This window comes from Danio aesculapii, chromosome 19, assembly GCF_903798145.1.
Source record: "Danio aesculapii chromosome 19, fDanAes4.1, whole genome shotgun sequence".
Taxonomy (NCBI): Eukaryota; Metazoa; Chordata; class Actinopteri; order Cypriniformes; family Danionidae; genus Danio; species Danio aesculapii.
The window spans coordinates 6694147-6838325 of NC_079453.1; the positions used below are offsets into that span (position 1 = coordinate 6694147).

General features: G+C 36.3%; 9 protein-coding genes across 11 annotated transcripts in view; 2 read left to right on the forward strand and 7 right to left on the reverse strand.

Moving 5' to 3' along the window:
- si:dkeyp-113d7.1 (uncharacterized protein LOC407709 homolog) overlaps positions 1 to 517 on the forward strand; it is a 4115-nt gene extending 3598 nt beyond the window's left edge. For both annotated transcript variants that reach the window (XM_056479924.1, XM_056479925.1), the window contains exon 2: positions 1 to 517. This exon is cut by the window's left edge and continues 1506 nt beyond it. In XM_056479924.1, coding sequence (XP_056335899.1) covers positions 1 to 146 — 146 coding nt within the window. In that variant the 3' untranslated portion in view covers positions 147 to 517.
- Positions 518 to 6209: 5692 nt separating this feature from the next.
- On the reverse strand, positions 6210 to 14559 carry LOC130246804 (keratin, type I cytoskeletal 13-like). Its single transcript, XM_056479947.1, has 8 exons — positions 14112 to 14559; positions 11387 to 11469; positions 10887 to 11043; positions 8656 to 8817; positions 8450 to 8575; positions 8288 to 8362; positions 6519 to 6661; positions 6210 to 6410 (listed from the first exon to the last, which is right to left on the reverse strand). Exons 1-8 carry the CDS (start codon positions 14505 to 14507, stop codon positions 6284 to 6286), a joined length of 1269 nt encoding a protein of 422 aa, XP_056335922.1. The 5' UTR covers positions 14508 to 14559; the 3' UTR covers positions 6210 to 6283.
- Positions 14560 to 32000: 17441 nt separating this feature from the next.
- krtt1c19e (keratin type 1 c19e) lies at positions 32001 to 39659 on the reverse strand. Its single transcript, XM_056479262.1, has 8 exons — positions 39073 to 39659; positions 38892 to 38974; positions 38380 to 38536; positions 37834 to 37995; positions 37148 to 37273; positions 34482 to 34556; positions 34234 to 34382; positions 32001 to 32251 (listed from the first exon to the last, which is right to left on the reverse strand). The coding sequence occupies exons 1-8, from the start codon at positions 39601 to 39603 to the stop codon at positions 32113 to 32115; spliced, it is 1422 nt and encodes a 473-aa protein (XP_056335237.1). The 5' UTR covers positions 39604 to 39659; the 3' UTR covers positions 32001 to 32112.
- A 4132-nt stretch (positions 39660 to 43791) lies between these two features.
- krt92 (keratin 92) lies at positions 43792 to 45882 on the reverse strand. The gene is made up of 7 exons (XM_056479137.1): positions 45390 to 45882; positions 45113 to 45195; positions 44887 to 45043; positions 44639 to 44800; positions 44431 to 44556; positions 44132 to 44352; positions 43792 to 43975 (listed from the first exon to the last, which is right to left on the reverse strand). The coding sequence occupies exons 1-7, from the start codon at positions 45813 to 45815 to the stop codon at positions 43849 to 43851; spliced, it is 1302 nt and encodes a 433-aa protein (XP_056335112.1). The 5' UTR covers positions 45816 to 45882; the 3' UTR covers positions 43792 to 43848.
- Positions 45883 to 49630: 3748 nt separating this feature from the next.
- Positions 49631 to 51734, reverse strand: LOC130246261 (keratin, type I cytoskeletal 13-like). Its single transcript, XM_056479136.1, has 7 exons — positions 51235 to 51734; positions 50965 to 51047; positions 50715 to 50871; positions 50467 to 50628; positions 50244 to 50369; positions 49925 to 50145; positions 49631 to 49823 (listed from the first exon to the last, which is right to left on the reverse strand). Exons 1-7 carry the CDS (start codon positions 51661 to 51663, stop codon positions 49688 to 49690), a joined length of 1314 nt encoding a protein of 437 aa, XP_056335111.1. The 5' UTR covers positions 51664 to 51734; the 3' UTR covers positions 49631 to 49687.
- A 2693-nt stretch (positions 51735 to 54427) lies between these two features.
- On the reverse strand, positions 54428 to 56519 carry LOC130246260 (keratin, type I cytoskeletal 13-like). Its single transcript, XM_056479135.1, has 7 exons — positions 56025 to 56519; positions 55755 to 55837; positions 55504 to 55660; positions 55256 to 55417; positions 55033 to 55158; positions 54721 to 54941; positions 54428 to 54620 (listed from the first exon to the last, which is right to left on the reverse strand). Exons 1-7 carry the CDS (start codon positions 56451 to 56453, stop codon positions 54485 to 54487), a joined length of 1314 nt encoding a protein of 437 aa, XP_056335110.1. The 5' UTR covers positions 56454 to 56519; the 3' UTR covers positions 54428 to 54484.
- A 4337-nt stretch (positions 56520 to 60856) lies between these two features.
- Positions 60857 to 62948, reverse strand: LOC130246263 (keratin, type I cytoskeletal 13-like). 2 transcript variants are annotated; one of them, XM_056479139.1, is made up of 7 exons: positions 62454 to 62948; positions 62184 to 62266; positions 61933 to 62089; positions 61685 to 61846; positions 61462 to 61587; positions 61150 to 61370; positions 60857 to 61037 (listed from the first exon to the last, which is right to left on the reverse strand). In XM_056479139.1, the coding sequence occupies exons 1-7, from the start codon at positions 62874 to 62876 to the stop codon at positions 60941 to 60943; spliced, it is 1269 nt and encodes a 422-aa protein (XP_056335114.1). In that variant the 5' UTR covers positions 62877 to 62948; the 3' UTR covers positions 60857 to 60940. The 2 variants fall into 2 exon arrangements, with proteins under 2 accessions (XP_056335114.1, XP_056335113.1); XM_056479138.1 differs by having other exon boundaries at positions 60857 to 61049; positions 62454 to 62947.
- Positions 62949 to 71455: 8507 nt separating this feature from the next.
- krt91 (keratin 91) lies at positions 71456 to 73650 on the reverse strand. Its single transcript, XM_056479134.1, has 7 exons — positions 73086 to 73650; positions 72835 to 72917; positions 72595 to 72751; positions 72344 to 72505; positions 72119 to 72244; positions 71819 to 72039; positions 71456 to 71716 (listed from the first exon to the last, which is right to left on the reverse strand). The coding sequence occupies exons 1-7, from the start codon at positions 73587 to 73589 to the stop codon at positions 71554 to 71556; spliced, it is 1416 nt and encodes a 471-aa protein (XP_056335109.1). The 5' UTR covers positions 73590 to 73650; the 3' UTR covers positions 71456 to 71553.
- Positions 73651 to 111695: 38045 nt separating this feature from the next.
- On the forward strand, positions 111696 to 114232 carry eif1 (eukaryotic translation initiation factor 1). Its single transcript, XM_056480352.1, has 4 exons — positions 111696 to 111870; positions 113037 to 113200; positions 113287 to 113388; positions 113519 to 114232. Exons 1-4 carry the CDS (start codon positions 111840 to 111842, stop codon positions 113561 to 113563), a joined length of 342 nt encoding a protein of 113 aa, XP_056336327.1. The 5' UTR covers positions 111696 to 111839; the 3' UTR covers positions 113564 to 114232.
- The last annotated feature ends 29947 nt before the right edge of the window (positions 114233 to 144179 follow it).

Sequence of the window (144179 nt, forward strand, 5' to 3'; positions counted from 1 at the left end):
TCCACACGGGCGAGCGGCCGTACACCTGCCAGCAGTGCGGCAAGAATTTCAGCCAATCAGGTCATCTCAAAGCACACGAGCAGATCCACAAACGAGAACGGCCCGATCTTAGCAGTGGCAGCAGTCTCAGTAATGATAGTAGCTAAAAGAAACCTCATTACGTCTCAAAAGTATTACTCCTTTGTTTGTTTTTTTGTTGTTTTTTTTATAAAAGCTACAATATATATAAATATATTATAAAATATATATGTTTTCATACTTTACGTCTCCTCTTCTTTTTCTTACTCTTCTTTTGGGTACAGTCGTGACTGATTTTCTGATCTGAAAGTGTCTATGTTTGGGATCGGTCAGCTTACAGAGAGTCTTTGTATCTTGTCTGATCTGTGTTGTAGTGAGTGCCATTCTCTAGTTTTCTTTCCTCCAGTAAAATACTCAGTGTACACGTTTATTGATAATATGTAATTCTTCAACCATGTACTGGAATGAATTATTAAAGAAACTAATGTTTAAAAACTGATCATCTGCTGCCATTTTTTTATTTTATAAACATCTGAATGTGTTTGCTGAGCATTTGAAGAGGTTTCTTGTCAATAGTGACTCATAAATTTGAATGCAAAATGGTTGATTCAACTGTTGAAGGGATAGTTCACCTAAAAATGAAACGCAAAAGTTGAACAAAAAGGAAGATCTAATGAGAGCCGCTGACTTGCGTAGTATTTTCAGTTTCTATGACTTTTTTCCTTCAACATTCTTCAGAATATCTTGTTTAGTCTTCAACAGAGTAAAGAAATTCATAAATGTTTGGTACCACCTGAGTAAATGTTCATTTTTTGATGAACTACCCCCTTTAACAATTTAATAACTACATTAAAAAAAAACTCTGTTACAGCTGATGTGTGTGGTGCAGATTCAAGTGTGACTATTTTAATATTTGAGGTATTTCAATAGTTAAAATGCCATCAGTGAAATAAAGTTTAACAGCACCTGTAGGTTTGTTTACTTCTCTTCCAATAAACGCTGGATTTACTGCTAAAGCACAAAAAACAATGTGAAAATGTCATAAAGAACATATTTTTACAAGTAACTAAGCCAAAGCTTTATTTAAAATTTTTAAAACTGGTATCAGTCGTTCAAATGTTTTCTGATTTTTATATTTACATGTCATTCTTATGAGTCATAAAGTGTTCAGCACAATTTGTTGACTGTAGCCTTAATCATCTGTGTGGAATTTCTTACACAGAGGTGTTTGTTGGAGAAACACAGTGCACATATGCTTTCAATCAGATTTGTTTTTTTTTTTTAAATACTTAATCCACAACAAAATAGTTTAGCAGCCATAAAGTCTTTATCAGATATGATAGACCAAGAAATAGTTGTTTTTTTTAATGTTTAAAGTCAAGTGCAATTGCGTTCATTCCAATAGTTCAAGGGATAGTTCACCCAAAAATGAGAATTCTGTCATTTACTCAACCACTATTTTTTCAAACCTATTTGGCTTTTTTTGTTCTTCTGTTAAATCTAAAAGAAGATATTTTGAAGAAAGCTCCAAAACGGTACCCATTGACTTCTACACTACCAGACAAAAGACTTGTCGTCAATCCCAGTTGTAAGAGCAACAAATAATAACTTGATTTCTAGATTTTTCAGATGAATCATCTGTTGAACTGCATCCCAATCATCACCAATACTGCAGAAGACCTGTTGGAGCCTGCTTGGATACAAGATTCTAGCAATATCTGTCAAGTTTGGTAAAGGAACAATCATGGTTTGGAGTTACATTCAGTATGGGGGCGTACGAGAGATCTGCAGAGTGGATGGCAACATCAACAGCTTGAGGTATCAAGACACTTGTGCTGCCCATTACATTACAAACCACAGGAGAGGCAAACTCTTCAGCAGAATAGCTCTCCTCATACTTCAGCCTCCACATCAAAGTTTCTGAAAGCAAAGAAGGTCAAGGTGCTCCAGGATTGGCCAGCCCAGTCATCAGATATGAACATTATTGAGCATGTCTGGGGTAAGATGGTGGAGGCATTGAAGATGAATTCAAAGAATCTTGATGAACTCTGGGAGTCCTGCAAGAACGCTTTCTTTGCCATTCCAGATGCAGAGTCATTGCAGAGATGTATGGATGCAGTCCTCCAAGCTCATAGGGGTCTTTTTCCACTGCACCATGACTTTATATTCTGTACTGTACATTATTTCTGTTAAGTGACAGGACTTTTGTCTAAGCAAAGTCAGACCATACTATCCTAATTAAATCATTCAAAACCAAGGCATGATCTTATTTTATTTTGGTAAAATAAGCGTAATCTAGAGGCCTTTGCCTTTCATATAAGCCATTTCTGATACCAAATGATAGAAGTCAAGTTATTTTTTGTTCCTAAAACTTGGACAGGCGACAAGACTTTTGTCAGGTAAAGTATTTGTTTTTCCCATTATGGAAGTCATTGGTTACAGTTTTCCAACATTTTTCAAAATAACTTCTTTTGTGTTCAACAGGAGTAGGGACAGTCATAAAGGTTTGGAAACAATTGAGGGTAAACAGTGAGTAGATTTTCATTTTTAGGCAAACCACCCCATTAACAGTTTAAAATTCAGTCTCCACCATACATATTAATTAGCAGTTTTGATGGGCCAGTCTGTGCATGTTTTTTTTTTTTCTTTCTTTCTCCAGCACTGATTATATTTTCAAGTCCTCCGAGAATCGTTGAACTTGTTTTGTTAGACTCCAAATAGTTATTATGGATGTTTATCACTTAATTGGAGTCCCAGTTGTCTCCTCTTTCACAAGGGAGCCAGTCTAAAGTAGGTTAAAGTAAACTTAGCATAAACCAAAGACATTTGGATGTTTTGTTTTGCTGTGCGTGTCTTAAAATGTTGCAGATGTTAAAATATGAATGTTATTGTTCTTTTACAGCAGTTGTTATTGTCTGTCCATGCTTTATAATTATTTAAACTGCATTAAGCAATGTTAAATGGTTTCAAAGTGTAGTTAACTTAAGAGTGTAATGCGTTGCCAGCAGCTTCATGTTTTTTTAAGCATGTGGACTGATAATAGAAAAGCATAAAGGCTTGATTCCCACTGAACTCCCAGCTGTTCCAGGGTAATTAGAGAACTAAATGCATCTGTTGTGTACCAACCTGAATAACTTCAAGCTGTGTTTTGCCTAGCAGGATCTTCTGAGTCAGATCTGTGTTCATGCTTCTGGCTGATATTTTCTTTTGACACATTGGACGCCAAAAAGAATTTGAAGATTGCTTTCTGTGATGTGAGTGATTTTAATATATAAAGTAGTTATTAACATGGCTTTAATTTTAAAGGGACGTTTTTAGAAAGGTGAAAGAGTTCTTGATGTTTTTTGTATGATGCTTAATTTCAGGCACATGGTTTTTAGATCTGGTGGTCAGCAGAGGTCGCTGTCTTCTCGTCGTTTGTCTGCTGGCGTCAACATATCTGCTCATATTTCGAGATGATAACGCAAGTAATCAACACAACTTTTTGTACTTGTTTGTAAAAAAATTTGATCATAATTTCTTATACGCACATTTAAAGGCATAGTTCACCCAGAAATGAGAATTTCTTCACCATTTCTTTACATTCAAGTGGTTGCAAATCAGTTTGAAAAACAAAAGAAGATATTTTGAAGAATGTTGGAAACCGGTAACCATTGACATTTTAAGAAAACTAAATTACTATTGAAGTCAATGGCTACTGGTTTCCACCATGCTTCTGTATAGCCTATATTCTTTTGTATTTAACAGAAGTAAGAAATTCAAACAGGAGCGCTGTCGCCTCACAGCAAGGTCGGTGGATTGAGCCTCGGATAAGTTGGCAACCCCTGATTAATAAACGGACTAAGCCGAAAATTAAATTAATAAATGAAGAAATTCATGTTTTAAAGCAGTAAAGGAAGAGGAAATAGTAGCAGTTTTTAAATTTTGGGGTGAACTATGCCTATAAACCTATCCAACTGCATTTTTTGTGACCCAAAAATGGGTTACCCAGCAAATGTTCTCCTGAAGTTTGTTTTACTTTTCCCTTTGGTTGAAGAAATAAAATATAGAATGTTCTTTTGGGGTTTTCCTTTTTGCAAACATGAAATTCCCAGAAAACATTCCCAGAATGTTGCAAGGTGTTTTTTGATAACTTATACAGGACATTCCATTGTGTGTATTTTATGGCTTTTGCAACCATAAAAAACATCCAGAAAGTTGCAGGGTGATTATTACTAAAAACCTAAAAATAACTTGGAAAATAACTTGTCCATGGTTGTGTTTAGGTTATTTTTACAACCTAAAATTGATGTTTGCTACAGATGTAATTCATATGCTTTTTACAGCATGTAAGCTAACAATTCATAATTATAAAATATATTTTGCAGAATTACATGACTGAAATTTGTGAAATTAGCCAAAACAAGTAATAATGATGGGTGATGCGGTGGCGCAGAAGGTAGTGCTGTCGCCTCACAGCAAGAAGGTCGCTGGTTCCAGGTGCTCCGGTTTTCTCCCACAAGTCAAAAGACATGCAGTACAGGTGAATTGGGTAAGCTAAAATTGTCCGTAGTGTATGTGTGTGAATGAGACTGTATGGGTGTTTCCCAGAGATGGGTTGCAGGCATCCGCTGTGTAAAACATATGCTGAATAAGTTGGGGGTTCATTCCGCTGTGGCAACCCCTGATTAATAAAGGCACTAAGCCGAAAAGAAAATGAATGAATGAATGAAAGTAATAATGATGAATTTAAATTAATAGTAGCAATTCCTTCTGCTGTGGCGACCCCTGATAAATAAAGGGACTAAGCCGAAAAGAAAATTAATCAATGAGTTAATATAATGAGTTAATAATAATGAGTTAATATAATGAGTTAATAATAATGAGTTAATTACTGTTGTTAAGTATAGCCTATGCAGGTCCATAGCCGGCCTGGTGAATGGGGTGGTTCTTTTTTTTAAAAAGTGGTCTTTTTTGCAGTTATTCTCCTCATTTTCTTTTCATTTGGGGGTTAAATCCTGCATTTTAGAGACATTTTAAGCACAATTTTTTTTGGATTAGCTTGTCAGGTGGTCATCATAACCACAATTTTTAATGTATTAAACCCATTTGCTAATTATTTAGAATAAAGAAATATATATAAAATTTTATAATTTTATATAATTAATAATTATATAATAATTATATATATAATTATTATAGCACACATATTATTAGAAAAAAAGTAATATGTTAAAGTTTTAAATTAAAATCTGTAGTGTATTGGTATTTGCTAGACAAATAACAAACTGGCTAGCAGGTTCAACTTGTGTGAATTTGGCCTTTTTAATAATCATAAATTAAAACATAATAATAACGTAGATATTTTTATGGGTCATTTTTTTCATTCAAGAATAAGGTAAACGATTTAGAATAAAAGTTACTTGTAAACTGTATTCTTTATTTAACAACAATACAGTAGATCGGTAGTGAAAGATGACTTCATTTCAGATTCTGCTTGCGGTCTTTAAGTCTTTTTCGATTAGTTATTTTCACAATTTATGATGGCATAGGAGTCAAAATAAGACAAATGAGATCATGTATGGGACAAATTATAGACCTTTAGTGGACCCCCTTCCTTAAGCTCTCTTTCAGGGTGCTGATTTGTGTCGAATGTAAACCAGTAAATTGGCATTTTGCCTTTGCAGATATTGATAACAATAACTATAAAGTATTAATATTGTTTCAATTCACATTTTAATGAAGCAAATAAAGGACTGTTTGGAGCATTTTTTGTCGCAAAATGGCGTAGTCATCTACCTTGGATGAAGTGAAGGTGAGTAATCTAGAATTCACCGTAAATTAACAGCAAAATAATGTTTGAGGTGTGAACGATTACACGAAGAGCTCAACGATTAAACGTTAAATCGACGAGTGACAAAACTGAAGCGCGTGCTTCTGATAATTTGTTGTGCTCAGTTGTGGATGCTAGTGCTAGCTATCGTTCTTGATGTAAACAAGACTAATTCACCTAGTATTATTACAAATATTATTTTCTCTAATTAGCCAGAGTAACAAAAGGCCTACTAGACAAGTTTGGTGAAAATGAAAGATAAAACCCATGTCGAACTGAAAGAGCCTAAACAAACTTCGAGGGGCGCCACCTGCTGTTTTAACACTGTTTGTATTTTCTTGAATGACAAGTGAGATTACATCAAACACTTCAGTCAGAATACACTGTAAAATGCTGTTTTATTTGGTTTCCAGTTCTGTGCATATACTGCAAACTCAAACAGGCATTATTATGTCAGATCAATCTGCGACTGCCAGACATGGTTGAAGAGCTGGAGGTGGAAACCACTTTTCCATCTACAACCTCTTCCACGACTGTGATGACTTTTGTTCTCGAGCTGGAAGTGGAGGTTGTTTTGACACTGTAGAAGAAAGATAGTAGTTATTTTAAGTATCATATTTTCTTTTAATTGAAGGATTTGGATTTGAATGACAGGGCTAAAGGTACAGAAATCAACAGCTGTACTCACGTGGCTTCTCCATCCAGCAGTCTCCTGTACTCAGCGATCTCCATCTCCAGTCTGGTCTTGATGTCCAGAAGCATCTGATAATCATGACGTTGGCGCTCCAGATCAGCTCTGAGCTGCACTAACTGCTCCTCCAGGACAGTGACCTAAAATACAGAGGATTTCATCAGGTATGAGTAATTTGGTCCTGTTCTTCAGCTCTTATGTGATATGAGGATACAGAAGGTGTACAAACCAAGGTTATTTTAGTAAACAAAAACTACGACTAAAACTATTGGTTGAAAAACATTTTTGTTAATTGAAATAAAATTCAAAACTGAATTAAAATGGTAATTAGTGAAAATTATTATTTATTTATTCTGAATTAATAAGCTTTCATTCTGTGGTGGAAAATCGGACCTGCAGCTATTTGGAAAATACGTGTAGATGCAGATTTACAGACAAACTCATCAGTCACGCTCATAATTATATACACTAAATAGGTGTTCTATCTTTTCATAATTTACTAAAACATGCAAACCATGCGTTCTTTCTTTCATTCATTCATTTTCTTTTTAGCTTAGTCCCTTTGTCAATCAGGGGTCACCACAGCGTAATGTGGCCTGGGTATCCCCAGGGCTTAATTTGTGCTGGAACACGCTGGATCCGGAACCGGCACCTCTGAAATCTGATCCGGCACCTCATTTTACCAATCCCCCTCCTCAACCGCCCTCCTCCCTCGTCCGCTGTTCACTTTCACTTTCTTCCGCGACTCCCCAACCTTCTTCACTTTCGTCCACGACAACCCAACACCCCCACCCCGCTGTTCACTTTCATCCGCAACACCTCATCCTCTGGTAACATGCCGGATCCGTTACACCGATCTGTTCCGGGACCTCGCAATTCACAAATTAAGCACTGGGTGTTCCCTTCACTATACAGGGTCATTAGGACTCACACAGAACGCAGGTTGAGCACCCCCTGCTGGCCTCACTAACACCACTTCCAACAGCAACCTAGTTTTTTTTAACGAAGGCAGGATTTTAATGTTTGTGTGAACTTTTGCTTCACACTCTTCAAAATAATAAAACTAAGAAGATTTTTTCACAATGATGCTATTGAAAAAAAGTTGTTTCCCAAAGAATCTTTTGAATAAGAATCTATAAAGAGCCATTTACCACAATAAAAAACCTTTAGTGGAATGAAAAGCTTTCATGGCTGTTAAAGGTTCTTCATGGAACCATTTATACCAATAAAGAACCATTATTTTGAGTGTGTAATAGGGTATGTGCAGAAGTATGCAGAAGGACTTTGAATTTTTCAGTAACCTGGGTCAAACGCTTCCGGTAAACTGTATGACGTTACAAAACAATGCATTAAAGTGTGTTTTCTTTAAAAAATCAACGATCTTCGTGATGTACGATATAAAGTGGGTCTCAGATTGTACAAGAAGCACTTACATTTTTCTGCGCCATGTCTTTAAAATATGAACATTTATTTTACCACGGTATATTCACTGGAGTTTCTGCAGTAGCCTGCTGAACCTGATGTGTGTGCGCGTAAACGGCTTTTCATCTCGTTTTACACCTGAACAACTAAATGAACGCTGAAGTCTATTTAACTGATTGTGTTTTAATTGCATTACAACATCGATGCTGTAAAAGGAACCGTATAAAATTGATACAAGTCACATTAACCGTTTCACCGGCCGTTTATTGCTATTAGAAGAAACACTAGCTGTGCATATACCCTATTTCACTTTAACTTGAATTACAAGGCTTTATTCTCCTAACCTGATGCTGGTAGCCAGAGAGCTTCACAGAGTAACGATTCTTTGTGTCGGACAGCGTGGTCTCCAACGATGCTTTCTAGAAGGCAAAGAACACACAAATTCACAAATCTATTATAAAATACGAACATAACCAGTGAAGAGCTGCAAATGACTCATCTCTGACCAAGGCTAGGAGGGACTGGAGTTCGATTTCCAATGCCTGCAGTCTGGATTTTACCGCGTTGATTTCAGAGCGAGATGTTTTCAGGTCTGTGGAGCTGGTGACGACTTCTTGTTTCAGAGTTTCTGTCTGAAATAGGACATTGAGAGACGTTATGAGTCATTTCCACATCATTTGGACAGTATTATTAGGACTCGTGTGAATCTCACCTTTGTCTTGAACCACTGCTCCAGATCTCTTTGGTTCTTCGCTGTGACCGATTCATAATGCTCACGGATTTCTGCCAGGATTTTGGTGAGATCTTGCTGTGGAGCGGCGTCTACCTCGACGTGGACCTGTCCGCTCATTTGTGCGCGTGCAGCCAAGAGATCCTAAGATAGTGTGAGAGTTCATAACATGTCATATGTCAAGTATAAGACACGTTTGTAAAGAACATCACTTAAAAAAAATCACAAGTCAGAATTATTAATTTATTTCTTTTTTTTTTTCTTTTATAAATATTTCCCAAATGATGTTTAACAGATCAAGGAAATTTTCCCAGTATGTCTGATAATATTTTTTCTTCTGCAGAAAGTCTTATTTGTTTCATTCTGGCTAGAATAAAAGCAGTTTTTAATTTTTTAAAACCCATTTTAAGTTCAAAATTATTAGCCCCTTTAAACTTTTTTTTTCGATAGTCTACAGAACAAACCATCATTATACAATAACTTGCCTAATTACCCTAACCTGCCTAATTAATATATATATATATATATCTTTTGTTATTAAAATATGTAATTACATTTTTTTGTTTAAAAATAGAAATGGAAATATACACACTAATTCTGGGTTAACTAACCCAACATTGGGTCAAACATGGGCAAATTGTTTTGTTTTTTTACAGCATTTGTTTTGAGTGTATAAAACCTCTTTTTTTTAGATTAATATTGCCTTTAACCGAATTGTTAATTTTTTTATTTCTCATTTTTAATTCAAAATATTTTTGAAGTTTAACACAATCTGCATTATACATTTTTATTTTTTAAATGAAGATTTTGGTTTATTTTCAGAATAATTCAAATAGAAACAAATGAAATTTCACAACATATTTATGCATCTTTACTTCTCATACCAAGTTTGCCTTATTAACATTATTTATGGAAACTCGCTGTACAAAAATGATTGCTGCCTTAAATCTTTTAGTTGAATCAAATAAACTTGTCTCGTTGTCTCAACTTACATCATCTAAACTGACTAAAATATTATGCTAAACTTTGTATAACTTAAAATTATTTTTATTTGAAACCTGATTGTCTTATTAAAATAAGTTAAAGCAACATAAAATATTTTTGTCTGGATTTTTTTGACATTACATTGTGTACAGTGCTGTTATAATTTCCATTTTCAGGCTAATTTGATAATTATAAAATAAAAAATGTCAGCATTAATTTGAAACAATCTTTTTATCTTTTGTACCTTAACATGTATTTTCTGTCATTTTTGATATGATCTAATTTATCCTTGATTATTAAAAGTATTTAATAAGAAAACAATATGATTAAATGATTTCTGAAGGATGGCGTGACATTGAAGACTGGAGTTAATAATGTTGAAAATTAAGCTTTTCATAGAAATAATTTATAGCAATAAATTACATTCAAATATATATTCACAAAGAAAGATAAAGATCATTTCAATGTGGTCATGTCATTGGCTCATGAACATTTCCTGCTTGTTATCAAACTGTGTTATAACTCAACAAGAGGCAATTCAATCATAACTGAATGTTTAAAACAGCTATCATGACATTATTTATTAATATGTGGCTCTGTTTGGATTCTCAGAAGCTTTAGAAATTAAAAATGTAAAACAGGAAATACATTGGAAACATTGCTTTTGTTTACATCCCTCAAATGGTTTATAGATTTTGAATTAAGATCAAATTTAGTAATTGTTCTGCTTTTATTGTATTTCTGATCATTTAAATGCAGCCTTATTAAGTAAAACACAACTACATGTATATGCAATATACTGTATATGCAAACTACAGTTCATCAAGAATTTCTATTAAAAATCATGTATAACAAGAGAACAAACACTATATTACAGACAATTTTGAGGGGTGTAAACAATTACGGTGGTCCTAATGTATTTCCTGTTTACATTTTTATTTTCCATAGCTTCTAAGAATCCAAAAATGTGTCACATATTGATAAATAATGTTATGATAGCTGTTATAACCTGAAGATAGGATTGAGTTGACTCTTGTTACAGTTATGAAATGGTTTGACAACAAGCCAGAAGTGTCCATTGGCCAATAACATCACCACATTGAAATGGTCTTCAGCATGTTTAATATTATTAGAGACTGATAACTGTATCTGACAAGTTATTTTCATTCTTCTCATATAACCAGTACTATATTTTGTCCTCCTACAGAGTGGCATTGTATATGCTATACCTCCTCATGATTCTTCTTCAAGAACACCAGCTCCTCCTTCAGGCCTTCGATCTGCATGGTGATGTCCTTTCTGGAGATGTTGAGGTCATCCAGCACCCTCTTCAGGCCCACAATGTCAGCTTCCACAGACTGACGCATGACGTGCTCCATTTCAAATCTGTCAGTCACAATCACCAGACACAAGTTTAATGAATGAGGACCAACCGCAGCCATTGACATACAAGGTTTAGGAACAAAAAATACAAGTCAAGGCTGTTTGTTCAACATTCTTCAGTAAGTCTTCCTTTGTGTTCAACAGAAGAAAGAAACTTAAACAGGTTTGGAACAAGAGGAGGATGAGAAAATGTTGACAGAATATTGGGGTGAACTATCCCTTTAAAGCAACCTTTTTATTTTATAAAATGAAATGATGCTGTTTTAACTAGAATCAATGTGATATTATATCATGACTTCTGTTGCATGCATCCGAAATGCATTGAATCTGCTAAAAAAAGACTCACTTTGTTTTAAAATCGTTCATTGCCAGACTGGTGTTGTCGATGCTGAGATGGAGTCCACCCTTCAAATGAATGGCTGCCATGATCTAGGGAAAGAAATTAACTAAAATGACTTTTTTTCTCCCCATATTTAAGATATCATAAAATATACACTGCAAAAATGCTGTTCTTACTTAGAGCTTTTGTTTTTTATTCCAAATATCTAAAACTTCTTAAATCAAGAAGCAAAATTATTGTTTAGTTTTCAGAAATATTAAGTTAAAACAAGTGAAATAATCTGCCAATGGGGTACCTCAAACAGGAAAAATCTCCCCCCGTTAGGGTAAAAATCTTATTATTAATCTTGTTTTAAGAAAAAAAACAAACTTAATTTTGATTTATTATTTCTGAAAATGAATAAGTTAAAATAGTTTTATTTCAAACTGGAAACATGACTGCATTCTGTTGTCAGAAACATTTTACTTACACCACTGGCAGATTATTTAGCTTGTGTTAAGGAAATCTCACTTAATTTTAACTTCTGAAAATTAATAAGTAAAAGTAGTTTTATTTCAAACTGAAGTTTTTAATTTATCATTTCTGAAAATGAATAAGTAAACAAATATATATTTTTTAAAGAGGAAGGATAAATATATTACCCCACTAGCAGATTATTTAGCTTGTTTTAAGGAAAAAACACACTTGATTTTCACATATTATTTCTGAAAATTAATAAATAAAAATAGTTTCATTTCAAACTGGAAACATGACAGTTTTCCTTACCCCACTAGCAGATTATTTAGCTTGTTTTAAGGAAATCTCACTTAATTTTCACATTATTTTAGAAAATTTTTAAGCATTAATAATTTTATTTCAAACTGGAAACATGACTATTTTACTTACCCCACTGGCAGATTATTTAGCTTGTGTTAAGGAAATCTCACTTAATTTTCACATTATTTTTGAATTATTTTAAGTATTAATAGTTTTATTTCAAAGTGGAAACATGATATTTAATTTTGACATTATTTCTGAAAATGATTAAGTAAAAATATTCTCATTTCAAACTGGAAACATGACTATTTTACTTACTCCACTAGAATATTATTAAGCTTGTTTTAAGTAAATACTCACTTAAATTTGGCATATTTTTTCTGAAAATTAATAAGTAAAAATAGTCTAATTTCAAAGTGGAAACAAGACAATTTTACTGACCCAACTAGCAGATTATTAAGGCTGTTTTGAGGAAATACTCACTTAATTTTGACATATTATTTAAGGAAATTAATAAGTAGCCTATAAATAGTTTTATTTCAAACAGGAATTAGCTTATTATTAGCTTGTGTTAAGGAAATCTCTCTTAATTTTGACAAATTATTTCTGAAAAATTCTAAGCAAAAATAGTCTCATTTCAAACTGGAAACATGACTATTTTATTTACTCCACTAGCAGATTATTAAGCTTGTTTTAATGAAAAACTCACTAAATTTTGACATTATTCCTGAAAATCTCTAAGTAATAATAGTCTCATTTCAAACTGGAAACATGACTATTTTATTTACTCCACTAGCAGATTATTAAGCTTGTTTTAAGGAAAAACTCACTAAATTTTGACATTATTCCTGAAAATCTCTAAGTAATAATAGTCTCATTTCAAACTGGAAACATGACAGTTTTCCTTACCCCACTAGCAGATTATTTAGCTTGTTTTAAGGAAAAACTCACTTAATTTTCACATTGTTTTAGAAAATTTTTAAGCATTAATAATTTTATTTCAAACTGGAAACATGACAATTTTACTTACCCCACTGGCAGATTATTTAGCTTGTGTTAAGGAAATCTCACTTAATTTTCACATTATTTTTGAAAATTTTTAAGTATTAATAGTTTTATTTCAAACTGGAAACATGATATTTAATTTTGACATTATTTCTGAAAATGAATAAGTAAAACAGTCTAATTTCAAAGTGGCAACTTGACTATTTTACTGACCCAACTAGCAGATTATTAAGCCTGCTTTGAGGAAATACTCACTTAATTTTGACATATTATTTAAGGAAATTAATAAGTAGCCTATAAATAGTTTTATTTGAAACAGGAATTAGCTTATTATTAGCTTGTGTTTAGGAAATCTCTCTTAATTTTGACTAATTATTTCTGAAAAATTCTAAGCAAAAATAGTCTCATTTCAAACTGGAAACATGACTATTTTACTTACTCCACTAGCAGATTATTAAGCTTGTTTTAAGGAAAAACTCACTTAATTTTGACATTATTCCTGAAAATCTCTAAGTAATAATAGTCTTATTTCAAAGTGTAAACATGGCTATTTTACTGACCCCACTAGCAGATTATTAAGGCTGTTTTAAGGATAAAACACGCTTAATTTTGACATATTATTTCAGAAAATCAATAAGTAATAAAAGTCTTAATTTGAACAGGAGAGATGAATATTTTACTGAGCCCTCAGGGAGATTATTTGGCTTGTTTTAGGGGAAAAAACACTTAATTTTGACACATTTCTTTAATTGAAAAGTAAAAATAGTCTCATTTCAAACTGGAAACATCACTATTTTCATGAAAATCTCACTTCATTTTGACTCATTATTTCTAAAAACAAATCCTCAGTTTTTACTTGTCCAGAAAATGCTTCTTGATTTAATAATTTTACAATATTTAGACTAGAAACCAGACAAAAACTCTAACTAAGAAATGTATAATTATTAAAAAAAGAATAAAACTGGCACACCTTGGTCTGCAGATCCTGAATGGTGACATAGTACGCGCTGTAGTCGCGAGTCTTCGGGGAGGCTTTGCCATCCAGGAACTGTCGGATCTTCAGCTCCAGCTCGGCGTTTGCCTTCTCCAGTGCACGCACCTTGGCTAGGTAAGTGGCCAGACGGTCATTGAGGCTCTGCATGGTGATCTTCTCATTGCCGATGATGCTGCTGTTGTCTGCAGATGCAGACAGACTGAAGCCTCCAGCAGAATGAGTGGCTCTGGAGATGCGGACGTCTGATCCTCCAGCACCGCCATAAACACTGCCACCCCGCATGCTGCTGACCCGCTGACTGCTACTGCTGCTCGACATGCGGATGGAGCTGCCGGAGGACATGTAGCTTCGGGTGGAATAGCTGGAGGCCATGCTGATGGAGATGATGCTGCGTGTGCTCTGACAGGTCAGTGAATGAGGGACGGAGAACAGCCGGGTGCTTTTATAATGGCAATCTGAATGCTAAGCCAACAATATTTGGAATTCCAGGCAAGTCAAGCAATTACTTTTGTTCTGGAACATCTCCAGAAACGATAAAGGTCACACCTTAGGTGAGTGGTAGGATTAAAGAAGCTGCTAAACAAATCCGTCTCCTGCTGCTGATTGTGGAGGACGTTGTGCACATTGGTGGCCATGCAAACACTGTTTCTCACAAAAATATATATTGTCAAATTTGGGTATTTGTATTCTTTTAGTTAAGTTTTTAAATGAATATAAATGCTGTAGTCAACATTTGAAGTGTATCAAAAAGTTCTTAAAGGTTGACTTAAAACTATTAAACAACAACCATTCTTGTCTTGGGACAATTTGGATCATAAAATGAGAGAAATATTTTTGATATGGAGAAATTATGAAACTGCAGATGTATCCAACAGTTATATATAGGCAAATTCTTATACCTCATATATTTATATACCTATATATTCTTATATTCTATATACAAAGTTGTTTTGGTGGTTTTTTAAATCTTTGGGATCTGTCTATAACATGTCTGCAATGAATGTAATTGAGTTACCATTATATAACAGGGGCAGATTTAACCAATAAGCAAGGTAAGCGGCCGCTTAGGGCCCCAGCAAATCTGAGGGTCTCCAAATAAATACCTAGACATATAAATGATACATAAATTATATATAATGTTGTTTTCTATCAAATTTTGTACTGTGAGGGTCTTTTCATTTTTACTCTGCCCAAATTTGTCCCCCATCTTCAATCATGGACCAGTCCAGCAGTCAAATCAATAAGGATTTAGTTTTAAGAACGAAATAGTTCATATATTATTATTAGTTGTGAATTCATCTTAGGAAAACAAATCATTTCAAATGTTTTATAAGATGCTTTACATGTTATTATTATTTTGCATTAATATAAAAAATAGAAAAGAAGATATAAGAAAAACCAGCAAAATAATAATAAAACAAATCACCAAAATTAATCATTTATTTTCTTTTCGGCTTAGTCCCTTTATTAATCCGCGGTCGCCACAGCAGAATGAACCGCCAACTTATCCAGCACATGTTTTACGCAGCAGATGCCCTTCCATCCACAACCCACTCACATTCATACACAACGGACAATTTAGCCCTCCCAATTCACCTGTACAGCATGTCTTTGGACTGTGGGGGAAACCGGAGCACCCGGAGGAAACCCACGCAAACGCAGGGAGAACATGCAAACTCCACACAGAAACGCCAACTGACCCAGCTGAGGCTCGAACGAGCGACCTTCTTGCTGTGAGGCGACAGTGCTACCAACTGCGCCACTGTGTCGTCTACCCCAAATCACTATTAAATAAAGTTTTAAAACCTGTTTGCAGACTTTAACCTATAATATATTGAATTTTTAAGTTTTATTTTCTTGGATAAACCTCCATACATTTTTAAATACACTACCAGTCACCAGTCAAATGTTTGGGGTCAGTTTTTTCTTTAGAGTAAATTATTCTGTTCATCAAGGCGGCATTTATTAAATGTAAAACAATATATAAATATTTTTAAATATTTATTTATTAAATATATATTTATTACATATTGTAGGTAGTTTCAGATGAAATGATTACCCCAGTTATTATTACTTGTATTGCTACTACCATTAATAATAATACTGTCATTAATGATAATAATAATTAATATTAGAGTGATTTCTGAAGGATCATGTGAAGACTGGAGTAATGAAGCTGAAAATGAATCTTTAAAATCACTGGAATAAATGATTAAATTAAATTATAAACTACTTTTGAACAGATATTTTATAGTGCAATAACTTTACAGTGTGTACTGTATTTTGATTAAATAAATGCAGCCTTGGTGAGCAGGAGAAGCTTATTTTAAAACATTTAAAAATCTTACTGACCCTAAACTTCTGACCGCTGCTGTATTTGCCTTTTGTAATCATTATTAATAATAATTATTGAATTTTTTTAAACACATATTTTTGGGGCATTTTAGCTTTATTTGACAGGACAGTTGGATGAGAGAGGGGGGTAGTATTGGGAAAGGTCCACGCGGCGGAATTCGAACTCTGGACGCCCGAAGCGCTGCCGCTCTAAATGTCAGTGCACTAACCACTGATATAGCAGAAAATAAGCTGGAAGGAAAGTGAGTGAGTGAATATTATGGACTCTGTATTGTTTATAATAATATGACATTAAAGTTTGGGTTTGAATTCCATTTCAGTGTTATATGAAATGTATATACAGTTGAAGTCAGAATTAATAGCCCCCTTTGAATTTTTTTCTCTTTTTTAAATATTTCCCGAATTATGTTTAACAGAGCAAGGAAATTATTATTATTATTATTATTATTGTTATTATTATTATTATTATTATTATTATTATTATTATTATTATTATTATTATTATTATTGTTATTATTAATATGTTTTAATTATTATTTTTTTATTGAAATGGCCAAATTGTGACTGAGGACAGTTGAATGTGCTGGCCACTTTGTTTTTTGTCTAACAAATGATAGTAAGCTACAGTTTTTTTACTATAAAACTTTAACAGATTGCTATTTTTTCCTAATGATATATGATGTAATAAATTTGTGTTTTAAAAGTTAGTCTTGTTTAAAAAAATTTTTATTGCAATTTCTTAGGAAATATTTTTAGTACATCATTAAAGTGTGGTTATGATGACATCTGACTAGTTAATCTAGCAAAAAAATTCACTAAAATGCAGTATTTAAATCTTATAGTAATTATTATTTTATCCATAACCCATAGTAAATAAAAATAGTAGTTAGTAGTTACATAAAAAGCAACAACATGCAAATAAAAAGACCTCAGCCTTTAATTTTTTTCATAGGATCGCGTATTAGATTAGTACGTTAGATTAACAACACAGACTGATTTTATAGCACCAGGTTAAACTTTCTGACTCCTTTATGGTAATCAAATACATCTAAAATAAATGCAGGCCACAACTAAACATTGAGGATGATCTCCAAAATTAAACCGATAGACTTGTGCTGAAAACATGGTGTCCACCAGACTCGTTGAGGTGTGGTTAATATTAAATTGTATGTTATTAAAATTAAATTAAATAAATAAAATTAAAACATCCTTAGCATGGAATCCTGTATAAGACTGAAATTTAATTCACAATGGTTTTAAAAAAAAGTACATTTGAAATAGTGACTGACACCTGCAGAAACCATGGTTGTGATGTTCTATTCCACTGTGGATTTTTAGAAATATCTGGTTTACAATACATGACTCTCTTCTTTTTTGTACTATCATGGTTACATCAAAACAAGTAGACTATAAAGTATTAATTATCAAGCCAAAAAATGTCAAATCCAATTATGTACACACTACTATTTTTTATAAAAGAATATGTGCAAATAAAAATACACACTTTTGTCTTTGCAGACTTTTCGTCTTTGCATTAACTTGTGTTGTATTCCAGTTTTTCTCAGTCGCTTTGGTACATTTCTCAGATTTAAAATGTACAAAACAGTGAGTGCATTTCTCAAAACAGCACATACAAATAGCAAAACAGCATTGACTACCTGCAAAAGCCAGTCTCTTGTTTAAAATCCTTAGTTTATCTCTCAATGAACATGTCAGTGCGGTCAGAATGACAAGTCCCTGTGTCATTGTGTACGGAGACAGACCGTCATGTTTAGGGCCAGACCGAATCTGTGGACATTTTTTGCTATTTCTGCACAGAATTGTGTTAAAAATCTGCGGATTTATGCTGAATTATTTCGGGAGTATCATAACTAAACCTTATTATATTAAATAAAAAGTAATACCTTTTCCAATATCAAATCCAATTAGATCCTCTTTATTTGGTAAACAAAGCAAGTCTTTCATATATTATATCTACTAAAAGACAGAAAATATTACTGTACAAACTGTATTGTAAATAATTCATATGAATATTTTCATATTAGTCAATAATATTACTGTAATCTAAAATAAACCCAGAAATTGATCCCATTTGTGACAGATGCCAACAAGCTCCAGCTACCCTCTACCATACCTTCTGGCTTTGTCCGGAGTTAATCTCTTTTTGGACATCAATCTTTAAATCAATATCTGATATTTTTCTTCTAAAAATTGAACCGTGTCCTTTAGTGGCACTGTTTGGACTCAATCCTACAAATGTATCGCTATCATATTTGCAGTCAAATGTATTAGCCTTTTGCTTAATAATTGCTAAAAGAATTATCCTATGGAACAGGAAAAAACATTCTCCTCCAAACTACTTTCATTGGATGTATGACCTGTTACAGTTCATTCAAATAGAAAAAAATTGATATACAATCAATGGCAAAACAGAGGATTTCTATACAGCTTGGCAACCTTTTCTGTTGTATTTTTAAAAATAGCTTTATATTTTATATTTTCTGTTATATTTTTAAAAATATCCCGTCTTGCATATTTAACCCTGTCTGTATGTCTTTTTTCTTCTTTTTTCCCCTCTTGCTTTTGAATGATACAAACTTATCTAAGAGTGTATTAGGAAAAGAAATTGCGTGATATTTTACATTTAACGGTAATGGCCTACTTGAGTGTCATTTGTTAATTTATTATTATGTATATGTATGTTTTCCTTTTTTTTCTTCCTTTTTTTATGGTTTGGTTTGTTTGTTCCTTTTTTGTTGTTGTTTTTGTTTACTTTATTTCCATCTCAATATGGTTCAGAGAATAAGGAATGTGTTTCATTACCACTCAGTATTTCTTTCCCCAACATTGTGAAAATAATGTGTTGTGGTTTTTCTTTCTCTCATTTGTAGTACCTATCTGATTAAGAATTGTTAATAAAAAGAGTTGAACTAATAATATTACTGTAAATAATTTAAAAACTGAATAAATATAGATTTACTCAAGTAAATAAACAGAATCAATGATGGGCTAAGAATCTGTGGAATTCTGCACACGTAGATTCTGTGTGGGCCTAGTCATGTTGTCAGTATAACAGTGTACTCTGGAGTGATGTTCAGATGTAAACGGTGAACGGTGGCTAATTTATTTATTTATTTCTTTGCTGTTTGTACTGTAATTTGTTGCCAGATCATGTCATTGTGATACAGAAAGGAAATAACAGCACTACAAAGGACAAAGACAAACCCAAAACAAAAGTAGAAATGTGAACATAGGACAATCTCCCTTCAGATACACCTCACCTTTATTAGACAAAGTCAAGATTGACCTGGGAGCAATTTACCAATTATAGACTTAGAAAAAAAGTCTAATGGAAATGCATAGAAAAATGCATTATAGCTAAATATTATGACAACTTGTTCAACTTCTTTTATATATATATATATATATATATATATATATATATATATATATATATATATATATATATATATATATATATATATATATATATAACTTGACATTAACTTTTTTCCTCACCACCCATTGGTCATTTTGACAAGATAAAATTGTGTTGTTGGAAAATGTATTTTATATATTTAAATTTGGCTTTTGCATGCTAAAAGTACTTGAGTAAGAGACATTTTACTTGATTTGGGTCATTGAAATAACTCTGACTACCAATTATTATTATATTATGATATGTAGTCAACCTAAAACCTACAGTAGTTTGACATAAAACCAAAACAATACCCATTCTTGTCTTAGGACATTTTTATTAAGCAAATGTTTGAATAACAGTAAGTTCATGATATGTTAAATATATAGTATATTCTGCTGGTTTAAACATACAGAATAATAATAAATAGTTATGCAACAACCATAACATTACCATTATGTCTTAGGACATATTTGATTAGCTTTTTATTACCTACACCAAATGTTGACTAATGAAGGTACATTTATAACAACTATTTATTTGTTAGACTCCTTTATTGTCAAACCATGTTGCATACAAAAGCATTCAATAGACTTATATGACTGAGTGTATTGCTGTAGAGGACAAATAAAACACGAGACATGTGTTTAGAAAGAGTAAAGTTTATTTTGTTTGACCTGCAAACTTATCTAAACAAGATAAACTTTCAGAAAACAGCACGGAAACATTAGAATGCGCGCGCTCGTGAATATAACCCGCGGTCGTCTTCAACGGTTGTCTTCAATAGTCCTTCTTTGCTCAACAACTCTGCTGAAAAACAAAGCAAAACATTACAACAGCCAGACATAGTTAAAACATTACAGTTACCATGGTTTCTATTTTAAACTATAGTAAACTAAAGTTTGAAACTATAGTTTAAAATAGACGATGAGTGAGCCTCGCTGCTCCCACCCACCATAACCCTCGCAGCGGGGTCCCACTACCGGCCTCCCGTGTTTCCCTGAGGGTCCTCACGACTTGTATTGATCCCTGCCTAGGGTTCACAAGCCGCCTCGCCCCAGGGAGTGCACGAGCTAACCGGGCGCCAGTCCGTGCCAGTGTTCACTGGAATGTTGCTCGGCGGCACATTTCGAGCAACAAACACGTAATATTCTTCGCGATATTGCGTTTATGTACGCAAACCGCAAGGAACTACAGCACAGACGGGCCCGAGTGAAGCTTCACGAAGCGGACTTCGTGAGATTGGCGTGGCTCCACTCGTACCGTCAGGTATTGAACTCACCTTGGTCAAGTACAAACAGCAACACCGAGCGAACTGACAACACTGAGAGAGAACCGACGAGCTTTAAAGGAATGCATATGCAAATGTTTACAATGCGACGTCACTGCTGTGAGTCTCGTTGTCATGGTGAGCGCCGAAGAGAGCACATCTCATTGGAGCACAAAGACTCGGGAATTTCCGTCACGGCGAGTTGCGGTCGGCTGTGGACAAAAACATATTAAAAAAATGTATTATTTGGTTTTATTGATACAGACATTAGTACAGAAAAAATGTTCTACTTCATAAATCTTTTACTTTTACTTGCTAAATATCATATCCATAAATGCAAATTCTCCAATAATAAACCACTTTTTAAGGTATTCATAAAAGAACTGAAACAATACTTTGAAACACTTTCCGGTTCAGGAAACACTAAGGCTAGGAAAACATTATCTTGTCATGCCCTATTTAAAATTCCCCTGTAAAAAGCGGTACTTCGTTTTGATTTACTTACACTCTTAATATTGTATTTTTATTTTAAGCTTTACGTTATATGTATCTCTTATTCAATTTATTGTATTTTTTCCCCTTCTTTACTGTTTTATCCCCCTGGCATCTTTTATGTTCCTTATATAGTTCCTAATGTGTCATTATGCTGTAATAATTTACTGTTTAATAAAAAAAAAAAAAAAAAAAAAATATATATATATATATATATATATATATATATATATATATAAAATATATTGAATATATATTTTTACATTTTTGGTGCTGTGTAATATTCTGGGATGCAGTAAAATATGGAGACAGATGAATGTAATTAAAGACAGATGTTAGACGGATTAAAGACGGATATTAGAACAGAAAGTGAGCCCGGCTAGGACACACTGCTCTGACCAATGACTGACAAACTCCTAGTGGTCGTAAGCCTCTTATTATCTAAGATCGCATCTAGCGGTCACGTAACCTAATAGCATGTTACTTGCTACTAACCACCCCCCATGGCCAAAACGTCCAGCATTTGTCCTTTTAATTATTTTATGTAATTTAATATTATATAATATATGTATTATATAATTAATATAATATATTTATATTCAATATATATTCCCGTCACGTCTGTGTTTATGAGGCTGTTTGCTCACTTCATTCGTTTGATTCTGATCAGAAATCCGAACGCTCAAACCACTTCAGAAGGTGATCTGTGATACATTTCAGATGAATCTGGACAGGTCTAATCATTTTTTAGACAAAATTAATATAAATAAATTAAATTATGAGCTGGAGAAAGTCTGCCCTGCGCCTATAACATATGTAGGTGCGCTTTTACAGCCACAATTCTATTGAAAACATGTTTGCTATAAGCATAAAACATGTTCTAACTTTTCAGGCCTTTAGCCAGGGGGGTTCGAAAGACCCACCCTCACTGACAAAGGTCCAGAATTTGTCCCATACATGAGCTCATTTGTCCTATTTTGACTGCTATGCCATCATAAGTAATGAAAATAATCCAGCAAAAAAGGTTTCGAGACCAAACGGAATCCTCTGTCGGCTGTTGCTTCGGTGGGACTATAATCTGATGTAAGAGAAGTCTTCTTTCACTACTGTATTGTTAAACAGAGAAAACATTTTACAGGTAACTTTATTCTAAATCTTGGACCTTATTTCTGAAATAAAAATGAGCAATAAAAAGGTGTAAAGCACCAGAAGCTGGTCATATTAAATTCACTTGAATATATTTTGGCTGTTGTTGATATCCAGGAATTTTCAAATGTACTTTTTTATTTTACCAAAGAGACTAGAAAAAGAAGAATAATTTATTATTATTGTTTTATTATTATTATTATTATTATTATTATTATTATTATTATTATTATTATTATTATTATTATTATTATTATCATTATCATTATCATTATTATTATTATTATTACTAATATTATCATTATTATTATTATTATTATTATTATTATTATCATTATTATTATTATTATTATTATTATTATTATTATTATTATTATCATTATTATTATTATTATTATTATCATTATTATTATTATTATTATTATTATTATCATCATTATTATTATTATTATCATTATCATTATCATTATTATTATTATTATTATTATTATTATTATTATTTTTATCATTATCATTATTATTATTATTATTATCATTATTATTATTATCATCATTATTATTATTATTATCATTATTATTATTATCATCATCATTATTATTATTATTATTATTATCATTATTATTATTATTATTATTAATATATTTTAATTATTATTTTTTATTGAAATGGCCAAATTGTGACTGAGGACAGTTGTGCTGGCCACTTTGTTTTTTGTTTAATAAATGATAGTAGGCTACAGTTTTTTTACTTTAACAGATTGCTATTCTTTCCTAATGATATATGATGTAATAAATTAGTGTTTTAAAAATTTGTCTTGTTTAAATTTTTTTAATTGCAATTATTTAGGAAATATTTTTAGTACGTTATTAAAATGCGGTTATGATGACATCTGACTAGTTAATCCAGCACAAAAATTCACTAAAATGCAGTATTTAAATCTTATAGTTAACTAGAAACTGAGGCGTATAACTGCAAAAAGGTCCACTTTTTGAGAAAAAAGAACAACTCCTTTCACCAGGCTGGCTACGGGCCTGTATGGTATGCTGATTTGCTGCACCTTCTTTTTGTCAATGTGTGCATTAGTGGCAGGGCAAACATTTAGTTTCTCTACCAAACTATTGCACAATCTGCCCAACAAATATAGTTTTGAAATTAGATGAAGCCAGTCTTTAATATCTTACACAAGCGTATTTTAAAGAGTCACGAAAAATAACTTGGGGGTGGGGAATGGTGGGGTGGGAACAAAACAGAAACAAAAACACTGCATTATTCATTGAGTGAATGAAGATCAACAATAACAGAAGGTGTTTGTGCAATTTTGCTAGGAGTAAAAAACAATTTTACTTCACTTTCTCATCTTCTACTATGAGTGTTATGATGCTTTTTTAAATGCATATTTGCATATTATCCTTCTAAGTTGCCATTTTTGAAGATCTTGTGTAAACATTGCATAACTTCTGACAAAAATGTTTAAAGAAAACCCTCACAAATCCTGTCTGTTGAATCCAGTGTCACAGCAGTTGTCATCAAGAGAGATTGCATAAAGATTACAGGTTACATAAATAACAATCATTTTCAACAAGACATTTCAATTGCCACCTCCATGGGTGTTTTCGATTCAAATGAATTCGGCTTTCTGACCAAACCACGTTTCTTTTACGGGCAGGGCTGAGCTGGGCTGGGCTGAAAAAAACTTCTGCGGTTGATGTTTTTGACATGAGCAGTTTCTGTGTAGAGCTGCTTTATAATAGATAGGTGAACCTCACGCAAAGCAGGTTCATCAGAACAATAACCAGATTTGTTTGTTTGACGACTGTCATTTTAGCAAGTGAAACATCTTTCATTTCAGCATGACCTTTTAGGTATTTCTTTAAGACGGCAGCAGCAGTGATTTATGAAGTTTGTGCAATGTTAACAGCTTTATCACTGTACAATCTGACCCTGTGATGACCCTATAGTACCATAATCTATCTTATCTTATATCTGTTTTAGTATATGGAAGAAATGCGTACAACTAACAACTTTCTTTATCTTTCTGGACAAGCATGCATTTCATTTAACCCTAAAACAGCATTGCATGAATCAGAATACAAGTAAAATACATGTAAATATTCTATATGGAAGGTTTCTTTTTAGTAACGCCGTGTGTCATTCAATATTAATTGATTTTAATATTAAAAATGTATTAAAATTTAATATTGATCAATATTGTTTTTTGTAATTACACGCACACCCAAACTCGCTCTTTTGTTATTGTATTTGCGAGTTCTAAATGAGCGTCCGCACGCACAATGTTAGTAATTTGCATAATACATGCCCAAAGCACCACCATTCGTCCTGAGAAAGACAATTATGGCACCAAAACATAAAAATAGCTTATTAATAACTTTTTCTAATGAATGAATGAACGTGACGTATTGTTGTGGGAATGGCAGTTGGCAGGAAGCACAGCGATTGCTTTGGCAGTTGCTAAAATGTTTATGACATTGCTAGGTGGTTGCTAAGCAGTTGCTAAATGGCAACGCTCGTGTAAATGTTTAATTAAATGCTAATGCTTAGTAGGCATTTCTAGCATAGGGCACTTAGATAATCATTAATAGCATGAAGGGTCTGAAGGGTCTGTGACCCCAGTGGGCTGCCCCAGGGGCCTCCCACTCTCCCTGGGTGGCAGTTTGGGCTCTTGAGGGCCCCTTGTCCTCCAGCTGAAGGGTCTGTGACCCCAGCAGGCTGCCCCAGGGGCCAGCTACTGTCCCTGGGTGGCAGTTTGGGCTGTTGAGGGCCTCTTGTCCTCTAGCTTATCGTTATTATCACTTGGCTTATCATTGTTACCATGCATAGTACACTGGATTTGCCAGCATGAGTCAAACAAGCCAATACCCAGGTCCCTATGATGTTCTGATGTAGAGATATTGCTGTTTTTAAATGGTTGCTAGGTTAGCCTGTTTTGTTGCTATGAGTACAATTGACAGCTTAGTGAGGATACATCAAAGTCTCTTGAAAATATGAGTGATATAAATCAACTCTGATGTCTCTATGACAGTCAAAAACTGGACCTGGACATTATGTAAAAATGGCTTGCCATATTTTATTGTAAACATAATGCTTAATATGTGTGAAAGTGATACATGCAAACATGCCTTGCCATATCGGTAAAAAAATGAGTTTTTGTAAAAATAGCTTGCCATATCAGTAAAAATAAATGACTTTTTGTAAAAAAATATGGAGTTTAAGTCAAAAATGACTTGCAATATTTTGAGAAAAATAATGCTTAAAAATGATTCATTGGAAAACTGTAAGTCTGATAAACCTGAAAAGATATAGCAACAAAATCCAATGCAGAACACAGAGTTTTTGGCCAAATTTGGGGCTTGTATAATTTATATATATATATATATATATATATATATATATATATATATATATATATATATATATATATATATATATATAAAAAACATGTTTTTATTAAAAAACGATAAGTCTGATTGGCATGAGGAGGAGGAGATACGTTTGTTTTCCCTAGGAGGAGATACGTTTGTTTTCAAGGACAGAGTAGTATAACAGTAAGCTGGCTTTCTCAAGCCAACATAATAAGTCAGCTGTGCGAAAAAGGAAAAGTGCCCCACATCACAAACTCTAGCACCAAGACCATTGGTACAGTGGTTGCCCAGCAACATAAACTGCGCAGTGTTAGTGCGAAGTTTAAAAAAGTCATTGTGGTGTACCTCACGATTTTCAGAACTGAAAAATGCGTTCAGTGTGATCGTCCACTAAAAAAGCAACTGAACGACCATTTATAAATCTCAGAAAACATATCTCTAAAGACGCATTTTCTTCCTGAAGTACGCGACGCAATGTCTTCAAGCAGAACCAAGTGTTCCATGTACCTCTAATATTATATCATTTACATTTACATTTACATTACATTTACATTTAGACATTTAGCAGACGCTTTTATCCAAAGCGACTTACAAATGAGGACAAGGACGCAATTTACACAACTATAGGAGCAGCAGTGAACAAGTGCTATAGACAAGTTTCAGGTGTGTAAAGTCTAAGAAGCAAAGCATTAGTAAAAAATTTTTTTTTTTTTTTTTGAGAGAGACAGAGAGAGAGTACAGTTAGTGGTATAGCCAGAGAGGCAGTTGCAGATTAGGAAGGAAAGTGGAGACTAAACAGTTGCGTTTTTAGTCGTTTCTTGAAGACAGCAAGTGACTCTGCTGTTCTGATGTAGTTAGGGAGTTCATTCCACCAACTGGGCAGATTGAATGTGAGAGTTCGGGAAAGTGATTTCTTCCCTCTTTGGGATGGAACAACGAGGCGACGTTCATTCACAGAACGCAAGTTTCTGGAGGGCACATATATCTGCAGAAGTGAGAGCAGATATGAAGGAATATGTATATAATTGGACCTCTGATTATTCTGTATTATAATTTTTTTTAAGTTACATATGTGTGGTTGTATAAGTTGTTCTTGAAATCATTTTATTACAAAAGTTTTGATGAATCATGATTTAGTCATGGAAATGGCCATATTTGCATTCCATGCACAAATTTGTGCATAGCATGTATAGAATCAGAAATCAGAATCAGAATCAGAAAGAGCTTTATTGCCAGGTATGTTCACACATACGAGGAATTTGTTTTCGTGACAGAGCTTCTACAGTGCAACAGGATTACAGAGACAGGACAAAAAACAGATAATAAATAAATATATATATATATATATATAAAAAAATAGAAGTAAGTAGTGAATGCAAATATACAGATTGACAAGTGTATGTACATGTTTATTACTATATACAACGTTATATGTGCAGCTGTTATGTGCAAATTGGCATGTAAAGTGTGTTGTTAAATAAGTGTATGTGTGTATCAAAGTGTATGGCAAGTAGTGATGTTGGTTCCACAATTATTATCATCAAGTGTTCATGAGATGGATTGCCTGAGGGAAGAAACTGTTTCTGTGTCGGGCTGTTCTGGTGCGCAGTGCTCTGTAGCGTCGACCAGAAGGTAAAAGTTCAAAGAGGCAGTGTGCTGGGTGTGAGGGGTCCAGAGTGATTTTGGCAGCCCTCCTGCTAGCTCTGGATAAGTACAGTTCTTGGGGAGTAGGAAGGGTTGTACCAGTGATTCGCTCAGCAGTCTGAACTATTCGACGTAGTCTTTGGAGATCGTATTTAGTAGCTGAGCTAAACCAGACAGTAATTGATGTGCAGATGACTGATTCAATGATGGAAGTGTAGAAATGTTTAGAACTGTATAGAAAACGAGACCCATTGTGTTAGGGTCTACAGCTGATCCTAATTGAAAGTGGACAAAGTTAAATACAGGTCTTCAATAATCGTGTAATCATGGTCCAAAATATTTCAAGTTGTTAACATCCAACCTCTTTCAGCAACAGATAAAATCAGCAGGTGTGAATGTGTCTCCCTCAACATCTAATTATGCATATTCATTCCTGAAGGGAACAGCATGTGACTAATGAAGTATGAGAGTGCTTCAAGAGAATCAGTGACTGACGTTTGTTATATTGTTTTATTGTTCAGTTAAAGTATCTTAAAACTCTTAAAACAAATGCACTTGCAAGATAAAGGCTGCCATTAATTTGAATTCAATTCAGTTCTTTTGAAAACAGTTAAATATTTTCACTGCAAGTTATTTTCTAAAATAATTCTAGCTTTTTTCAGCATTATTAATCTGAAAAACCCTGAAGTAATTTTAGTATATTTAAATATATAAGATTAATTCATATGAAAGATAGTTCTGTTTTAAAAAGACATGATTAGACAGATAAATGTCTACAACCCACTCTGGTTTGGTGCTAGAAAAGAGTAAAGGTTTGGCAGGTTAGACTAGTTAGCACCTGCTGGAAAATACAGTGAATGCATAATGCTGACAGCAAAAAACGCCTGTTTCATTTTTGTATTCTCATTTAATCATTTGCAGGCCACATATAACTCAAACATTTCATTATATAAGAGTAGGCCCAACTCTTTTATTTACGTGTTCAAAAACGCCTTTTGTCAAACAGGCCCAAATTACACATAATAACAAGTGAGGTTTATTAATAAACTAATTTCGAGAGGATCACGTGCTTATGATTTATCACAGCCGGTCTCGTATTAAGCTAATCAGTATCATCCAATCATATGAGCCATAAGCTACCATAAATAACCACAGTTTTCAGTCCACTTTATCTTCGTTTGGAAGAAACCCCCCTTCCTCCCCATTCTCCTCCTTCACCTTAGATCGGGCGGCACGGAGGCCCAGTGGTTAGCACTGTTAGCCCCACAGCAAGAACACTGCCAACCCTGGTCCTGCCAGGTCGGTAGGTGTTTCTGTGAGGAGTTTGTATGTTCTCCCCGTGTCCGCGTGGGTTTTCCCCGGGTTCTCCGGTTTCCTCCCACCATCCAAAAAAATATACATCATGCATAACAATCAAGCATTTGTCTAGCCCCCCTTGCTTTTTCCTCACGGGTTCCCTTAGCTACTGCAGACAGGGAGTTCTGAGATCCACCGAGCTCAGGCTCCCCTCTCGCTCTGCAAACGGGAGGAAGCCCCGGGCTCGAGGATCCCTTGAGCTCGGGGCTCTCTCCCGGGATAGCATGCCAAACAAGCTATTGATGAATCATCAGCTAAGTGTGAACTCTTGAAACAAATTTAAGTTGGTGCCACCAGGGAAACCACTATAGCTTATTTTCCTGCAATAACAATCATAGTCATGTTATCCTGCATAACATGTTGTGAGAGATCTACTGAGGCGGTTGCACTGTCACCTCACAGCAAGATGGTCGTTGGTTCGAGCCTCGAGTGGGTCAGTTGACATTTCTGCGTGGAGTTTGTATGTTCTCCCTGAGTTCACGTGAGTTTCCTCCGGGTGCTCTGGTTTCCCCCACAATCCAAAGACATGCGGTATAGGTGAAATGAATAAGCTAAACTGTCTATGTGTGTATGTCCTGGTCCTCCAGGTTGCGGGTTGAGCGTTGGGCTGACGACCCACCTCGTGAAAATCAGATGTTACAAAACACCAATATGGTGCGGCTAAATATCAGCTCCGATATAAACGGCCCTGGGAGTAAGTAAGTAAGTAAATATGTGGGTTCTAGTTTAAATGGCACCCCAAACACACCCCCTTCCCAGCCCCCAAGAATTAAAGACACTATGTGGTTGAATATTTAAATATACATTTAAAATAATTATTATACATTTATATAATTATTTATTTTCAATAAATATAAAAATTTGTTTATTATTGTTATTATTATTATACAATTGTTGTTGTTGTTATTATTATTATTATTATTATTATTATTATTATTATTATTATTATTATACAATTATTATTATTATTTTACAATTATTATTATTAGTAGTAGTTGTAGTAGTATTATACAATTATTAATATTATTATTATTATTATTATTATTAATATACAATTATTATTAAGATTATTATTATTATACAAGTATTATTATTATTATTATTATTATACAAATATTATTATACAACTATTATTATTATTATTATACAAATATTATTATTATACAATTATTATTATTATTATCATACAATTATTATTATTATTATTATTATCATACAATTATTATTATTATTATTATTATTATTATCATCATACAATTATTATTATCATTATTATTATTATTATTATTATTATTATTATTATTATTATTATTATTATCATCATCATCATCATCATACCATTATTGTTATTATTATTATTATCATACAATTATTATTATTATTATTATTATTATTATTATTATACAGTTAATATTATTATTATTATTATTATTATCATCATACAATTAATATTATCATTATTATTATTATTATTATTATTATCATCATCATCATACCATTATTATTATTATTATTATTATCATACAATTATTATTATTATTATTATTATTATTATTATTATTATTATGATTATTATTATTATACAGTTATTATTATTATTATTATTATCATCATACAATTATTATTCTAAATAAATAACAAAAATCTATCCTAAATGTGACTGAAAAACAATGTAAAGACACAACTGGAGTAATATTCTTAGACTTTTGCATAAATATTAATTATGACAGAATACAAAAATATATGTTTTTATGTTGTCTTAGACCTGATTCATGGCCGAGAATTAAAGTTATGAAGTCTTAGTTGCCTTCTCATTATTCCTTCTTTCCGCTTCACAGCCATGCTTTGACAAAGTAACATTATCATCATATGATTTAGATTTGTCAACTTACATGTCGACGCATATCTGCATGCATGTAAACAACTGGGATCAGGAGCAGCGCGTGCTTCAATTTGTTTTCACCAGTGATGTTTTGTTTGCACATAAACTTGCGTGTGCAAAAGACGCCAAATGTGAATAGCTCTAACTTCTTTATTCTGGGATAACCACTCTAAATTAAAACACATGCAAAAAGTAAATCTTATCTCAAAGCTTTTACTGGGGCAGGGTTTTTTTTTGCATCGTCTCCCTATGCTGCCCCCAGCAAAATGACGCCGTGGCGAACACCCATACTGCCCGTACCTAAATCCCCCACTGAATATGTACATAAAACAAATGAATGAAAACTGCTAATCAGGTGAATGGGGCTGAGAATGTTATTGAAAAGACTTATCTAGGGTTTGTACAAACCTCCGTGGGTAAATAGACAGCTATCGAGAAAACCTGAACATACCACACTAATTAGCTGGCATTTTTCCCAAAACTGACTTACAATAGTGGAAGAAAGACATACTTTTTTTAAATTTATTGACATTAGATGGCCACATATTGCTAAAAGTTACCATGAAACACATAAAAAAATGAACATTTACTCTCTTTAAGATTCTTTTTCATTCATTCATGCAGCAGATCTCATCATGTCAAGTCTGTTGTTGAACCGGTCCATTGCAGGTATAATTGTCTTTAACTTATTTGCATATTTTCATGCACTGTTACATTTCTGAGGCTTTGTCAGTTTAGTTAACAATGTCGTTTGACTGCAATGTGTGGTTTAAAACTATTTGACAGAGCAATGACAGCTTTATCATTTAAAAAAACACTTCATTTTAAGATTTTCATATCGGGATGCTAATATGCTATTGCTAACATATCCTCTTTTTACTTTCAAACAAGCATACGCAATAAACAACAGCACCACAAACATTCTGTCTTTGACGTTAGCTTTATTATTGTAAATGCTCAAAGACAACCACCACATTTTTGACAGCATGACAGGAGCGCGATGTTTCTTTAACCGACATGAATCTGGTGTGCTTTACTTAACAAGGGACGTGGAAGAGGAAGAAACCACCTTTCCATCAATCACTTCTTCCACAACAGTGATCACTGCTGTTTTGGTGGTGCTGATGGAGCTGGAAGAGGAGCTGGAGCCCGATTTGCCAGAAATTATAAGGCTGTTTGGAGACAAGAAAACAACAACCAGTTAAACCTGTATTGCCCGGTTTGTACTATAGTATTTAAAGCTTAAAACCACAAACTTCCACAGAACCCCAAATCTGCCTACACTACTATTCAAGAGATTTGTTGAAGGCTAAGTTAAAGTGATAAGAAGTGACTGTAATGTTGTTTATGTTACAAATGTCTGTATATAAATCTATATGTGTTGTTTATGAGGATTATTGCTAACACTTTACAATCAGGTTGTATGAGTTAAAGTTGATGAATGTAAGTTTGACACCCAGTGGTTGAAGTAGGTATAGCACCCCCGGTTCAAAGCCAGATGAACGACACCAACAAAGGCTGATTTAAATTGTGTTGTCAATAAAAGCAACAGCACGTGATAGAAGGAATATTTTACATATTAAAATGAGTTTCTATCCTAACCAAGACCTGAAATTTATATTTTAGAAACGGCTTCTGTCTCCTGCAGCTGAACAACACGATAAATGGACAATGATCACCTCAGGTACACCTCATGTGCTTTATTCGGTGTTAAATGCTAATAATGTGAGTTTGAATGCCATTTTACATGACATTTATTGCCAAACTACTGAAAGCAGCAGCAGATAGTTCACCTCAGATCTTGAAAATAAATCAGTGATTCAGCATGTACAAATAATAATGTTAAAGAGATTTAATATGTATTAATTGGATTGTAAACCTTACCATTTCGTTGGAGTGCAGTGAGTGCACTATTTTGTGCGTCTGAATGCCTGTATTTATCATTTTTATGCATTTATCACCGCAAATCTCGTTATAAAGCATGTTGGTAGGACGTGGGGTTACAATGTAACCTGCTCACCTAATGTTTACATTTGTAATATTTATATTATTTGCTAATTCATAACCTCATGTGGAACTCTGAATCTATGTCTCATTTTGGAGGCTGTTACTGTCCACCGGAGGTCGCATTTTGATCACGGATGCATGCTTTAAGAGCCTTCATGAATGAATCACACCAAGGCAACCTGAGGTGCTGAAATATTATTGGCTAAACTGGCATTCGGCAGGTTAAATGAACCAAAACACAGACAAATATTCCAGCAGGAATATCTGACTTCAACACTCTTGTTTATCTGAAAAATACCAATATTATGGTGTTTTTATGCTTTAGAAGAGTCAAAAACTTACATACAGCATCTTTAATGTCAGATAATGTATTTACTAACATGAACAAACAACGGACAATACATCTATTACAGTGTTTATTCATCTTTGTTAATAGTAGTCAATGAAAATAATGTTCATGTTAATTCACCATGCATTACAATGTAAATGTACTCACTATTTACTCAGTTTTTTTCATGAGTTGAAACACAAAAGAAGATATTTCGGAGAAAGCTGTAACCAACTGACTTCCATTTGTTTTTCCTACTACGGAGGTCAAAGGTTATAGGTTTCAAGCTTTCTTCCAAATATCTTCTGGTGTGTTCAACAGAAGAAAGAAACTCATAGATTATGTAAATGATGACAGATTTGTCCATTTTGGGTGAACTATCTCTTTAACACGTGTAAATTGGGATTTTAATAATACATTTGTAAATGTTAAATAAATACTGCACAGGTATTGTTCATGATTAGTTCATGTTAGTAAGTACATTAACTAATGAAAAGTAGTGTGACCTCAATAATCAATTAAACTTAAGGCGAAAGAATGTGTTTCTCTCTCTGCATGTATACTTAGGCAGTGTTTCCCAACATTGTTCCTGAAGGCACACAAACAGCACACATTTTCAACCTCTTCCTAATCAAACACACCTGAATCAACTCATCAGAACATCCAAAACCTGACGTTAATGGCTCATATAATGGAGACATCCAAAATATGCACTGTTGGTGTGCCTCCAGGAACAGGGTTGGGAAAAAAACACTAAAGAGCAAAGCATGTAAACAACTACTTGTTTGATTTCTATACTTTTGCAGATCTGGGATTTACCTGCCGCTGGCTTCTGCATCCAGCAATCTCCTGTACTCTGCGATCTCCATCTCCAGTCTGGTCTTGATGTCCAGAAGCATCTGATACTCTTGCCCTTGGCGCTCCAGATCAGCACGGAGCTGCACAAGTTGACCCTCCATTCCACTCACCTACAAGCCCGAGGTATGAAGGCAGAACATTTAACCCCAATTCAGGTTATTTATGATTGATGGGTTGACTTAAGTAAGACTTCTGTAGGATTGTCTCACCTGTGCCTGGTAGCCAGAGAGCTGCATGGAGTAGCGATTCTGAGTATCATTCAATGTGCCCTCCATGGAGGATTTCTGGGTGGATATTGAGAAAAACATACGTAATCAATGAACAAAAGTGCACGTTTTCTATAACGTTTGACTTCCACTAATAATGTACCAGGTTTTATAAATTAAATATACAATGTAAAAATATAAATATGATAATTAACAGTTTCCGTATTTCGATTATTTACGGTTGTGAATTGCATTATGGGACCTTGATCGTTGCTCTGTCGACTTTTGATGTTGTAAATTCAACTCTACAGTTTAACAAAGTGACTTTTATTGACATTTTAGAAGCTTGTAATAATATAATGTTTAAGAAATAAGATAGAAAATGTACTGGCAGTTTATTATAAGGTTTTTTTTTATGGAGTAATACAGTATACAACACCAACCCAGATAATATATCACTTTAAACTATTAAAAATGTTAATAAAAGTCATTTTTTCAAACTTTTAAAGTTGTTGGAAGAAAGATCAAGGTCTCATATTGCAGTTCAAACGCATAAATAAAATAAAAAATAAATACAAGTATCACAAAATATGGAAAACTGCTAATTCACAGATATTTTTTGAACATTCTCTTTATATATTTTTTAGATCAGTACAAATTCTAACTTTTACATATTTATAATTTTTTCTTTTAAACAAGAAGTTGTAACATCATGTTAATATTAAATGTAAAAGAGAACAAAAAATACAGAAAAAATAGGGGGGATGAGGAAAAAGAAAAAAATAGGGGAGGATTTGAGGTGTTTCTACTAGGGTACTATCACTGCTCTCTTTTGAAAATACTCAATAAATGGATTCCATATTACATAGAAATTCTTAGTTTTATTTTTGAGGGAAAGTCTGAGCTTCTCAAGTTGTAGGCAGGACAGGACATTGTTATCAATGTGGAGCAGTGGGGAGGATCTTTTCATTTCCAATTCAGTAAAATCAATCTGCATGCCAAAAAGGTTATAAATCTAATCACTGTACTTTGATTTTTAGATAGTTCTGCCTCATCACTGACACCTAATATAGCTAAAATAGGCCCGGGGTATATTTGTTTTCCCACCACTTTTGATATTCACTCAAAATCTAATAATTAACAATTATAGGATGACTCCAAAACATGTGACTGAGTGATGCCGGAGTTTGACTGCATCTGTGGGTCTGCAGAGGGGAACATCACATTTCTAACATCACATTTCACACTATGCATTTATTCATTAATAAACAAGTCTGATTTGTCTTGTTTGACTCTGGCTACTTACTAACTTAGTAATGTTAGATTCAATTGTTCGCGCTCACAGTGCATTCACTTTTAATATAGTGTGGACATGAAAACATTGTTATTTAGGTAATATGTAAATGCTGAAATACCGTCTTTGGACATGTTCTGGTTGAGCAAATCATTTCTATTATACAATAGATCTCAATACTGCTTTTTGTTTTTCAATGCACTAACATTGCTTTAATACTCTGACCTGCATTGATGATTGATATTTTGTTATGGAATATTGCTTTGTTTGTAAATGAATGTATCTGTCTTACACTACACTGCAAAAAATTCTTACTTAGATGTTTTGTCCAAATGTCTAAAAAAATTGTCTTGTTTTAAGAAATAATATGCCAAAATTAAGTGAGTTTTTCCTTAAAACACCCATTGGTAGATAATTTTGGTTGTTTTAAGGAATAACACATGTAATTTTGGCATATTATTTCTTAAAACAAGACAGTATTTTGCAACTTGCTTCAAGAGTTTTTTTTTAGATATTTCAATTAAAAGGACAAAAAAATCGAAGTAAGATAAGCATTTTTTTGTAGCGTATTTGTTTCATCCGCCTTCCTAATCATTAATATAAATACCTCCCCCTTCCTCTTTAATGACATCTCTTCTGTGATTGGTGTTTAGGGAGGAACAACCTGTCATTCACATGAAATCCACCAATAGGAAACCCCCAAACATTCAATCAATTCAAAATAATGTCCCGCCCTTACATTATGTAGTGGGAGGATCCATTTCACTTGGATATACAGTTGAAATCAGAATTATTAAACCAATTATTGAAAATTTTTTCTTTTTTAAATATTTCCCGAATTATGTTTAACAGAGCAAGGACTTTTTCACAGTATGTCTGATAATATTTTTTCTTCTGGAGAAAGTCTTGTTTTATTTCAGCTAGAATAAAAGCAGTTTTTAGTTTTTTAAAAACCATTTTAAGGTCAAAATTAGCTCTTATAAGCTATTTTGTTTTGATAGTCTACAGAACAAACCATCGTTATACAATAACTTGCCTAATTACCCTAACCTGCCAAGGTAACCTAATTAACCTAGTTAAGCCTTTAAATGTCACTTTAAGCTGTATAGAAGTGTCTTGAAAAATATCTAGTAAAATATTATTTACTGTCATCATAACAAAGATAAAATAAGTCAGTTATTAGAGATGAGTTATTAAAACTATTATGTTTAGAAATGTGTTGAAAAAATCTTCTCTCCGTTAAATTGGGGAAAATATACAGGGGGGCTAATAATTCTGACTTTCATGTTATTATAGAGAGGGAAAGACCATCACAATTTTTAAGTTTAGATTTAAGCCCATTACACATTTCTTCTACACGCACACACTCACTCACCATGGCAAGGAGAGACTGAAGCTCAATCTCCAGTGACTGTACTGAGCTCTTGACTGAGTTGACCTCGGTTTTTGAAGTCTGCAGGGTCTCTGTGCTCGTTACAACCTCCTGTTTCAAAGTCTCAGACTGCAAAACAAAGTGTGTCAAAACAATTGTCTAGTTTGATGCATGTGCACTGAGATGTGTTACAAAAATGCTTTGAATTAACGAGGAAGTCTAGAACCAAATGCTAATACAAAGAAATGTCGATAACACATTGAATTAAACCTGACGTTTTAAAGTAGAAAAACTGAAATAGTATTTTCATGTAAACATACTACAATACTGTCATTTACAACTGTGGAAAATAGTTTTATAGCATTTTGTTAATCTACATATGACATTAAAAGGATTGCTCACCCAAAATTTTAATTGGTTCACTCACCAATTTCTTGTTTCAAACCTTTATAAGTTTCTTTAGGAGACCCATATCCATTGACTTTCATAGTATTTGTTTTTCCTACTTATTAATGGTGGATATCAGTGGTTACAAGTTTTCAACTTTCTTCAAAGTATCTTCTTTAGTGTTTAACAGAAGAAAGGAACTTTTGTTTTGGAACCACTTGGGAGTGAATAAACCTTCATTTTTGGGTGAACTATCCCTTAAAGTGTTGTGTTTATAGGGTCAAGCTGTGTATTGAACCAACCTTCTGCTGGAACCAGCCTTCAAGCTCTTTCTGGCTCTTGGATACAACAGTCTCGTAGTGCTCGCGTATGTCAGCTAAAACTTTGGTGAGGTCTTCCTGTGGTGCGGCATCAACCTCCACGTTGACCTGTCCACTCATGCGATCGCGTGAGGTCAAGAGGTCCTGAAAATACATCACATCTCTTTAAAAACACTTTCACATCATGACCTGTTTATTCTTGACCTCAAATGTCAAGGAATGAAGATTTGTAACCAAACAGTGACATCTAGAGCTTAAAGCTATAACGCTGACCTGACCTGACCTGACCTCCTGTCTAAATTGTTGAACTGCGCTATTTTTAAAATTGCTTTTTGGATTGTCAGAAGAATGTTTCAGTGAATGGTTATTAAATTAATACAGAAGTAGATTCAGATGTCTATATAACCTTTTTCTTCAATGAGGATTGGAAAGATTCTATGAGATTCATTAATAACAGGATATAACTTTTTGATATCATGCATTTTGAGTTTTTCTACTAGCCTGAAATGTTTTTTAATGATTTATTACCTCCTGGTGATTCGCCTTCATGTAGGCTAGCTCCTCAGTGAGGGCTTCGATCTGCAGATTGAGGTCTTTTTGGCCCATGTTGAGCTCACTGAGAACATTCTTCAACCCAGCGATGTCAGCTTCCACAGACTGACGCATGCTCAGCTCATTCTCATATCTGCAAAGCAAAAAAGAACAGGATAAAATATACAGCAGTCAATGTTTGAAGTGGAAGTCTTACATCAAAGTTGTCCTTAAACTAGTGAACACCACCCATTCTCCACTTAAGGTCCACTTCAAATGTTAAGTACTGAATATCTGTGTGTATTATTTAACCCATTTTACAACAGTTATGATTGCAGTTCTTTTACTTCAAAATTTCGCTTGTATTCAAAGTGTTACTTGTCATTTCTTTGGAATAGTTTGCTTAATTTATTATGAATTTCTCAGTTAAAATGGTTTCAAAATCAATTCCCAGTGTTCACTTTAAATCATCTTAATGTATAAATTATTTTAATGTTAAAAAGAATTACTTTGTTCTGAAGTCATCTGCAGCCAAGCTGGAATTGTCAATGCTGAGGTGAACAGTGTTATTCAGCTGTATGGCGGCCAAGATCTGAGAAGTAAAAATGATAATTTTTTTGCTTATTTTATGGTATGGTTGGATTATTCAAATGAGCAGTAACCTCAAATGATCTGCCTAATTAGACTTACTTTAGCCTGGAGGTCACTGATAACAGCCTCGAAGGCAGAGTAGTTACGAGCAGCACCAGTAGGAGAGATTTTGTTCTCCAGGAACTCCCGTATCTTCAACTCTAGCTCAGCATTGGCTTTCTCAAGGGAGCGCACCTTCTCCAGGTATGAAGCCAGACGGTCGTTGAGATTCTGCATGGCGAACTTCTCATTGCCAATGATGTTGTCATCTGCTCCTCCAGAGGCACCGAATCCACCACCGAATCCTCCTCCTGCTCCAGCACCAAATCCTCCACCAGCCCCAAACCCTGCACCAGCACCCCCTGCAGACCCAAATCCACCTCCAAAGCCGAAGCCACCTCCTGATCCTGCTGCGGACATGGAGCGGGATGCACTGGAGATGCGGATGCCTGCACCTCCTGCACCTCCATGCACACTGCCAGACCTCATGGCGCTGATGCGGCCACCTCCTCCACCTGAAGAAGAGAAGCGTGAGGAGCCCATGGAGGACCTGCTGGAAACGAAGCTTCCGCTGGAGAAGGTGGTAGCCATGTGGATGGTGGTTGGTGATCTTACTCTGCTCTGTCTGGAGAGTGAGTACAGTGCAGAAGCTCTGGGTTCTTTTATACGCTGGTGAAGCTGTCAAGGAAGGACCCGCTGACCTCAAAACTTGCTGACAGCAAGGAATTCTATCAGCTTAAATCACATAAAGTGAAAGGTGACGCTGAGATGTAAAATTGGTTGACTGATCATCCCCTCCAGGAAGTAAGATACACGGTAACATTCCCCCCTTCAAACCTTTCTCAGATGAGAATATCTCTGTACATGTTCAAACATTTTCTTGTTTTTAGTGCTGGATTTACTGTAGTAAACACTCTCACGCTCTAAAATCTTTGTATATTCAAGGTTGCACCCTTATTGGCATTGACTGCTCTATGAAGAACCTTTAACATCCTTGCAAACTTTGCACAAAACATTTCTTTTGTAGGGGAAAATCTTGTTTAGATTATTAAAATGTCCTTCACGAAAACCATGGTTCAAAAAACTCCACTGAATTTTCTTTTGTTTTGTTTTGGCATTATTGTCACCTAAAACACCTTTATTTCAGTTCAATTGTGCACTGTAAAACACCAAAAAGTTAAGGTAACTCGAACCATTTGAGTAAACCGATTGCTACAAACCCTTTAAGTTCAAAAACTAATCATATTGAGTACTGTGAACTTAATCCATTTGAGTAAATGAAGCAATTTGAGTACTGCAAAACCCAATATGTAAAGGCAACTCAAACCGTTTAAGGAAACTGATTGCTACAAACCATTTGAGTTAAAAACATATGAGTACTGTGAACTTACTCTATTTAATTTGAAGTAATGAGATATTTAATTAACTCATTACCCTCAACATTGAGTTCAAAACTTATTTCAAATGAGTAGTAAATTTTGAGTTAACTACAGTAGTAAATTTTGAGTTAACTACACTCGTTTTTAATTTGATAAAGTTGACTGTTGGGTTTTACAGTGTGTGTTTTTGTAACATTCCTAAAAAATAAAGGTTCTTTATTGAACTTGATGGTTTCTGTGAATATCTTGTGACATTTGTTGAATCCTTCCATTCCAAGAAATTCTTTAAAAACAGTTATTTATATTATAAAAATGTTCTTCGCACAATGAAAAACATAGTTCTTCAAAAAAATGTTGATAGAAAGATTCTTTGAGGAACCAAAATTGGTTCTTCTATAGCATCCCTGCAGGATGCCATAAAAAGAACCAATTTAGTTCCCTTAAGAACCATTCAGTGATCAATTCTTAAAATATTTTTTAAATAACATTTGTATACACCTTTTTCCCACATATGCAGTTGAAGTCATAATTATTATCCCCCTGAATTATTAGTCCCTCTGTTTATTCCAATTTCTGTTTAACGGAGATACGATTTTTTTTCAACACATTTCTAAACATAATAGTTTTTAAATCATTTATAACTGATTTATTTTATCTTTGCCATGATGACAGTAAATAATATTTGACTAGATGTTTTTCACGACACTTCTATACAGCTTAAAGTGACATTTAAAGGCTTAACTAGGTTAATTAGGTTAACTAGGCAGATTAGGGTAATTATAAAATTTATTGTATAATGATGGTTTGTTCTGTAGACTATTGAGAAAATATATAGCTTAAAGGGGCTAATAATATTGTCCTTAAAATGTGTTTAAAAAAATTAAAAACTACTTTAATTCTAGCCGAAATAAAACAAATAAAACTTTCTCCAGAAGAAAAAAGATTATCAGACATACTGTGAAAATGTCTTTGCTCTGTTAAACACACAGTAATTTGGGAAATATATAAATTAAAAAAAAAATCAAAGGAGAGCTAATAATTCTGACTTCAACTGTAAAGGTTCATGAATTATAGATGCCATTAAGAACTTATATTTTTAAAATCATAGGCCATTAACCGACTCATAGTATGCACTTTGTAAGTTTGTAATAAATGTAACTTGTTACTCCACAATAAAGCTCTGCAGAACACCAGCCCATCAAGCAAGTGCTGGATAAAGTTTAGTAACTAAAGATGGGGGAATGAACGAATGAAGATATGAATACAGAACATCCATTGAACTGCAAAAAGATAGGCCTATAATTAAACAAGACGCTATGATGTAAGCTGACCTCGTTGGAAACTCATGATTTGCCTTCAGTGACTTGTTGTGTAGCAATTTTACTATAAAGGTTGTTTGAAGCTCATGTTTGTGCATGTCCCTGTGTGTTTCTCACCAAGTTTAAGATGCGTTAAATTCCTCCCTTAGGCAGTGAAGCTGAGGTGTATTTTCATAAAAAGAAATTTATGATGCATTTTATTAGTTACTATTTGTCTTCAGTTTTTATACTGTTGGGTTAAGTTAAGATTTGCATCTGACCCCTCTTATATTCAGTTAACAGGTTTATTAATGTTCCATATTCCCTGTGCACTGTATTGTTTTGAAAATACTGTATAGTGTATAGTGCTTGAAAATGTTGCTTACTAGATGTAGTGATAGTCTATAATGGACTCTCACTTTTGCTCATCATCACACTCGAATGCTTGGTCGTTTACTCAACAAGCTACATTTGACTAATTCGTATACCTCAGCACTGAAAACGGTTTTGAAAAATGAAAATACTACAGTTCTGTTAAAACGTTTTTGTAAACACGAGTATCTCGTGTCACCCAAGTCGAAATTTTCTTCTCTGAAAGCTAGAAATGTCCTATTTAGGGGAAAATAAATGGAAATTTCAACTTGTCTAGTTCTTGGTTTTGCTGCGTCAATCGCGTGCTCGACCACAAGAGCGCGCGCGCGGCCGTCAGAAATGGCGCGGTTTTCTGAGGGAGAGTGGAGAGAGGCTGAGGTGATCACATTGCGCAGGGTTTGTAGGCAAATTATGAGAATATTTTAATATTAATGCCTTTATAATCTATCTTAAAAATGTATTTCTAGATTGATAGTAGCGCCCCGAGATAAGCTTGACTCGGTTTAGTTAAAATGCGTCTATAACATTAAATCCAGTGATTAGCCTATGTCAAAAATCCAGAAAGGCTTTACGTCGTAAGTGTAGCTAATAATTGTAGATGAATTTAGATTAAATCAAAATATAATATCTTAATCTAACTTTTCTTTCCATAATTATGGCTGTTATTTATCACTTATACAACAAAATTTGTGTTTGTGTAGCAAAACCTTTGATTCATAAACAAAATATCATGGCTTTCTTGTTATGTTGTTTGAATGTCTAATTACTGTATTAGTATTACTAATATATTACGAATATATAATGTATTACTAATATCCTATATATTTTCTTTAACATTTTCAAGTAAAACATGTTAGTTTATACTAGAATCAACCTTTGTTGATGCGCAGAGGGGCTCAAAATGCCAACATGTAATTCTCCTTTTTGTAATTTTTTATTAAGATTTTTAAATCACTAGCTGTCGACTTTGAGTTACATCACCCTTAAGGCCACAGGGCAAATAACTCTGCACATGTCAGAAGACTGACAACGAGGGCTTATAAAGCAGGCGTTGAATGAAATGTCAGTGGTATTTGAAGACACAAAGTTGTTTGTCAGGTTAAAAGTGAAAAGATAAGAACTTCACTGCAAAAAAGAGATTTTCTTAGTCTTTGTTTTTTTGTTTAACTTATCCCACTAGCAGATTATTTCACTTGTTTCAAGGAAAAACACACTTAATTTTGACTTTTGGAAAGAAAAATCTACTTGTCTAGAACATGCTTCTTAATTTAGAAGCAAGGCAAAAATATAAGTAAAACAATATTTTTGGAGTGTTATATTTGCTTTGCTTTCCGTATTATGAAGACATAAACCATAATATAATTTGCTCTATTTCAGACTTTCAGGTTTTTTATTCTAAATGATAAATGAATGTGGTCAAAACTTGTGAGTGTGAGCATGCTTGAGAGAGCTATATTTATTAATTTAGAGGTGTAGTTGTACTTTTTTGTAAATGGAAATAATTTTTAACTTTGTTATTTAATATATCGATGCATATCAACTTTTTATAATTAAAATGTTGTATATTACCACAGAGAATTAAGTTAAAATTTTACCAATTTTTTTTTCTAATCCTAATTGTCATACCTGAAAAAAAAATTCATGGACATGTATATATTTTTAACCTAAATGCCTAAATTTCCAAACATGTCATCACAACCGAACAGAAAAAACAGGACAAACACTATAAATTCACAGGTAGACCATTTTATTGGTTTTTCAGCACTCTTGAGGTGGACTGCTGTTGCTTATTGCTTTTGAGACACAACCTCGCTCGTAGATTGGGAGGATGAGCTGACCACTTTGCCGTCCACAACCTCTTCCACGATGGTTACCACTTTGCGTGTAGTGGAACTTGAGCTTGAGCTTGAGACACTGTAGAGGTAGAAACAAAGACTTTACAGAGATGCCAGACAGATATCTCCACTTACTCCAAATATGTTTGTTATAATAAATTCCTGATTGCATAATGACACTATAGTTTACTCTTACTGTTGGTTTGATCAGATTTGTGTTGTAGTTGTATCTCACCTAGTAGCCTCTCCATCCAGCAGTCTTCTGTACTCTGCAATCTCCATCTCCAGTCTGGTCTTGATGTCCAGAAGCATCTTGTATTCCTGGCTTTGACGCTCCAGATCAGCACGAAGCTGCATCAACTGCTGTTCCAGGCTGCTCACCTGGAACTGGTAGCCAGACAACATGGCGGCGTAGCGGGCTTGTGTGTCTGCCAGAGTGCCTTCCAATGACGCTTTCTTTGGGAAAAACATATTTATTAAGTTAACACATTGCCATCACACATTTAGAAGTATCCTCTCTGCTTGCTCACTTACCATGCTGAGTTGTGACTGTAGTTCGATTTCAAGACTTTGGAGTGTGCGCTTAACCTCTGTGATTTCAGAGCGGGATATTTGAAGGGTTTCTGTGCTCACAGCAACTTCCTTGGTGAGGGTTTCGGTCTGTGAAGGGCAAAACAGTCAAGTAAGTCTTTTGTTGGTTTGATACATCACTCTGCTTTCTTTAAAAACATCACAATTTTACCTTGGCCTGGAACCAAGCCTCAAGATCTTTGCGGTTCTTGGCAGCAACTGACTCGTAGTGTTCACGAATTTCAGCCATGATCTTTGTCAGGTCTTCCTGTGGTGCTGCGTCGACCTCTACGTTGACTTGTCCGGTCATCTGGGCACGCACTGCCAGGAGTTCCTGAAGTTGCAATAGCAAACCTCTGAGCATTTGCCTGACTCACATATCATAAGGAACTACTGAGTGTAAACCAAACACTGCTTTACCTCCTCGTGGTTCTTCTTGAGGAAGATCAGTTCTTCTCTCAGACCCTCGATCTGCATCTCCAGGTCAGATCTGGTCATTGTGAGCTCATCCAGCACCCTCCTCAAGCCAGCGATGTCTGCTTCCACAGACTGCCTCATGCTCAGCTCATTCTCATACCTGTACAAATAAAACTGATATAAGTGCAAGTGCTTTTTTATTGTGCAAGTCTTACAACAGTGGACTTACTTGACTCTGAAGTCATCGGCAGCCAGCTTGGCGTTGTCAATGCTGAGGTAGATGCCTCCATTTAAACCAGTAGCATGCTGGATCTATAGTGGCATAGAATGAATGCATTTTTAAAAATATGCAAATTTGATCTCATTTCCAGTTATTTTTGTGCATGTTCAGAATATATACTATGGGAACGAGGAATCATAGTTAATTCTTATTGATAATTGGTGAATTATTGTCTAAAGGTAGTTTATTGATTGACTTGGATAACATGTTGTGTCACATACAGTACCTTGACCTGGAGGTCATTGATTGTTGCATAGTAGGCACCGTAGTCCCGAGCAGAGGGAGCCGTCTTGCTGTCCAGGAACTGGCGGATTTTCAGCTCAAGATCTGCATTGGCCTTCTCCAGGGAGCGCACCTTCTCCAGGTAGGAGGCCAGACGGTCATTGAGGTTTTGCATGGTGGCTTTCTCATTTGCAGACACATCAATGGCATCAGTCAGGTTGAAGCCAGCACCATAGCCAGTGCTTCCAGAAGAGTAGGATCGAGAAAGAGAAGAACTGGAACTGGAGATGCGAACCCCGGATCCTCCTGCTCCTCCATACACACTACCGGCACGCATTCCTGTGACACGACCAGCTCCACCACCAGCGACAGAGGCACGAGAAGATCCTCCTGAGGACATGTAGGTGCGGGTGGATGAAGAAGACATCATTTTGATGGAGTCTTGCTGTCGTCGTCTGCTCTGCCTGGAGAAAGAGTGAGTGGATGAGTAAGGATAAGATGACCCTTGTCCCTTTTTTATGTGGACAAAAGAGGGAGGGACCGGATGGATTGCCTGAGGGGGTGGACCGTGAAACTATTGCCAAATTTCCAAAGGCTACAGGTGTGGCAGAAGACAGGTTAGTTTGGCATGTTAAAATTTGACTGGTTCATTGAGATTCTAAAGGAATTCTTTAAAGTTTATTCCATTAGAATGAAGTAATGGATTTCCTAAATTTTTTTCAGGAGTTTTTCAATCAATTTATTTCCCCTTTTATGGAACCTTTGATTTTTGCATTAGGAGTGTTCAGTTTATTGACGGTCATATCTTATCACTGTGATAAGAAAAATGGAATATTGCAGGGAAGTGGTCATGCAACCTCATTTTATATGCAGTCGGCTCGGCTATTGTAAGCACAAATAAAACGTTTTAGGACATTTTATGTAGGGCACATTTTTAGTGTATATTATTTTGTGGTGCGTTGGTGTTTATATTTATTTATTCTAGTTTTTATAAGTCAAATTTAAAATGGCTGGGTTAAGGTTTTAACTATTTTAAAACTATTTTAAAATATTCACTTTTTAAACATTATATTAACATTTTGTGATTAATGTTGTTTGACAATTTGTTCCAGCTTAATTTCTTGCAGTTTTCAGTAATAAATTTAAATTAAAAATCTTTTAGGTTTAACAAGTTTTTTTGTCCAAAGTCCTGTTTTTAAATTGTATATGCGATTTTATTATCTGAAATCAGAAAGCATCTATAAATTATCATTTGTCTGCATTAACAATTTTTTTTTTTACAGCTGCTGCATTTAAACAGTGTGGTTGTTGCCTAAACCCCATGTTGATGTCTCAAAAGGAGCCTGATTAAACAGCAAACAATTAAAAGCAGGTTTAGCTGGCTTGAAGTGGGTTTCAGATGAAGATAATAAGAATCAGGTTAGGTGAGACAAGGCAGTGAAAATTGGTGTTTTTTTAAAATGTTGAGTGATAATAACATAATACTATAGAAATAAACACTAATAATGGAAAATAAAGATGTCATTTTCTAATATTGCAGGTCTAATTCTTGTGTGATTACATATCGATTTTGCTCTTAGGTATAATTTAATTCTTAATTCATTGTTTTTGTATTTTATAGTTATGTTCTAGGTGCTTATTGCAACCTTACACCTTTTGACCAACAAGAGGCGATGTCCAGAACATTTGTGGGGCTCCACCTTGCATAAAAGAAGCAGAAACCTTACTATTTTCTGAATGCACAGTGCCTGGAGCAATGTTTTCCAACCCTGTTTCTGGAAGGGCAGTGTTGAATCAGGTTTGTTCATATATATACAAAGGTAGGAAAATATTTATTGTAGGTTCTGGGTGGGGTTATGTCCATTGCACCATAGGTGATGACCCTTCAACTTTTTAAGCCTGTGTCAATTCGGTGGTATTCCTGACATTCTTTTGAAACATGCTTAATATAATTTCGCGAAATCCATTCATTTTTTTTGTATCTTGACATTTATCAAGGATGGTCCATTTATTAGCTGATTTAGCTTTAGATTTAACTTTGTTGAAAGTAAACAAATTTGTTATATGATGATAGACTATTAAATTGTAATAATTGCAGGCCTCCGAATCTAATTAGGTCAACAGCATGCTAACAAAAACTTTAAATAAACACTCAAAAGGATTGCTGATCCTGCCTTTCATTTTGTGAGACACTTGTCATCAAATTCATTAAAATCTGTTTGTCAAATTCTATTAATTAATCTAATAATCAAATTTAAATCTGTTTGAAAAGTTTTGTCAGGCTAGGCCTACATTTTTTACAATTTTTTTAACATTCAGTTCTTTTGAATGGTATGAACCTTGTAGAGGTTTTTGCATGTCTAATGATAAAAAAAATAAATGAATCATGGACATGATTTAAAAAGGTAAAATGGTCCTGGAAAGAAATAGTCATGGTTTTATAGTTCAATTTTCGCTGTAAAAAATGACTGCATTTGGAACTGAATAATGATATTATATTGCTAATGTTTGGAAACTCTCACAAATAAAATAATACCAAATGCTTATTTTAAAACTTCAATTTTACGTTTAGCTTTTATTTTCTAGCGGTTTTAGACTGAAACTCTTAAAAAGAATTTTAAATCTTTATAATATAACAATAATATAATCTTAATTTGCCAGTTGTCATTATTAAAAGGAGGCCAAACCTAAGCCTGTGGTACAAAGTATTTAAGATTTACAACAGTTGTAAATTGTCCAAGTAAGGTAGTTGGAAATTTCGTTTGATGCCTGAGCTTTTAAAGAGGTACATTATAATAAATACGTTATACATGCATACATATATACATTATAACTATATCATAACTATAGATTATTAAATCCCAAAAAAATACAGAATACTACTGAACGAAAATACAGTAAACTCTTTCTTTTTGAAAAAGTAAAAATCAGACTTCCACATGAACAGCTCTAGGGGTAAATTATTTGACAGGATTTGAATAAATACAAAATCATTTATGAATTTGAAATATCACATGGCATCATGCAAGATTATTTTTAAATACAGGAGTATTTTGGCATACTATCTCTTGAAATTTGCAATAGTTCATAGTATGCGCGTCCAATCCAGAGCCCACAGGCCAAAGTTGGCCGATAGTAACCTTTAATTTGGCCCGCCATCCCATCTGAGATTGTCATTTCAAATCTAATGAAGCCTTTTGTTTGTTTATTGTTAGAAGCTAGCTGAAATAAAATTTTTCAATTAAATATAATAAATTAATCATATTTAGTTTAAATGTACATACTGTCAACTGACGGATAATGCAGAGACTTTGATGAGCAAATCAAGGCAAAGGCAAATTCTGTGTGACCAGTGTATTCAGCATTGAATTTCCACTGTTAATTGTTATGTTTTATTGCAATAAGCTGTCATTTTAAAAGTTGTACTGCATTAGTTACTACGATTTAAAGTAATGTTTTTTTTTTAATCTTATGAAATAAATTAGTAACTTTAATGTAATAAATACTGCTCAAAAAAATAAAGGGAACACTTGAAGTTACCTTGTGGTGTTTAAGTGTTCCCTTCATTTTTTGAGCGGTAATACTTGCTTTACCTTGATAAATAAGGTATATTTACCTTCAGGCCACATCTCATAATGATATTTGGTTTTTGGCCCTTTATATGAAAAGGTTTGGGCACCTCTGCTCTAATCCAATAAAAGAATTGAATTTTCTTTCAAATGATAAGAAGTGCCTTTACTGTATGAACAAAGTTGTATTAGGATTAAACTTAATTTTGCATGTATTATATGATATAGCTTATGAATTTCCCTTCTAGGTTTAACTTTAAAACAGCAAACCTGTTATTCATGTGATAAATTGAAAATCAGGAATGGACAGAGTTTGAACTGGGTAAAACTGGTTTGGATAGGGATACTTTAGATTATTTAATGATGCATCTTAATGAACAAAACAGGCATGAAATGCAATCTTTATTCAGTAATTGGCTGTCCTTATTTTAAGAAATCAATACCAATACTAGATGTTTTTTATGGCTGGGTGTTACTGGATTTGTTTCAAAGGATTTCTGCCTATTACTTCTATCTATGTTTGTGTCATCCAGTTTTTACAAATCATTTGTTTCTATTATGCTTCTAATTGACAAATTTATTCTGCTATTAATGGATGACTTTTCATATTTATTAAAATATGAGTTGCTTTTATACATGGTATAAATTGTTCCCCAAAACAAGACAAGCACAAGTATTCACAGTGAGACCAGTTTATTGGTTTTCTTTTCACACTGATTGAGAACTCTTTTACTCAAGATTTCTGTTCAGTGGTTTTAGTCTCGCTTGTGGCTTTGGAGGATGAGCTGACCACTTTTCCATCCACCACCTCTTCCACAATGGTTACCACTTTGCGTGTAGTGGAGGTTTTGCTTGAGCTTGTGGTAACACTGGAGAAGGAGACAGAGGAAGAATGTTACATTATGCTCACTTTTTATAATTAATATTTACCTTTTTTAGCTAAAGATTTTGTGTTGTAGTTGTGTCTCACCTAGTAGCCTCTCCATCCAGCAGTCTTCTGTACTCTGCAATCTCCATCTCCAGTCTGGTCTTGATGTCCAGAAGCATCTGGTACTCTTGACCTTGGCGCTCCAGATCAGCACGAAGCTGCATCAGTTGCTCTTCCAGGCTGCTCACCTGGAACTGGTAACCAGTCAACATGTTGGCATAGCGGGCCTGTGTGTCTGCTAGAGTGCCTTCCAATGATGCTTTCTGTTGGGGGAAAGTCAATATTATTAGTATAAACTATGCTGATGACAACAAAACACATTATTATTCACAGATTATTCTATTTATCTGTTGTTGCTCACCATGCTGAGTTGTGATTGTAGTTCGATTTGAAGACTCTGGAGTGTGCGCTTAACCTCTGTGATTTCAGAGCGGGATGTTTGGAGAGTTTCTGTGCTCACAGCAACTTCCTTGTTGAGGGATTCACTCTGTGAGAGAAAATGCAACAGAAAAGCAGCCAGATGAGTCTTTGGTTGGTTTTGATTCTAATCTTGCTTTACAAATTTAACATGTTAAATATTTTACCTTGGCCTGGAACCAACCCTCAAGATCTTTCAGGTTCTTGGCAGAAACTGCCTCGTAGTGTTCACGGATATCAGCCATGATCTTTGTTAAGTCTTCTTGTGGTGCTGCATCGACCTCTACATTGACTTGTCCGCTCATATGGGTACGTGCTGCCAAGAGTTCCTGTAGAGGCAAAGACAAACCCCTGAGCATTTGCTATACTAACATACTGACAGAAACTATTAAATGTGAACTATTCCTCAATTTACCTCCTCGTGGTTCTTCTTAAGGAAGATCAGTTCTTCTTTCAGTCCCTCGATCTGCATCTCCAGGTCAGATCTGGTCATTGTGAGATCATCCAGCACCTTCCTCAAGCCAGCGATGTCTGCTTCCACAGACTGCCTCATGCTCAGCTCATTCTCATACCTGTACAGAAATAAAACGGTATAAAAGTTTTCGATCTATTATAGATTGTGCAAGTGCTTTTTAATTATGCAAGTCTTACAACAGTGGACTTACTTGACTCTGAAGTCATCTGCAGCCAGCTTGGCATTGTCAATGCTGAGGTAGATGCCTCCATTTACACCAGTAGCATGCTGGATCTTTAGGGATGCAATATGAATAGGCATAAATGATCAATTTTAGACCACTCTTAAGGGAGAACTTGACAAATGCAATGCTTTTCTTAAATAGTTTGAAGCATCAAACCTTCATAAAAAGATATTTGAATTTGTTAGTTTGGAAATTCAGTGATTAAATTGATCAACACATTTAAAAGTTGTAACGTACCTTGGCCTGGAGGTCACTGATTGTTGCATAGTAGGCACTGTAGTCACGAGCATTAGGCTTGGCCTTGCTGTCCAGGAACTGGCGGATCTTCAGCTCAAGATCTGCATTGGCCTTCTCCAGGGAGCGCACCTTCTCCAGGTAGGAGGCCAGACGGTCATTGAGGTTTTGCATGGTGGCTTTCTCATTTGTAGACACATCAATGGCATCAGACAGGTTGAAGCCAGCGCCAGCACCACCACCAAATCCTGCGCCGCCACCAGCAGAGAAGGATTGAGAAGCAGACGAACTGGACATGCGAACACCGGATCCTCCTGCTCCTCCGTGCACACTACCAGCACGCATTCCTGTGACACGACCAGCTCCACCACCAGCGACAGAAAAGCGAGAAGATCCTCCTGAGGACATACGGATGGATGAAGAAGACATCATTTTGAAGGAGTCTTGCTGTCGTCGTCTGCTCTGCCTGGAGAAGGAGTGAGCGGATAAGTGAGGAGAAGAGGACCCTCGTACCTTTTATGTGGGCTAAATAGAGGAGGGGCTCTAACCAGAGCCTGAGGCTGTGGAGAGAGAAACCTCCCAATTCCCAAAGGCAGCAGGCATAACTGGATGTTTGAATAGTATTTTAGCTTGCAGGGTGGGGTTATGTCCATTTCAACACAGGTAATGAGCCCTTAGGTTTTGACCCTTCAACCTTTTTCTGCCTGTGTCAATTTGGTGGTATTCCTGACATACTTTTAAGGCATTCTTTTGGATATATGTCATCCTGTTTCTGAATATCCATTCATTATTGTGCATCTTGATATTTTAAAGGATTGTCCATTAATTACCTGATTTAAATTGGTGAAGATTGCTGAATTTTTTTAATATATCAGATATGTTATGTAACGATAGACTGTATAAAACTAATAATTGCAGCCCTCAGAATCTAATTAGAGCAAAAGCATGGTCACAAAGATTTTATATAAACATTATTAAAAACGTTAAACGTTATTAAACTCAAATGGATTGCTGAGATACTCTCTTTTACCCCATGAGATAGTTGTTATCAATTTCATTACTTGAAATGTTAACAAAAAACTATTCTGATAGTTTTTTCAGGCTAGACCTAAAAGAAGTTTACTTAATCCTAAAAAAAAATTCCAAAAATTACAGCATTTTGAAAATAAGTAATTTTATATTGGAAATGTTTGGATTATTCATTCATTCATTCATTTTTCTTTAGTTTAGTCTTTATTTCATAGGTCAGAGGTTATTATGGCATGTTTTACGCAACAGATGCCCTTCCAGCCGCAATCCAGCTTGCGAAACACTCATACACTCTCATTCACACACACACACACACACACTCATACACTATGTCAAATTCAGTTTATTCAATTCACCTATACCATATGTCTTTGGACTGTGGGGGAAACAAACCACCTGGCAAAAACCCATGTGAACATGGGAGAACAGGCAAACTCCACACAGAAATGCCAACTGGCCCAGCCTGGACTTAAACCAGCAACCTTCTTGCTGTGAGGCGACAGTGCTAACAACTGAGTAACTGTGCCCCTATGTTGGGAACATCCCACAAATAAAATCTTAGTGAAAACTTATATATATATATATATATATATATATATATATATATATATATATATATATATATATATATATATATTTAGCTTTTTCCCATTTAGCTTTAATCCGCCAAGGGTCATTATAAATAGCAGGTCTGACCTAAGCCTATTGTACAAAGTATTAAACATTTACTACTACAGTTATTTGTCCAAGTAAGAAAGTCAAATTTAATTTTGATGTCTGAGCTTAAAAAGTGGTTAATAGTCTATTTACATACAGGGTGATTCAAAAATAATATCACATCTTTGAAAATTGAGAACTCTGCAAAGAAGAAAAGGAGAGCTGCTAAGCTCGTTCTGTCGTCGATTTAAGGAAGCTCCGAAGTTTCATTTGGTTGCCTATTTGAACGAAACGTACCCAAAGCAATGGATTGGCCGACACTGGCCTCCAAAAAGCCCTGACCTCAGCCCCTGTGATTTTTTTATGGGGGTACATTAAAGATAGGGTGTTTCGACCACCTCTACCAGCTAACATTAAGGGACTAAATGAAAGAATAACTGCAGCTATCCAAACTGTTACGCCCGAGATGCTATAGATAGTGTGGAACGAGTTTGAGTATTGGGTTGATGTCACTCGAGTGTTTGGAGAGAGTCATGTTGAACATCTATGAACTTGTTTTCTGCTGGAAAAAAAAACTTTAAGTACTCTTCACATTGATTAATTTCACAAGGTTTCATCATATTTCTTTGATTATATACAGATTTTCAAAGTTGTGGTATTCTTTTTGAATCACTCTGTATTATAACTACATCATAAATACAGATTAGTACTATAAAAGGCCAAAAAATAGAGAATATAAAAAAAATAAATATTGTTGAACTAAAATACACTAAATTCTTTCTTAGAAAAAGCTCTAGGGCTAAACTTTAACAGGATATGTATAAATACAAAATCATTTGTACATTTGAAATATCACATAGCATCATGCTAGAGTATTTTTAAGCAAATGTATCATGCAGGAGTATTACAGCATACATAATATCTTGACTAAGTGCCTAATCAAAGAGAAGAACAGAATTTTCTTTCAAACTATAAGAAGTTGAAGTAGGATTATTGGTAAACTTAATTTTGCATGTATTATATGGTATAGCTTATGAATTTCACCTCTAGGTTTAACGTCAAAATAGCAAAACTGTTATTTGTGTGATAAATTAAAAATCAGAAATGGACAGAGTTTGAACTGGGTAAAACTGGTTTTGATAGGGATACTTCAGATTATTTAATAATGCATCTTAATGAACAAAATATGCATGAAATATTACATTCTAGGCATAAATTTACATTCTATGTAATTGTGTCTTTTTGTAATTGGCTGTCTTATGCTTTATTGTAAGGAACAATTCCAATACTAGATGTTTTTAATGGCTGTGAGTTATTGGCTTTGTTTTAAAAGATTTCTGCCTATTACTTGTGTGTGTTTTATCTTCCTGTTTCTGACAAATTAGTTTAATTATGCTTGTAATTGACAACATTTAATGGACATTGGACATGGATATTAATGGACGACTTTTTGCTATTATGCATGATATAAATGATGCATGAATTCCCCAAAACAAGACAAGCACAAGTATTCACAGTGAGACCAGTTTATTGGTTTTCTTATCACACTGATTGAGAACTCTTTTGCTCAAGATTTCACTTCAGTGGTTTTAGTCTCGCTTGTGGCTTTGGAGGATGAGCTGACCACTTTTCCATCCACCACCTCTTCCACAATGGTTACCACTTTGCGTGTAGTGGAGGTTTTGCTTGAGCTTGTGGTAACACTGGAGAAGTAGACAGAGGAAGAATGTTACATTATGCTCACTTTTTATAATTAATATTTACATTTTTAGCTAAAGATTTTGTGTTGTAGTTGTGTCTCACCTAGTAGCCTCTCCATCCAGCAGTCTTCTGTACTCCTCAATCTCCATCTCCAGTCTGGTCTTGATGTCCAGAAGCATCTGGTACTCTTGACCTTGGCGCTCCAGATCAGCACGAAGCTGCATCAGTTGCTCTTCCAGGCTGCTCACCTGGAACTGGTAACCAGTCAACATGTTGGCGTATCGGGCCTGTGTGTCTGCTAGAGTGCCTTCCAATGATGCTTTCTGTTGGGGGAAAGTCATTATTATTAATATAAACTATGCTGATGACAACAAAATGCACAAATCACAGATTCCTCTATCTGTTGTTGCTGACCATGCTGAGTTGTGACTGTAGTTCGATTTGAAGACTCTGGAGTGTGCGCTTAACCTCTGTGATTTCAGAGCGGGATGTTTGGAGAGTTTCTGTGCTCACAGCAACTTCCTTGTTGAGGGATTCACTCTGTGAGAGAAAATGCAACAGAAAAGCAGCCAGATGAGTCTTTGGTTGGTTTTGATTCTAATCTTGCTTTACAAATTTAACATGTTAAATGTTTTACCTTGGCCTGGAACCAACCCTCAAGATCTTTACGGTTCTTGGCAGAAACTGCCTCGTAGTGTTCACGGATATCAGCCATGATCTTTGTTAAGTCTTCCTGTGGTGCTGCATCGACCTCTACATTGACTTGTCCGCTCATCTGGGTACGTGCTGCCAAGAGTTCCTGTAGAGGCAAAGACAACCCCCTGAGCATTTGCTTGACTAACATACTGACAGAAACTATTAAATGTGAACTATTCATCAATTTACCTCCTCGTGGTTCTTCTTGAGGAAGATCAGTTCTTCTTTCAGTCCCTCGATCTGCATCTCCAGGTCAGATCTGGTCATTGTGAGCTCATCCAGCACCTTCCTCAAGCCAGCGATGTCTGCTTCCACAGACTGCCTCATGCTCAGCTCATTCTCATACCTGCACAGAAATAAAACCGATATAAATGTTTTCGATCTATTATAGATTTTGCAAGTGCTTTTTAATTATGCAAGTCTTACAACAGTGGACTTACTTGACTCTGAAGTCATCTGCAGCCAGCTTGGCATTGTCAATGCTGAGGTAGATGCCTCCATTTACACCAGTAGCATGCTGGATCTTTAGGGATGCAATATGAATAGGCATAAAAGATTAATTTTAGACCACTCTTAAGGGAGAACTTGACAAATGCAATGCTTTTCTTAAATAGTTTGAAGCATCAAACCTTCATAAAAAGATATTTGAATTTGTTAGTTTGGAAATTCAGTGATTAAATTGATCAACACATTTAAAAGTTGTAACGTACCTTGGCCTGGAGGTCACTGATTGTTGCATAGTAGGCACTGTAGTCACGAGCATTAGGCGTGGCCTTGCTGTCCAGGAACTGGCGGATCTTCAGCTCAAGATCTGCATTGGCCTTCTCCAGGGAGCGCACCTTCTCCAGGTAGGAGGCCAGACGGTCATTGAGGTTTTGCATGGTGGCTTTCTCATTTGTAGACACATCAATGGCATCAGACAGGTTGAAGCCAGCGGCAGCACCACCACCAAATCCTGCGCCGCCACCAGCAGAGAAGGATCGAGAAGCAGACGAACTGGAGATGCGAACACCGGATCCTCCTGCTCCTCCGTGCACACTACCAGCACGCATTCCTGTGACGCGACCAGCTCCACCACCAGCGACAGAGAAGCGAGAAGATCCTCCTGAGGACATACGGATGGATGAAGAAGACATCATTTTGAAGGAGTCTTGCTGTCGTCGTCTGCTCTGCCTGGAGAAGGAGTGAGCGGATGAGTGAGGAGAAGAGGACCCTCGTACCTTTTATGTGGGCTAAATAGAGGAGGGGCTCTAACCAGAGCCTGAGGCTGTGGAGAGAGAAACCTCCCAATTCCCAAAGGCAGCAGGCGTAACTGGATGTTTGAATAGTATTTTAGCTTGCTGGGTGGGGTTATGTCCATTTCAACACAGGTGATGAGCCCTTAGGTTTTGACCCTTCAACCTTTTTCTGCCTGTGTCAATTTGGTGGTATTCCTGACATACTTTTAAGGCATTCTTTTGGATATATGTCATCCTGTTTCTGAATATCCATTCATTATTGTGCATCTTGATATTTTCAAGGATTGTCCATTAATTACCTGATTTAAATTTACATTTACATTTACATTTAGTCATTTAGCAGACGCTTTTATCCAAAGCGACTTACAAATAAGGACAAGGAAGCAATTTAGACAACTATAAGAGCAGCAGTGAACAAGTGCTATAGACAAGTTTCAGGTGTGTAAAGTCTAAGAAGCAAAGCATTAGAAATTATTATTATTTTTTTTTTTTTGAGAGAGAGAGAGAGAGAGGGCACAGTTAGTGGTATAGCCAGAGAGGCAGTTGCAGATTAGGAAGGAAAGTGGAGACTAAACAGTTGCGTTTTTAGTCGTTTCTTGAAGACAGCAAGTGACTCTGCTGTTCTGATGTAGTTAGGGAGTTCATTCCACCAACTGGGCAGATTGAATGTGAGAGTTCGGGAAAGTGATTTCTTCCCTCTTTGGGATGGAACAATGAGGCGACGTTCATTCACAGAACGCAAGTTTCTGGAGGGCACATATATCTGCAGAAGTGAGAGCAGATACGAAGGAGCACAGCTAGAGGTCACTTTGTAAGCAAACATCAGAGCTTTGAATTTGATGCGGGCAGCAACTGGCAGCCAGTGCAAACGGGTGAGTAGCGGAGTGACATGTGCTCTTTTGGGTTCATCAAAGACCACTCGTGCTGCTGCGTTCTGAAGCAGCTGAAGAGGTTTGATAGAACTAGCTGGTAGCCCGGCTAGCAGAGAGTTGCAATAGTCCAGTTTGGAGAGGACAAGAGCTTGAACAATGAGTTGGGCTGTATGTTCAGATAGGAAGGGTCGGACCTTTCTGATGTTGTAGAGTGCGAATCTGCAAGATCGAGCAGTTCTAGAAATGTGGTCAGAGAAGTTTAGTTGGTCATCAATTGTTACTCCAAGGCTTTTTACCATTTTGGATGCAGTGATGGTTGCTCCATCCATCTGGATTGAAAAGTTATGGTGAAGAGTCGGGTTGGCAGAAACTTCAAGCATTTCCGTTTTCGTGAGGTTAAGCTGAAGTTGATGATCTTTCATCCAGTGTGAAATGTCTGACAGGCAGGCTGAAATGCGAGCTGGAACCGAGGGATCATCAGGGTGAAAAGAGAGGTATAGCTGGGTGTCATCAGCATAGCAGTGGTAGGAAAAACCATGTTTCTGGATGACTGTTCCTAAAGATGTCATGTAGATAGAGAAGAGAAGTGGCCCAAGAACAGAGCCCTGAGGTACCCCAGTGTTTAGATGCTGTAGGTTGGACACCTCTCCCCTCCACGACACCCTGAATGACCTGTCCGAGAGGTAGGAACTGAACCATTGAATAACAGTGCCTGCGACGCCCAGTGACTCAAGCGTAGATAGCAGGATCGGTAAATTGGTGAAGATTGCTGAATTTTTTAAATATATCAGATATGTTATGTAACGATAGACTGTATAAAACTAATAATTGCAGCCCTCAGAATCTAATTAGAGCAAAAGCATGGTCACAAAGACTTTATATAAACAGTTTTTTTTAAACTCAAATGGATTGCTGAGATACTCCTTTTTACCCCATGAGATTTTTCAGAGAGATAGAGATAGTTTTTTCAGGCTAGACCTAAAAGAAGTTTACTTAATCCTAAAAAAAATTCCAAAAATTACAGCATTTTGAAAAGAAGTAATTTTATATTGGAAATGTTTGGATTATTCATTCATTCATTCATTTTTCTTTAGTTTAGTCTTTATTTCAGAGGTCAGAGGTTATTATGGCATGTTTTACGCAACAGATGCCCTTCCAGCCGCAATCCAGCTTGCGAAACACTCATACACTCTCATTCACACACACACACACACACTCATACACTACGTCAAATTTAGTTTATTCAATTTACCTATACCATATGTCTTTGGACTGTGGGGGAAACAAACCACCTGGCAAAAACCCATGTGAACATGGGAGAACAGGCAAACTCCACACAGAAATGCCAACTGGCCCAGCCTGGACTTAAACCAGCAGCCTTCTTGCTGTGAGGCGACAGTGCTAACCACTGAGTAACTGTGCCCCCATGTTGGGAACATCCCACAAATAAAATCTTAGTGAAAACCTATATATATATATATATATATATATATATATATATATATATATATATATATATATATATATATAGCTTTTTCCCATTTAATTTTAATCCGCCAAGGGTCATTATAAATAGCAGGTCAGAACTAAGCCTATTGTACAAAGTATTAAACATTTACTACTACAGTTATTTCTGTAAGTAAGAAAGTCAGAAATTTTATTTTGATGTCTGAGCTTAAAAAGTGGTTAATAGTCTATTTACATACAGGGTGATTCAAAAATAATATCACAACTTTGAAAATTGAGAACTCTGCAAAGAAGAAAAGGAGAGCTGCTAAGCTCTTTCTGTCATCGATTTAAGGAAGCTCTGAAGTTTCATTTGGTTGCCTATTTGAACGAAAGGTACCCAAAGCAATGGATTGGCCGACTCTGGCCTCCAAAAAGCCCTGACCTCAGACCCTGTGATTTTTTTATGGGGGTACATTAAAGATAGGGTGTTTCGACCACCTCTACCAGCTAACATTAAGGGACTAAATGAAAGAATAACTGCAGCTATCCAAACTGTTACGCCCGAGATGCTACAGATAGTGTGGAACGAGTTTGAGTATTGGGTTGATGTCACTCGAGTGTTTGGAGAGAGTCATGTTGAACATCTATGAACTTGTTTTCTGCTGGAAAAAAAACTTTAAGTACTCTTCACATTGATTAATTTCCCAAGGTTTCATCATGTTTCTTTGATTATATACAGATTTTCAATATTGTGGTATTCTTTTTGAATCACTCTGTATTATAACTACATCATAAATACAGATTAGTACTATAAAAGGCCAAAAAATAGAGAATATAAAAAAAATAAATATTGTTGAACTAAAATACACTAAATTCTTTCTTAGAAAAAGCTCTAGGGCTAAACTTTAACAGGATATGTATAAATATAAAATCATTTGTACATTGAAAATATCACATAGCATCATGCTGGAGTATTTTTAAGCAAATGTATCATGCAGGAGTATTACAGCATACATAATATCTCGACTAAGTGCCTAATCAAAGAGAAGAACAGAATTTTCTTTCAAATTATAAGAAGTTGAAGTAGGATTATTGGTAAACTTAATTTTGCCTGTATTATATGATATCCCTACTGAAAAAACCAGCTTAAACCAGCCTAGGCTGGTTGCCTGGTTTTAGCTGGTCGACCAGCCTGGTTTTAGAGGGGTTTTGGCCAGTTCCAGGTTGGTTTCCAGCTATTTCCAGCCTGGTCTTAGCTGGTCAGGCTGGAAAATGACCAGCTAAAACCAGCTTGACCAACCAAAACCAGCTCTGTCCAGCTTAAACCAGGCTAGTCAACCTGGTTTTAGTTGGATTTAGCTGGTCCTTTTCCAGCCTGACCAGCTAAGACCAGGCTGGAAATAGCTGGAAACCAGCCTGGAAATGGCCAAAACCCCTCTAAAACCAGGCTGGTCAACCAGCTAAAATCAGCCAACCAGCCTAGGCTGGTTTAAGCTGGATTTTTCAGCAGGGATAGCTTATGAATTTCACCTCTAGGTTAACGTCAAAACAGCAAAACTGTTATTTGTGTGATAAATTGAATATCAGAAATGGACAGAGTTTGAACTGGGTAAAACTGGTTTTGATAAGGATTCTTCAGATTGTTTAATAATGCATCTTAATGAACAAAATATGCATGAAATATTACATTCTAGGCATAAACTTACATTCTATGTAATTGTGTCTTTTTGTAATTGGCTGTCTTATGCTTTATTTTAAGGAACAATTCCAATACTAGATGTTTTTAATGGCTGTGAGTTATTGGCTTTGTTTTAAAAGATTTCTGCCTATTACTTGTGTGTGTTTTATCTTCCTGTTTCTGACAAATTAGTTTAATTATGCTTGTAATTGACAACATTTATTCTGATATTAATGGACGACTTTTTGCTATTATGCATGATATAAATGATGCATGAATTCCCCAAAACAAGACAAGCACAAGTATTCACAGTGAGACCAGTTTATTGGTTTTCTTATCACACTGATTGAGAACTCTTTTGCTCAAGATTTCTCTTAAGTGGTTTTAGTCTAGCTTGTGGCCTTGGAGGATGAGCTGACCACTTTTCCATCCACCACCTCTTCCACAATGGTTACCACTTTGCGTGTAGTGGAGGTTTTGCTTGAGCTTGTGGTAACACTGGAGAAGTAGACAGAGGAAGAATGTTACATTATGCTCACTTTTTATAATTAATATTTACATTTTTAGCTAAAGATTTTGTGTTGTAGTTGTGTCTCACCTAGTAGCCTCTCCATCCAGCAGTCTTCTGTACTCTGCAATCTCCATCTCCAGTCTGGTCTTGATGTCCAGAAGCATCTGGTACTCTTGTCTTTGACGCTCCAGATCAGCACGAAGCTGCATCAGTTGCTCTTCCAGGCTGCTCACCTGGAACTGGTAACCAGTCAACATGTTTGCGTAGCGGGCCTGTGTGTCTGCTAGAGTGCCTTCCAATGATGCTTTCTGTTGGGAGAAAGTCATTATTATTAATATAAACTATGCTGATGACAACAAAACGCACAAATCACAGATTCCTCTATCTGTTGTTGCTTACCATGCTGAGTTGTGACTGTAGTTCGATTTGAAGACTCTGGAGTGTGCGCTTAACCTCTGTGATTTCAGAGCGGGATGTTTGGAGAGTTTCTGTGCTCACAGCAACTTCCTTGTTGAGGGATTCACTCTGTGAGAGAAAATGCAACAGAAAAGCGGCCAGATGAGTCTTTGGTTGGTTTTGATTCTAATCTTGCTTTACAAATTTAACATGTTAAATATTTTACCTTGGCCTGGAACCAACCCTCAATATCTTTCCGGTTCTTGGCAGAAACTGCCTCGTAGTGCTCGCGGATTTCAGCCATGATCTTTGTTAAGTCTTCCTGTGGTGCTGCATCGACCTCAACGTTTACTTGTCCGCTCATATGGGTACGTGCTGCCAAGAGTTCCTGTAGAGGCAAAGACAAACCCCTGAGCATTTGCTTGACTAACATACTGAAAGAAACTATTAAATGTGAACTATTCATCAATTTACCTCCTCATGGTTCTTCTTGAGGAAGACCAGTTCTTCTTTCAGTCCCTCAATCTGCATCTCCAGGTCAGATCTGATCATTGTGAGATCATCCAGCACCTTCCTCAAGCCAATGATGTCTGCTTCCACAGACTGCCTCATGCTCAGCTCATTCTCATACCTGTACAGAAATAAAACCGATATAAATGTTTTCGATCTATTATAGATTTTGCAAGTGCTTTTTAATTATGCAAGTCTTACAACAGTGGACTTACTTGACCCTGAAGTCATCTGCAGCCAGCTTGGCATTGTCATTGCTGAGTAAGATGCCTCCATTTACACCAGTAGCATGCTGGATCTTTAGGGATGCAATATGAATATGCATAAATGATCAATTTTAGACCACTCTTAAGGCAGAACTTGACAAATGCAATGCTTTTCTTAAATAGTTTGAAGCATCAAACCTTCATAAAAAGATATTTGAATTTGTTAGTTTAGAAATTTAGTGATAAAATTGATCAACACATTTAAAAGTTGTAACGTACCTTGGCCTGGAGGTCACTGATTGTTGCATAGTAGGCACTGTAGTCACGAGTATTAGGCGTGGCCTTGCTCTCCAGGAACTGGCGGATCTTCAGCTCAAGATCTGCATTGGCCTTCTCCAGGGAGCGCACCTTCTCCAGGTAGGAGGCCAGACGGTCATTGAGGTTTTGCATGGTGGCTTTCTCATTTGTAGACACATCAATGGCATCAGACAGGTTGAAGCCAGCACCACCATCAAATCCTGCGCCGCCGCCAGCAGAGTAGGATCGGGAAGCAGAAGAACTGGAGATGCGAACACCGAATCCTCCTGCTCCTCCGTGCACACTACCAGCACGCATTCCTGTGACACGACCAGCTCCACCACCAGCGACAGAGAAGCGAGAAGATCCTCCTGAGGACATACGGATGGATGAAGAAGACATCATTTTGAAGGAGTCTTGCTGTCGTCGTCTGCTCTGCCTGGAGAAGGAGTGAGCGGATGAGTTTAAAGAAGGTGATTGTTGTCCCTTTTATTTGGACTAAATATGGGAGGGATTATAATCAGAGCCTGAGGCTGTGGAGAGTGAAACCTTCCGATTCCCCAAGGCAGAAGGTGTGATTGGATGTTTGAATGGTATGTTATCATTTTGAGTTTCACATTTCTGTAGAAATAAGTCAGGGGGGGTATGCAGTTTCACCTGTCAGGCCTTATCACTCTTCACACTACTCAATTGCATTGTCTGTATTTTTGTCTCTGGAAAATATGTTGTTACTTGTTGGCACTGATGTTGGGACACATACATCGACATGCTTGGTAACATTTTACAACAATATCTCATTAATTGAAGAGTATTAATGCGTTAATTAACATTGTTAGTTTGTTATAGTATTTATTAAGCTATTTTGTTAGTTCATGAACACTTAGGTCCAGTTAGGGTAACCTATCGAAACCTTTTCAAGCCTATTGAAACCTTGTAGTTAACTGGACTACCTAAGCAACCCTGTGTTACACTGGATTGTTATCTCCCAAAATGTGCCTCAGGCAAGATAAACCTGTTTTATTAGTTGGATGTGGCTTGTCGTCTTAACTGTAAATCTCCAGATTTCTAAAAATTTGGTCACACCTTAAAGTAGATGGCCTTAAGTAGGCTACTACAAAGTAAAATACCCAAAAGGTTATGTATGTTCTGTGTAACTAAATGTTGGTTTGTGGTTAGAGGTTTGAATTAGGATGTGGTGTAAGGATTTGGGTTATGGCTAGGGGTGAAGTTTGCAGTGTAACTATAAATGTGCTTGCGGATTTCAGCCATGATCTTTGTTAAGTCTTCCTGTGGTGCTGCGTCGACCTCTACGTTTACTTGTCCGCTCATCTGGGTACGTGCTGCCAAGAGTTCCTGTAGAGGCAAAGACAAACCCCTGAGCATTTGCTTGACTAACATACTGAAAGAAACTATTAAATGTGAACTATTCATCAATTTACCTCCTCGTGGATGTCAATACAAATACTATAAATTTGTATACTATAAATATACAATTCGCCAAGTTTCATCTATATATTGCACAATAAAAGTGTACAAAACTATTAACTCTCAGGCGTAACTTGTACAGAGCATCTTTCATGCAAAGCCATATTTCTTCATGAGGTAGGACAAAGTTTGGTGACACTTTATTTTGATGGTCCATTTGAGTATTAGTAGACTGTCTGCTTAATATCTGCTGATACTGCTCCTTCAACAGACGTTAAACTGACTATAAGAAACGTTGCAAGTTCATGTCAACTTACACTAACCTTAACCCTAACTCCAACCTGACAGTTTACTTATAATCTAATGAGAATTAGTTGGCATGTAGATGCAATGTAACTTAAATTCAACAAACAGACCATCAAAATAAAGTGTGACCCAAAGTTTTTAACATAAAGCTTGTTAGATTGAATACATTGACATACATTGACAGCTCTTTTGCTCGCAAAATGCATTGATTAGGGTTTATGTTTAATTTTTTTTATCCAGTGAGAAGTGTGAAGAAATAAAAAAGGACTCATCCCTCAGCCTAAAACCCTACTGGGCAAATAGCTAATGTAATGACAGAAACTGACAAGGAAGTGACTGTCAGGTTGCAAGTAAACCGACAGGTAATGTTACTGCAGTGTCAATTCACTTCTGCAGAAATTTCACTTTTGTTACGACCCCCTCGTTTGAGTTGCAACATAAAAGAGCTCAGACAACAAAACGATCTATATGCAACTTATTTATTGTACATAGAACTAACAGAACAACAAATCAAACAAATGTCTAGGGATAAATAAAGAAGATAAAGAACTTAAGAGATAATCACAACTAACATTAACTGCATAATATAAATAATGCAAAATAAAACCATAAGGTTACAGAATGAAAGAGACTAAACCTAAATTGATTAAACCAATTGGTTGGCAAGCAGGCAGCCAATCAGGTTCTGCCACATCCAAACTGGAACCTTGGGGTCGTCACACTTGGATTGTGCATAAATCAAATGAGATCAATAAATCAAAAACTTAGTTTAGTAAAACTTAACACCTACATTGTCCATTGTGATGAAAAGGAAAGTTAATTCAAAACTAAAATAAAATAAAAATACAGTTAACTCACCCAAGGATGTTAGAAATTGGTAGCCATTAACTTCTGAAGTAGGAATTCTTTCATTTTTAATTTTAAACAAAAAGAAAATAGCAGTATGTAAACAAATATATGAATTTAATGAAATATAAATTGTGCATCCTAAATTAAAAAAAGATTAATTGCTTAATTCTGCAGAGCGAATTTATTGTTTATCTTCTAAGTCAGCTTTGTAAGTTTTCTAATTAAAATTCAGAGTATAATTTTAAAAAGCTTTCTAAAGTCCAGCTATTGTTATGTCAGCTTGGAGTGGAGCACAGGCTTGTGTCATTATCTAAAGAGGAAAACGCTGGAGGCATCAGGTTACAGCTGCCAAACCAGAAAAATCCAATGTAGTTGCATAGATTTGAAAAAAGCAAACCAGGTGTGAAGTTGTTTATCAATGAAAGACTGTACAAGTCACTACAAAGTTATAGTTATGTCACTGCAGACATCTTGCAGGTCTGAAAAGAGCATGTATTTACCATTCTCAAAGTTTAAGAACAATAAAAAACCAAGCTTGTAATTGCTTTACTCTATTCAATCAGTTTGCAGATACTTTAAACTGACATAAGAATTGCTACATGTTAGCATATGTTTTCTTGCTATTCTGTGGTTATTAAAGTAGGTCATTGATAAAGCCAAAGAATTATTTTTGATCTGTTTTCAAGTTATTATTTTGACTGTCTAAACTGCAATGAACTTGGTTTAAAATACCAGAGTAAAGCCATCTGTTAACAACCCCATTCAATGCAGCCTCCGAAGTACATAACCTGGATGATGTCATTTCTTAGACACTTTTGGCCTTTGTACTTTGATATTTTAGATCATTTTAGATCACTTTTCAAAATGTTTATTTTACTAGAATACAACTTTCAATGGAGAAAGACTACTTTTGCCTTCTTAGTGGCATTGTTACAGTGTCTGTCTATCAACATGGACAGACTAGTTAAAACTTGCTCCCTGTTGGATAGCATTTCCTCAAAAGGTGGTGGAAAGCAACTCCATTATACACTGTGGCAGAGAAAAAAAGTCTTATTGTGGACTGAATCCAGGGTACTGATCCCGCAGAGGTCAGTATTTAACAAACAGTAATGGTCAAAGGAGAATCTGATGTTGAAATTGACTTTTAGAACAAGCGTCTTTTAGTGTAGCATCGATTCGACAAGGTGTTTAAAATATTCTTCAGAATTTTGTTTTGTCCGCATTGAGATTATAGCATTGTGCAGTTACAGGAGTTTCATAAGCGGTTTGCATCCGAGATGTTCATCTACCCCACCACCCAAATGTGCTCTATCGGATTGAGATCTGGTGATTGTAGAGGTCAGCCAAGTGTAGTGAAACGATGAGATTGTGTGGTGATAGAGAGATGGACATGGTCACATCAGGAAAAAGATAGGCTATAGCATTTAAACAATGCTCAGTTGGTACTTAAGGCTGAATTATACTTCTGCATTAGTGATCCCGGTATATAAACCCGGCACATACCTTGTGCATAGTTGTGCATGTATACTTTTGTGTTCTGTTTGTGTTGCTCTGCCTCCATGGGACTCGACACTTGTTAAACATTCGCTCCAACCAAAGACTGTAAAAAATATATATAAAGCTCTCGGCCCCGCCCACACTTATCTATGTTACCAAGCCAACCAGTCACAGAGCTTGCGCCATGCATCGTCAAGATGTGAGAGGTGTCAGTGTCAATGTCAGCCATGGTGAAGGGTATGTGACAAAGTTATGTGCAAAGGCAGCACCATCTGTGTTCACTCAATGCAGGAGTATAAATCAGCCTAAAGGGGCCCATAATATGCCTTGAAAAATTCTCCTCACCATTGCACCATTTCATTCCTTTTACACCAAATCCTGACCCTACCATCCCAATCTTCCCACAGGTATTGAGGATCATCAGATCAGTAAACCTTTTACCAATCTTGAGCCCATGCAAATTGTGCCCTCGCTTCGATAATCTTAGCTATCAGGAGTGTCACAGATGTGCTCTTCTGCTCTTCTGTTACTGTAGCTCATCTGTTTCAAGGTTAGATGTTTGTTCAGACCTTGGTGGTAACAAGTGGTTATTTAAATCACTGTCTTTATACTGTATCAGACGCTCAAGTTTGACCACTCTACTCTGACCTTTGGCATCAAGAATCAAAGAGAAAACTGAAATTATGCCATTTTTAACAAACTGAACAAAATTAAATTTATTTTGAGCTTGTTTTGGCAGCTCGAAACGACTCACCAAAACAAACTTGTGGAGGAGTTCGTTTTGGCTCCTCAACACTTTTGAGTTATCATTGTTTCCATGGCAGTTACGCAATTGCTGGATGTGTTCTGGAACTCTGCCTTCTTTGGCGTGCTTAGTATTTCATATCCACAGAGGCCGGACAGGAGAACAACATCTAACTAAACAACACCAAGATAGCATCGTGAATACACGGAGGGTTAAGTAGCAGAGCTGATAGACATATCTGCACCTGTATGTTATCGGTTGCAGAGAAATTTTATTTAAGACTCTAAGGTGGTCACACACTGGACAAGAAGAGCCACTGCATCGCATCATGTCTTTAAAAGTTCTTAACGTTGTATAGTATCTGTTTGCAGCAAATAGAAAACAATGTAAAGATATGCCGTGCCGCAGTTGGTGCTTCTCATCTGATCACTAAAAGGCTGTTGTTTATGAAACTGATCTTCTCTCACAGCCACCATTGTTGTGTTTAGTGGTAAACACCAGCAGCCTGACACATTTACAACCCTGCATACTGCAGCGCAAGGGTGTTGGAATGTTTGAAATCAGTATACCATCACCTTCGCTGACTTCTTTTTGCCCGCAATTGAAGTACGAGAAGTATAGTAGGGCCTTTGAAGCACCTTACATCCTCATTCTGAAGCTTGGTTTGAACTTTGGCTGATTGTCTTGAAGACATCTGCATGCCTAAACATGTTGTGTTGGGTTGCTCTTGGCTGGACTCATTTGCATTCATATGCAGTCATACAGGTGTACTTAATGAAGTATGAAAAGGAGGACACATTGTGGATTCTGAGAGAGTTGCAGAGGAAAATACTTTTACCAGATATCTGAATGTGACCACAAAATTAATCCAGCCATAATCCACCAAATATTTTAAAGCATCCATATGATCCTCTGCTATAAAAGCAGTCCCAAAATTAAGAATGACAGAGCTCCCCCTAGAATTATCAGTAGTGCTTACAAAACAGTCTATTTCATCTATGTACTGCCAAAAGTTATTTTCATCCTCACCCAGCAGGCAGATTGAAGGCAATCTAATTATGTAAAGGGTCATATTTACAGGGAACTTGTAGGTCAAGGCTCAGACACACTCTCCCAATTCAAAACTAGATTAAAGACCTATCTGTTCAGTAAAGCATACACTTAGTGCACCACTTAGGGGGCTTTCACACAGGTTATGCATCTTGTTGATATACACTGTGAACATCAGCTACGCTAATTATTTTCTTTATTCTCCATTTCCACCTGGGGATACTCTTCCCGAGGCCCTCAGACTATGCAGAGTCACTGATTCGATCCAAGACCAACGACGAGATGATCCCAAGGTTTTTTATATCCTGGACCTGGCCGAATCCTGAGCAGCTACTGTGATGGTCATGGAAGAGTGGAGAACATGAGACTGATTCCTGTGACGCTCCAAAGACAGACAAGTCTTCGCTGAGGCCAGCTTCCAACCTCCGCCACTGAGACTGCAGCTCTGCACAAGACGTTTGGCCAGCGGAGAAATTAAAATGGTCGTGCCCAACTGAGTCTGGTTTCTCTCAAGGTTTTTTTTCTTCACTTCCGCCTTTAGTGAAGTTTTTTTTTCCCTCTCCGCTGTCGCCACTGGCTTGCATGGTTCGGGATCTGTAGAGCTGCGCATCGTTGGATTTGCTCTTCAGTATTTGGACTCTCAGTAGTGATTATTTAACCACACTGAACTGAACTAAACTGAACTGAACTTAAACACTACAAACTGAACTACACTGTTCCTATTTACTGTGACCTTTTATGTGAAGCTGCTTTGACACAATCTACATTGTATAAGCGCTATACAAATAAAGGTGAATTGAATTGAAAGTCAGTACCCCAGTGTTAGATTGTCAAACAATGATCTATAATATAAAATATCTGTACATTTGTACCCTGTTGTACTGCCTCAGGAACAAGCTTCAATATATTTGGTCAGTGTTGTAGATTTCACAGCATGTAGATTTTTAAAAAATGGTGATCGGTTGCCTTCTTGTTACTATACCTTCTTTGTCTTGTTCATCTTTATGTAGCTTTTATGTACACTAATATCAACACAGGCTCATTATAAAAACGTAGTCCTATATACATTTCTGCAGATCGTGAATTATGTAGCCAGAAGTATGTTTGGCTGCATTTAGTCTTTAAAACGAATGCTACAGGGTGATACGACGCCGTTCCTTTGTTCGCTCACCAAATGACCGCTTGCCTCCATATGGATGGCTTTTCTGCTCTTACCAGTTTGTCTGGTAGCTCGACATGTATGTCGGCAGACTTCAAACGCAGAGAGGAGTTGACCGTGAAAACAGGGTTCGAGTCTGATGAAGAATGGGTCCAGAAAGCAGGTAAGACGAAAACAAAAACTAAAAAGAGACGAGAATGTGGTAAAATCTGAAAACATGAAAAATCTGGGCTTTTCTTTTTTGGATTGCTTTTTAAAACACTGCGGTTGGGTTAGGGAGAGGGGTGGGCAGGTCAGTCTATGCTTTTTAAAAGGGTTGGTGCGGGTGGGTCAGTCAGTAAATCAATCAGTCAACAGCGGCCTCTGGTGGATTTACGTGACAACAGCAGGTGTGAATGGCACTCGCGTGAGAACTTTGAGATCTCACAGAGCATACACAGCGGCCTCTGGTGGATTCGCACAAACTAAAAATGCAAACAAAACATAGTTCCTATGACTTAATTTGCTCCAGAAATGTATATAGGGGTATGTGATCAGAATGAGGCTGGATTTACTAATGTTATGCCTCTACATTTAATTGTCATCTCAAATTCTCACCAATGATGTCATTTTTGGTCTTAAATACTGTGAAACAATATTATGAATTTTTTCTTAATACATTTTTTTAGGAGTTTTTTACCTTTAATGTATAGAACAGTAGAGAGTTATTGACTGGAAAACGTGGGAAGCAGAAAGGGGAAGGATTGGCATAGGACCTCGAAGTGGGAATCGAACTCGGGTCGCCGTGGGCACCTGAGTGCATGTGAATGCACTAACCACTACGTAATTGGCGCCAACATAATATTATGAAATAATATTACAATTTAAAGGGATAACCGCAAAATGGAATTTCTTTCATCTACTAATTTGGTCCCACTTTATATGAGGTGGCCTTAACTAATATGTACTAACACTGAAATAATCATTAATTACATTGTACTTATTGTGTAAATACATGCTTTTAATTCTGTCTGTAAATAACTGCATGCAATTACATCTGTAATTAATTTTTGAAATTACATTGTTGACCATCCCTTACACCTTAGCCCATTCTTAAACCTACCCATACCCCCACCTGTTTCTAACCCTACCCGTATCCCACCTTAAGAGCACCAGAATTGTCCTGCAATACATCATGAACACGGAAAGTATTTTTTGATGCAAGTGCATAGTAGTTAAGGCCACCTCATAAATATTGGGACCACTCTTTCTGTTGAGCATAAAAGAAGACAGTTTTGAGAATGTTGGAAACTGATAGCCATTGACTTCCATTGTATTTTTTCTACTATGGATAAGTACTGGTTTGGCTTTTGTGTTCAACAGAAAGATTTGGAACTACTTAGAGCAAACTGTGAGTACATTTTCAGGTGAACTATCCCTTTAATGTAACTTTTTATGTTAGTATTTTAAAATGTTTATTTATTGTTAATCTTATTATTATCAATGTTGAAAACATGTAATAATAAATATGAGGAAAACATGACACTTTAAAGCAGTGGTCTCAAACTCAATTCCTGGAGAGCCACATCTCCGCCTAGTTTAGCTCCAACCACCTACAACTCACACCTGGTTAATAGTCTTTAGAAGTCTTGAAAACCTTGATTAGTTGGATCGGCTGTGTTTGATTAGGGTTGGAGCAAAACTGTGCAGAGCTGCGGCCGTCCAGGAATCAAGTTTGAGACCTATGCTTTAAACAAAACATTTTAAGAATACTTTGATGAATACAAGGTTCAGTCAAATATACTTTTATGTAATAGAATATTTTGTAGCATTTCAAATGATTCATGTTTTAAAATTTAACCTAAGATTTTTACTTTAGTTTATCACTTTGTGTTTATATTTTTGCTTTATTGACATGTATGAGGCAACTGAAATATAAAATCTGAGAGTAAAAGAAGACTCAAAACACAAAAGCACATTCAGACCAGTTTATTTATTTAGTTTTTCAATCACTCTGAGTTAGTGTTGTTTTATCTCAAGAGTGTTTATCCTGGTTGGTCTTGTTTGAGATCTCACTTGGACTCGGTGACAGCCTGGGTGGAGGAGATCACTTTGCCATCCTTCACCTCCTCTACAATGGTGACCACTTTGCGTGTGGTTGTGGATGTGGATGTGGATGATGGTGCGGATGAGGATGTGGATGAGGTTTTGGTTGAGGATATGGTTTGAGAACTTCTGAGGTTGGGGAAAAATGGGAGCAAAAGTTACAGACTGCTCAGAATCACATCATTCACTTTTTGCTTCTGGAGTACATAAATATACATTTAAATTGCTCACCTTGAAGCCTCTCCATCCAGCAGTCTTCTGTACTCTGCAATCTCCATCTCCAGTCTGGTCTTGATGTCCAGAAGCATCTGGTACTCATGACCTTGACGCTCCAGATCACCACGAAGCTGCACCAGTTGCTCTTCCAGGTTGCTCACCTGCATTTGGTAACCATTCAACATGTTGCCGTAGCGGGCCTGTGTGTCTGCTAGAGTGCCTTCCAATGACGCTTTCTGTTGGGGGAAAGTCATTACTCTTAATCCTGTGTGATGGTATACAACAGCAAATGTGATGATCTGGTCACCTACTTACCATGCTGAGTTGTGACTGCAGTTCAATTTCAAGACCCTGGAGTGTGCGCTTAACCTCTGTGATTTCAGATCTGGATGTTTGTAGGTTTTCTGTGCTTGCAGCGACTTCTTTATTGAGGGATTCACTCTGTGAAAAAGAATTTACAAAAGTAGGCAAATGAGATTATTTTGGGGATTTGCTTTTGTTTTGTTTGCCTTTGACAAACTTGGGCTAGCCTGATATTACCTTGGCCTGGAACCAGTGCTCAAGATCTCTTTGGTTCTTGGCAGCAACTGACTCGTAGTGCTCACGGATATCAGCCATGACCTTTGTCAGGTCTTCCTGTGGTGCTGCGTCGACCTCTACGTGGACTTGTCCGCTCATCTGGGTACGTGCTGCCAAGAGCTCCTAAAGGTGCAATAGCAAACCACTGAGCATTTGCCTTATTGGGCGAAGTATCTTAGTTATTAAAGAGTGAGATCTAATCACCAATTTACCTCCTCGTGGTTCTTCTTGAGGAAGATCAGTTCTTCTTTCAGACCCTCGATCTGCATCTCCAGGTCAGATCTGGTCATTGTGAGCTCATCCAGCACCTTCCTCAAGCCAGCAATGTCTGCTTCCACAGACTGCCTCATGCCTAGCTCATTCTCATACCTGCACAGAAATCAAACCGTTGTTACTCAAGCCCATTTGACATGGTGATAGCTTTTCTTTTGGTTTACTGTATATGGACTTACTTGACCCTGAAGTCATCTGCGGCCAACTTAGCATTGTCAATGCTGAGGTAGATGCCTCCATTTATACGAGTGGCATCTTGGATCTTCAGGAGACAAGAACATAGGCAAATGTCATCACATAGGCAAAAATCATTTGGAGACCTGTTCTGCAAATCTTCATAGAATCTGCTGCTTTATTTTAGTACATTATTAGGAAGGTAAGTTGGCAAAACATAATAAGTGCTTATTTTAATATAATAAATACCACATACTTTGTTCTGGAGGTCACTGATTGTTGCATAGTAGGCACTGTAGTCACGAGCAGAAGGAGATGTCTTGCTGTCCAGGAACTGGCGGATCTTCAGCTCAAGATCTGCATTGGCCTTCTCCAAAGAGCGTACCTTCTCCAGGTAGGAGGCCAGACGGTCATTGAGGTTTTGCATGGTGGCTTTGTCATTTGCAGACACATCGACGGCATCAGACAGGTTGAAGCCACCACCGCCACCGCCAGCGCCACCGCCAAAGCCTCCGCCATAGCTACCACCACCGAATCCAGCACCACCTCCGAAGCCGCCACCGCCTCCAGCAGAGAAGGAACGAGAAGCAGAAGCACTGGAGATGCGTGTGCCATATCCTCCAGCTCCTCCGTGCACACTGCCTGCATACATGCCAGAGACACGACCACCTCCGCCACCGCTACCAGACATGGAGAGGCGAGATCCTCCACTCATGGAGCCCCCAGAGGACTTGAAGCTACTACGACCGTATGAAGACATGCTTGTTGAGGGGAGGCTTGCTGCTCTCTTCTCTGACCGGAGAGTGTGTGAGAAGTGAGGAAAATAACTCCCATCATCCTTTTATTTGGATAAACGGGGAGGGAATCGTCAGGATGGGCGTTTTGGATTATCCGAGGAGGTGGAGTGCGAAACCACTGCCTCTCCAGAATAAACATGCAGGATCACACACACGCACTCACAAAGCATTAAGCCAGCTGTATGCTCTGAATGTTTTCAAGGTCTGATTTAGTGTAGCTGGATTTTATAGAAAGGCATTTTGCCATAGGGAAGTCAGTCCAAGATAGCATGCATATGTTTTTGATTTGCACAGCTCTGCTTTTCTTCTTGCAGTTTAATTCAATTACTTTTTGTACAGTCAGAATCTTCTGCATCTATCTATCTATCTATCTATCTATCTATCTATCTATCTATCTATCTATCTATCTATCTATCTATCTATCTATCTATCTATCTATCTATCTATCTATCTATCTATCTATCTATCGTAGTCAGATATTTCTGCATCTATCTATCTATCTATCTATCTATCTATCTATCTATCTATCTATCTATCTATCTATCTATCTATCTATCTATCTATCTATCTATCTATCTATCGTAGTCAGATATTTCTGCATCTATCTATCTATCTATCTATCTATCTATCTATCTATCTATCTATCTATCTATCTATCTATCTATCTATCTATCTATCTATCTATCTATCGTAGTCAGATACTTCTGCATCTATCTATCTATCTATCTATCTATCTATCTATCTATCTATCTATCTATCTATCTATCTATCTATCTATCTATCTATCTATCTATCTATCTATCTTTCTATCTATCTATCTATCGTAGTCAGATACTTCTGCATCTATCTATCTATCTATCTATCTATCTATCTATCTATCTATCTATCTATCTATCTATCTATCTATCTATCTATCTATCTATCTATCTATCTATCTATCTATCTATCTATCTATCTATCTATCTATCTATCTATCTATCTATCTGTTTAGTTGCCTGCGCATAAGACAGCTGTATCAATTTCGGCTAAAATGGACATTTTTAACCCTGATTTTACCTGCAGAAATAAATGTGATTTTAGCATTTGTATCACTTAAAACATTTTTTTTTTAGAAAACCATAAAATTCAATGTTGACACTTTAATGACTTTAATTTCTATTAAACCTGAGGGAAAACTGTGCAGCGAATGCAGGAACTAGTAAAGTGAGAGTTTTTGCCCTCAGGCTGCCAAAAGTGAGACACACCCAGAAAACAAGCTGCAGCATAGCCATGGTTACTCTGTCACTCATATATATATATAAAACATAAAACATTATGTTCTATTCAGTTGTGTCTTTTAGAAAATACTTTTTATCATATGTACATACAAATATAGTGTTAAATGCTTTATACTTTTTAATTAAAAAGTGCATTTTGTCAGGTACTATTTACATAACTTTCAAACCTAGTTACTTATTCATCTCAAGTGATCCATTTTGTTTGGATTAAATCGTTCTTTACACTACACTTTCTAAATCTAAAGTATAAGGACAAACCATAATGCTGTTGCCATGGCAACAAAAACAAATATGAAAAAGGGGAATAACTTTGAGTTACAAAGCATTGAGGCTGTAAATTTGATGGCCTGATATGAACAAAAAGAAAGCCAATTAATGATTAAGCTTCAGCTGATAGCAGTTTTATAGTGAAGAACTGAAACACCTTGCATCATAAAACTACACAGAGAATTAGCAGTAGCAAAAACACTTTTAATTGATTTACTTGGTGCATAAATGATAATAGCATTCATTCTTTAGCAAAATGCAATGTTGTATTTAAATCTCATCGTAAATTATTATTTTATAAGTCATTAATTCATTTTCTTTCGACTTAGTCTCTTATATATCAGGGGTCGCCACAGTGGAATAAACCGCTAACTATTCCGATAAAAGTTTTACGCAGAGGATGCCCTTTCAGCTGTACCCCGGTACTGGGAAACACCTATACACTCTCACAAAATACAATTTAGTTTATCACCAATAGCGCATAGCTTTGGACTGTGGGGAAAACCGGAGCACCCGGAGTCCACACAGAAATACCAACTGGCCCAATTGGGACTCGAAACAGCGATCTTCTTGCTGTGAGGCGACAGTGCTAACCATTATTTCATAAGTAAATTTTGAAAAGAAAGTGAGAGGTCTTGGAGTTCATCGCCAAACAAACCTACTCCACCCATTCTTTAAACAACAGTATCACACTTTGCATTTCTTTTGCATTTTGATTTTGCATAGACTTGCTTACAGTAAACAACCGTTTGTTTATGACTGTTCCTATGTAGGTGTAGTATGAATCTGCATATATACCTGCAACTGTGTATGAAGAAACCCACCTGGGAAGGTATATGAACTTCTGTTGAACTCCACCAGCATTTTTAAAGCTGTCAAAAAAAGGGTGGTACTCCTGAAGTTTTATGCACTTAACGTGTAAATAAAATACAGGGAAGTGTCAGAGAAAAAGGTCAGACATTTGATGATATATAGGGTTTTATGGTACACACAATTTACACAGCATGACAAATAAAGGAGTGTGACATTTAATGCCTGAAGTATGACAAATAATGCCGGTTACCTATCGAACGCAGAATAGTAATTAGGTGCAAAATAACAATTTAGCAATTTGTCATTGCTCTCTGAATTATTCAAAGCCTATAGTGTGCAGCTGGTGAATAGGACTTGTGTCTTTTGTTTTTGTGTCTTTTACGTTTGTTTTTGAGAATTAATTATTTATGTTTTCATAATTTACTTAGAATAGTCATAAAGCAATGCTGAAACACATTGGAAATTTAATTCATTTGTTTCCTTGGGGTTATTACATCATATTGGACTTTGTGAGTGATACTTGGATTAAGTTAATGCAATAAAAACATTCAGAATCTTTTATGGCCCTTCTTAATAATCCAGATATGACTCACATAGTCAATTAGTAGTTATTTTTTGATTGCCTTTTCTTTTTTCCCCTTCAAACAAAAGAATGCATTTTAATTTGTTTGTTTTTTTGTCTTTTCTAGTTTCTCACTGCGTTGCCTTTGTGCCGTTCCTCGCTGTGAATGTGACCCTTTATAAGCAGGTAAGCGTTTGAGGACAAAGGGTGTGTCAGATCAATACAAAGCGCATGTTAGGTAACATCTAGAGAGTAACAAGGGGACAGATTCTTTCATTTTTCTCCCTCAGGGTTTGACAAGTACGTGCAAGTATGAGCCTAGAGAACTGTGTTAGCAGTGCCCTCCGCCCTCCTGTCAGTCACATTTAGTCCTTTTCAGAAATTCATAAATGATCTTGAGCAATTCTTTTCTTCTTCTGATGATTGCAATTTCATGATTATTTAGTTTTGCACAAGTTCCAAATGTTTCGTCCAAAATGTCTTAAGCATTGCATTAATGGGCATATGTTCTGTTATTGCTCTTTTAAAAAAGAAGGAATTTTAATAAACACGCTGTTTATATGGTGGCTCGGTGGTTAGCGCTGTCACCTCACAGCAAAAAGGTCGCTTGTTCAAGTCCCTGCTGGGCCAGTTGGCATCTCTGAATGGAGTTACCTTTGGGTGCTCCAGTTTCCCCAACAATCCAAAGACATGCGGTACAGGTGAATTGAATAAACTAAATAGGCCATTGTGGATGAGTGTGTATGGGTGTTTCCCAGTACTGGGTTGCAGCTGGAAGGGCATCCAATGCATAAAACATATGCTGGATAAGTTGGTGGTTCATTCCGCTGTGGTGACCCCAGATGAATAAAGTGACCAAGCCGAAAAGAAAATGAATGAACATTGTGTATACATGAACAGGGAACTAAAGCATGCAAAATTTAATCAAAGACTTTCTAAAGAAGTTTATATCTTCTTGACAACAGATGGCTATTTAATATATTTAGGTTTGTCAAAGATAGGTAAGAAATGAGAGAAGGTTGGTGTGGTTATTACTACTTGAAGGATGTATAAATAGGAAAAAAAATGCAAATGTATATATAAGCTTGTGTGATACTGAAGTATGATACTGGAGTTTAAAAAACATCCATTTCCCCTGAATATTTGAGCGCTGTTGAGCACGTTCTTAAACATCGCTAATTTGTCATTGTGTTTACATGCTCAACAGAAATCACTGTGATTGGTCGTGAAGGTCATCAGTTCACCGAACTCAAGTTTTAAAGTCACGCCGATTAGCTGATTTGTCTATAAGCTGATTGACAGGCGATCCACTGATGAATCGTGGCTTTAAAACGCTCCAGTGTCCCTGTATCTGTGCTTACACTCAGTAAGCAGAGGTAAGTTTGGTGAACTGATGACCTACACTTGACGGTCCAGAACGTTTCGTTGACATTGTGGGGAGAAAACTTGCAAACATACAGTACAGCAATTCATAGTCACACTGCTAGTGATTGAAGATTGATGTTAATTTGGCAAGCTGAATGCATTCTGTACTGCACAGGATACATGGCATGGAGGACATTGATTGCCAATCAGGATGCAGAACACAATGCGCTGAAGAAAAACTATGTCAGATTGGCCACGAAAAGTGATCCGCATTGTAGCGAAGGGTCACTGTAATATACAGTGCCTATAGAAAATCATCATACCCCTTTAAAATAATTACTTTATCTATCATAAAGCCTGAAATCAAATCACATTGCAAATAATTTTTCCAGCCTTTGAATTGTTTTTGTAGCCTTCTCCTGACAACTTTATCCCGAAGGTCTTTTGAAAGCAGGGTGTATTGTGAATATTATTATATATTATTTTTATCTAGAAATATGGATGATTTTCTATAGGATCTATATAATTTAAAATCATTTAACTACTTACATGTGTCTCAGTGTTGCTAAAAATAACACAGACCTTAACTAAAGTATTCTTTTTCCTCCTTAAACATTAAGCCTACAATCTTTGTCGTTAGTGTCAGTGTGTTTTATCTATGAGGTACTGAAGACAAATTCCAGGAATGTGCAAACAAAGACCTGTACAGGCCCGTCACATAATCGTCTGCTAGCCCTCACCCAATGAGGATCTTTCCTTTTCACCTGATCCTTCTCGCCGTGTTAGGGAATTTCAAAGAGTTTGTTGTTTTTGTGTGGTTTTCAAAGATTGATGGCAACCTTGAAGAGAAAAGATTCATGTCAAGAGGTTCATTAACGCTCGTGCTTGCAAGAAAACACCATATCATTAACCAAAAAGGTGTTTTGGGTGTGTTGCACTGTTCCAATAACAGTAATCTTAAATAAGCCTTGCTCACGTAAAGCTTGCAGCAAGTTTTTAGAAAGCTTTGTATTTTTTATGGCCTCTTTTCTCTCCATGACGTCCGATTTTAAGAAGAAAACACTGAATGGCTTGTTTTTTAGTCTTTAATTTAAAACTTTTTCCTCTGTAACCCCTTACGTAAGTCTTAAAGCATTAAGAGTAGGGGGCATTTTTAACAGAGGCTTCAGTTTGCTGTAGTTTTATTGGACCACCCAGTCCCCACCCCACTCCACCCATTGAAGCTCACGTTACTGCAGCACAAAGGCCCAAATCTGAAGTTTAACACATGCTCTGCCGGGTTCCTGCTCAGGAGAGTATTGATGTTTGACATACAGATTGATACTGTAAACAAGCAGACTGATAATGAGCAAGGTTGTGTCCTTCTGCAGATGTAAAGAGTGTTGAATTATTATTCAGAACCAGATTACCTTGTCTTACAGTGTTAAACATGATATTAGAATATTAGCTTACCACCATCTCCTGTTTTCTGTAGTCATCAACGGTAACACTTTATTTTGATGGTCAATTTGAGTATTAGTAGACTGTCTGCTTAATATCTGCTGATACTGCTCCTTCAACAGACTATATCCAGATAACATATGAATGTAGGCCACTTTTGGCAGTTATGCGGCATTGGTGGTCTTCTTTCGGCCCAGACAAAATTAATGTGAGCCTAAAGTGGCCCACCTGTACAATGGCAAAAGGGGGCCAAGAATTCCAATTCATATATGGGCCATTTAAGGCAACGATTTGGCACTTATGGCAAAATGTAATCTAAATGTGAGCCTAATGTGGCCCATATGGAAAACGGTAAATTTTGCCCAAATGAAGGATGACAAATGTGGGCCACAATTGGAAAAAATGTGGCACAGTCATTTAAGGGTAATCTGGGTCTAACATCCAAGTGGCTCACATGTGTAGGTGCAAATGTGGCCCAGTTATCTTAAGACATATGTGGGCCACTTTTGGAAAATATTCGGAACAGTAAACTCTTGCTAATGCAGCTGTGAGCCTATAATGGCCCAGAAAAGATATGAAAAATGTGGCCCAGTTATCTTAAAACATATGTGGGCCACTTTTGGCAAATATTCGGCACAGTAAGCTCTAGCTAATGTGGATTTGAGCCTAAAGTGGCCCAGAGAAGATATGGCAAGTGTGGCCCAGTTATCTTAAAACAAATGTGGGCCACTTTTGGCAAATATTCGGCACAGTAAGCTCTGGCTAATGTGAATTTGAGCCTAAAGTGGCCCAGAGAAGATATGGCAAATGTGGCCCAGTTATCTTAAAACATATGTGGGCCACTTTTGGCAAATACTCAGAGACAGTAAGCTCTGGCTAATTTGGCTGTGAGCCTAAAGTGGCCCAGAGAAGATATGGCAAATGTGGCCCAGTTAAATTAAAACAAATGTAGGCCACTTTTGGCAAATATTCGGCACAGTGAGCTCTGGCTAATGTGGATTTGAGCCTAAAGTGGCCCAGAGAAGATATGGCAAATGTGGCCCAGTTATCTTAAAACATATGTGGGTCACTTTTGGCAAATATTCGGCACAGTAAGCTCTTGCTAATGTGGCTGTGAGCCTAAATTGGCCTAGAGAAGAATTGACAAATGTAGCCCATTTATCTTAAAACATATGTGGACCACTTTTGCCAAATATTTGGAACAGTAAGCTCTGGCTAATGTGGCTGTGAGCCTATAGTGGCCCAAATGAGACATGTCAAATATGGGCGAGTATTTCTGTCTAAAGATAATTTTTTGCTACTTTTAATGCTGAATATATTTCAGCAAAAACATTGCCAAGGATTCCAACAGTTGATGAGGTCACACTTTATTTTGATGGTCCGTTTGTTGAATGTAAGTTTTTATTGAATTTTATTAAATTTATTGAAATCATGAAACTGCATAATACATAAATAATACCATCCTGTCTATTAAACATTTACCCCTCAACAACAGACTAATAATAATAAACAAATAAAAAATGTCTAGAATTTAACATATTTTACATCTCACTGCTTCTTTTCAATGAGGTAAAGTAATATAAAAAAATCAGTTGAAATTAAAAACAGAAAAATAAACAACCCACTATTTCACGTTTACGCTGTTCAGGAGACATTTGCACGCACTGAGAGGTAACAGCTGCTGCTCTTACATGACCCACCAATGGAGATGTGCAACAAGGCCTGGCAAACATTTTCATGAGTGTCCTCCAGATTTATCCACAACCCATTCCTTTTAGTCATGCATTTTCTTTTCGGCTTAGTCCCTTTATTAATCAGGGATCACCACAGCACAATGAACCGCCAACTTATCCAGCATATGTTTTACGCAGCGGATGCCCTTCCAGCTGAAATACATCACTGGGAAATACCCATACACTCTCATTCACACACATACACTATGTACAATTTAGCTTACCCAACACACCTTTAGCGCATGTCTTTGGACTTGTGGGGAAAACCAGAGCACCCGTAGGAAACCCACGTGAACGCTAGGAGAACATGCAAACTCCACACAGAACTGACTGAGGCTTGAACCAGCGACCTTCTTGCTGTGAGGCAACAGCGCTACCCACTGCGCTTCCTCGCCCCCAATTACGCTTATATATAATTATATTCATTCATGTAGCAACTCTACTCAATGACCTCTTCACCACTCTTTCGTCATGACAGTCGCCTCTTGTTGTGACAAATAACAATACAATGTTGAGTGCATCAAATATAAAAGCCTCTACAACTCACAGCTGTGAATGCACAGGTATTGATTCATGCAAAAATATAAATTCAGCCTAAATAGAAATGCATACAATTAACGATGACCGCAGAAAGCAAAAGGTGAATCCTGGACATTTTGAGATATTGAAATCCCAAAAAAGGATACTGGAATGGAATGAGATATCTTCACCAAACTGAGAATATGTATGTACAAGGCCAGTCTGTGGCACACTGTGGGATTATCACAGGAAAATATACACAATCATAGCTGTAGCTGCTTTAGCTGTAGTTAACAGCTGTAACTCTGCAACCTTTTGTTCAATTGACTTGATATTTGACATGCATTGTCTTTGTCCAAACTGCCACATGTATTTATGAGGCCATTGACATTCCTCAAAACACATGGCTGTCATCAGTCAATAAGATTTGACCACTTATTACACAAAGTTAATGGAGGCCTTGAAGGTCTGTGAGAAATCTGAAAGAAATAGGCAACTGGGCGGAGTTTCTGAGTTTTACACCTTGTATTGTGCAACTCGTATGTTGGATATGTCTTGATTGTCAACTGTTGACAACAATCATCAATCAACCAAATTTTTGGGTGATTTTTGATATGTTGATATTTTTTGAACTCCTCACTGAGTTCATTCTATTTTCACCAAATTTGGCATAATCCTTCAGGATCAGACATCAGTCATGACAAAACGTTCTCAGGTTTGTTTTGATAGGCACAGTTGTTCTCGAATTCTGCATGAATGAAATTGAGGAAGACCTTGCCAAATTGGACATGAGGTGACAGTATATGTGTTCAGTGCTTTATTGTATCCAAACCATACTAGGAGTTTATTATGTTTAGCATGATCAGAGGTTACCTGCAGTATTTCAGCAAAGCGCAACATATAGGTCGGGAGATAAGGAATGCTTCTAATGCTTTGTCTTAAAATCACAAAATCAGTCTCTGTACTGCCTAGATCAGTGTTTCCCAACCCTGTTCCTGAAGGCACACCAACAGTCCACATTTTCAACCTCTCCCTAATCAAACACACCTGAATCCTCTTATCATAACATCAGAAGAGACTCCAAAACCTGAAGTTAATGGGTCAGATAACGGAGACATCCAAAATATGTACTGTTGGTGTGCCTCCAGGAACAGGGTTGGGAAACACTGGCCTAGATCATGGGTGCCCAAACCTTTTCATATGAAGGGGCAAAAATCCAATATCATTGAGTGTCGTGGCCTGAAGATAAACATACCAAACTATTTTACATTAAAGTTGCCATGGGTCATTTTTTTATTTATTTAATAAATTTTATAAATAAAGAGAAAACATGACTTTGAATCTTATTGCAATAACAATCACATTTATGGGACATTTATAAGTGGAGGTGAATGCTGAATACACTAGTCAAGCGGAATATAAAAATAAAACAAACAAAAGGTTAGGTTATATTTGAAATGGCAATCTCTAAACCGTCCATATCATTCCCCCTCTCTTCTCAGATGAGATGGCGGGCCAGGTCAAAGGTTACCATGGGCCAGCTTTGGCCCGTGGGCCCTAGTTTGGGCATCTATGGCCTCGATAAACAAGTATCAATAAAAGTCTGAAACATTTGCATGTCATATTTTATCTTTGTCTTTAATTTTTTTAATGTCTTTTTTATATTGGTTTTTGTTTTATTTTGTAATAAAATAAATGACCCTTTTCAACTTCGTCCTTTTCATACCTACATGCTGACAAATAAATAAACATATTACATTCAATTAATAAAAAACTATTTAAAAAAATCAATTTTGTTCAGCGTACTTTACTTAAAAGTTTACAATACTTTATCTGAGTTGTTTTATTAGATACTAGTAACTGAAACATACAAAACCGGTATGTCATACAGTTTTATTGTATCTGAATTGTCTGTAATTGCATTACAAAACATAATTGAGAGCTATAGCTGTGATGAATGCAATAGTACTATTGCTAATAACAGGTCGTCTACACGATTTTCAAAGAGTACAATTGTGGTGAATTCAACTCTGAGCAGAATGAGTTTTTTTAAGAATTATTAAACCCCCTTTGAATTGTTTTTCTTTTTTAAATATTTCTCAAATTATGCTTAACAGAGCAAGGAAATTTTCACAGTATGTCTGATAATATTTTTTCTTCTAGAGAAAGATTATTTGTTTTATTTTGGCTAGAATAAAAGCAGTTCTAAATTTTTTAAAAACCATTTTAAGGTCAAAATTATTAGCCCCTTTAAGCTATTTATTTTCCAACAGTCTACAGGAAAAACCATCGTTATACAATAACTTGCCTAATTACCCTAACCTGTTACCTGTTATAAATCAGTTATTTATTTAAAAAATCTGCTCTCCGTTGAACAGAAATTGGGGAAAAAAATAAACGGGTCTAATAATTCTGACTTCAACTGTATATATGTATTAAACAAAATCTGGAGAAAAAAACACCCGTGAGAACCTGTCGATGTTTGGCGTTCGTTCAAAAAGTAGCTCTTTTATTCATATGAAGTTGTGAGTCATAATCATAAGTGAATCATTTGTTTACTGTAATGGGATTATATTGAAACAAAGCATCTGTTTGTACAAGTGATATCCTTTGTGAGTCTCTGCACAACCCCTTGGTTTGGTCAAAGCATGCAGATGGCTGGAGCTAAATAGATGCCAGTTATTGTGTTTTGTGCTTATCTTTTTTTTAATGCAGGCCTGCAGTGAAGGTGGCCTGTGAAGCTCAGGTGAGTGTTTGAGGACAGCGGGGTGTGTCCGACTGAATTGAGGCGCGGGTTGGGTAGCATCCAGAGACCAGGGGAAGGATTCTTTCATTCCTTCACCCTCCGGGTTTGGCAAGTAAACACAAGCATGACAGCAGAAAAAAAAAACTGTGCTATCGGTGACCTACGCCCTCCCATCAATCACTCACCGAGTTCATTCACACTCTCTGCTGTCAAATGTTCTTGTGAAATATTTCTTGTGGTTGAATTAAAGCTTACGAAAGCTTTTTGTGGGGGGGTTGAAGTGGTTTGGTATCTGCGACTCTGCTTCCCAGATGTGATGGATGAAGCCCCAGGCTGATTTTTTTTTTTTCAATTACTGTCTTGTAGAGCTGCACGATAAACTGAGAATCATGATTTTTCTGGTTAAGGGTGTGTTCTTAATCGCTCTTGTTCAGTTCTCTTGAATTATTATTTATTTTTTGGCCAAAAAGAAAATGTTCTAGAACTTATACAATAGTTCTGTTTCACTTGGTGTTCATGCTGCCATTTTAAGACCAAACCAAAAGATACAAAACAAAAATGGCTTTTAAGAAATATTTTGCATTTGAGATTTGTCAACACCCAAAACAGTGCTAGGCTGAACATGATTGTTGAATGTGCCTACAAGTTATTCTATTTTTATCATATGCAAACTAGAGTCAAGAGTTTATAATGTGTAAAAGAGTCAATAAAGTGCCAGGAATTCCTCCATCACACCTTGATTTTTTAAGCAGTTCTGTTTCCAATGCCTGAATTAAGTTGTTTAAGATTGCAACCATGACTAGATCTTATGATATATGCTGTTTTTGGTTCATTTATCCTGTTCTTTCGTCCACAGTTTAGTAATTTTGTTGTTAAAACACCAGGTTATTGTAGGAAAAGTCATCTTTTCAGCAATCTTGGTCCATTTTAGACGGCAGTGTTACGTTTTTTCAAATGAACCAAATTAACTGAAGAGTTAATCCAGAATTTGTTTTATGCACAGCCTGAAAAATCCCACCAATCAAAATACTGCTGCAAGCAAGGTTTACCAATAGAGATATTTAACTCGTCCTGCTCTCATATGAATGACACAGTCATCAGTCCCTTTAAAATCTTTAAATGTTTCCATATGCCTACATATTACACAAAAATGCATTGTTTCTATAGATGGAACCACAAATTTTAAATGAATAGGTTTATATTTCTCTGTCATCTTCTGATTTGATTGTGTCATTCGCAGTACTTCATGTGATTGCAGTTTTTCTCTGATAATAGCTGTCCAACTATATAGTCTTTTTTCATTTTGTTAAATTTTCACATAGTTTGTTTCAAATCAAACCTTTGTAAAATTGTGATTCTTCTTGAAGATGATTGGTTTGGCTACAAGAAAAATAAATGGTAAGAACCAGTACTGCTGAAACGAGAACCTACACATTTGAACTTACTGGACAGAAGTCTTGTCGCCTGTCCAAGTTTTAGGAACAACAAATAATAATTTGACTTCTAGTTGATCATTTGGTATCAGAAGTGGCTTATATAAAAGGCAAATGCCTCTATATTATGCTTATTTTACCAAAATAAAATATGATCATGCCTTGATTTTTAATTATCTAATTGGGACAGTAAGGTCTGAATTTGCTTAGACAAAAGTCTTGTCACTTAACAGAAATCATGTAGTATAGAACAGGGGTCACCAAACTTGTTCCTGGAGGGTGTCCTGCAGATTTTAGCTCCAACCCTAATCAAACACACCTGAACGAGCTAATCAAGGTCTTACTAGGTGTACTTGAAACACCCAGGCAGGTGTGTTGAGGCAAGTTGGAGCTAAACCCTGCAGGGCACCGGACCTCCAGAAACTAGATTGGTGACCCCTGGTATAGAATATAAAGTCATGGTGCAGTGAAAAAAGAATGAATATTGTGTCTGACTCCCATGAGCTTGGACGACTACATCCATACATCTCTGCAATGACTCAAATCACTTATTAATAAAGTCATCTGGAATGACAAAGAAAGCGTTCTTGCAGGACTCCCAGAGTTCATCAAGGTTCTTTGGATTAATTTTTAATGCCATCTCCTTCATCTTATCACAGACATGCTCAATAATGTCCATGTCTGGTGACTGGGCTGGCCAATTCTTGAGCACCATGACCTTTTTTGCTTTCATGAACTTCGATGTGGAGGCTGAAGTATAAGGATCGCTATCCTGCTGGAGAATTTGACTCTCCTGTGGTTTGTAATGTAATGGGCAGCACAAGTGTCTTGATACCTCAGGCTGTTGATGTTGCCATCCACTCTGCAGATCTCTCGCACACCCCCATACTGAATGTAACCTCAAACCATGATTTTTTTCTTCACCAAACTTGACTGATTTCTGTGAGAATTGGGTCCATGTGGGTTCCAGTAGGTCTTCTGCAGTATTTGTGATGATTGGGATGCAGTTCAACAGATGATTCATCAGAAAAATCCAAATAATCAACTAGAAGTCAAGTTATTATTTGTTGCTCTTACAACTGGGATCGACGACAAGCCTTTTGTCAGGTAGTGTATAGAGTTCTGCACATTTTACAATGTACATTAACTTTCCTGTCTACAATTTCTTATGGTAACATCTTTAGTCTATATGTCAGCATGAGACTAAAAGCAATCTCCCTTCATGACTTGCACATAATGCTCCCAAGATTAGTTTGACATCCTAAAATACACTGAAGTAATATTCTTAGAGCTTGTGTCAGCTTGTCTGCAGCAGATTGTTGCCCTTTTAAGGTTCGTTGTTGGAACCGTTTTGCAAGTGCAGTCAAACAGAGGTACACAGGCCAAAATCTCACACATGTGTCTAATAGTTTCACTATAAACCATTCAGTACTGTTGGGCTCCCAGTTCATTAGAAGGGTTTGTGCAACAGAAGACGTGACTTTTCCACTGCTGATTCCAAGAGGTGGAAGTAACTGTTGCTTAAACTTTCCAAGTCTATATTTTTATAGTGTAACTGTGAATTTTGTGATTAATGTGTGAGCATGTAGATGGACAGTTTTGCAGTTTTCTGTTAGCAGTAAAGTAGGACATATATAAAGCAAGATAAATAGCGCTGTCACCTCACAGCAAGAAGGTTGTTAGTTCGAGTCCCTGCTGGGCCAGTTGGCATTTCTGTGTGGAGCTTGCATGTTCTCCCGATGTTTGCGTGGGTTTCCTCTGGGTGCTCCGGTTTACCCTACGATCCAAAGGCATGCACTATGTGAGTGAATTGGATTAACTAAATTGGACATAGTGTATGAGTGTGTGTGTGATTGTGAGTGTGTATGGGCGTTTCTAGTACTGGGTTGCAGCTGGAAGGGCATCTGCTGTGTAAAACATAAGCTGGAATATTTGGTAGTTCAGGGTGGCGCAGTGGGTAGCACATTTGCCTCATAGCAAGAAGGTTGCTGGTTCGAGCCTGGACTGGGTCAGTTGGCGTTTCTGTGTGGAGTTTGCATGTTCTCCCCGTGTTCACATGGGTTTCCGTCCACCTCCGACTCCTGATAAATAAGGGACTAAGCCATAGAAAAATTAACGAATGAATGATTCTGAATGCTAAATTTTTTCCTTCACTTTTGGTCAATTGGTGAAGTTTGTTCCTCGCCACTGGCTGCTTGGTTTTGGACTTGTGGAGTTGCGCATGGATGGATTTGCTCTTCAGTTTTTGGACTTTCAGCAGTGAAAATTAAACCCCACTGAACTGAACTAAACTGAACTTCAACGCTAAAAACTGAACTGATGCAGTTTCAAGTTACTAGAACTTATATGTGAAGCTGTTTCGACACAATATACATTGTAAAAGCGCTATAGAAATAAATAAGAATTAATTTGAATTGACTCGCATTTGTAAACAGATAGAATAAGTGTACAAAAACGTCCCTTAGACTTTCAAACAAAAACTAAAAAATATTTAACCTATCTATCAAGATTTTTGTCATGATTGGCATCAGTGGTGTAGTGGTTAGTATGTCAGCACATGTACTCTGGTGCTCACGGCGACCCGATTTCGATTCCCACCTCGTGGTCCTATGCTGATCCTTCCCCTCTCTCTACTTTCCCGTCAATACCCTCTACTGTCCTATATAAAAAAGCTGAAAACCCAGAGAAAATAATTATAAAAAAAAGATTGTTGTCATGATATAAACATGCTATTGCTAACTGTTTAATAAAAGTGTTAGCAAAACCAAAAATATTAGTCATGTCAAACATGTTAACAGTGTGCTAATCTTTGAAGAATACCATTAAAGTATGGTGGTAAGACTATGTCAAAAAAATGTTAGCTACACACCGACAGCTAGCTCTCTGCAACTCTCACATGGTCACCCCCTGAAGCTAAGTCAGTACCTGGATGGGAGACCACATGGGAAAGCTAGGTTGCTGCCAGAAGTGGTGTTAGTGAGACCAGCAGGGCGCTCAACCTGTGATTTGTGTGGGTCCTAACGCCCCAGTATAGTGAATGGGACTCTATACTGCTCAGTGAGCGCCATCTTTCCGATGAGATGTTAAACCGAGGTCCTGACTCTCTGTGGTCTTTAAAAATCCCAGGATGTCCTTCTAAAAAGAGTAGGGGTTTAACCACGGCATCCTGGCCAAATTTGCTCACTGGCCTCTGTTCATCATTGCCTCCTAACCCTCCTCATATCATAATTGGTTTCGTCACTCTGTCTCCAATCACCAATCAGCCATCGTGTCATCCAGGTGGATGCTATACACTGTTGGTGATTAAGGAGATTCCCCACAATGTGTAAAGCGATTTGAGTGTCCAGAAAAGCACTACATAAATGTAATGAATTATTATTATTATTATTATTATTATTATTATTATTATTATTATCAATAATTCTAAAACATTAATTCTAATATTAAAACATGCACAACCATGCTACTAAAGTGCTAATCACATTATAAATATTTAGCAACATACTAACATTACTTGTTGGCTAGCCTGCTAATAGCCTGTCTAGACATGCACAAAATATTGCCTTGTTTTCAGAAATAAAAGCAAAGTAAACTAGTCGGCCAATGGGGTAAGCAAACTAGTCTTATTTCAAAGTAGATTATTTTGCTTGTTTTAAGGAAAAACTCACTTCATTTCGATATTCTTTCTGAAAACAAGACAATATTTTGGCTTGTCCAGAAAATGCTGCTTAATCTAAGAATATTTAGATATTTGGACTAGAAACAAGACAAAAATTCCAAGTAAGAAAAGCATTTTTGCAGTGTGCAGTGTTTGTCTTGAGTGATTTTCTTTAAAGCTTTCTGAATAAAAATGTAAAAAAAACTCTGACCCAAACTTTGGAAAGTCTAAGTATCTAAATTTGATTTGTGGCCCCAGTCACATTAGTGCCTTTGACTCCCTACACTGGTGGTGTAAGGGAAAGCCCATGAGTCATGACTTATTCCCTTATAAGGTGCTGTAATCTCAGGGTTGCAGAAACTTGCCCTTGTCAAAGTAAATTTTGTGATGTGCCAAGAGCACAGTCAACCTTAGGAATGTGAAAACAAAAAAGATAACACCAAAAATGTACATTTTTAACTCTCTGTTGCATGCAAGCATATTAAAAAATAATAGATCTGATGCAGTTGTTCATTCATAAACCTTTGAGCAACTATATGGAACAAAATCAATCAAACTCTTAGCTAATTTCAGAATACTACTCAAATTTATAATCATTATATGCAAAACAATTTTTGGTTTTACCCTGAAGCAACTTCAGTCAACAGAAGTTTAAGTGTGTGAGTAAATGTTCTGCTGTGGTGATTTGAATATAAGACTGTATAAGCAACACTTGTTCAGACAGAACTGTGGTCTGCAATGCTTTTCTATTTCAGCGCAATCTTAATGACACCTCGCAAGCTCCAATACAAACATGAGCGATTTTAGTCTTTGGTGCATATCAAGAAATAATCCCCCATCGCTGATTTGCAATAGATTGCAGATGCTTGCTGTTCCTGCAGTTTTGCAAATGAAATCTGTGCTCCAGCTGGCTTGCATTTGAGATGCTGTAACCTCAGCCGGCTTCCTTCTGGAAGATTCCAGTGACGAGTTCTAGCTGGATCAAACCTGAATGAATTTAAAAGCATTTCCACAAGGACAAGAGCGTATTTCTGTCGTGTATTCTGAAATAGACCACACACACTGTAAAAAAAAAAAAAGTTAATTAATTCTTTGTTAGTTAAACAATAGTGCTTATTGTACTTGATGATTTAGTGTCTTAATTAAAGGTGATAAGAACAAATCAGTGAGATAAAACCTTTGGCATAAAACCTTTTTTTATTTTTAATGGCTTGATTTCACATACAAACTTTGAGTACATTTACTTGACAAAGCTGTAGTCAAATATCAACAGAAAAAAAAAAAAATTGTGTACATTGTGCTCACATAGATATGTAAAACTTGATTAAAATTATGTATTAGGCATGCCAGGCCAACCATTAAATAAATAAATTAATTAATTTATTAAAAATATGTTTTTTGAATGTTTCACAACCATAAAATGCTGCTGTTGTTGTTGTTGTTGTTGTTTAAATTAATGGCCCAAATGTATTTTTCCCATTAGTTCCCATTAATATGCAACAATTATGTGCAAAAATGTTTTCTGATTATGTACCCCTATATACATTTCTGGAGAGAGAGAGAGAGAGAGAGAGAGAGCAAAATACATCCCAGGAGGTTTTGTTTGTTACTATTTTTGTTTTTGTGAATCCACCAGAGGCCGCTGTGTATGCTTTTTGAGATCTCAAATTTCTCTCACAGGTGCCATACGCGCCTGCAGTTCTCACGTAAATCCACCAGAGGCCGCTGTGTACGCTTTTTGAGATCTCAAATTTCTCTCACAGGTGCCATACGTGACTGCAGTTCTCACGTAAATCTACAAGAGGCCGCTGTCGACTGACTAACTTACTGACTGACCGGCCGACCTATTACCCCCACCCTCTCCCTTACCTAAACCCAACCCATATTGTTTTAAAAACATCGATTGACCTGAAACGTTCTTCACCGGACTCGAAACCCATTGTAACAATGTTCATGTCAAGCTACCAGACAAACTGGTAACCGCAGGAAAGCCGTCCATACAGAGGTAAGCGGTCAGCTGGTAATTGCGAAAAGGAACAGCATCACACCGCTCCGTATCGTTCGTTTTAAAGATGAAATGCAGCCATACGTACTTCTGACTACGTAATTTGTGATCTCCAGAAATGTATATAGGGCTACGCTTTCAGAATGTGCCTATGTTGTAATTTTCACAAGTAGACACCAATGGCGTCAAAACGTTTATCTTTATAATTTCTGTAAGTGACTGTTACAATACAAATCTGTGAAAATGATTAAAATGCTGTGTTCTGCATGTCAGACCAGTAGATCGCACTCATTCACTCTTGAATATCTGTGTATTTACACAGTGAATCTGAAATTTTTGTCCTTAATTTTCACACATTAAAAAATAAATTCGACCTCACGTTGTGTTAATCGTATTACCACTGACTCCAAAACTTTTGCTTGTGATTGAAAAATTGTAACCGTGTTCGATTTTTTTTGTTTGTTTTTGTTTGTTTTTCGCAGCTGAAAAAGAGCTTTCAAGGATGTTCTGACAGTTCAGAGCCACCGTACAAGCCAAAGTCAAAGCACAAAATGTCGTCAATTAAGCCACAGATTTGCTCACAGTGCTTAATGTAAGACAGAACGTGGTGGACAGTTGAAAACCTGTATGCTGGATTCAGTGACTGGCGCACTTCTAACCTGCTGCTGTTTGGGATGTGTGTGTGTGTGTGTATGTCAATACATTTGACGTACTTCCCATCGACATTAATAGAAAGACACCTCATTGTCCACTTTGGTCAGTTGCTCTGATATGTCAACGTGGCTGCCTATTATGATGTCTATGGTACAGCCAGTCTCTGTACAGTATTTGTTTACGTACATAATATGTGAAGTATCACAAGCAATGCATCAAAATTCCACTGGTTTCCTAAAATAAACTTTGTATTTGGGGATAATCCAACACAATCTCACGGCAATTCGTAACGTTTTGATTTAGTGGCTAATTCGTACGAATTCGTACGATCTAATTCGTACAATTTAGTACGATTTGCTCATCCGCCAATGACTGTTGGGTTTAGGGGTGGGGTTAGGTGCCACGCCTCCTTTTTAAAATTGTTCAATTTCGTATGACTGAACTCGTACGAATTCGTACGAATTAGCCACTAAACTGTCAAAACGTAAAATACTTATGTTTTCTCGTGAGATCAGGCTGGATAATCCAGCACAGCTCTTTGATAATTAGCTGAACACTTCTTCCTCTATGCAGTATTGAATGAACACAATATGTAGCCTATTCTTCTACTTTGGAGAAGAGAGGAGAACAGAGTATCACAGCTTGAACTGACTCCGAAATGTTTTGCGTTTTTTTTCTGAATGGATTAATTAATACGCTTCGGACTCAGTGTGCAAGGTTTGAGTAGCTGACGAATTTATCGGATATGAAGACGAATAATACACATGGGAAAATTTCAGACTTCAGTGTGCAAAGACCTTGAGACCGAACACATAATACACAAGAACACGATGCCACTGTATTCACAAAATCTCACTTTTGTAATTAACACAGAGATAAAGATGGTATCTTTTATAAAAACCTGCACTTCAAACCCATCTTCTGGTCTTAACAATGCATTTCTCAGCTATAAAATGGTTGCATAAATACCCCGTAAGACTAATTTCTGGAATTTTCCTTTGCATTCCCTGATTATCTTCAAATACTCCAAACACATTGGCCCTTGGGTGTTGGCTGTTTGGGATTTCAGACATATTTTGCACATGATTACGGTTTCTTTAAAAGCAAACGAGTCTCAGATAATCAGATAATGTTTCTTCTCAGATAATCCAGCATATAACAAGCTTCTCATTAGTAAAACAAATGCTGAAGGATCTAAGAGCATTGCCATAAGGTAGAAAGATCATCCATCCAGAAACACGTGCAACAGCATGTCTAACAACACATTACAGTTGGTCTGAATGTTAACTATTAACATTTAAAACATGGTAGCAGCAATCTAAATGTTAGCAACATGCTAATTCATGTGCAACCATGCTACTAAAGAGCAAACCATGTTACATTGCAATACACTAGCAGTGTTACATGTGAACATGATGATGTACAATAATGTTCTTGGAGCTTCGAATGATTGCAGTTGAGTCGAATCACTGAAGTCACATGGAATATCTTGACATTTTTGGTGAATTTTTTCTTGACTTTGAATGTCTAGAGCCCATCACTGCCTCAGAGAGCTCTTGAATTTCATCTGAAAGCATAATTTGGGTTGAAACAAAGCAATTTATAACAGAATTTTCATTTTTGGTTGAAATAACCCTTTAAACTAACCCTTTTCGTGAATAAAATGCAACACATAGTCATTTATTCCTGATTATGACGCATATCAGAGAGAAAGAGTATGATGAATCTCTGTCTTGAATCTGTGCATCATTGGATGTTTGTTATTGGTTGGATCTCATGTGATTGACAGATTGACCCCGCCCTTGTGCCTGTCCTAAATATTTGCTATTGATTTGTTTATGATGCAGAATCTCTTGTTGCGACACTTTTCATCCCAGATCTATAGCATGGCATTTTTACAGTTATTTTGGTGCACAAAAGTGTTCTTGGAGCTTCGTATGATTACAGTTGAGTCACTTTTTTTTACTAGAGCCCATCACTGCATCAGAGAGTTTTTGGATTTCATCTAAAAAGCATAATTTGTGTCGAAACAAAGTAATTAATAAAAGAATGTATCTGAAAAATATCACAGTTTGTGTTGAAGCAAAGTAATTAATAACAGAATTTTCATTTTTTGGTGAACTAACCCTTTAAACTAACTTTTTGCAAGAATAAAATGCTACACAAAGTCTTTTACTCCCTAATATTACACATATCAGATAGAAAGAGCCTCGTGAAAAGGGAAAAATGCCTTTTTTGGTGTACAAAACTGTTCTATGAGCTTCGTATGATTACAGTTGAGTCACTGAAATCATGGAACATTTTTGGTGAAATTTTTTCTTGACTTTGAATGTTTAGAGCCCATTGCTGTCTCAGAGAGCTCTTGGATTGCATTTAAAATCTTAATTTATGTGATTACAAAGTAATATATAGCAGAATTTTCATTTTTGCGTGAACTAACCCTTAAAAACTAACCCTTCGCAATAATAAAATGCTACACAAAGTCTTTTATTCACTATTATGACACATATCAGATAGTAAGAGGATCATGGAAAGGGGAAAATGTCTTGAATCTGTCCATCTTTGAATGTTTGTTGTTTGTTATTGGTTGAATCTCATGTGATTGACAGATTGACCCCGCCCTTGTGCCTGTAAACCAGTTATATCATTTAAGGTTTACGAGGGCTCGTAAATTAAAAAAAAAAAGCTGCACATGGATTAATTATGCTTAAACATTCCTGCTACAGACCATAAAAAATTCCATTTTGATTTCTGAAATGATCAGGCTTTGTCTAATGAGATAACCGTGTGATCCCTCTTAAATACTTGCTATTGATTTGTTAATGATGCAGAATCTCTTGTTGTGCTACTTTCATCCCAGATCCATAGCATGACATTTTCTGTCTAGTTAACACAACTAAGCTCATCTGATTTAGATATTATCACAAAGTCTGCATCGCTTTGAAGAGTCGATCTCAAAAGATAATCAGCACACTTAAGGCGATGACAACTTTTTATACTTTATATTCATGCTAAATTCCAACTCGTTTAATCTGTCGGCATCAGCCGGAATACACGCCAACACCAGGGCTTATAATGCGAATGTAGTGACAGTTTGAGTAGGCTTTCATAATAGCAGATGCTGTCTTGCTGTGTAAATAAGCTCACTCTCATTGAAACTCACAAGCAAACACAGTTAAATGTGCTCGGACCAGTTTTACTCGTTACATTCTGTCCATTCAGTTGCCTTTCTCTCAGCTTGCAGTTCTGTTTGAAGAAACATTATATTTATAATTCAGACCAAATTTTTGTCTCTCTTCAAAAAAAAAGAATGTAAATGTCTCATCCTCAACCCTATAATCAAATTCTTGTCATGGAGACTAAGAAAACTGTTGTGAGTCATGTTTGCCCGCCGTGAAACATTGCAGTTTTTTTTTCCTAAGGTCACATTCTGACATTGCAATGTTTTCCAGCTAACAAAACAATGTTCACAAGGACATTCAAGGAACATTTTTACAATTATGATGAACATGTAATTTATATGTTCGAATCATCCAGTTCTTAAACATGATGCAAATGTTGTTGGAATGTTATCTGAACGTTCTGAAATGTGCAGTACCTATTTTTCTAAATTAAAGGGATAGTTCACATAAAAACTGAAAATGTCCCCATCAGTTTGTCATTCTTGACTTCTGTTGAACACAAAACAAGATATTTAGAAGATTTTTTAAACCATCAGCCAGTCTTGGATCTATTTTAACGATTTAGGCCCATAGCGCAAAAGCATTAAGGGCGTGTCCGAATCCACTTTGCTATTTTAAGGTATTAAAAGGTATTTTAAGGGGAAAAAATGCTCTGCGCCCTGGTGCATGGTCTAACAGGGTTGTGCTTATTCTCTTTATGAGTTATGGGTGTGTTTTGAGCATAATGTGCATTAAACCATTCCCCTTCCCTTTAACAGTCAGTTGCGCCGCACCATGGCACATTCGCTATTTACATGGTGGACTTTGTAAGTGTAGAAACTGAACGCTTCACTTTAGCGAGAAAACGGTTAAACAAACAGATAAAGAACAAACCTCCTCTATTTGGCCTCTTTACTTTCTCTTAACTTTACTTTACAATCGTGGAGTAGGGAAATCGTGTTGTACACACTCCACTGAAGACATCCATTAGCCTACATATTTAATTTCGTTTGTTAAGCGCAAAGATTTGTTTTAAAACTATTTCTAAATTCTGTTCTGATTTCCAGCAAACGAATAAATGAACAATAATTATAATTATATCCAAACACATGTTCTATTCTTCCGCCCCATATGGTGATGCATACATCTCATTGCTGTGCATCCTGTGTGTGTAAGCATTTAGACCACATAGCCGCATAACAAACACGCTCTGTGCTGGAGTTTAGACCAGCTTTTAGTTGGGCAATGGCGCGGTCTATTTCAGTTTCTTAAAATAGCAATGCGCCAACAATACGCCTTAAAGGGCACATAGTTTACCCGTTTTTAAGATTTAATATTAATATTATGATTCTTCCGAGTGTGCCAGTTTAGGTTCAGTTCAAAACACAGTTCAGATTTTTGGATTATAATGTGTTCAAAAGTGACTTTTTAGGGGCGTGTACATAGCTCGCTGTTTTAGGGGTGTGTTGCTAATCATGAAAATTAGTTTCGACTAATAGTTTTCGCCCATTGAGCCTTACATCTAAAAATAGAGCAAGGGTATTCCTTTAATGACATTGCTTTGACTAACATGCTGACAATGGCGGACGTGAAACAACAAACTGAGGATATGGTGATGCATGCCTGTCCATCAATATTGGTGGGCGGGGGGACCGCACTCCTACGCCAAGTTGCGGTCGATCTGAAAACCGCTCCAATCGGTCCACCGTTTTTATGTTGTTAACTTAAAAAAAAAAAACTGGGTGTGCTTATATCACCCTAGTATGACGGTCTATACACTCTACCTACACATATATCTGTCCAAACAGCTTGAAAAGTAGATTTTTCACCATAGGTGCCCTTTAACACACCTCATTTATAGACCAGCACACCCATGAATCCACAAAGTGGCACAAATGTATTCGCTATTTAAACAGCGTGGCGCAAAGCAGGAAAATTATAGTTGCGCTGGTCTGAAAATAGCAAAAATCACACAGAACATGTCTTGCACCTTATTGCGGCGGGTGTATGATAGTTAGATAGATAGATAGCCATGCTTTTAACATAAAAAAGGTTTTGAAAAAGTGGAAGATGAGAAAATTATGACAATTAAAATTTTTGGCTATTCCTTTACATGAAAGTCTAGCTAAAACATTTTAGCGTGTGATGAACAATTGTGCAAATAGCATTCTATGGTAATATATTGAGCACTTTATACCCCAGAATACCTCTGAATCAGTGTAATGAAAGCATGCTTGTTCATAACCAGTGTTGGGTAAAGATACTTTTAAAAGTAATATATTACGATCTTGAGTAACTTTTCATTCATTCATTTTTTTCAGGGGTCACCACAGCGGAATGAACCGCCAACTTATCAGCATATGTTTTACACAGCGGATGCCCTTCCGGCTGCAACCCACCACTGGGAAACATCCATACAATCTCATTTACACACATATACTACAGACAATTTAGCTTACACAATTCACCTATAGTGCATGTTTTTGGATACGGGAAGAACATGCAAATGCCACACCGAAATGCCAACTGACCCAGCCGAGGCTCAAACCAGTGACCTTCTTGCTGTGAGGCGACAGATGTACCCACTATGCCTCTGCACTGCCCTGGTAGGTGTTTTTTTTTTAAGTAAAATGTTATTTTTGCTTTTTTAAAGGCTTATGATTGTAATATATTACTTTTAAAAGTAACTTTATCCAACACCGTTTAGACTTTGAGAGATCCTTACCAGAATATAATCCAGAATTAAGAATATTTACTATTACCTTGTAAATTTTTTTTTTAAATCTATTAACAGTTGTAAAGCTGAAAATTATAACAGAAATTCACTGCAAAAAAATGCTTTTCTTACTTAGTTTTTGTCTTCTTTCTAGTCCAAATATCTAAAGGTTCTTAAATCATGAAGAATTTTCTAGAGAAATTAAAAAATATTGTTTTGTTTTCAGATATAACATTAAAATTAAGTGCTTTTTTCCTTAAAACAAGCTAAATAATCTTTTTTCAAAGCTAAAATGGCGATTCAGAATGCAATAAGCAATGCGATCATTATAGAGATTTGTGGAATTAACTTTTATTGGCATTTTTTGTAGCTTCTAATAGTATATTTGTCATAGTTGGTCATGTTAATTACAGTGTAAAACCCAGTAATGAGCTGGCAGTTGTTTTTCTGTAATTTACCGATTTATTGTACTTATAAGACACAATTTTATAGATATATAGTATGTTTTATTATGTATGTTAAAGGACCAAGGTGCACACATTGTGACAGGTTTTAAACCCTGTTTTGTTGTCAGAAAGTTTAATATATATATATTTTTTAAAGCTCAGTACAAACTTTACTGCCACTCGTAAACGGTAACTCACTGTTTTAGGCTGTATAAGTTCAGAGTTCAGACCATCCCATTTAACAACGTTCAACTCCACCTTTAAAAGTTTACATCCTTCAAAGAATGCGGCTTCTGAAAAAAACGGGACAAAATCAGATGTTTTTTATTACTCTCCCTCATATGTTAACCTCAGTTTTATTCAGTTTTTGTTCGACAGAACTCCAAAAAAGATATTTTGGAAAAAATCAATGGTGGCCACAACATTTTTTTAATATCTTCAAAATAACCCTTTTTAATTATTGACACAAAAAAGTCTCTTGTACTAAATCAGGGGTGTCCAAGCTTGGTCCTGGAGGGCTAATGTCCTGCATATTTTAGTCCTAACTCCAATTAAACACACCTGAACCAGCTAATCAAGCTCTTTAGGTATACTAGAAACTTCCAGTGAGGTGTGTTGAAGGAATTTGGAGCTAAACTATGCAGGACACCAGCCCTCCAGGACCAAGTTTGGAAACCCCTGTACTAAATGCATGAAAAAGCCATATAATAGCCACCAAATATTGCTAACACTTTAGTTTAGGTCATAATCCATTCTATTAACTACTGGCTTATTATTAAGATACTAACTGTTAGTAGTTATTAGAAAAAGTATCTTATTCTGCATCCCTAATCCTACCCAAAACTCTGTTCTTTACTATTAATAAACAGCTAACTAGTAGTTTAAGAAGCAATACTAGTTGTGTTGGTTAATAGTTTATTAATAGCGTAATATTGTGACCTAAATTAAAGCGTTCCTCAAATGTCTAATCTCATCTAATGCATATGGCATATCAAAGTTAAACATGACCTGACATATATGCATGATTTATTCATTCACTAAGTCAACTCAGGCCATGTTATTTGTGTAGTGCTTTACACAATTCGTGATGTTTAAAAGCAGCTTTACTGAAAATAGTGTTTAATACCAAAGCAAACAAGCCAAAGGTGACTGGGGCGAGGGAAGAAAACTGGTGGAGAAAAATTACTCAGCGTTTGGCAGCCCGAGTGATTTTAGAAAAGTACTTTAGCTTCAATGTAATGCCAAAGTAATCATGCTCTATATCATGCAACAACAAAAAAACTGAAGGTACTTATTTTTTTAATAGCATTCAGGTCTTTGACATGGCTGTCCTGCTTTTGATCTACTGCAAAAAGGCTTTTCATCTTGTTTCTAGTCCAAATATGTAAACATTCTTAAACAGTGTGGGGGGGTAATGCATTACAAGTAACGCGAGTAATTAATAATATTACTTTTTAAAGTAATGAGTAATGCATTTCTTTTAAAAATGAAGTAATAATATTTAAGTTATTTTTTTGTAACTATATATTTATTACAGAACAAGGGTTTGCATTAAATAAAAATACAAAAGAAATGAAATAAATAAATAACAATGAAGAGGAAAAGAAAAACTCTGGGGTGAGAAGTGACCTTTATACACCTCTAATATTATACTATTTATCTTTCAGTACACTTTAGTTTATCTAGTTATTATATAAGAAATTTTCTCAATAAATTCAGACCATACTTTGATTGTTTGGGGTTTAGCTCTGTTGATTCTTGCTGTAGAATATTCTAACAGTGCAATATTTTTTAGTTCTATAAGCAACATTTTGTCTGCTGAAAATGTGGGCTCATGCCAGATTTTGAATATAACCTTTGTTGCTGCAGTTAGTGCAGTATAAAATATTTTACGTTGGTAAATGTTTAAGTTAAGTTATCGTAATCCTCATTCAATGAACAAATATTGGGGTATTTAGGAATAAACATATCACAAATTTCTGAGATCGTTTGAAAGACCTTATCCAAAAATGTTTTTTGAAATACTTTTTAAAAAATGTAATGTGAGTTACTTTTAGTTAATTCGCTTTTTAAAAAATTGCTGAATTAAAATTAACGTAGTCACGTTGATTCCAGCATGCAATGATAGAAATATTGTCATTATTTTGAGCGCATTGAGGAAAAGGAAAAGAGGATTATCTGAATGGACAGTGATTTTACTTTTTAATAGAACAAAAATTACAAAAGTAGTAAACGCATAGCTTTAAACTTTCATTAATTTCAATAAGTATAGGCGGCATGTAGAGCTCCGGGGTCAGGTAGTTCTACGAAGATAACATTATCCAACATTCATTTTTTAATGTTTTTTTTTAAAGGTAAATGAAGGTTATGCAGTGTGTTGTTAACTCCTATATTTAAATAAGTAACTCAAAAGTAACATAATGCATTACTTACAATAAAAAGTAACTAAGTAATCCAACTAGTTACTTTTTTGGGGAGTAACTCAATATTGCATCCTAGGCTCATTCTGATTATATAGCCCTGTATATATTTCTATAGAGAGTGCCAAATACAGGAGGTACGCCTTTTGAAGTTTTTGTTTTCGTGAATCCACTAGAGGCCGCTGTGTACGCTTTTTGAGATCTTAAATTTCTCTGGCGATGCCATTCACACCTGCTCTTCTTGTGTAAATTCACCAGTTACTTGTTTATTTTGTTTTTTGGCTTCTGTTTTCTGGAATCATTGTTCACCAGACTTGAACCCCGTCGCTGTGGTCAACTCCTTTCTGCGTCTCAAGTCCGCCGACGTACATGGCGAGCTACTTGACAAAATGGTAACAGCGGGAAAGCCGTCCACACGGAGGTAAGTGGTGAAAAGAAACTGCGTCATACCGCCCTGTAACATTTGATTTAAAGACAAAATGCAGCCGTATGTACCTCTGGCTACATATTTCGCGCTCTCCTGAAATGTATATAGGGGTACGTTTTCAGAATGAAACTGTGTTGCAATATAGTAATGGTGTTCTTAAATCAACAAGCATTTTCTAGACAAGTTAAAAGCATTGTTTCAAATAATTTCAAATAATAAGTCAAAATTAAGTGAGTTCGACTTTAAAACAAGCTAAATCTGCCAGTAGGGGAAGTTAAATAAACATATTTAGTTTGTAAATGTGGGCGACACGGTGGCTCAGTGGTTAGCACTGTCGACTCACAGCAATAAGGTCGCTAGTCTGAGTCCCGGCTGAGCCAGTTGACGTTTCAGTGTGGAGTTTGCATGTTCTCCCCTTATTGGCGTGGGTGCTCCGGTTTCCCCCACAGTCCAACGTCATGCGCTGAATAGCTGAATTGAGTAAACTAAACTGGCCATAGTGTATGTGTGTGAATGAGTGTGTATGGATGTTTCCCAGTATTGAGTTGCAGCTGGAAGGGCATCCACTGTGTAAAACATATGCTGGATAAGTTGGCGATTCATTCCGCTGTGGCGATCCCTGATTAATAAAGGGACCAAGCCAAAGGAAAATTAATGAACGATATAAGGATGTTTTAAGGTCAAAATTACTTAATTTTGATGTAATATTTTTGAAAACGAACAATAATTTTTACTAGAAAATGCTTCTTGATTTAAGAATGTTTCAATATTTCGACTAGAAGCAAGACAAGAACTCCAAGCATTTTTCACAGTGTCGCTTCGGCGTTCCAGCAAAAATCTGAACTTTCTTTTTTTTTAGATAACACTTGTGCAACATTTTCCATCCACTCTTATACTCAGTCTCCTTTCTCTTCTTGTCAAAGCTGCTTCATTCCAGCACAGTTGTTTAACTGAATCGAATCTGTTCATCAAAATCCAGACGTATATTCACTCTTTCGCTGCCTTTAAATGATTTCACAAGAGCTCTTGTTCAAACACAAAGAGACAGGCGTTTTCAAGGGAGTGTCTGATTTGATACGGCTTCTGCTGCCCTATTATTGTACCATTGGGTGCTGCTGCTTGGTCTCCACCAGTATTTCTCAATCATGCTTTTTTTTTTTGATGTCTCTCTTATCTGTGTCTTGAATTAACGCATTATTTGCCTATTAGTCTTGTGCTGCTCATTGACCTGCAGCTGGGTGTGTCGGATTATTGAGACACATCAAATGTACAGAGAAGGGAGGAGGCAGGATTGAGAAACACTGATCCGGTGATAAGAACAGGGTTAAAAATGCATTGGCAATTCATTTACCTGTTTAGTTGTCAATATTAACCCTCCTGTTAAAAATTCTAATACTTTCCAAATGATATTTAACAGAGCAAGGAATTTTTCCCAGTATGTCTGAATATATTTTTTCTTCTAGAGAAAGTCTTATTTGTTTTGTTTAGAATAAAATAAGTATTTAATTTAGAAGAAAAAAAATAGGGACAATATTATTAGCCCCTTAAGCAATATTTTTTGATTGTCTATAGAACAAACCATTATTATACAATGACTTGCCTAATTACACTAACTTGCCTAATTAAGCCTTTAAATGTCACTTTAAGCTGAATACTAGTGTCTGGAAAAATATCTAGTCAAATATGTACTGTCATTATGGTAAAGATAAAATAAATAAGTTATTAGAAATGAGTTATTAAAACTATTATGTTTAGAAACGTGTTCTCCGTTATACAGATATTGGGGAAAAAATAAACAGGGGGGAAATAATTCAGACATCAACTGTATGCATGTTTTGTATTCAGTTATTTCTGTAGGTAGTGCCATTGTCTGTTACGTTTGCAGCCATTTCATTTAACCAGAAACACAACAAGAACAACATGGTGTGTAATTTAAAGTGCAAAAAACACATCAAACAGCAGGCTACACTGGGACTTTTCTGTGAGTATTAGTTTCAGCTCGTTAAAGATCAGAGAATTACATGGATCAGCTTTTACAGTCCTAAAAAAAACTCTGACGAATCACAAAACGTATGACCTTGTCTTGTATTTTGTCTCATGATTGAGGCACTCCACCTTGTGGCTAAATCAAAATGAAGTGAGAGAGAGTTTGACTAGACAAATAATAATTGATACTTTTTTAAGCCTGAAAACACACTCGGATAACTTGTAGGTTGTAGTCCTTTATCGCTTCATTACTACTGAGAGATGCATGTTTTAGGAACATATACATAATGCAGTCTACTGTCTGAAACTCGTGATCAAGGTTTTTTTTGTTGTGCATGTTTTGAACTCAAAGGTGCGTTTGCTCCCTCTGCTGTTTTGTTGTGGGGGTTTTTTTTGTCTCTAGACCAGAGATGGCCAAAGTTGGCCCGTGGTAACCTTTGATTTTGACCATCCCATCTGAGAAGAAAGAGAAAATGATGGGGATGGTTTCAAGATTCATTCATTCATTTTACTTTGGCTTAGTCTCTGATTTATCAGGGGTCACCACAGCGGAATGAACCACCAACTATTCCAGCATATGTTTTACGCAGCGGATGCCCTTCCAGCCACATCCCAGTAGTGGGAAACACCCATACACTCTCAGATTCACACACACACATTCATACACTACAGCCACACAATTGTTTTCCCAATTCACCCTTAGTGCATGTCTTTGGACTGTGGGGGAAACGGAGCACCCTGAGGAAACCCACGCCAACACGGGGAGAACGTGCAGACTCCACACAGAAATGCCAACTGGCCCAGCCTGGACTCAAACTAGCAACCTTCTTGCTGTGAGGTGACAGTGCTAACCACTGAGCTACAGTGCCTTCTATTTTGAAATATTAGGAAATAAATTAGGAAATTAGCCATGGCGACTTTAATGTAATATAGTTTGGTATATTTAGCTTCGTCCCACTGCTCTTGATGATATTTGGTTTTTGTCCCTTCATATGAAAAAGTTTGGGCACCCCTGCTCTAGACAAAGAGCTGGTTGATTCAAGAGGTCAAGAGGTTGCAGTTTGTCTCTTAATTTATCTCCCATTCACCACAAATCAGTAGGATTATTATCAGAATACCTAAAATACAAACATGATTGGAACACTTTAACTATAATAAAACCATGGTTAATTTTCATATGGGTGCTGCATGGGCAATTTCTATTGGTTTGTATAACTTACGAGTAGAGTAATGGGGTTTGAATCATTTGCAACCAAGTTTCATATAGTTTGAAGATACAACAAAATATTTTATTTATAACAGTTTTTCATAAATACAAAACAGAACAAAAAACATTTATACAATCTATAATATGTTTTTATACAAATAAGGAAAAAATACAGAAAAAAATAAAATAAAATAAGTGATAAAATAAAATAAATAATAAATAAATAAATAAATAAACAAGCAGTGGCACAGTAGGTAGTGCTGTTGCCTCACAGCAAGAAGGTCGCTAGTTTAAGCCTCGGCTGGGTCAGTTGGCATTTCTGTGTGGAGTTATGCATGATCTCCCTGTGTTCGCGTGGGTTTCCTCCGGGTGCTCCACTTTCCCCCACAGTTCAAAGACATGTGGTACAGGTGAATTGGGTAGGCTAAATTGTCCATAGTGTGTGAGTGAGTGTATGGATGTTTCCCAGAGATGGGTTGCGGCTGGAAGGGCATCCGCTGCGTAAAACATGCTGGATAAGTTGGCGGTTCATTCTGCTGTAGCGACCCTGGATTAATAAAGGGACTAAGCCGAAAAGAAAATGAATGAATAAATGAAAAAAACAAGCACCAGTCCATCCAAGCATGCACCAAGAGTAAATAATATACATCGAGTTTTACTTGATAAAACTCAAAACATTGAAAAGAAAGTGAAATTGTCCATGAATTATAAGCGCCCTACTTTCAACTCTTAAAAAGATAAGCAAGGAAGAGGCCCCAGATGTTTTCAAACTTTTTAGAAGCATCTGCCTTAGACTACACAACCTTTAAAAGTAAAGCCAAATAAATAAAAAATCATGGTAACCACACATTAACTATGGTTTTGCCACTCTAATTAAAGTTACACATGGTATTTGTAGTAAAACTTATGGTTATGCTAATTTTTGCTATGATAAAACGATGATTCATTTTGGTAAGGGAAGTATCGTTGAAGTCAAAATGATTCGCCCTCCTGTGAATTTTGTTTATTATCCAAATATTTTCCAAATGATGTTTAACAGAGCAAGGAATTTTTCACAGTATTTCCTATAATATTTTTCCTCTGGAGAAAGTCTTATTAGTTTTATTTCGGCTAGGATAAAAGCAGATTTTTATTTTTAAAAACCATTTAAGGTCAATACTATCAGCCCCCTTAAGCAAATTTCTTTTTTGATTGTCTACAGAACAAACCACTGTAATACTATGATTTGCTGAATTACCCTGACTTGTTTAATTAACCTACAGTAGTTAAGCCTTTAATATCTAGTAAAATATTATGTACTGTCATCATGGCAAATATAAAAGAAATAAGTTATTAGAAATTAGCTATTAAAACTATCATGTTTAGAAATGTGTTGAAAAAAATGTTTACATTTATCAGAAATTGGCGAAAAAAATATACAGGGGGGCTAATAATTCTGACTTAAACTGTATGTACTTTCTCGATTTCAAAAACATGCTCTGTAATAATGATAACTTATTACTGCAAGGAAACTCTTTTGAACAAATACAGACTGAAGTCTTCTGTCAGAAACTGCTGCGCAAGTATTTTTTTTATCAAATGGTGCATTTGCTCCCTCTGCTGCTTTCATCTGCGTTTGTCCTCTCTACAACACAAAGAACTGGTTGCAGCAGGAGGTCAAGGTTTGTTTGGCAAGCCTCTATTAGCCTCTGCTGGTGAATACTGTAACTACACCTTCTTCATTTATTGAGACCATATGAATCCTTTTTTCTTTTTGACAAGAAACAAGCCTGAAATTAAACAAGATTTATCCTATTTAAAACCATCAACAAATTCTGCAGATTATTGGAGTAGCTTTCATAAAGTAAGAACAGATAACACATATATTTAATATATATAATATAATATACAAGTATTAAACGTAAAATTACATTAAAAATGTACTGACAAATTACTATCTGCACATCAGTAAAATTGCATAATGGCCAAATTAATTAGTATTAATTATAACTGTATATTTATCCCAAAAAATGAATCTGTGTTTTCTTAAAGGTATAGAAAAATATAATCAACCCAATCCACTCAAAATAAGTGAAAGTTATTTGGTTTATAGTTATTAGAATTATAGTGTATAATACAGGGGCGTTGCTAGACATAAAGCTCTACTGGGGCACGTACCTCCTTCCCCCACCCACCCCCCCACCCCCCCACCCACCCCCCACCCCTATATATAGTATATTATATTATAAATAAAAGTATTCTTATTATTAAACAATTATTCTTCAAAATAATCGTAAATGTAACTGGAAAACAATGTTAAGAGAACTGGAGTGATGCTAAGATCATTTAAGAAATTACTTTTGCATAAATATTAATTTCATTTGAATGTAATTCTATAGACAATTCAATAAAATACAAAAAAAGATGTGTTATAGGATTATCTGTTGTAGACTTGACACATGGCAGATAATTAGGTTTGTTTTACCTCCTGACTCGTCATCCCTCCTTTTTGCTTCCTACAAATAAATTTATCAGGAGGCATGTTTAGTAAGATCACCATCATGTTGTTTAAACTTTAGTTTTGTCCACTTGCAAAACAAAAAAGGCTGTTATGCCGGTTTTCCAACGCATGAGCGGCGTGTAACAAGCAGCCTGCTTTTTTGGCGCGCATGTTTACTACCGGGACTCTCAGAAGAAGAGCAGCGCGTGCCCGAGCAGCGCGTGCGAGAGGCGCGCGTGTTCTCTGCGCACACTCGGAGATGCGTCAGTTTGCTTTTTGATTAAACACATTGCTTTCACCAGCGTTGGTTCAGTTGCACATAGAGAATAACGTCTTTATTTCGGAATGACCACTCTTAATAAATACACTTGCATATGAAGTAAATCATATCTCAATGCATTTACTGAGGCACTGGAGATTTTCCCTGGGGCACGTGCCCCAGTGAATTGGGTCTAGCGATGCCCCTGGTATAATATATATTTTCCTTTTTACTGTATTGTGAATAACTGGATTTGACATTATTGTTTGAGTAATGTAATTTTCCAACACAATCTCACGGCAATTCGTAACTTTTTTTTTAGTGGCTAATTCGTACGAATTCGTACGATCTAATTCGTACAATTTAGTACGATTTGCTCATTCTCCAATGACGGTTGGGTTTAGGGGTGGGGTTAGGTGCCACGCCTCCTTTTTAAAATCGTACCATTTCGTACGACTGAACTCGTACGAATTCGTACGAATTAGCCACTAAACTGTCAAAACGTAAAATACTTACGTTTTCTCGTGAGATCAGGCTGAATTTTCTGTACTGTTTATTTATTTGTGTCATGTGACATTTACTGTGTGTTCAAATGAACTTCAGATGCACTAGAACAACATGAGTGCTGTTTTTGTTATGTAACGTAATGTATTGTGTATTTATATAACCTATTTATCATGTATGGCCGTACACTCAACGCACTTCACAGTCATGAGAGGGGAGGTCTCTTACCACACGCCAGCTATAGGTGGAATGGATAGACAGTAAGAGAGCCAGTTCAGTGGATGGGGATGATTGGGAGGCCATGATGGTTAAGGGACGATGGAGGGAATTTGGCCAGGACACCAGGGTTACACCCCTACTGTTTACAAGAAGTGTCGTGGGATTTTTAATGATCACAGAGAGCTAGGACCTCGGTTTAACGTCTCACCCGAAAGATGGTGCTCACTAGCTATGTTTCCATCCAAAAATGTGAATGAATAAAAGACGTGCGAATGAAGCAGCGTTTCCATCCAACGAGTCAAAGCGAACAAAATCGGCACTTCCTGATTATCTGGCGCCAAATATCAACAGTAAAAACAGAATTTGCTGCAGTAGGAGAAGCTGCGTCAATCGTTTCTTTATTTAATAAATGACTCAGAAGGCAATCCTGACATGCAGTGAACATGCGGTGGCGTTTGAAGTGTCAGATGCGGATTCTGGAGGTAATAAATGATATAATAACACTAATACTTAAAAGGTAAGGTGTTTTAGAATGACCAAAACAACATTTCAGATGGTTTACAGTGTGCTCAGCCTGCTGGTTTGTTCATTTACACCCATTTTCATCTACACATGATCTCTTATCACAAAATCACATGACCTTTTTTAATGCGCATACTGAAATTTGTGCCGTAAAAGTGTTTCCATCGTAGTTTACGAATAAAAAGTTTATCCTACTCAGTTATGCGCATAAGTTTTTTATGCGCATTTTCAAAATTTATGCACATCATGGCGATTCCATCAACCGTTTTTTAATGCGCATATACAAAATGCGCATAAAAACAGGTGGATGGAAACATAGCTACTGACAGTATAGTGTCCCCTTCACTTTACTGGGGCATTAGGACTCACAGAGACCACAGGTTGAGCACCCTCTGGTGGCCTCACTAACACCACATCCAACAGCAACCTAGTTTTCCCATATGATCTCCTATCCAGGTACTGACCAGGCTCAGCCCTGCTTAGTTTCAGTGTCTTGGGCTGCAGGGTGATATGACTGTGGTAACCCTGCTGAAAAATCCAGCCTAGGCTGGTTGGCTGGTTTTAGCTGGTTGACCAGCCTGGTTTTAGAGGGGTTTTGGCCATTTCCAGATTGGTTTCCAGCCATTTCCAGCCTGGTCTTAGCTGGTCAGGCTGGAAAATGACCAGCTAAATCCAGCTAAAACCAACTTGACCAGCTTGGTTTAAGCTGGACATAGCTGGTTTTGGCTGGGCTCCCAGCCTGTCTAGGCTGGTCAAGCTGGTTTTAGCTGGTCATTTTCCAGCCTGACCAGCTAAGACCAGGCTTATTTTAGATAGATACATTTAATATTTGTTCTTCTTTATAAATAGCACGCTGCTGATCAGGATTACAAGTGAAGAATTGTGTTTCAAAGGGCTGTGTGAAGAAATGCGGTGTGATTTGAAAATAAAAATAAATGAAGACCACAATTGTTTGTATCAGTTGTCATTTTTATATACCATATACAAAATTCATTCATTCATTTTATTTTCAGCTTTGCCCCATTATTAATCAGGGGTCGCCACAGTGGAATGAACCGCCAACTTATCCAGCATATGTTTTATCCAGCGGATGCTCTTCCAGCTGCAATCCATCACTGGGAAACACCCATACACTCTTGCATTCACACACATACACTACGGACAATTTAGTTTACCCAATTCACCTATAGTGCATGTCTTTGGACTTGTGGGGGAAACCGGAGGACCTAGAGGAACTGAGGAAACGCGGGGAGAACATGCTAACTCCACACAGAAATGCCAACTGACCCAGCCGAGGCTCGAACCAGTGACCTTCTTGATGTGAGGCAAAAGCACTACCCACTGTGCCACCGCATCGCTCCCAAATACAAAATACACAAACAAATTAATAAAACTGTCAGGAGGAACAGACGGAAAATAGATTTTTAACAGTGCTAACACAGCTAATGCCACAAAATGCTAAATATTATAATATACCATGATGAAAATGATGAGCAGCCTTACTATTTAAAATATTATAAATAATAATAAATCTGTCATTTTGAGTGAAAGTTACCTAAATCACCAATAATTTAAATCACAAATTACTTAGTAAAAAAGAAGATATTGTGCCTGGGGCCATTTTACTTCTGTTTACATCTATGGATTTAACATGTCACTTTTGACATCTAGTTAAAGTTGGTTTTATATTAGCATATTCAGACATTCTCAATAATATAATTTCAGAAAGTATTGTTTTCAAATTCTAGATGGGGAAATCATAGCAGCCAATGACTATCAAAGAACAGCACTGTTCGCAGTCAATTAAATAATGCTAATGTTGTTTTAAAGTTGTTCTAACATTCTAATATAGACCGAATATTCGAAGTAGCACAGGTAAACAATATAGGGACCATTAAATGACTGAATGTGCTAATATAAAACCAACTTTACCTCAATTCTTTTGACCACTATCCTGACTTCTTTGAAGGGCTGGTCTATGGCCCGGGGTGTGTATTGGCTTTTATATACATTTGATATCAAACTGTTATGTCAGTGGACTGAGAGCAGATTGCTGTGGCTGTTTGAATGCATTTAACCACATGAGTGTCTGTACTACAAAAAGTAGTCCAGTTAAATGTGTTTTTCAACTGTCTCCGGAAGTGATCGAAAGTGAACAAGGTCAAAATATTTCTGTTCCTGTTTACACTTGTATTTAGCCAAAGAGTGTACTCACACATTTTACTCAAAAGAAACCAAAGTTATGAGAGAATAAGTTGAGTGTGTTCGAAATCACTAGACTTATAGACTTTTGTGAAGATCAGCATGTGAGTTGAGCTAATATTTCTGAACTCATCATAACCCAACAATCAACTTTATCAAATGAAATGAGTGTAGTTAACTCAAAATTTACTGAAAGTTTTTTTCTACTCATTTGAAAAGAGTTTTGAACTTAGTGTTGAAGGTAATGAGTTAAATAAATATCTCATTACCTTCAACTTAAATGGAGTAAGTACAGTACTCATATAGATTCGTTTTTTTTTTAACTCAAATGGTTTGTAACAATCGGTTTCCTCAAATTGTTTATGTTGCCTTAACTTATTGGGTTTTAAAGTACTCAGTTGGTTTGAGTTCTCTTTATTTATTGGGTTTTACTGAGCTCAAATTGCTTATTTTACTCAAACGGATTAAGTTCACTGTATTCATTAGGATTAATTTTTGAACTTAAATAGTTTGTTGCAATTGGTTTCCTCAAAAGGTTTAAGTTACCTTAACTCTTTGGGTCTTACAGTGTCCTATTATCATACATTTTTAAGATGAAATAGGTTTTGGATGCACCAATTAATTTTCTTCCCATTTTAAAATCCTGATAACTAATAAATTCCAGGAAACATGTCTTGTTGAAGTCAAAAGTTTATTTATAACAAATTTTTGCAACTCTGACACATCTGTTTTGTGATGTGTCTGTTTTGGTTTAGTCAGTACAGAACAGACTATATCTAAATTTATCACTCACATAGAAAACATGTTGTTTGTACCCTCAACAGTTCTTTAGATTGTACTTATATAATTATAGTTAATACTTTAGCACTGCATTTTCCATTTTAACATGAATAATTTTTAAATTAGTGTCCATATTTGACCTAAAACCCCCAAAACATTTCCCATAACAGTTACGTCAGACATCAGGAGAAACCTTGCGTTTCGAGTGACGTCATGTCCTCGGCAGCTGAAGGCGGAGTTACACAGAGCTGTTTTCAAGTGCTCACCAGCGACTGTCGCCATTTTGTAAGCTCGTCAATCGCTACAGGAGCGCAGAGCGAGAAGAAACCCCTTCATTAATCAGGCCAGATTATCGAGAAATCAAAACCGCAAGACCACCCGTTGTCGTCCGAAAGGAAAGGGAATCTTATCGTATGTCCGCTATCCAGAACCTCCAAACTTTTGGTAAGAAGAGAGATCTCTCTGGGAAACCTATTATTTTATGGTATGGGGGAAGGGCGGCAGGGAACGACAGGGTGACGGTGATTTTTATGGAATAAATCGTACGATTTAAAAAATATTAATGTTTTCCACTAACACAATTACTGATTTATTAAAACTGGTGTCGTATTTAATTATATTTCCTATCGGAAATCTTAGTCAGGAACAACAGCTAGGCCTACATTTTGTCTTGTTTTGTTTGCTCCTAATGTCGATTAATTGCGTGAGTTAATGATTTAAAATCCTCACAAATTCGTCTAACTTGTTTTAATTTGTTTACCATCTCGAATAAATCGAGATACAGTTAAAAAAAACATTGTGTTCCACATCGACGGCCAACATAACCATTTTGATCGCCAGCTTGTTTTTCTGGGCGAGATACAAAATGGAAGACGCGGCTCGGTGACGGCTTATTTTTAGACAGCGAGAGACATCTCGATCCCTCTGTGCTTTTGGATTGATGTCAGCTAAACGGTAATTACCTATAAAACCGAAACCACCCATTTAGTCTGTAGTTCAAAGGTAAATCGATAAAGCTGTTTGAACAAAAACGAACGAGTCTATTGCGCGAACGGTTAATGAACAGCCAAATCAGATCTGAACTCTACCCTGTTGTTGAAGACGGTGGTCTGCTTTGTCCCAACATGTTCTTCCTAGCCGCATACAGCTGCAAATATACATCCGAGAGTATTTTGGATAGTACAGTTAATTAGGCTACGATGCCATTCAGTCATTTAAAGGGATAGTTCGTCCAAAAATGAATATCACTCACTATTTACTCGCCTTCAAGTGGTTTCTGACCTTTATGGGAATTCTATTGAACACAAACGAAAATATTTTAAAGAACAGGGAAAACCTCCACCGTTTGACTTCCATACCATTTGTTTTTCCTATGATGGAAGTCAGAGGTTTCTTCGAAATATAATATGTTGTGTTCTGAAGAAGAAAGCAACAAACAGGTTTGAAACAAGCCACGGGTGAAGTAAATGACAGCATTTTCAGTTTCATTTTGGTGTGAACAATTCCATTAAAGTACTTCATGTGGCCTAGTTTACAGATTAACTCCGAGCTGTTTCCAGCAAATGACACTTGACACGGCTGTTGCTAATGCTTATTTATTTTCTGCGCAGACCCCTTTGCTGATGCAACTAAGGGTGATGATCGGCTCCCAGCTGGGACTGAGGACTACATCCACATAAGAATCCAACAGCGGAACGGGCGGAAGACTCTGACCACGGTTCAGGGCATAGCTGATGACTATGATAAAAAGAAGCTAGTCAAGGCCTTCAAGAAGGTTGTCACATTTAAATAATTGACGCTCTAAAGTGGTTTACAGTTACGAGAGTGGGCCGTTTTTAACATCCTCGTTTGCATTTCCAGAAATTTGCCTGCAATGGGACTGTGATTGAGCACCCTGAGTATGGTGAAGTAATTCAGCTGCAAGGCGATCAGCGCAAGAACATTTGCCAGTTTCTTACCGATGTGAGTATTTCATGTATAACCCAATTGTGTTTTAATTAAAGCTAATGTAATCGAATAAGTATGAATTTAGGTATAATTTGATGACGTTTTTATTAGTAGCTGATGTAATCGATGCATTTTTATCTCGCAGATTGAACTGGCCAAAGAGGAGCAGCTTAAAGTCCACGGGTTCTAAAAGCTGATGTGAACTGACCCCTTCCCTCCCCAACTCTAAACCCAAGCTTCCCTGTTGTTGTGCTGCTGTTCCCCCTCCCTCCCAGCAGCCTCCCCTCAAGGAAAAAAAAGCTGAAAATGATTACCTCTGATTTGAGACTCTTTAGTATGACACCCTTATCAAAGCGACCAGTCCTGTTCGAGCATGGACAGACGACAAGGCAAATTATGCGGGATAAATGATTTTCGTTTCTGTCCCTTTCTTTAGTATTTTATTTGATATTTTAGTTCATCTTGTGCTTCTCTGAAGCGCAAATTCCATGTAACTTTCTTTCTCTTTGTTTTGTATGAGGTGTTTCAATAAAACCTTCAGATGCCACGTTTTGCACAATCTTTACGTTCGACAGGCCGGGGGTGTGGATTGGGGGCAGTTTGTGTATTTGATTTTTCTTGATTCATATTTAAGAACCACAGTAAACTAATCTGCATTTTTAGTTATGATGTGGGCCAGCCTGCTTCAGGGTTACATTGGTGTACCGTTTGGGCACGAATCACGGCAACCCCATCTCGTCTCATTATGCATCTCTAACTGCCTTTTTTATCCTTGTTTTTCACAATATGCATAATTTCAATTTTCTAAACTTGTAATAACATATTTTGTTTTTTCGTCTGGAATAAACAGTATCCCATACTTGTTGATGTTCTTAATTTTTTATATATATATATATATATACATATACAATGGAAATGACTTGCGCTGATTATTGTACAGGAAGCAGTCATAGATCAATACAAAAGTAGAAGTAGCTCTGAAGTGGCAAGTGAAAAATATAGCTACAGGCAAGTTATGTACATCTTCCCTGAATAAAAAGTGCGGAAATCATCTTTACTGAAACTGGTCCAGCGAGACAAGTTGCTTCAAATGAATGGTAAGTTAGCAGGAAATGTTTTAGAATTGGATTCTAATAGGAACTGTTCTTGCAGAAATTGTTTGAAAATGATTTTTTACTAATTGCGAATTTGGAGCACACCCCCCCCCCCCCCCCCCCCCCCCCCCTCCACCCATTTGGTCTGCAACAGGGTTGTCCATCCCCTGGAGGGCTGGTATTCAGCATAGTTTAGCTCCAGCTTTCTTCCAACACCTGCCTGGAAGTTTCTAGTATACCTAGAAAGAGCTTGATTATAAACAAATAGCTGGTTCAGGTGTGTTTAGTTGTGGTTGGAACTAAAATATTTGGACAACTCTGGTCTACAAACTGCATACAAGTAAGCCGGAGATTAAAATGACAAATGGTTATTTTTACAATACACAAGAAACTTAAATCGCTTCTTGAGGTTAAAAATGTTGACTTTGAATTTGCTTTATTAGTGCTTTTGCAGGAAGACTTGACAGATTTATCTGAATATGTTTTTTTTTCTTTACTAATGTATCTTATTTCAAGTAAAATATTTGGGTTATTTTTGTGTTAGTTGATTTAAAACGAAGTCCGACAGCCTCCATTTGTAAACCGATTACTTTGTAGTTCTCTTTTTTCCACAGCAGAGGGCACAACCGTGTAGGTAAAAATCCAACAATATCAGGGTAGGTTATCCGTGGGGTCTTTAAACGTCATAAATAAAAATCATAATAATTTAGGTCTTAAATCATTTTAAACAAGTCCTAATTTTCCTATGTCCATGTAAAGCTACCCAATCAGTCCAACACCCATTCAATCATTTTTCATCTCAAAAGTTTTTTTAAAAGAGTTTATTTATTAGCTCTATATACCAATATGGTTTAATTATCATCCTTACAACACGATTTGTTTTGAATGTTTTAACTGGGTCATTAGAAAAATTCCTTAGCGTTTAGCTTTGTGTAAGTCTGAAATTTCATTCATAATGGTCTTCAAAAGTCCTAAATTTGACTTGATGAAACTCTGAATATTGTTAAAGAACCTTACATTGGGGGATTCTGATTTATAATCATTTGCTTCCAGCAATTGTTTGGATGTTTAAAACAAGTCATCTTCTGTGCATTTCAATGTCTGTTCATGCATTAAGGAAAAATAATTATAATAATTATAAGAACATCCAAAATCTTTATTTAACTAATAGTGGTGTTCTAATTCTCTATGCAAATGATGTCACCAATCCAAAGTATCTATCTGTCTCTCTTAGGCAGATTGAAGTGGAGCACTCAGACTAATGACTAACAAGTTGTTACAACTGGAAGTAAATCAAACTTTGAACATCCATCTAACCGTTTTCCAAACCGGTCGCTCTACACACAAAATTACTATTTCAGCATCCTAAATCAAAGGCAAGGAAACACCCTGGTCAATCACATGTTATTGGTAATAAATCCAGGTAAGCTGAACTAAAAGTTAAAATTCCCCCCAAAAATAAAAATAAATAAAGTTTTAAAAATAATAATGAAGTACACAAAAAAAATTGCTGTTTGTTCAAACTACTTCTTAAAAAATGAACTGAATAAACACAATTCTTGTGTTTTTTTGTGACAACTTAATAGTTTTATGCTCAATCCACTTAAATTTATTAAACAAAATTGGAATTTTATGGATTTGTGATGAGACAACATGAAGGAATTGTGTGGAAACCAGCATTTGTTACAGTGTACAGTAAAAAAATGACATTTACTGTTTGTTCAAACTACTTATCTAAAAATAAACTGAATCAACACAATTCTTGAAGGTTTTTTTGTGACAAGTTAATTTTGTTATGTTCAATCTACTTAAATTTATATAATTAGTTAACTTATTCCTTCAGGTTGTCCCAAGACATGGTTAGGTTGTTAATGTTAGTTATAAATAGTCAAGGATTTAGGGTTAGTGTTTATTTGACAATTCTTAAACACTACCAGGAACAGCGATGGTATCACTTCATACAGAGCATCCATACACTGTAAAAAAAATTCTTGCTACTCACATGTTTTAGTTGAATCAAACTTTTCTAGTTATCTCAACTTACATCAATCAAACTGAATTTAAATATTCAACCCAGGCTCATTCTGGAAATGTACCCCTATAAACATTTCTTGAGAGTGCCAAATATGTCCCAGGAGGTACATTTTTTTGTACACTTTTTCAGATCTCAAATTTCTTGCGGCCAGCTGTTCTCGTGGAAATCCACCGATCGATTGACCCACCCTTCTCCTTCGCTAAACCCAACCAGCCTGATCTCACCAGAAAATGTAAGTATTTTACGTTTTGTCAGTTTAGTGGCTAATTCGTACGAATTCGTACGAGTTCAGTCGTACGAAATTGTACGATTTTAAAAAGGAGGCGTGGCACCTAACCCCACCCCTAAACCCAACCGACATTGGCGGATGAGCAAATCGTACTTAATTGTACGAATTAGATCGTACGAATTCATACGAATTAGCCACTAAATTAAAAAGTTCCGAATTGCCATGAGATTGTGTTGACCCAACCAATAGTGTTTTTAAAAGCAAAGATTAACCCTCCAAAAATATATGTAGTGACAAGAAGTCAACAAATATTTTTATGTTGCTTTTATTTTATTAAGTTTATCAGGTTTCAACAATTTTTAACTAGTCAGTCTTATGAAATGAACTAATATTTCAATATTCACTAACAAAACAACATTTAATGTGCTGTGCAGGTCAGGGTTTCGTAGCCTAATCAAGGTTATTGATGGAAAATTGCCTGCTGAACTAATATACTGACCCAGAGGTTTAATACAATTAGTCCAGTCAACTGTATGGGTTTGAACAGTACTGCTATAAAAACACAGCTAGCCTCCATTAAGCCATTATTACAACCATTACATTTTATTAAGCTGCAAATTAGTTGATATTATAATTAATTGTCTGTGCCTGGGTGTGTTCAGAAACGTTAAAACATTTTTTGTGTGTGCTTCCAAATGTGTTAGCCTGAGGAGGTGGATTTCTCAGGAGAGTCTGGCTGCTTTCGAAGGTTTGTCATCAGCGTAAACATCGGGGAGTTTTTCCTTACCATCGTCGCCTTCGCATTGATCTGTGGGAGTGTTTTTTGGCAAACAGACACTATTTATTATAACGCTGCCTCAGGACTTTATACATTGTTGCTGAAGAGTGGTTTGAATGCTTGTTATTCACAATATAACTCATTTCAAGTGATGTTTACAATGTAAATGGACTATAGTGAACCTGAAGAAAAAGATGAATAAAATACAATAGACTACCTGAAAAAGACATTATTAAAACTATTATTTGAATTAAAGTTCTTTATAGATATTTGCTATTAAAGGGATTGTTCACACCACAGAATCCTCATCATTTACTCTAAACTTTAATTTCTTTCTTCTGTTGAGCACAAGACAAGATTTTCTGAAGAGTGTTGGAAGCCAGCAGCCATTTACATCCATAGAAACAACAAAAAGTACTACAGAAGTATTTTTTCCCAGCGTTCCTTAGTAAATTCTTTGTGCTCAACAAAACTTCGTCCTTTCTTTGGTTTGGAACAAGTGGAGGATCAGAAAATTGGTGAGAATTTTCATTTTTGGGTGCACTATACCTTTAAGGCAAAATATGACAAAATATTAAGCGTATACAGAAGACACAAGCAAGGGTTGAGATAAAATTATTTAATTTTATCTCAACCCCTGCTCAGTTTTTTTGTGATCATAGTGCAGTTTTTGTGAAATATTTTGTATATTTTTGTATGTTTTTTTATTAGTTGTTTGGATTTTTTATGATCTTTAAATGTTTTGATGCCTGTTTTTAATGTAAATGCTATTTACAAGTGCTAAATAATAAAGAAAAAAAAGAAGAAGAAAAAATCCTAAGCAATCAACGTCTGGCCTACCTGCGGATGGCGCTACTTTCGTCTACTTTCATGTATCACTCCGCAGCCATCCCAAAAACCCAATCAAAATTTCTTTGTGAATTTGAAATGTTTTTTAATGGATATAATGGACACGAGAAGCTTAAATTAAAGCTTGGAACAACAAGAAGTCGGAAATGAGGTGAGTAGTAGAACCTAGGTTGAGAACTGACAACATTAGTCAGTGTAATTTAAGTGTGATAATCTTGTCAGTACGTTGCGTTTTGAACTTTAATGGACTATATTTACTCAGCGGAGCCTGTGCTCATAATTGCGGAGATATAAGTGTATTGCTCGTCTACACTAAGGTGGTTTATTTAGACGTCATGACCAACATTGTTTAAACATCATAGAAAGTCTAGATTCTTGTTTGAAATAGGTTTTATTAACTGTTGTGCATAGGCTACATCTAAAAAAGTTACACCGAGGCCTTAGAGGACAGAAATGTCTGTGCCAAAAATGATCAAGTATCATACTAAGATTACAGATTACATTCCCAGCATTAGTACATTTGTATATGTATTTGCATATGTATATATGTATTTATTTTGAACTTTTTCAATGCCAATTAAGCCACTTAGTTTCTATAAATTAAACACTATGCAGATATTTAACATCACATTTTAGAATAATTTTAGAAAAATCTTGACTGTTTACTTGACTGTATAGGTGAAACGTCATAAAATGGATTCAAAATAATAATACTTCAAAAAACATTGGCAACAAAGTGACGTCTTATTAACATGTATAAATTTTAGCTTAAATGGCAGAAATGATTTGAATGGATTCTTAAATAAATTTAGCAAATTTAATGGGTTTCAATGGGGACATTTTATGTGCCTATACTGTCTAGTGTAAAATGGGTTTTGGCAAAATGCTGTTTGCATTAACACTGTCAAAATGATGGGAAAAAAAGTATAAATAATGAAAAAGACAAAAGTATAAGTTTTAAATTAATATTTGAAATTAAATAAATTTTAAAACATATAAAGTTCAACTCTCAATATAATGAAACAATGGATGTTTCTCAATTCCATGAACGCTGAGAACGGACTTGCATTTTTGTGAAGAGTGGTCCTGCCAGGTTACCCCGGAAGAACGAACTCAGGAGACCATGAGAACACAGAACACGTCCTTTGAGAAATGAGATGCTGTGTTCTTTACTTGTTTTAAACAAAAAATTATGTAAACATTACAACATTCACACTGTGATTCATTGTTTTTCACCCTTTCAATACATAACATGCACAAAGTCCTTACAAATACCTTACTGTACTTAGGCTGCTACTAGTAATACCATTTACCTTTATACCTTTTATTAAGTTATACAAAGCTTAATGTAAAATTTTCAAGATAGGCTCATTCTGAAAACATACCCCTATACATTTCTGGAGATCGCAAATGATGTAGCCAGAAGTACGTATGGCTGCATTTCGTCTTTAAAACAAACGCTACAGGACGGTATGACGGCGTTCCGCTTGCGCTCACCAGCTGACCGCTTACCTCCGTATGGACGGCTTTTCTGCTGTTACCAGTTTGACCAGTAGCTCACCATGTATGTTGGTGAACTTGAGACGTAAAGAGGAGTTGACCATGACGACGGGGTTCGAGTTGGTTCCAGAAATCAATGGTTCCAGAAATCGGGTGAGACTAAAACAGAAGGCAAAAAATTAAATAAACAAGTAAATAACAGAGTGAAAATGTGGTAAAATCTGACAACGCACTGAAAATACATACAAATATACGTCCACAATACAAATAAATCAGATTTTAATACGAATTGATGAAATTATTTAATTCGAATTTATAATCGCAACAAACTGTCTGAAAGCGTTAAAAGTGTCCTAGAAGATGTCCAAAATCTTTACATGCATTGATCTAGAGACTGTTTAGATGCAGGTCACTGATGAGAAGATGACGGATGTTTACTGTATGATGACCGAAATGGCCTTAAACACCCAGCAGACACAAGACGACAACATGACTTCAGATTGACGTTGTACCCCAACGCTGTGGGGACGTTGCATTTTTTTTTAGAAATGAAAATGCTGTTGACGTCAGACCGACGTCAATGTCCAACATCCGACCTAAAACCAACCAAACATCAATGTCTAATGATTGTGTTGTGTGGACATTACCACTGTGACGTCTATCAGGTGTTGGATTTTGGTTGCCACACCTGATGAATACATGTCAGTATTAGACGTCACTATTACATTGGTTTGTGTTGGCTCAACGTTGAATTTTGGTCACTTTCTAACACAACCTAAAATCAACCAAATATCATTGTTATTCGATGTCATTATTGGATATCAACATAACGTTGTCCTTAGACGCTAGACATTGAATTTTGGTCACCTGACATCACAACCTAAATCTAACCTAATATTGACGTCTTATGAAGATGTGTACCTGCTGGGCAATAACTAAATGCACTACAGAATGTTACGTTTACACACATCCACAAATTACATGTAAATTCATCAGCTTTTCCCAGCTTAATACTCACTACTCTTGAGTACTTTTGAAAGGTCTACTTTTTACTCATACTTTGAGTAATATTTACAACAGAGATTTTTACTCTACTTGCTCTACATTTTTAAGCAAGTAAGGGTACTTTTACTTACGTATGATTTTTTTAGTACTCTTTCCACCACTGGAAACAGCCAATGTTACAGTTTAATCAATTACACACATGTCCAAAACTTTTAACTGTGTAAACCATACATAATTCTGATACATTTACATATTCTCAAACAACAACTAAACCACACAAATCCAAGATCTTTTAAGACAGAAAAAAAAAATACAGATTGCAAAAACATTTTTGTGGCGCATGAAATGAGAGTTCATTAATTTTAATAATTATAACCCAACGAGGCTCTTTCACAAGGAAAAACATGACATTTTATCCCTTTAGCAGAACGTTGTTTACCCTTTAGAGAATTGCCATAATGTGTAAATTGATGAATACCGTGTACGCAAAATTACAGTTTCATAGAGAGCAGCCTCTTACTTTCCAGTGTGTGAATGGCTGTGTTGGTGTCCTCTTTTCAGGAATCACGAGTACAGTATAATGACTGCTATCAACATGCCGCAATTAAACATTTGCAAATCCATGGATCAAAGGGAGAAGCTTCTTCTTGAAGTCTATCTGATTTCTTTCTGTTACGCATGAGGAGACGAGACGGGCCTTTAATGTTCACCATGCCTCGCCTCTAGAAATTAAACGGATGTCAGCGAAATAAAAACACGGTTTGAGTGTGGGAAATGTCTTGAGTTAATGTTTGCCGCCTCAAGAAGTGCAACATCCAGGAAGCTTGTGCATAATTTTTTCATTGTTTTGGATCCTCCTCTCATCCGGAGAGCTGGTGCTCGGCCCAGATGACGGATGGTGAAACCACCAGAGGAAAGCCTCTTAGTGCCATGGCAACAAAACCTAGTTGATCTTGAGTTGGTTTCAAGATGAAACGTCATTGTTACCGTGTAGAATATGTTTTTTTTTCTTCTGCTGGTTTGTGATTGTACTATACAGAGTGTTTTAGAGCTCTTGTGCCAAAATTTATGCTTAAATATTGGTGTGACATTTATAGATTAATGTTAGTTAAAATGAGATGTAGTTTTGAACTCCGTAGTGTTGGGCACAATCATTTAACAGGGTAACTAGTTATAGTTACTAGTTACTTCTCACAAAAAGTAACTGAGTTTTATTTATGGAGAAAATTACAAAGCACTGCAGTGTTTGGGCGTTCTGTGTTTGTCTGAGATATTTAGTCTACTGAAATGTGTATATGTCATACAAGTTGAAGCTGATTGGTCAGTTCTTGTCCCGTGACTCGTCGTGCACTCGCAGCATTTATTCAACTGTGTTTGTCTGGAAGGCAATTTATGCTTCATGCCATTTGTTAGCGCAAGCCACGCACCTCTATTGGAAATAACAAGCTTACGCGAACTCTAGAAAAGAAGCGATATGCGAACGGCCAATAAAAGGCCCCCATCATTTGCAATCTCCAGCAGTTCATCTTCATGCATGGATATGGTGGATTTACCTGATTTGTTGACAAATGGGTTGTGGATCCATTCCTTGGCAGTTCAAAAGGCGGAGCTAGCTGCGCAGCTGAATGCTATTGGTTTACAGAGATCCGTCATTCGACTACGCAACAAGCCAGAATGAAAACAAAAAACCTGCCATGTTTAAAATACACAGCGAAAGATTACAGCGGAATTATATATACAAATAATAATGAGCCATGGTCGATCCGGGCTCAAACAAACCTTGTCGTCGTGTTGATGAACAGCCACAAAGCCATGGAGTAGAGCAGAATCTAACCTGTGCCTTGTAGTTTTTATGAGGCAGTCTGAAGTGTGAGTGGTTTCGCTTTCTTCCTTGAGTTTGCCGCGTGTCTATATCTGAAATAACAAACTTCTTGAGATGATGATAATAACCTACGCTTGATTATTGACGTGCTTTTGAAACCCGATCCTGTCAGACACTGAGAAACGTGAGAGTGAAGCACGAAAAAGCAAAGGAGAAGCCAGAAAAAAAGGAGCACATTATTTTTCAGCAAACATGAACAAAATGCCATGTATAACTATTATCTTCACCTTTTGGACTAATATAAACTGGGAATGATGGAATTACTGTCTAACAGAGGTTACATGTGCTGCTGAAGATTACAGACACAGATAAGAGGTTTTCACTGACTGTAGGCTATATTTTGTGTTGTTTTTTAACCTAAATACGGACGAAATGTCTGCTGTGTGTAGTTCTTCTGTAGTTGGTAACATATCAGAGACTGTAAGGAGCTGTATGGGTTCATATGTTAATTTATTTATTTATTTTATATAATTACAGACATTACTGTAGGCTGTTTGGCACTGTCATTGATCTGCAGTTATAATCAACTCATGTTCATAGAAAAGTTAGTAATAATCATTTACACACAAGTATTCATGTGTGTAAAGCATCTGTTTTGTGAGAAGTGCTTCTCATATGATATGTGAGCGACTATATGAAACCGAAACCTCTGGCATGATGATGATGATAACTATAATGTAATCCGGTTCAAACTAATTTGTCTGTGCATTTTCTTTACAAATTCAATTAGAGCCAGGATAACATTCAAAACTACTCAGAGTGTATTTGTCTGAAAGAAGAAGGTCACATACACAGAGGATTCTTAAATCACCTCGCATAGCACAATCTCATAAATCGTCTGACAGAAAAAAGTTATATACACCATTGAGGGTGAGTAAATTGAGCCTTGAGGGTGAGTAAATTGGGAAATTTTCATTTTTGGGTAAATTATTATTATTATTATTATTATTATTATTATTGTTTGAAATAAAAAGGGTTTTTGAATTCAGCATTCTGTCACAAACATGTTTGTTATTGAATTTACACTTATTTAAATATATATATATATATATATATATATATATATATATATATATATATATATATATATATACATACATACATACACACAGAGCTGAATCATTTTTTACATAGTTATGTGCATTGTGTAAATTATGCACACTGTATGTCCTCTCAGATGGCTCTGTAGAGCTATATTTTTTTGACATCTCCATAAAAGGAATGACAAATTCCAGCATGTAAACTGCAGGTTTGGATGGAGACTGTTAGTCTAATTTATTCCCTTGGGTAGTTATTAAAAATCTCCCATAACACTCTTGCAAAACAGCAACACGCACGAAAAAAGAAAGAAAACTCTCATCCTTGACTGTACAGGTCTTCAAAGATAGTTTGACAATTAAAAACATTTCAGAATTGCACTTTGAGATAAGCTTTACAATCTTGTCCTGAATGTGAAAACATTTCATGCAGAAGCATTAAACCGTAGATAAGAGCAACTCTTGAAGCATGTCTAGTATTGAGATGGTTTTGTGGATACAGTTAGCTGTCACTGCAATTTGAAGTCTGTTGGATTTGTGGAAAAAGTGACTTTGAAAGTTGCAAAGCTTCTGTACTTGTCTATGCTTGTTTGACACTGTCATTGTGGGAAATCTTTTTCCTGTGGGAAGAGCGGATTTGACTCGAGGGCACTGGCTAGTTGTCACACAAAAGCATTTTAGCTCAATATCTGTTATAGTTGCGCACATATATTTTTTCTCTCTGTTTTGAGAAAATAAAATGAGGAAAAACTAGGAGATCAAAATTAGAGAACAATTCAAAACATAGGATATTTTTTCAGAAGTATACTGAAATTCATCATTTAAAATATGTTCCCATTCTTCCAGCCTGATCTCACGAGGAAATGTAAAAGGATTTTACGTTTTGTCAGGTTAGTGGCTAATTCGTAGGAATTTGTATGATTTTTAAAAAGGTGTGGCACCCAACCCCACCCCTTAACCCAACCGTCATTGGGTAATGAGCAAATTGTACTAAATTGTATGAATTAGATCGTACGAATTAGCCATTAAATCAAAAAGTTCCCAATTGCTGTGAGATTGCGTTGGATTCATTAAATTATTCGGTCTTCCGATGTATTTTTCTTTCGTGGACGACCACGAAATATCCTAGAAAACATCCTAGAAATATCCTAGAAACATCAGATTCTGAACAATCCACTTCTCTGTTTAAAACAGTGCTCTTTTACTTCTTTTAGTATAACTTTAAATAGGACTAAGCAGTGATCCTTAAATTTAGCAAATTGTCGATTGTTCTCTAATTTGATTTCAACTGTATGTATTTGAGATTTCGTTTTTTTTTTGGTTTAATTATATTTTTATTTCATGAATTATTTAGTTTCGTTATTTTTGTATAAATTATGCATATTTTAATGGTTTAATGGCAGTTTGGCAGTTTAATGCCAGGTCAGTGTGACAACTTAGCCTACATAGTGTGGCATCCTGGGGCATGTTGTCACAATTTAGGCCAACACATATAGCCAATGTGTTCAGTAACTTTTTTTTGGCTTTGTTGTTGTAAAAAATGTGATTTTAAGTCTAAGCCAGAGGTTTTTTAGTCTTGCGTAACCAGACTGACAGCTGAAGGTCTGGGTATTTTGGTCACTTTGAATGTTCAAGGACTGGCCAAAAGGCTATAAGTCTGACAAGATGACCAACCAGTCATGTTTCATTTTGTGCCCAATAATTGTACGGTTTTGGAAATGTCAGCGCAACATCGGGTTGCCACCCGTCCCTTAAAATATGGAATGTCCCGTATTTGAAAATGAAATTGCACGTCCTATTTTGAATCAATACATGACGGGTTCTTTCCCGTATTTTTTAAATAATTTTTTTAAAGTAGGTTTTCATGCACAAGCATTTTATGAAGATGCCTCATTTCCTACTTTTGATTGGGTAATACTTGATGTCATCGTTAGTTTGATTGGTCTTTGTCTAGTGAGGAGGGCGGGTCTTTTAAGCAGTCTGTCAAGTCTTGACAGGGAGTAATGGCAGATGCTTCTTCCGCGTCTTAGAGTTTGAACGCAAGCGACTGCAAAAGTAGCGCAAAGAGTGGGAGGAAACAGATACCTGGCTGCAGAGCGTTAGAAATTGTTATCAAGCCAACTGCACGATTTGTCGGAGAGCGTTCTCTCTGGCTCATGCGTGTCTGTCGTGCGACAACATGCCTCCGGAGAGCGGCATTCCCGCAATGACAGAGCTCACAAAAATCAAAGCACAGACAGTTCTTCGTACCCCAAGTCTCTCCCGAAGTAGACATGGTAAAGACAGTGACCCAGTCTGTGAAAATCTGACTGGAGTCATATTTATTCTTTTTTTTTTTTTGTAATTTACTGTTTTCTAGATGAAATAAAGAACAGTTTGAACATAATAAAAATATATGTATTTAATATTAATTGAGTAAAACCATGTCAACAACTGAAATCACAGTGAAATGAATGGCTACAATCTCAGAATTAGATTTGGCCTGGTCACTGGTTCACCAATTGTAATTTGTAAAAATTCTACATTCAATGTAAGTGGATCACATTCCAATGCAATATTATGATTTGTTTTGTTAAGGTTAAGTCAGGCACATAAGCACTACGTACATGAAACATTACATTTAATACATTAATAAACAACATAATGCCCATGTAAAGAAAATAAACTAGTAAATTGCAACTTTCCATATTTTAAAATTAGAAATATGCTACTTGAAATCTTTACTAGCTAATGTTTGTAGCTAGTTTATGTAGGCCTATGTGCTGTTTCCATGTTTATATATGTGTTACTGCAAATAATGACAAATATTTTAGCCAAAATCTGTTATTAATTCCACCCTTTAAAATCAGGTTCATTAGTATTTTCATTAAAGCAGGTGTACCACACTATTAAACATAACATCATCTATATCAGTGCTGCAGAGTTGTAAAAGAGAAAGACTGAATGCATGTTTACACAGATTTCAATAAAAGACTATTAAATTTATTGTAATGTCCAAGTGTTCATACTTTCCTGAAAGCATTTTTAAGTTGCGATTTACCACCACTGACATGCTATTGGGCCTGTGATTGGGGATGTGGCCCCCGCTGCAGTATGCGTCCCTTATTTTTTTGTATTAAAAGTGGTAACTATACACAGTCAAAGTACACAGACAAGTTACACAATTCAAAATCGAAATTGATTTAATCGGACGATAATGCAATCAACATAATCGATCTGTGGTAATGACAGCTGTTAACGTAGCTTCTCAGCGAACTACCGCTGTGTGTGAAAATACCACATTTCAGTGGTGTGTTCACTTCAGTTAAGTGTTCTTCTGTGAGATGATTTTGTGATTCTAGTCATGCAACGAAAGCAGTTTAATCTTCTGTTTATAATGCAGTGCTATGGGGATTTTCTGGATTTCTTCATGTACAGGATTTCTACATGAGAGCGCCCTCTAGCCTTCGGAGCAGATTTACTACTGAACATACAACCGTGCTTCCCATGACAATCGCAAGTATGACAGCGTTTGCAATTTCATTTTTGATTAATCTTAAAAATTTTATTTTACGAACAATACAAATATTACAATTGTAAACATTAGTTGAGCAGTTAACAGTGTATTGCTGGGTTCACACCACGTCACTCGCTCTAACTTACCCGTGGCATGTTTTTCAGCACATGAGAATGCTGAAGACGCGATTGAAGCTAATTCCATGTGTTTGCGGCAAATGTGTCGTGCATTTTGCTTCATTTGTGCCACCCCGAAGAAATTAGCCTATGGTCACGGGTTTGCATTGACTTTGTATGTAATTTATTCACATAGATACTAGGGCTGCTCGATTATGGGAAAAATCATGATCACGATTATTTTGGTCATAATTTTAATCACGATTATTCAAAACGACTACTGTTGATGTCAAAATTATTCACCCCCCTGCGAATTTGTTTTTAAATAAATATTTCTCAAATGATGTTGAACAAATTCAGGAATTTTTCGCAGTATTTATAATATTTTTTCTTTTATAGAAAGTCTTATTTGTTTTATTTTGACTAGAATAAAAGCAGGTTTAAATATTTTGAAACCTATTTTAATATTATTAGACCTCTTAAGCAATATGTTTTTTTTTGGTTGTCTGCAGAAGAAACTACTGTTATACAATGACTTGCCTAATTACCCTAATTAAGCCTTTGAATTGCACTTTAATCTGAATACTAGTATCTTGAAAAATATCTAGTAAAATATTATGTTCTGTCATTATAGCAAAAGTAAAAGAAATCAGTTATTAGAAAGGAGTTATTAAATCTATTATGTTTAGAAATGGGTTGAAATTTTTTTCAAAAGGGTCACTAATAATTCAGGAGGGCTAATAATAATGTATATACACAGTTATTTTCCTCCTTGTAAATAAGAAAAGGGAAATAAATACAATAGAATAAAAACATGAAACAAACTGTGCTTTAAGCATCTTTCAGAAAAAACTTATATAGCTACAAAAGTCCTTCAGTCAAGAGCAGTGAGTGATTTTGTCCTTTTGTTGTTTGATTAATAATGATAAAAACAGTCGGCAGCAGGAATATTGCGCGCTGTCACTTTAAGAGCAGTGTGGTTCTGTTCAGTGGTTTCTCTTTCACATGTCTTTTGATTCTCAACTTGTTTGTTTAAATGAGGGTTAATATGAATAATCACTAAACATCGCGTTTTGATACAAATTTGCATGTATTTGACCATTAAAGCTCTCCCATTAAGATGACTTTAGATGTGTGTGCTCTGCACACACACAACAGCATGCGCTCTCATTCGCACTTTTAAAAACATGAATGATTCGAATGTACATCAATGAACGATGCGCATCCCGAGCTGCAAAAGTTACATTACAGCACATGCTTTTGGTAATTTTCATGTGAAACTGAGCTTTGCAGAGCAACAAACGTGTAAATCTGGAAAGGCGGGCGGTATATGAAGGAATAATCGTTTTATCTCGATTAATGTTTTTTCATAATCGTTAGAATCCAAAATCGAAACCGAAACTGAATTTTTGATTAATTGCACAGCCCTAATGAATACATAATTTAGCTTTTGACTCATTCCTTTTAGTGTCATCAATCTGGCAGTCTGGTCCCAGGAAGATGTGCTATGTGAAAAATTATCCAATATTTTGAATTTGGACTGTAATACTTAGTTTAACCACTAGGTTAAAGGTCCTATGTGTAGCACTTTAAGGTTGCTATGAGTTGCTGAAGAGTGCTTGAAGATTGGTAAAATTAATTAGTCAGAATTTGTGATTTACCAGCCTGATTTCATGAGGAAACGTAACTATTTTACGTTTTGTCAGCTTAGTGGTTAATTCGTACAAATTCATACAAGTTCAATCGTAGGAAAATGTACGATTTTTAAAAGGAGGCGTGGCACCAAACCCCATACCTTAACCTAACCGTCAGTGGGGGGTGAGCAAATTGTACTAAATTGTACGAATGAAATTGTATGAATTCATACGAACTATCCACTAAATCAAAAAGTTACGAATTGACGTGAGATAGCATTGGTATACTGATTATTAATGTGTTTTAATTTATCAATGTTAGTTGTTTAATTACGTTGACCTTATTTTTATTTATTTTATATTGTCTTGAGGCCCCTTTTGAGAACTGCTGCTATATATGAACAGGTTTATTGCGTTAAACATTAATGCTATGAGTTTTATGCATTGTCTTCAATCCTGTGTTTGTGTGCGTTAGGAAGAAGTTCATATAAAATGACATTTTATTTTCTCCTAAAGCAAGTGCGCCAAAGTACTTGCTTTCTGACAGCATCGTTTGTCATAAACCTTCCCCCTGCAGGGTGAGAAGAAGATCTCCAACATTTTGCAAAATGGCCCTTCATGCGTGCTCAATGCAGTTATGAAAGCGTCTCCTTCCCCAGAATAGCACTTGTACAAACAACATTTACATGCCTCCATAATGTTCGCGCCGCAGCAGGACACTGAGCTGTAAGTGTAGGTGAAATCTTCAAATCTCCCCGGCTTCAGAGCTTTTATAATTACAGAGTCAGCCAATCACAAGCATGCGCCGCTAACGGAGCCAATTATAGCAAACAGAGATTGAGTGTTCACCTCCATTAATGGAGCGGCACGACTCTGCTGAGGTGAAAGACCTGTAATACTTTGATCGTTACTCTTTACTGTGTCTGATCAGATAATTGGAGAGCAGATATTAAAGAATAAAACTGGTCTCGAGTCGACGGTTGGTATATAATAGAAGGCACATACATTTAAGCATATATTTACTACCTGTCAGTGCTATAAGTTTACAAGAAATATATTTGTGGTGTGTTTAATTAGCTGATACACATTAGCTATTAGCTAAGCAAAACTGGTCATTTTCAAGTCATTAGCTAGTCTAAGATAGTAATTAGCGTGTCCAAGTCATTTATTATCTAGGTAAAACCTGGTCATATGCAAGTTATTTGGGAGTTTGGGGTTATTACCTGACCCAAATCGATTATTAGCTTGTTAAATTTGAGCAATTTCAACTCATTAGCTAGTTTAAATGTTTATGCGAAGGAAAGTCAGTTATTAGCTAGCCAGAGCTAGTCACTAGCTAGATAAGCTGTTAGCTTGTTCAGTTTGGTTAATTGATTAAGTCATCAAATGGTAAAGCTGGTAATTAGCTCGTTCAAGTTGGTTATTAGCTAATTACATCCGGTTATTAGCTATTTAAAGGAGATAATTGATACAAGTTAGTTATAGGTTAGCTATATATGATGATTTTCAAATCATTGGGTAGTCTAGGATGGTATTTTAACCAATACTAGTTTGTTGTTTTCTAGTTAAATTGTGGCATGTAAGCTCATCAATAGCTGGTCATGTGCAAGTTATTATTAGACAGTTTTAGTTTATTATTAGCTGGTTGTTAGCTAGAGAAAAATAGGTCAACTTCAAGTCATTAACTAGTTTAAAAGTTTAATTAGCAGGTACAAATAAGTTATTAGCTGGTCAAAATTGGTCAGTTGCAAGTCATTAGTTAGTCTAAGATGGTAATTAGCTTGTCAAAGTCATTTATTATCTAGGTAAAGGCTGGTAATGTGCAAGTTATTAGGGTGTTTGAGGTTATTACCTCCCAATTTTCTACCCATAGAATTCCTTTCATACACACGTGAATGCATCAGACTGGAAACGCAAGTTCGTGTTTCACAGTTCGCTTCATTGGAAAGTTCAAGCTTGGTGAACTCTGACCTGCGAAATCGCATCACTTGACTGCGTGAGACCAATCGAAGATCAAAACATGACCTCTCTGGACAGAAGTTTAAAATATGGACCAATCGCTCGCTTTTTTAAATGTCTAATCATCTTGTTTAATTCCACCCCTTTTCACAGTGATGTACAACAGAATTTCGCATGCTCAAACTATTGTGTGACCACAGCTTTAGTCAGTTATTAGCTAGCCAGAGCTAATCATTAGCTAGACCAGGGATGGGCAAACTCGATCCTGGAGGGCCGGTGTCCCTGCATAGTTTTGCACCAACCCTAATCAAACACACCTGCTTGTAGCTTTCTAGTGATCTTGAAGACACTAATTAGGGTGTTCAGGTGTGTTTGATTAGTGTTGGAGCAAAACTCTGCAGGGACACCGGCCCTCGAGGATCGAGTTTGCCCATGCCTGAGCTAGACTAAGCTTTAAGCTTGTACAATTTGGTAGTCAGTTGCAAGTCATTAGATAGCAGAGCTGATAATTAGCTAGTTTAAGTTGGTTATTAGCTAATTACATCTGGTCATTAGGTATTTTAAGGAGATAATTAATTGATACAAGTTGGTCATTGGCTAGCTATATCTGGTATTGATCTTTGCAAGTCATTGGGTAGTCTAAGAGGGTGCTTTAATCAGTACTGATTGGTTATTTTTAGTTAAATTTGGTCATTTGGAAACACATCAATAGCTGGTCATATGCAAGTTATTATTAGGCAGTTTAAGTTTACAATTAGCTGGTTGTTAGCTAGTTAAAACTGGTCAATTTGCAGTTACGAGTTGTTATTAGCTAGTCAAAGTTGGTCAGTTACAAGTCATTAGCTAGTCTAAGATAATAATCAACTTGTCCAAGTTATTTATGATCTAGGTAAAAGCTGGTCATATGCAAGGTATCACATAGTTTAAGTTAATAATTAGCTAGCCTAAATTTGTCATGTATTCATTCATTAATTTTCTTTTCGGCTTATTACTCCTTATTTCTTTTCCCTTTATTACTCCGGGGTCGCCACAGCGGAATGAACCGCCAACTTATCCAGCACATGTCTTACGCAGCGGATGCCCTTCCAGCCGCAACCCATCTCTGGGAAAAAATTGTCATTTAAATCTGGTCAATTTCAGCTCATTAGCTAGTTTTAGATGTTAATTAACAAGTCCGCTATTAGCTAGCAGAGCTAGTCATTAGCTAGTCTAAGCTGTTAGCTTGGTCTTAAGTTAAATTTGGTAATTTGCAAGTAGACTAGTTGCATTATTAGCTGTTCATATACAAGTTATTAGACAGTTTAAATTTATAATTTGCTGATTGTTAGCTAGATAAATCTGGTCAATTTCAAGTCATTATAGCTAGTTAAGTGGTTAATTACAGGTACAGGTTAGCAAGTTGTTATCTATTAGCTTACAGTTTGGTCAAAAGCAAAGCTGGTCAGTTCCAAGACATTATCATATAGAGCTGGTAATTACCTGGTCAAATTAGCTAGTCAAATCTAGTCATTTATAAGTCATTAACTATTTTAAGAATATAATCAACTCATTTAAAGCTGCGGTCACACTATAGTTTGAGCATACGAAATTCTGTAGTACGGCGCAAAAAGAGTACCGCGAAAAGGGGTGGAATTAAACAGGATGATTAGACATTTAAAAAAGCGAGCGATTGGTCCATATTTTAAATTTCTGTCCAGAGATGTAAATGACCAGGTTGGCTATTAGGTAGTCAAATAGGTTTATTATTAGCTAGCCAAGGCTGGTAATTTAAAGTCATTAATTTAGCTGGTCAAAACGGACTATTTCCAAGTTTGTTTGGTACAAGTGCTAGCCATTAGCTGGACATTTGGACTAGCAGAACTGGTAAATGCTATTAAATGACTGGTCATTAGCTTGTCACTGGCTAACTGTCAGATCATCATGTTTCATTCTGAAAAACATAAACAATAGTAATGCTAGCTAACAGGTTTTTTCTGCTTTAAAGTGGTCTACTAACTGGCATTAGGAATTAGGATACAGTACATAGTAAACAGACAAAGTGGATAGAGTTTAAAAATGATTTCTGTCACTTTTGTACTCTGGAGGTGTTTGGCACATCTATATTTGTCCTGTAATTGGTCATAGAAGTGAAAGCTGAACTAGTGTAATGTACAGACTTCAGCAGGCACACACTTAACAAATAGTCATGCAGCAAACGTTCAGGTGAAAGTGTAAACCTGGCATATACACTCCTGTCAGCAGCTCCATCTTCACCCAGTAAAGTGCCTGAGGCTCAGCGAGTGCAGCACTTCCCATGTCCTCCTGTCCACATCTGCACTGCACAATGGAAGCTGAATAATTAAGGGTCTGGGCTATAGCTTCTAGTACTCAACCCGAAGGCCTGGCCACATTTAGATGTTAGCTGATGGCATCACACCGTTTGACTGAAATGGACACCTTCATAAATACAGACTATGTCATTTTTGCGCCGCTAGTAGAGTATTTGCTTGTTTTCTGACTGCTTTACATGACTTACTGTACTACAGCGGTGGCCTTGATAGATTTATTTATTTTTGCAGTCGATACTCTTTGCATTTAGAATCTGGGATCAACACCCTGCATGCTGAATTTTTCATCGTAACTGTAAAACATAAATTTGGCCTGCAAGGTTACTGTCTTAAAGCTGTTCTGTGCAAGTGTTTTTATAGCATTGTTCTTTGGAAACATTATAGGCTCAAAAGTCTCTCTGTGAAAGGTTTACTGATCCATAAAGCACCAAATAGATTCAATCTTCTATATGGCCAGTGTCTAAATACATTCAGCAATGTTAAACAGTGTCCATATGGGAGACATTTGCTCTTGATTATCGTTTTAGTGGGTCTATTAACATTTTTAAATGCCTCAGAGAGTCATCCCAAGTAAATGACCATCATCGTAGTAAAAATAAATCTACGGTAAAAATCCACATAGGCTCATTCTGATAACGTAGCCCTATATACATTTCTGGAGATCGTGAATTATGTAGCCAGAAGTATGTATGGCTGCATTTTATCTTTAAATCAAATGATATGGGGTGACTTGACGCCATTCCTTTTCTTGCTTACCAGTTGACCGCTTACCTCCATGTGGATGGATTTTCCGCTGTTACCAGTTTGTCCAGTTGCTCGTCGGATACGTCAGAGGTTTTGAGACGCTGAGTGGAGTTGACCATGAGGACAGGGTTCAAGTCTGGTGAAGAACGGTTCCAGAAAGTAGGTAAGACAAAAGGCAAAAAATAAAACAAACAAGTAAATAACTAATAATTTTGTAAAATCTGCCACGAGGGCTTTATTTCGGATTGTTTTTCAAAACACTGGGTTTAGGGAAGTGGGTGGGCGGATTAATCAGTGGTTTTGAAAACTCTATCGGTTGGGTTTAGGGAAGGAGGTAAGGGGATGTAGTATCGGTCAGTCAGTCAGTCAGTCGACAGCAGCCTTTGGTGGATTTACACCAGAAGAGCTGGCCCGAATGGCACTCTCGAGAGAAATTCGAGATCTCAAAAAGCATACACAGCGGCCTCTGGTGGGTTCACAAAAACAAAAACTGCAAAAAACGTAACTCCTGGGACATATTTGGCGCTCTCCAGAAATGTAGATAGGGGCACGTAATCAGAATGAGCCTGGGTTGAAAAAATTGGCAGCTCTGGTTGACATAATTATACCATTAAAATACGATAGAAACCGTAAAAGGAAGTTCTAAACTTTGTTAAACTGAAGTACTACATTTAATTAATATATACTGTTAACACACTGATGTTTTGTTGTATTAAAATCTACTCATTGTATCGTTGTTACACAAACAAAAACACGACCAAAAGCATGTGATGAGTAGTGCTATAAACATTATTTATTAAAATTAGATAACTGATGACAAAAACTAAAAACCATAGTAATGGTTACCATAGTATTGATAGTAATGTCAACAAAAAGCACACTGTAAATCCTATAAAGTTAAGGTAACTCAAACCATTTGAGGAAACTGATTGCAACAAGCTATTTAAGTTCAAAAACTAATCCTGAGTACTGTGAACTTAATCTATTTGAGTAAAAGAAGCAATCTGAGCACAATAAAACCCAATACATGAAGAGAATTCAAACCAACTGAGTACTGTAAAACCCAATAAGTTAAGTCAACTCAAACCATTGAGGAAACTGATTGCAACAAACCATTTGAGTTAAAAACTAATCTATATGAATAATGTGAACTTACTCTATTTAAGTTGAAGTAATGAGGTATTTAATTAACTCATTACCTTCAACACTGAGTTCAAAACTCTTTTCAGATGAGTAGAATTAACTTTCAGTCAATTTTGAGTTAACTACACTAATTTCATTTGATAAAGTTGACTGTTGGGTTTTAGTGCATAAAAACATGTTGATTTATAATTATTCACCATATGTATTATTTACTGTTAAAGTTTAGTTACTGTTAACCAGGTTATGGATTTTTTAACATTGAATATTACAGTTTTTACCTTTAAAATTACAGCCATTTTTACAGTGATTGGTTGGTTGAATCCATGCTTTCTATTTCAGTATTCAAACATATACACTGTAAAAATTGTCCCAACACAAATCAGTTAAGTTAACTAAACACTTTTAACAAATTTATGTGGATTAAACATATTCAGCTCATTTTAAATAAGTAGTTTGAACAAGTAAAAATATATATATTTTTGTGTAAATTATGGATACAATTACATACAATTATGGATATAAGCTGTGCAGAAAATGAACATTTGTCAAAATAAAAGATTTTTACATACAGTGCGACTTAAAATCATAATTTTTTTCCACTAAAAATTAAATAGGTTTGAGTTTGATTAAAATGCTCATTTTTGTTTTATTCTGTAAAGGTCAGATATAATTTTTTTTCCAAATTTTAGATTAAATTAGTCATTTTGAGCCTTATTTTTAAGACAAAATATGTTTAATTTGCAGTGATTGAAAATTAAGGTTATTCCACCAAATATTGATTCTTTATTTATTTATTTATTTAATTATTGTTTTTACATTTTCTCCAGTTAAAAATTGTATTTTGCTGTCTAGAAATGACAATATCTGAATATAGTTGTTTTCACCAATTGCCATTTTATGCAAAGTAAAAGCTCTTAATGGCTTAAATTAGATTTTAAATCTGGAAGAAATGTAGACGATTTAATGCAAGAAATGTAACAAATCAATAAGCAGGTCATAAACACAGAGAAAGTCGTCATTTCCTTCTGTTCTCTTTATTTTTTCCATAGCTGTAAATGTGATTACTTAAGCACAGTATTTGTTTTCATATAAGCTATATCTCTGAGTCCTGGTAATTCAGCCATTTGTTCGAGGCAGAAATGCAGTTTATCTGTTGCGAATGCTTTTCACATGGAGAGATTGTCCCCATAAGTCTCCCAGAGCAGGATCATACAAGCAACATTTCCCAGTCCAATCATTTCCGTGCCCAACTACCTTCACAGTTGGTTAATTACCTTCTTTAGAGATCAATATTTAATTAGGAAATGTTTTTGCCCATGGGGCGGCTTTAGACAGTCACCAGTCCGTTAGGCCACTCTCTTCACATTTAATACAATCTGCATTCATTCATTAGCTGCCTTTGCCTCCTAATAATTTATGCTTTAATCGAAAGAACTTTTTTTCTTCTTCTTCTCGTTAGTTGGGGTTTTATGTGCTTTGGGCCTTTGCTTAACAATCAGAAACTCTGTTTGTATCTTCCGCGTGTACATATTTCATGCTGGTATTGTTTGATGTGGTTTATATGAGGCTCTGTTGTGCATCAGTGTGATGTTTCTTGTTTTCTTCTGCTGCTCTCATATGTTTTTGGCTTTAGTAACAGCTGTGTTTTCTGTTCATATTATATTTTGTGTGTCACCTTTTATTTGCTTCAGTGTTCGTCATGTTATCAAATGCAATAGTGTGTTTTTCAACTACGGACACTTGCAGGGCGAGAGGGGAGTTTGAGCTCAGGTATGTCTCGAGAACTCCCTTGCTTGATAATGGTGAATGTAAATTATGAATAACTATGGAGAGAATATGCTTAATTAATCGCTCGTCTATGGTGTCGATTTTGTTGGTCAATTTACATATTGTACATGTTTTTGATTTGTGGGAGGAAACCGGAGAGCACGGGGAAAAACACACGCAAACACGGGGAGAACATGCAAACTCCACACAGAAATGCCGACTTGGCCAGGTAAAGACCTGAGCCAGTGACATTCTTGCTGTGAGGCAACGATGATAACCATTGGGCCTTGTGCTGCCCTGTCAAGGAAAGGGGTGGAGTAGGGGTGGAAGGGGGGATTCTTCAAGGCGAAGGTAAGAGACTCTGGTTATTTATAGTCATTTCAGAATCATCTAATTGGTGGATCATGCATTAGCTAATGCGGGACCAGCCACTATCAATCATAAGCACGTGCTCCTCTCGAAATTAGATTGTGAATAAACTGCACTTATTCATTCCTTAATTTTCCTTCGGCTTACTCCTTTATTCATCAGGGGTTCCAAAAGAGGAATGAACCGCCAACTATTCTGTCATTTGTTTTTGCGCAGCGAATGCCCTTCCAGCCACAACCCAATGCTGGGAAACACCCATACACTTATTCACACAATACAGCCAATTTAGTCTATTCAATTCACCTATAGCACATGTCTTTAAACTGTGGGGGAACCACAGTTGAACCTTGTCCAGCATATGTTTACACAGTGGATGCCCTTCCAGCTGCAACCTATAACTGGGAAAACATTCAAACTCTACGCAAAAATGCCAACTGGCCCAGCCGGGCTCAAACCAGCTACCTTCTTGCTGCTAACCACTGAGCCACCGTGCCTCCCATTATTAGTTACATTTTTTGTAATTTATTTTAATGAATTTATTAAAAATATATATTTCCTCCGTGACTACATGCTAGAGTTTATACTTGGCTGATGATTGATAAAGCGTGTTTGGCATGCTGTCCCGGAAGAGAGCCCTGAGCTCATAAGATCCTCGAGCCCAGGGCTCCCTCCTGTTTGAAGAGCGAGAGGGGAGTTTGAGCTCAGGTAGGTCTCGAGAACTCCCTTGCTTGTGAATGTGTTAGGATTAGCTAAGATGTAGCCTAGCTGGCTAAGAGTTGTCTTAAGATGCTACTTTGGATTAGTCAATTTACTTATGATGTATGTCTTTGGACGGTGGGAGGAAACCGGGGAACCAGGGGAAGACCCAACGCGAGCATGGGGAAAGCATGCAAACTCTGCACAGAAACACCAACTGGCTCCGTGAGGGGTCGGACCAGAGGCATTCTTGCTGTGAGACAACAGTGCTAACCACTGGGCCTCTGTGCCACCCTATTGGGAGAAGGGGAGGAGTAGGGTTGGAAGGGGGGATTCTTCAAGACGAAGATGACTGAAGTGGAAAACTGGTTATTTATAGTGAGTCAGTATTCATCTGATTGGTGCAATTATGCAAAACTGATGCAGGACCAGCTGTGATCAATCATAAGCACGCGATCCTCTCAAAATTAGTTTATAAATAAACAGCACTTAGGTTTTTATGAAGGTAATGTTTATTTTATTTCAAGTAACAAAACTGCTTTTCATGTTATGATTTTAGTATGTATAATAACCCTAAAACACGTGTATTTCTTCTGTGAAACACCAAAGGGGATATTTTGCAAAGGTTTTTGGATAAAGTAGTTATGCAAAGCCATACAATGTCAAAAGCATCATAAAATACATGCACTATAGGTGAATTGAATAAGCTAAATTGGCCGTAGTTTATGAGTGTGAAGGAGTGTGTTTGGGTGTTTCCCAGTACTGGGTTGCAGCTGGAAGGGCTGTGTAAAACATATGGATAAGTTGGTGGTTCATTCCGCTGTGGTGACCCCTGATGAATAAAGGGACTAAGCCGAAGTAAAATGAATGAATGAAAAATGAAGTTAAATATAAATTTAAGGCAACTTGCTTTTTTGAGTTCACTCGGCTTGAATTGTTGAGTCAACATTCAAGTTTTGAATTGCTGAGTCATTCAAACTCTGTGTTTTATTTTTACAGGATCAATGCAAAGTCTCATATAACAAATATTAGATTTACTATTTTTAAATAAGTTTCTATATCGCCTCTTTTATGTTTTACATCACCAGAGGATTCCAACCCAGTTATAGCAGTATTAATATTATAAAGTATTTGAATATTTCAGGACTAAACAGCTGGCGCTAAAGTCTGTTAGTTTTAATAAAAAACACCCTGTGGGACCAGAAAGAGTCTGTAGCTGAAGAAAACATTCAACGACACCAGCAATCAAACGCAAATCTCATCAAAGCGAACCCGAAGCCTCAGACAAAACTTGCGGTCATTTAAATTTAAATGCTCCTATGAGGACGCGCTGTATTTTCTGGCGCATAGTGACTAAATCATTTCTCCTCCCGACGTTCATTAAAAGACTTCAAAGGAATCTTTTCATCCCCTAAAATGCTTCACATGTTCCAACTGGGCGACAAGATTTCGGCTGAATCTGTGAAATTGCCGTCCCTATATCTCGCTTTCAGACAGCATGCTAATGTTCAATAATAGATGTGCGAGAACAAGACCCGAACTACATTTGGATGAATTATTCAGCTGCCCTCGCTCGCCCTCGAGTCTCCCGCTTTTTTTTCTCGCACCTTCCATTATGTCTCGCCTTTTTTTTCGTCAATTACGCAATGGCGACGTCGTCTCCGTCTTGCGGGAACCGTCCAAATATATGCTGTCTTATCCGTCTCCGCAGGGAGCTGTCATTATTTCTCCCCTGCCATCTCGCGTTTGCGCCTCCTGCACTTTATCTGCGTCCTCACACATGTCGAGCTGAAGCCCCCGACAGACTTCAGAAACTTCTCGTCTTATTTCTGTTACACGTTCCCTGTGTTATTGCTCTCCCTTTCCCACTTCCTCTGTCTTTTGTGGTGTGTTTTTCATTTGTTTTTCATCACTGGTTGAACGTCAAGCCGTCGTTCAGTCAACAGATGTTTGTCCTGTGTTTGACACGGCTCTTTTTTTGTTTCGAGGAAAGAGAACAATCGAGAGAAAAAGGGATATTTTGGTGGATGAAGATCATTGGATTGTTTTCAGAAAGGTTATGGAAAGTAGCAGCTGTATGGTTGAGAGTTTTTTAAAAGTCATTGGTACAGTATATGGGAGTTTATACAGTAGAGATTGTCAAAACAGTTGTGCATAAATGTGAGATAAATATCTCCCTGGAACAAAAAACCACTCTCATAAATGGCATTTAGTCATTTAGAGGAGAGCGGGGCACAAAGTAACACTTTTTAGTTTTTGGCCAAATAATGAACAAGTAATGGGGTTAGACAAACCATTTGTTTTTACCAACAACACACAAGCCTCTCCTACAAATGAGCACTGGTTGTATGGTTTCTGTACAATATTGCCAAAAATGCCAGGAGTATAAATGTTACTATTTACCCCACTGTAACAGACAGAGGGTTAGTTGTAGCACATGCTTAAAAAGGCAGATTTTGCACAATTATTTTAAATCCATTTTATTTTAAATAGTAGCTGTATTTCCAGCCTGATCTCACGAGAAAACGTAAGTATTTTACGTTTTGTCAGTTTAGTGGCTAATTCGTACGAATTTGTACGAGTTCATTCGTACGAAAATGTACGATTTTAAAAAGGAGGCGTAGCACCTAACCCCACCCCTAAACCCAACCATCATTGGGGGATGAGCAAATCGTACTAAATCATACGAATTAGATCGTACGAATTCATACGAACTAGCCACTAAGTCAAAAAGTTACGAATTGCCGTGAGATTGTGTTGGTATTTCCTCAGTACTTGGCTCAATTTATTTTTTATTCTACATAGCTCAGTATGATTATTTATTTATTGGATAAACACATTTAGATTTATTTGAATTATTATACATCAATATACAATGCATTTATTTGTAGCATGGTTTCCGCTACATTCATTCGTCCGTGGCGGGGACCAAAATTATAATGAACAATGAACAAATGAGTTGATGTGTAGCCACTCCATTGATATTTTGGCAGTGTGCTTTGGGTCATTGTCCTGCTGGAGGATGAACCGGCCCCCCAGTCTGAGGTCAAGAGCACTCTGAAGCAAGTTTTCGTTCATGATGTCTCTGTTCATTGCTGCATTCATGTTTCCCTATATCCTGGCTAGTCTTTCAGTTCCTGCTGCTGAAAAACATCCCCACAGCATGATGCTGCCACCACCATGCTTCACTGTAGGGATGGTATTAGCCTGGTGATGAGTGGTGACTGGTTTTCTCCAAACGTTTTCTCCAAATGCCTGGCATTCACTCCAAAGAGTTCAATTTTAGTCTCATCAGACCAGTGAATTTTGTTTCTTATGGTCTGAGAGTCCTTCAGATACTTTTGGCAAATTCCAGGTGGGGAGTGGCACTGTGCTCATTGGAACTTTCAGAGCAGCAGAAATTTTTCTGTAACCATCCCCAGCCTTATGCCTCGAGACAATCCTGTCTCGGAGGTCTACAGACAATTCCTTTGTCTTCATGCTTGGTTTGTGCTTTGACATACACTGTCAACCCTGGGACCTTATATAGACATGTGTATGCCATTTAAAATAATGTCCAATTAACTGAATTTACCACAGGTGAACTCCAATTAAGCTGCTGAAACATTCCTTAATTCCAGCTGCTGGAAACAGAATGTACCTGAGCTCAATGTAGAGCTTCACAGCAAAGGCTGTGAATACTTCTGTACATGTGATTTTTCAGGTTTTTTATTTTTAATAAATTTGCAATAGTTTAAAAAACTGTTTTCACATTGTCATTATAGGGTATTGTGTGTAGAATCTTGACAAAATAAATAAATTTAATCCATTTTAGAATAAGGCTGTAGCATAAAAAATGTGGATAAAGTGAAGCGCTATCAGTATTTTCCGGATGCACTGTATGTTTAGGAAAATTTATGTTGACCATTTTTTTTATGTACAGATTTTAACTAGCATTTTACAGTTGAAAAGCACAGACATTTTTTTACTGCATGCTCACTAAAGTTTATTTGGGCAGCAAACTTTTTTTTATTTTTCTATGGCATCACTGAAATTTTTTTTAAGAGCACAACTCTACTTCAGACAGACATGGATTTTTCAAATTAAATCCAACTTGTCAAATTACATCTACTGTACATACATCCAACCCAACTTTCTTTTTTTTTGTAAGTCCTGGGTTCATCATCTACTTATACACATGCGTACATACTGTGTTACATTTGAAGCTATAACTATAGTCAATTTCTGGGTAAATTCTCTGCCTCGTTATATAAGAACATGTTTCTACCTTCTCATGCTCCATGGCCCATTGTTCGCCACTGGTAGTACGGTTCACTAAAAAGAGCAATCAGTATTTGTGACACCGATTTCTCCAAGCTCCTCCGCCGGGGAAGCATGACATGCAGAGTGACATGTGAAAGACAGCCTCAGCAGGCATAATATCAGCTTAGTCTGCCCATGTCATCCAAATCCAGACTGCGTTTATCTGCACCGCTTTTCCACCGAGAGCCAGAGTTGGGCTGAATGTGGGTTTCAGCCATTCGGAAGATCAAAGTAATCTCGAAATACGAGTCTATGTAAATCGCTAGTTTTTTTATGGGCTTTTTAGAAACTCATCTGCCCATTTGTCCTCGTCGGCGTGAGAACGGCTGTATATTTTGGGGGTCGCGCCTTGGGAGAGGGTGAATATTGTATGTGAAAGAAAACGAGAGTGTCTGTGTTAAAGTGTAATATCATTTAATTAAAATCCAGCTAAGCTTCTCCCCCCATTAGGCTTGAAGTAAGCTTAGCGTGTAGCGCTTCGAGCTGATATGGGTTTCAATACAAGCCGCAGGCTTACGGAGCCACAATTATGCTTTTGAATATTTTAATTCCGAAGGTGTCTACAGAAGATGCTTTGGTGGTAAAGTGAACAAAATGTGATTATTTGACCTAGTACATAAAAAGTTGTGTTATTCTGAAAACCAACATTTAAAGAAGTGCTGGCTGGGTTGTGTAATCCAACATTGGGTCAAATATGGACAATTCCAACATTGGGTTAATTTTGGGTTTGTCCATAATTGACCCAATATTGCATTAACACATCCAGCAGACCAGCAATCCAGTATTTTTAAAGGCCTGTGAAGTGCTTTGAAATGTGCATTTTTATTCAATGTTTGACATAATCTCAACCTAAGCATGAAGAAAGGGCGGGACATAGAGTAGCTCCTCCTCCTTTTTTAAAGCAGCCAATAGTGTTTTGTTTTATCTGCCAGTCAGAGTGGTTGTGCTCAAGCACATCAAATGTAAAGCGTCTTGAAGGGGGCGGGGCATGTCAGATACTAGAGAGCATTTGATTGGTCAAGTTTTGAAGAGAAACAGAAGCATGAGCTGACGTGAATAAAATCGTTGATCCTTTTAGGTGGAAGTGACAAACTACAAGCTTGACATGTCAGTCCCGTAGCCAGCCTGGTGAAAGGGGTGGTTCTTTTTTATCAAAAAATGGACGTTTCTGCAGTTTTACCCCTCATTTTCTATTTAATTACGAGATTAATGTACTGAATTTAGGTGACATTTTAAGCACTATTTTTAGCTGGATTAGCTTGTCGGATGGTCAGCATAACCACACTTTTTGATGTCCCAAAAATATTTCCTAAAGATTTAGAATAAAGAAATATGACAAATGATTATTTTTAAAATACAAATTTGTTACATCATATATCATTAGAAAAAAAGTTTTAAATTAAAAACTGTAGCCTATTGTCATTTATTAGGCAAATAACAAACTAGCCAGCACAATCAACTTTCCTCAGTCAGGAGGAAATAATAATTTGAATAATAAAAAATAATAAAACATAATTAACCATAATAATTATTATTATTTAGAGCAGGGGTGTCAAAGTCAATTCCTGGAGGGCCGGAGCCCTGCAGAGTTTAGTTCCAGCCCTGCTTCAACACACCAATCTGTAGGTATTAAACGAGCTGAAAGCACTCAATTAGTTTGATCAGGTGTGTTTAATTAGGGTTGGAACTAAACTGTGCAGAGCTGCGGCCCTCCAGGAACTGGCTTTGACACATGTGATTTAGAGCTTCACGTTTTTTTCTAGCCTCTTTTGTAAAGGTGCTTCACACTTTTTTATTGGTCATGTTTTCTTTCAAAAATACGGTCCAAGATTTAGAATAAAATT

Coding starts and splice junctions, on each gene's coding strand:
- LOC130246804 (XM_056479947.1), bottom strand. CDS start 14,507: ATGGCCTCCAGCTATTCCACCCGAAGCTACATGTCCTCCGGCAGCTCC. Junction 8,363..8,449: donor TCCAGTCCCTCCTAGCCTTG/GTCAGAGATGAG, acceptor TTTGCCTTCTAG/AAAGCATCGTTGGAGACCAC. Junction 6,662..8,287: donor TCTCTGGCTACCAGCATCAG/GTTAGGAGAATA, acceptor TCTGTATTTTAG/GTCACTGTCCTGGAGGAGCA.
- krtt1c19e (XM_056479262.1), bottom strand. CDS start 39,603: ATGGCTACCACCTTCTCCAGCGGAAGCTTCGTTTCCAGCAGGTCCTCC. Junction 38,975..39,072: donor TCAGTGACCTCCAGGCTAAA/GTAAGTCTAATT, acceptor TTTACTTCTCAG/ATCTTGGCCGCCATACAGCT. Junction 37,996..38,379: donor TGAAGGCGAATCACCAGGAG/GTAATAAATCAT, acceptor ATGTATTTTCAG/GACCTCTTGACCTCACGCGA.
- krt92 (XM_056479137.1), bottom strand. CDS start 45,815: ATGATGTCTTCTTCATCCACCCGCACCTACATGTCCTCAGGAGGATCT. Junction 45,196..45,389: donor TCAATGACCTCCAGGTCAAG/GTACTGTATGTG, acceptor ATGCCACTATAG/ATCCAGCATGCTACTGGTTT. Junction 44,801..44,886: donor TCAAGAAGAACCACGAGGAG/GTAAAGCAGTGT, acceptor TTGCAACTTCAG/GAACTCCTGGCAGTGCGTGC.
- LOC130246261 (XM_056479136.1), bottom strand. CDS start 51,663: ATGATGTCTTCTTCATCCATCCGTATGTCCTCAGGAGGATCTTCTCGC. Junction 50,629..50,714: donor TTAAGAAGAACCACGAGGAG/GTAAATTGAGGA, acceptor TTGCCTCTACAG/GAACTCTTGGCAGCACGTAC. Junction 49,824..49,924: donor CTGGATGGAGAGGCTACTAG/GTGAGACACAAC, acceptor CTCCTTCTCCAG/TGTTACCACAAGCTCAAGCA.
- LOC130246260 (XM_056479135.1), bottom strand. CDS start 56,453: ATGATGTCTTCTTCATCCATCCGTATGTCCTCAGGAGGATCTTCTCGC. Junction 55,838..56,024: donor TCAGTGACCTCCAGGCCAAG/GTACGTTACAAC, acceptor GCATCCCTAAAG/ATCCAGCATGCTACTGGTGT. Junction 55,159..55,255: donor AGGGTTGGTTCCAGGCCAAG/GTAAAACATTTA, acceptor TTTCTCTCACAG/AGTGAATCCCTCAACAAGGA.
- LOC130246263 (XM_056479138.1), bottom strand. CDS start 62,876: ATGATGTCTTCTTCATCCATCCGTATGTCCTCAGGAGGATCTTCTCGC. Junction 62,267..62,453: donor TCAGTGACCTCCAGGCCAAG/GTACGTTACAAC, acceptor GCATCCCTAAAG/ATCCAGCATGCTACTGGTGT. Junction 61,371..61,461: donor TACAGTCACAACTCAGCATG/GTAAGCAACAAC, acceptor TTCTCCCAACAG/AAAGCATCATTGGAAGGCAC.
- krt91 (XM_056479134.1), bottom strand. CDS start 73,589: ATGTCTTCATACGGTCGTAGTAGCTTCAAGTCCTCTGGGGGCTCCATG. Junction 72,918..73,085: donor TCAGTGACCTCCAGAACAAA/GTATGTGGTATT, acceptor TGTCTCCTGAAG/ATCCAAGATGCCACTCGTAT. Junction 72,040..72,118: donor TGCAGTCACAACTCAGCATG/GTAAGTAGGTGA, acceptor TTCCCCCAACAG/AAAGCGTCATTGGAAGGCAC.
- eif1 (XM_056480352.1), top strand. CDS start 111,840: ATGTCCGCTATCCAGAACCTCCAAACTTTTG. Junction 113,201..113,286: donor TAGTCAAGGCCTTCAAGAAG/GTTGTCACATTT, acceptor TTGCATTTCCAG/AAATTTGCCTGCAATGGGAC. Junction 113,389..113,518: donor TTTGCCAGTTTCTTACCGAT/GTGAGTATTTCA, acceptor TTTATCTCGCAG/ATTGAACTGGCCAAAGAGGA.